This window comes from Hesperophylax consimilis, chromosome 23 (genome assembly GCF_061612785.1).
Source record: "Hesperophylax consimilis isolate HC1 chromosome 23, BYU_Hcon_1.0, whole genome shotgun sequence".
Taxonomy (NCBI): domain Eukaryota; kingdom Metazoa; phylum Arthropoda; class Insecta; order Trichoptera; family Limnephilidae; genus Hesperophylax; species Hesperophylax consimilis.
Window position 1 is genome coordinate 23,070,661 of NC_142858.1, and position 144,179 is coordinate 23,214,839.

Sequence of the window (144,179 nt, forward strand, 5' to 3'; positions counted from 1 at the left end):
CTGATATTATTTCATCATGGGCTGGATGTTTCACAGTACTTTGTATCTTTCACTTTGTACTGAGCTGCTTCCAGGGGGGTAAGTATCTACCCACATATTAAATTGTGGGTCGGGATCAAGGTTCGTAGAAAACGTATATAACAAGGTTAGCTCATCAAAGGGGTAGAGCGGTGATTAGAAAGTTGTGACGAAGTTAGAAGCCCATTTTCCATTGAGAAATTTGAATTTACTGCAATACAAGTTGCGTCAAGCGGCTGCATTAATGCATTTGAAATGGTTTATTTATAATGCATTGGTAATATTATATTAAAACTAATGTTCGGAATAAAAGGGAAAATCCCAGGAATATTTGCAGTGTTACTTATGCATCGATGATGTAGAATCGAGGTTATTTATTAGCACTTATTGCCTTTTAGCAAGTTATCATGTCAAGGATATGACAGGGAAAGTGTTGAGAATAACAGTATTTATACAAATGGTGGTAGATACTTTGAGCATCACCTTGGTGAAAGTCCTGATAAACACCCATGTGGGATTAAAGTGTTGCTTAAAATTGCTTTAACCTTATTTGGTGACCATATGTGAATAGTTAGGTACTTCCCCATCTTCCTCTTCCCCATTTCCTTCCCCTTCTAATACCAAAATAGCCCAAACTCTTTTCATCACAGATAAATGGAATAGTACAATTTATTTATAATAAACTCCAACTGGACTTAAATCTACGTCACGGGATGTGTTTTTGCCGAATAGTGCCTGTATGAGTCAAACTTGTTAATGACTGAAATAGTAGGTACTTACAGACTTGTATTGTGTATGTATAAACAATGTATAGTTGAAGAAAGCAGTGTCTGCCAAGACCGAGTTGTTTGGCGGCGGTCCATCCTTTCTGCCCATTCAAGCGGCCAGAGAAACGGCCTAATGATATTATAGTCCGTTGCCATGACTGAAATAGTAGATGTAGACCTGTATCTTGTAGGTATAATCGATGTATCAATGTGATTACTTATATGGCAGTCCATCATTTGTGCCTACCTCTGCGGTGAAATGGCCTTGGATTTATAGATATTATTTATATTTATTATATATAGACAGTGACCTTCCTCTTGTTTTGAAGGTCGAGTGTGCAAAATTTCATCAGTCTTGATATAAAATTGTAGATATGCATAAAAATAAAATCCACCCGCCCACTTTTATTAAAGACCTACACCAATTCGACTTTGTATCTCATTACGGTGCAGAAATATTGCATTAAGTATTCCTGGCACTAATAACAACATATTTTTATACTTTCACCGATGTCGGTCGACTACTTTTCGAGTTTTGCGAGCACAAATATAATCAGGATGAATTTTTATATATTAAGATGTTCCCGGATGTTCCAGACTATTCCTGAACATTCCAGAATGTTCCGGGATGTTCTGGAATGTTGTGAAATGCTCTCGAATACTCTCTAGAATGTTCTATAAATTTATTATATCTTCAAAAGCACGCCCTTCAGAAACTTCTTCATTGATGGGGGATAGAGGACTACCACACCATATAACTCCCTTCATCGTACCGGTACTCGTTTCTGGGTTTTAGCCGCTCGCACATTGTACATTTACTTTCATAATTTATATTCTATAGAAATATTAGGATTTTTACGAACTCGTCTTCCGACATCATGATAATATTATATTCGTCTTTTACTAAAAGTTTATCAGGAAACTTAAAAGAGATTCTTAACAAATCAATAATACTAATTTTTGTCCCTGCACCCCTGCTGAGAAACGATGCCTGATTGTATTATAGTCCGTCGCCACGACTGAATTAGTAGATACAGACTTGTATTTTGTATATATGAGACAATGAATGTGATTGAAGAAAGCAGAGTGTGCTGAGATTGGGTTGTTTGGCGGGTCATCATCGCTGAAAATTATATAGATATTCTAAATAACAAAATAAATGCACACACAACAGCTTTATCTCCATTACTATTGCCATCGCCGTGACACTGTGAAACGGAATGGCTTTATAGACGATCTTGCCCCTACACATAAAACCCTACACCATTGCAGTCGCATTGTTCGACTGAAACGGTTTAGGCTTTGTAAATACACGACTGGGTTTCGCTTAGCTCAACTTTCGTTGGGCATATATTTCAACTAACTATGGTTAAACTCATATATATAATATAACAGAGAGATACAACATACTACAAAGGGGATTAATTAACCAAATTACGGATATCGGTTAAATTTTTCGGTTATTTATATTAGACTTATTATCAATGGCTTTCTAGATTTCGGGGGCTTCCATATAATTGGTTAGTCCTGTGGTGTTTGTGTTAATGTGTGTAAGTGCAAGCGAGATAGCATGCTTGCGAGATGTCTCTTTTGTTACAAACAGCTCCCCAATAAATACCAGTACAAGATCACGTATTACTTTACTGAGTTACTACCTTCACTCTCCACAATAAAGGCGCGACTACTCCATACACTACAAGTCCTATATTTAATTTGTTCCGAATCCCCGCTGAAAGTTTCCCCTTCCTCCTTCCTTTCTTCTATTTGTATCTATCTCTGTCATTGTTTTACTGAGTTAAGCGAAACACGGTCGGAAGTCTACATATTATATTTTAATAAGTGATGTACCTATCACAAAGTATAAATATATAATATTACCCTTAAGTTTTTGCTTAATCGGGAAAAAAGTTATTATGTTTGGGGAAGAACTGAAAATGGTTGGTGCAGTAGAAAGTAGGGGAAAAAGTATTTTTTTACTACTTATCTTTATTTTGTGAAACAATAACAGCATTATTACATAGGTTATTTTACAGTTATAACTAAATACAATAGACTGTTTATAAATTGTTGCAAAATGGAATACATGTAGGTATATATTATTAAATAAAAAAAACTCTGTAATTGGTGAATATAAATAATTCATACTTAATAAAACGTAGAATTGTTTGCGGAAACATTATTTTCATCCTTCTTTAATATCACTGAAAGAAAGTAATTCATTATTGCATATTATTACATTAGAATTGTATACACTGTATACCATCCTACCTTTCTAATACTCTCATATATTTACATTCCAAACATTGCATGTGAGTTCTACAGTCATCATTAAATCACAATACAAAAAATGTCTGTATGTGTGTGCTATAGGATCATTTTGTAAAATACATATTATCATATATTATAATTGAAGTGTAAATTGACTAGTTACTTTAATTTTTATTGGCTGTGATAAATCTTTGTTCATAATAATAAATATTATGTATTCTAATTTGCTTTACGCTTTCTGGCATAAATATTATTGTTCTTTATAAGAAGTTTAGTAAATTTGAAATTCTTTTAGAATATTTCAACAATTCTGCAAGTGCCATTCTAGATTTTAGCCCAACTAATTAATACTACTTTATTTAAAACGGTTGATTTCCATTCTCGTTCTAATCATCCTCTAACAACGTTATAACCTCTCTCTCTGTCTCACGTGCGAAGCACGCAACAGAAAGAGAAGTTACATTAGAGCTCTCAGCGGTAGAACCTTATGTTTCCTTCTGCTACAATAACGAGTATTTGTCATTAGCGATGAGTCGTTCATAAACGAGCCGCACAATTGAGGTAGCTCTTTTTGATGAGCCGTATTCATACGACTCCTGGTAAACCGTAAGTACCGCGGCTCAATTGAACGGTAATTCTTTTTCAGGAGATATTATCATTACATATCCACAGACTAGAACGGCATTTGACAGTCCCACATCTGGACTTGGAAATATATACCTACATCTACTAACCACCTAGAATTTTTTCCTCGTAGTGCCAGGAGTCGTACATACATGCATACAAATTCATACGCAATTGCGCCCGCATGGGGCCGGCCCTGGAGCCATATACGCTTTGAGCTCACAGCTCCCGTTCAATTGAGTCGTACCATGACAATTGTACCGTGACTCCCACTCTTAATAAAATGAGTTACGACCCATCGCTATTTGCCATACTGTGTCGTGTATCTGCAATAAGAATATCGAGGCCTATAATAATATGCATTGTTGTGTATATTCTGAATAAAAATATTATTTTAATTGACTTTAACTCTTTAATAACAAAAACATATTATTATATAATAGAATTGCTTGAATACCTTGAAATGAAAACATTTAAATTTATTACAATATGAAAAGTTATAAGAAACAAATATTTACGAAGTGGTTTTGTATAATATAATATAATAATTTGAATTTTAAGGGCAATATCATGTACTTTATTATTGGAGTGGTTAATTTAATACTATTTTACTATCATTATTAATTGAAAATACGAAGCATTTGTTTTACACAAAATCAGAAATAAACACTATTTTATTTATTCATTTTCTGGTACCTTTACATACGTATTTATTTACATTGATATAACCTAAAAAGTGTATAAATTACACATAACTATTAGATGTTTTTGGATAGCCTCGACATAAATAAAAATCCTGCTTTGATTAAAGGCATACAACAAAAAATATTACGAATAATTTAGGAAAATATTTTGCAGTACATAAAAGATGACTAGTTTTAATTTCACAAAAAATAAATAAAATGATAAAAATAAATCAATTATTTTATCATTAACTAGATAAATAAATTAATATGATTATAACATAAAACCTACTGCATTGACTAGAGTTTGAATCACAAAACGTTTTACTCAAAGGAAACCATTTTTGCATTTTGCTATTTTTTTATAATTGCACCTATGTCAAAAGTGTTTCTGAAAATCTCATTAATGTAATAAGATTATAATTGAAAATAAATAATTTTTAAATGAAAATAATTTCCAAAAAACATACCTAAACATAAAAAAATTCGTTGTGTATTCGACGACGACAAAAGATTTATTTATAATTTCTAGTTAGTTGTGTATGTACAATAATTTTCTAGGTTTTTATAATAATGTCAACGAAGAGTTTGATTTATGAGTGATGTCTAATTATCAATTATGAATGTTAGTTCTGTAAAATTAATTTATATTATGCTCCAGTTTGTATTAACGTCAACCATGATCAAGACCAATGTAAAGGGCTAGACGTTTTAGAGAACCCTATTTCAGAAAATATACACTTTGATTGGATATTATGTACAATGTGGGGTAAATCTCTGGCAATCATTTTCTTCTTTAAAATATTCAATTGTCCTTATTTGTACCAGTGGAAAATAGGTTATATTTAGCGGAACAACACCGTATTACGTATAGCAATTCTCACGAATGATGATTATTTGAACATTCCTGTGGCAGTGAATATCTTGTTTATCATTATTCATTACCTCCCCCTTTAGGTTTGTTTCACTTTATATAATATAAGTATAATTAGGTTTATTCGAATGCTGGCAGTAATGTCCTACGTCTAAGTTTAAAACAGAATCCTCCCAAGACTGGGCGCGGCGCTGCCTGTGTTTGTTTGTTGAAATAGCTTATGAAAAGTAGATGCAGTTAACGAAACATTCATAGAAAGTCTACGATATTCGTGGTAAGGTAATTAACGTTCCAGTGCCAATGAGCTAAAGGAAACCATCATTTAAAGCGACATAGAGCGCACAGAGAAAAATAGGTTGTCTTCGGGAAAACGCATCACAAAGAATAGAAGACAACCATATAACATCGCACTTTACTGCGATGTATTTAATTGCAATGGATATCACAATATCACAAACATATCATGTATGTGTTTTCAGTCTCTGTATTGACTGTTATAAACGTTATACACTACTTGGGGTTAATGCACCTTTAACGATCTTTCGTCGCGAACTTTAATAATAATTAAACATTTCATTATTACAAATAATATTAAAATATATATGCAACACATCTAACATTCCAATCTCTTAATAATTACTTCCTAAAATTGACATCCTCGCTAAATTTGCACATTTGAGAGAGAAAAGGAAACCAGTTGGGAGTGGCGGCGGACTAACTTGTACAGGTGTATAGAAGAACATAGAGAAACTGCAATATTCGTTGCTTCATTTGGCCAATCTAATTTCTTGGTCGAGATTTATACATAATAATATTACTATCAACTTAAAACTATTAATTTTCGAAGTATGAAAAGCTCTGTTACAAATGTAATAAATAATTATTATCTTTTTGATATTTGATTAATTGACGAATGCAGAATGGGTCTGAGTATTATGGCAATAATTGAAGTTCGTCCAAAGGTTAATTGATAATTCGCATTATTCAGTATTACGGTCGTGCTCCGAATTCTATTCTTCGTATTTATCCAATAGTATCTCTTTCTGACCCTTCTTGTTACTTATCTCCGCACTTCATTTAAATCTTATTTTTCATACATATTCTCTTAAATAGTTTATCAAGTTATTCTTGATTTGTATTAAAATTGCCTTAGTTGCGTTTGTGATTTTCATCAAATCTAAGCTCAATCTAAGTGCATCTAACCTAATCGAGCGCGACTTTAATCGCGGCCCGAAACGCTACATCTTAGTATTGCTTTTTATTGCCGAAATTTGAACCGTGAGGCCGCACCTTGACTCATAGAGAGAGAATCTTATTTTCGCATTCAGACTTCTAATTTGGAATAAATTTATTCAGAAACGACCTTTGAACCCCTGCTGCTACTCGACTTCCACGTCCATCGTCTCTTCGTCTAGCTCCCCCTCTCGGAAGCAGGCGGACTCTAGGTGCTTGTTGAGGTAGCTCTTGAGAGCGAAGGACTTGTGGCAGCGCGCGCACTCGAAGTTCTTGTCGGCCGAGTGCGTCTGCATGTGCGCTCGCAGGTTGGAGCGGTCCGCGAAGGCCTTCCCGCAGTGCGCGCAGCCGTAGGGCTTCTCGCCCGTGTGAGAGCGCAGGTGGCCCTGCAGCAGCCAGGGCCTGGAGAACTGCTTGCCGCACACGCCGCACGCGTGCGACAGCTTGTGCGTCAGCACGTGCATGGCCAGCGCCGGCATGGACACGTACGCCTTGCCGCACGTCATGCACTTCTTGGCTGCCATCGAGTCCAGGCTGCGGTGCGTCTGTTTGTGCCGTGACAGGTTGCTGGAGGTGGCGTACCGCTTCCCGCAATCGACGCACGCGTACTTGCCTGCTTGGCGGCTCGCGCTGCCAACGGACCCCTCCTCTGGTTCGGACTGGCCGGACTGGTCATCGGCAGGTCTCTCGTCTCGTTCGGAGCCACTTTTAGATCCTGAATCCGTTTCCGGCGAAACTTCTATTTCGTAACCTGTAGAGGATTTAGATTCCTCAATCACAAATTGCTTGGGGATTTCAACATCCTTCTCAGGTGTTCTCGAAGAGTTGGGGTTGTTATTCTCGGCATCAGAAGAGTACTCAGAGATGGTGTGAGGGAGAGTCTGTTCGCAGCCGAGCGAAAGGGTAGAGAAGACAAAGAACCTGGCGGGCATGCTGTGCAGGGTGGCGTAGCAGGTGACGGTAGGGTCGGGCTGCGCTTCGGGGCAGGGCACGGGGTTGAGGATGGTGAGCACGCCGGGCGCCACGAGCGGTGGCAGACTCTGCGCCAGGGACAGAAGGTCGTGCGCTGCCTCTGTCTCCTCGGGCGTGCGCCCCTCCAGGGCTCCCCCCCGCCCCCGCCCCCGCCACTCCTCCCCACCAACCTCCTCGTTGTATTCTGAAAAACAGACAATGTTATCTTTATTAAACGAACAAGAAGGGTTTTGATGTAGGCACAGATAAAATTACTTTAGTTATTTATTCATTCGTAACAATGGAATGAGGGAACGTTGATAAATCAACTTTGAAGAATTTCCGCTTTGGAATAGTCAACTTGACAGCAAAGTTCATATGCCATGCAAATGAGTATAATATAATAAAAAAATCAATTTGATATTACGTACCGAAGAAAAAAAAATAACAATATACAAGTTTAGTAAAAACCATCCTTTCATGATTAGATTCTTAGAACAGGCACTGCCTAGTTAGGAACTATGTTGACTGAGCCATAACGTATTCGTACCGCTCTAACACGGACGATCGATGAAGCCCTTTGTCAATACGATCTTGACTAAATTCGTCATCTATAGTCAGTTAGCGATATTTGCGAGCACGTTCAACGATTGATAAGAAATGTTTCGACGGCCGATAGACTAATTTTAGCGCGGCCTCCATAGTATCAGATAGGCTTTGGTTAACTGTCAATATACACATCCTTTTGAATTTTTATGCTAATTTACCGACTTATTAACGAATCAAAGACCGCACTAAAGAATTAACTCCCTTTTTAATTTCGAATAGTAAATACGGACTGCCATTGCATATTAATTTATGTAAGTATTTCAATTCAAAATTGTCAATTTATTGATATTTTTACGTAACTGTATGACAAATGTCAAATCCTAGACAATACATCAAGTGTTGCCAGCGTATATCGATTTATTGTTTATTGCTTTGTCAATATCAGTCTCGCTATCAAAAGCGCGACCGTGCTCGGCAAATCTTTATAAAATCATCGGCAGCTACCCAGATTGATTGGATATCGTAAAATTATCGTTTTGGCTGTAGGAGGTAAAGATAAAATATATGTATTAATAAGGAAAGAGGTACTTAAAAAAGATTTAAATAAAATTAGTTCGAATTTTCATTATGTTTTTTGAAAAATTGTAAAAATGAGAGATTTCTTACAATCAAACTGAATACTAATCAGTTTTGTAAGGCACTGTAAAATACAAATTAAAAAAAAACAAACTGAATAAAGAAATTATTAAAAAAAAAAGGTCTAGCACGGACGATCGACAGAACCCTATGTCAATACGATATTAACCTAATTCGTGATCTATGGTCAGTTAACAATATTCCCTAGCACGGTGAACGATTGATAAGAAATTCAGACAAAAGCCCGCCAAATCTAACGTGGCTCTTTGTCTGTCAGCTGGTATATAGTGATAACTGTTGACATATGCAACTTTTTATAAATATTATCTTTCTTTATGCAAAATTAATGGATTATTAATGAACGGGGCAGATTAAAGAAGCTCGTAGGATTGAAAGACGTCATTTATGCGATCTATTAAATCCGTTCGAACTTGGAGAGAGGAAATTCAGACTTGTTTCGTATCTCGTATTATGGCCAAAGATTTCATTAACCAATAAACTAAGTTGTGAATAAAAACCTCTAATTAACTAATGAACTCCCTTTTTAATGCCAAACAGTAAATACGGACTGGCAATGCATATTTAGGTTAGTATTTTAATTCAAAAATCCCAATTAACTAATATGTTTGATGTTTCAGAATCAATTGATCTCGTTTCGATCGTTCATGGATCGTGTATACGATTTCTTTCAACTTACGAAGGGCTTAGTTAGTTCACCTCATTCATTAATTAGCCAGTTATTTTGCATGACGAACGACATTATCCAGAATTCTTGCATATTGAGAGCTTATCTGACACCTTGGAGGCCTCGCTAAAAGCAGCGGGTTTTGTCTACCGACTGTCGGAATCATATTTTTACCGTGCTTGCGAACATCGCAAACTGACCATAGATTTTGTCAATATCGTATTACAAAGCTTTAGGGATCGGTATAAAATCGTCGGTAGTACGCCTAACGATCCGATTTTGTAAAGTTATCGATTTCACTGTGCTAGACCCCCAGACCTCTATTGCAGCTAATCCTCGACGTTCCTATAGGTACTTAATATCTAACTACTGTTAAATGTAATACTTCCGTTACAAGAAGTGAAATGAGATTTTTTTTAGGATTAGTGATAATAATAATGAATTTTTAATTTAATAATTTTCAACTAACGTATTCATAAGATAATATATATTGTAGATAGATAATTTTCCGATTTATTTATTTATAAAGTCAGAGGTTCTTCTACGGTACTCTAACCTTCGAATACTGGCTTTATTATTTTTGATAAGTTAGCCGAGTTTTGAACCTATTGCGAGTATTCATTTTTTAATATATTATTCTATGGATAAGCTATAGATAGAGGATGGTGAAATCTATTCACGTGTTTGAATTGAATTAATTAATTGAAAGGTACCCAAATAACATTTAATAATATTTGCAAGCCGAAAAAATCAACGAGTTGTCAAATCAAGTCGTTTTTCAGGATGCCAAAAAAGTCAGTTTAGTTATAATTGTGGGAATTGAATTGTATTTAAAATAAATAAATAAATATTAGTTTCAAAAAACAGTCCTCATTAAAGCTTAATAGAAATAAGGATAAAAATAATAATTTTTATTTAAAAAAAATTAAATAATTAAACATTTTATATAATTGAATTTTTAATTTTTAGAAAAATCAGTCATTTTAAATACATGTAGGATTACGAAAGATTTTTTAAATATTTATATTGAGGGATCAGTAGGATTTATAGGTCCAATTAGAAGTTCTACCGAGCCGAACCCTCTGTTATGAAAATATCTGGAGTCGGTGAATTATTTTTCCATTTGATCTCTGGTGAGTTGACGTGTTGTTCTTGTATTTTTTTGTATTTATTATGCTTATATAATTTATTTTTATTTATTTATTTATTTATTGGCTCGCCAACAGAATACATCACATAATTTTAACAGTAATTTACATTTATACATGGTTATAATGATGTTTCTAATTATAGGTGAGCACAACATTCATCTCAATATTATTTGTGTAATAGTAATTGGTTAGTTACAGTAATAATAAATTTAATTACAAGAATGTATATAAAAACAAGGAGGATCGAAATCAATTATTAGGAAGAAACTTACATACTTATTAATATATTATATATATATGTAATATGTATACGCATACATGCATACATTTAAATACACATACATACATACTTATACACATACATAGATGCGTACATACAAATTTAAATACAAACACACTCAAAAGTGTGTACACTGTACGCATATTCTATGCAAACATATTTTTATTTTTTTATTTTTTTATTTTTTTTTTATTTATTGAATTTTTTTTTTATACATACATGGTTACATAAAATATTGAAAAATGTATAAAAATATTGAAATAAATGTACATAATTAAAAAAAAATCCCACGAAGGCGAAGCCTGAGTGTGGGTATTATAAGTATTTTTATCTTATTTCTATGGTTTAAGTGAAGATACAATATTAAATATAAAAAAAGTTATTTTAAAAGAGTTACTGTAGAGATACAATACAAGAAACTAAATCATGTAACATGTAAAAGTTTTAAAATAACACAAAAAATAAGGTAAATACTAGTTTTTGAAGACATCTTAAAAAGTGAATATATACACATATGCACGCACGAATCATATATAGTGGAGCTAATGCATAAGTAGGTGATTGGTAAAGAAAATGAAATAATAAAATGGCTCTAAGTGAGGAGATCATCAGGTATAAGTATGTGTAAGTTCTTTCTGAAGGTATTAATTGAGTTTGAAAATATATCTAAATCTAGAAGATTGCAGTATCTATTATACAATCGAGTCATTCTCGATGTTGGTTTGAAAAAACTTGTATTACTACGACAAGTATCTATCCAAAAGGTTACAGGGTTTCTTGTGGATTTCGGTCTTATATTAAGGTTAATTTGATTAATTAAAGATGAATCATATACATTGTTAATGATTTTAAACAGAGAGATTATATCTGATATGTTTCTTCTTTTGGCGAGTGAGACTTCTTTAAAGTGAGTAAGTCTTTCAGCATAGTTACTGAGATTCCGATGTACTCCAGATTTGTAAGCTAGTATTCTTAAGTATTTTTTTTGAACGGACTCCACTTTCCTGCTATGAATTGCATAATATGGTGACCAAATCACAGAGCCGTACTCTAAGATGCTTCTTACATATGAGTAGTACAAGATTCTGAAGCTACTGGTGTTCTTAAATGATTTAGTGACTCTGGTGATGAAACCGAGCATTTTAGCCTGATTGACAATGTTTTGGTAATGGTTTCTGAAGGTTAGCTTCGAGTCAAGTAAGATTCCCAGATCTCTAATGGAGTCTACTCGTTTTAGGATTTGATCACAGAGATGATATTACATTTTGCTAATATTTAATTCCATGTTATTATCTATACACCATTGAGACAATGTGAGGAGGTCTTTTTGCAAAGTTTTGCAGTCTTCTTGTGAATTCACGGGATGAAAAATGTTTAAGTCATCCACATATAGTAAACATTTACAAAAAAGTTTTGCCGTTAGATCATTTATGAATATAATAAAGAGTAGTGGTCCTAAATGGGATCCTTAAGGGACACCAGATGTGACAAGTTTGGGAGAGGACTCATAACTATTAACTTGTACATATTGACTCCTGTTAGAGATATAAGATGTAATCCATCTCAGGAGGTTGCCATGGAAACCTGTTCTTTTTTGTTTTTGGATCAGAAGAGGATGACTGACTTTATCGAAAGCCTTTCGGAAATCAGTATAGACTGCATCTACTTGTGTTCTTTTGTCAAAATTGGTACATAAAAAATCTACATATTCGATTAAATTTGTGGTAGTGGATCTTTTGCATACGAATCCATGATGAACAGAACTTAAAATATGTTTAAAATGTGTAAAAATGCTTTTATAGATTAAGGATTCGAAAATTTTTCCAAAACATGAGAGTATACTTATTGGGCGATAATTAGAGATGTCACTTTTATTCCCAGATTTGAAGATAGGAGTGATACGTGCTGTTTTCCAAAGATCAGGAAAAACACATTCTTTAAGAGATTTACGAAATATAACATGAAGAGGATAAACAAGAGATTTAGCACAGTTTGATATAAATAATGGTGGAATGGCATCTGGACCTGGACCTTTGTTTGAGTTTAGTGATTTCATAGCGTTGAATATTTCAGTCTTTGAAATTTCGACATGACTGAGCGAGTAGGTACTTTCTTGAGAATCACAATTTACATGTTGATTTGATACATCATTTGTATTAAACACAGAGCAGAAGTAATTTGAGAAAAGTTCACTAATTTCATGACCATTGTTTGCTACAGTTTCATTTAAGTGCATTATTTTAGGAATTAAGTGAGTCATACCTTTTGATTTAGCATAAGTCCATAGTGGTTTTGTACTATGATGTAAAGTGTCTTTGATAGAATTAATATAAGATTGGAAGCATTTGTGAATTCCAGTTTTGACCCTTGATCGTAGGATTGTGAAACTATCATAGTCTCTAGGATTCCCAAACTTTTTGAATTTTTTTCTAAGTTTGTCTTTTTCTTTGATTTGATGGATAACAACACTGGAATACCAGATAGGATATAGTTTTATACCAGATAGTTTTTATTCACTTTTTTTGGTGTGTGTTTCTCTATAATTGGCCAGATGCTATTATATAGGAATTGAAGAGACTCATTGCAATTTAGTGTTACCATTGGGGTCCAGTCGATTAGGGATAATTCTTTGGTACAATTAAGATAATCAGTTTTCTTGAAATTGAATAAAGGACCTTCAAGGTTATCACTAAGATTGTGCATTGTATTAATAGTTAGATCCATTTCAATTGGTGGATGGTGCACGTCAATTTTAGAAAGAGCGAGGGCAGGTTGAACATTAAGCGTAAAATCAGAGAGAGCTAGATCAAGTATTCTACCGTTAACATTTTTTGTATAGTTATACTGATGTAAGTTAGAGAAATGTAGAAATTCTAATAACAATGAAGATTTTTGATTACCAAATGATTCAACATAATTACTATCATTGTTGGCGTTAACTGACCATTCAATGGAAGGAATATTAAAGTCTCCCAATATTAATGTATGAGAATTGATGTGTGATTTAATACAGATATCTTGGCACTTGTTGATGAAATTAGTAAATGCGTCAGTTGCAATATCTGGTGGAAGATAAGCTATACAAATATTAGTAAATTTTTTATTTGATCCGTTTGATTTAATTCTTACCCAAATATGTTCAATATTTGAGGGTTCATCGTATATTTGATAGGCTACAATGTTTTTCTTGATAGCTATTAAAACTCCCCCTCCGTCTTTCTTTCTGGATGTTAGTTTTTCTCGGTCTTGTCTGAAAATAGTGTATCGTTTATCCAGTATCTCTGCATCTTGAATTGAGGAATTTAGCCATGTCTCTGTTAAACATATAACATCATAGTTTGAGGAGAGAGTGTTTATAGAGATTTGATCTAATTTGCTTCTCATGCCTCTTATATTCTGATAATATAAAGACATTTCCATTGTGATTGTCAGAGGGATGTAGAAATGTGTATATGTATGCAGAAATTAGATTTTCTCTAACACGTCTTTGCTACTTGCCCATATTGCCGGGGAATTCTCATTTTTTCGAATAAATATTTTCCCATTCCGTACCCAAATGAATTTAATGTTTTTTCCTTGGCTGCATGACGTACTGCGGCGTGAAGTTCTTTATTGTTGGGAGTAAGTTGTTCCGATACATAAACAGGGGTTTTTCCAGTAATCTCCAGATGTTCACTGTTGAGTTTGCAATTTGGGTATTTCTTATTGTAGTTTTTTACTGCAGACAGTAAAGCATCTCGGGTATAGCTGCTAGGTAGTTCCACTACAATATTTTTAGGTCGAATGGAACTTTTGTTTGATTGAGGGACACGATGACAAGCTAATATCTCTTCCGTCCGAATTGGGAATGAAACTGCTGAACAAAGTTTTTTAAACAGGTTCACTGGGTTTTCATTAGATTTCTCAGGAACCATTTGTATTTCTATATTATTTTTCCGATTAAATTGTTCAAGAGAATCAATTTTCTTCGTAAAAATATCATTGTTTGTTTGGGGACGTTGGTTATCGACACATAATTTATTTATTGTTGCGGAATTTTCTTTGGCTTCTTTGCATAAGCGATCATATTCTGTAGATAGGAAATCCAGTGAGGTCTTTATTTCGTCGAGCATGACAATTTTTTCTTTTATTGAGTTCAATTGCCAAAAATGCTTGACGTGCCAAAAATGCTTAACATGTTACCCATTAATATAAAAAATTGCGATTCCACAAATAGATTAAGATATATACTGAAACAATGGTTACTAAATAGAGATAGTTTATATTAATTTATGTGTGTTAATTGTATAGTTATAGTAATAATATTATGTGTGTATGTATGTAATTGATCATTAACATCCTGTTGACAAACTGCTTTATTGAAGTTTAACGGGATTGTAACTTGAAAACCAATAAAAAAAAAAAAAAAAATTCCATTATCACTTTACTTGTAATTATATCACTAAATTTTTGAATTAGGTTATGTTCCAGAGCTGCCGTCAGTTTTTCGAGTTTATCATCGATGCACTTGGTGTATTGTTGAAAATCATCTTTATTGAGTGGTTCGACATTGATATTGATATTCTGATCGGTTTTTGTAGAGCACGCATCTGAACTTTGCTTCGCCCTTGTGTTTTTCATGTTGATGTTTTTAAAAGTCGTCAAAAGTGACAACACTATTGACCAATCACGAGGCAGATGACAACACTATTAACCAATCACGAGGCAGATTACAACAGTATTGACCAATCACGAGGTAATGTCAAAAACTATCTGTATTGCTTACGGTGTTGGACTTTGTTATATTTTAAATCACGATATTTAACACCAAGCACTCCAATGTAGAAAACTAATTGATCGAATTATGAATTCATAAACTGATTTCAACTTTAACACACTTGAAGATGCGAGTATTAGCAAATTCTTCTTGTTTCGTTAGAAATATTGGGGAGCGAAATTCACTGTTAATTCACATATCTACTGGATTTGCATAATGTGGATTGACTAGATGATCATTTGTGGAAAAGTGTGTGGAAGGGTTTAGTTTTTCCTGTGGGGAAGGCTTAACCCGGACGGTCGGAAAGTATTAAAAAATCATGTATTATTTCCTTTCCCTCTCAAAAATAGAGTTAATAGCCATTTTTTATGTATGAACAAAAACAAATACCAGTACAAAACCGAGGCGCATAACTCAAGCCTCTAGGAGACGCTAAATGTAGTTTTAAAAGTAAAAAAAGTTTTTGGAATTCATTCTCATTGCATGGTTAACCATCAAGATTTGCAAATTGTTCGCTTCGCTCACAACATGAATTAAAATTATCGATTGGATTGTACATACAATGTTACTAGTCCATTCCATGGCGATGGAAACGATATGAAAACAATACAAAAGAGAATTAGTATAATCGACATGTCTTGAATGCCATTGTGCAGTAATAAAAATGAGGTTATTATCATTATTGATCCGATGAAGTTCACGGATTAGGTCTATCAGGTCTATCGACCTTCGTTCAAAGCTTTGCACATGTTTTGCGGTATTTTTTCTTCTTTAACGAAAATGTTTTTGTTAAATGAATGTATTATCATTATTGATCGGTAGAAGTTCATATTGTCATGAGTAGGTACTTACTTATTTAAAAACCTTAAAAAAATTCATAAAAAAATATTTTTAATAAATACACGAGAGTGGAAGATACTCTCAGTATCGCCCGGTGAGAGACCTCCATTCAGATTTGAAACATTGTTTCATGAAATGGCTTTGGCAGTGTTTGGTAATGAGATCTGGTAATAGCCAGGTAATCTATTACATTCAGCCTAACAACATACCCCGCCTGGGGATGGCATAGTCTCACTGGCTCCAGACAGTTGTCAGCAGTTGGGACTCTTATAAGGGTTTCACATAAAAAACACAACCTCAAAGTCAAGCAAATGTATATTTAAAGAAATATACACAACGAATATAAACGAAATATACGAATTTCAAGATTCGACAATTCATCAAATTTCAACGTTAATTTTCAAAGATCTTTGAAAGTCTTATTCAAGTTCAGTTACTATAATATATCATTATGGGCTAGTTACTTAACAAAATTGAAATAATAACAGAACTTGAATAAAACTTTCACAGAACTTGATAATTAACTTTAAAAATTGATGGATTGTTCAAATTCTTTGAAACAGCCCGTCCCTTTGAAACAGCCCGTCCCTATGATTATGAACGATGACACGAGTTTTCTTCGTACGGTGTATTTTTTCCATTGTAACTTACGCTTATAATAAATGTTTATTTCTGAACGACAATGTAAATATATGAAAGTTATGTAGTAACCACTAAACTCCATGTAAAAAGTGCATTTGAAAACAATTGAAACAAGGAAATAATTTCTCTCGGGCCTGTCATCTTTGGAGATACTGTGGGGAGAGTCGTTTTGAGGAGAGTAAGGAGTGCTAATAGATCTTGAAGAGATCGGGCTGTCGAAATCAATAACAAGTTGTGGGAACAACCCGTTCCAGTTATGCAATAAAATACATTACTTATTTAAAGTACCTACTGTTATTTTTCCATGTCACATTTATTGGGTAACCAACACCTCTGCCACAGGTCACCCCAAGTGGTTCGCTACGTTTGGTGACTTAGCAGGGGTACCCGGCTTCACCTATGCGGTGTGTTTCAGAATGTGCCTACCCACCAACGATTACGATTCGGGAGAGGTTGGTTTGGGGAGACTCTTTGACCTTCCAACTGATATCTCTTGACCCATCGCCTTGCGCTGCAGCCGGTAGGAAAGATCATACGTCCGTCACTCCTAAATACACTAATCCCTAGATACCTACTGTGACGAATCAAATTTCGTCACAAATAAATTTGAACGTTAAACTAAGTATGTCCCGCAGTGTGCGCCCAAAGACAAAGAAAGTGTTGACAGACGGGGGTTGTAAAGAAAGAAGTGATAAGTGCGGGGTAGGGCGACAGGTCCTACGAGTTCAAGAAAGAAAGAAAGACATTCAAGATCGAGAGGGGAGAAAGAGGAGACCGAGACAGGAGTGGTGGTGAAGTACGCGCTCCCCGCCCAGCGGTGTGATGCTGGGCGGCGGACGAAGAAGTTACAGTCGAGTCAGAGAAAGTGATTTTCAAGTGTTATCCTCCGCCCGGCGACGTAATGTTGGGCGGGAGACGAAGAAAGTGCGGTGATCAGACGCGGCCGGGAGGGCCTGAGCTGCATAACTGCAGAAGCTGCCACCTAGGACTTCGGCCTTACTAAGGCCATCGAACAGAATCAACTCAGTGACAACAGTGTAGCTACAGTGAACAATAACAATGCGAATAGTGAAGAAGTAATCCGAACCATATGACAACTAGTTAAGTTATAGATTGTTATGAAGCGGTGTTAAGTCTTATTTAAAAGTAATTATTTAAAACACCTCTTCAGAACAAGTACCATTCATAGCATTAATTTTGATTAAAATTATAGAGAGCACGGTCTGGCAACAAATAGACCGCCGGGCAGTCTATTGTTTGTTTCCGTTTCCCTTTTCGCGGGGTACTCTGGAATTGTTACACGAGCGGGACGGCCGTGTAATGATCGGACAGTCAATTAGATTATAATTCATTTTTACCCTGGATGGGCGATCGTATTAAAAAGTGTACATCAGTATTCCTGATGCGGGTTATTCGGTTCCTTTTTACAAAAACCAAGTCGGTGCAGGCTCTATTAATTAAACGTCCGTATAATGGATGACCGTGTGTGTGTTCGTGAAGATCACAAATAATGTTCTACTGAAGTTTATATACGCGATCCCTTGCAAATCGTTATTCCGCGGACTCCGGGAAATGAAGCATTCACCTCAAGTGGCGCGATACAAGCCGTATTTTTCTTAATAAGATACGGATAATAAAATCACAAGCCCGGACGGCACCCGCTCAAGTAATCTGCCGATCAGCTCAATGGATGGATTCGCTCCATTAATGTTACATAAACGATAGACCCGATACGCTCCAGAACCGCTTATCAGCCACCTTGTCGGAGACGCTGGACCCGTCTCCTGGACCAAAGCCCTGATGGTGCCAGCTCGATCTGTCTGGGACAGACCACCGCCGGCCGTATGGAAGCTCCCCGCTCACTTTCCGTAATTAAGTGGTTAATCAGTTTTAGATAGAATTAAGAACCAATTTTTGATCCCTGGGGGTAAGTGCCGAGTCATAATATGTAACATGTTTACTTAAATATATTCTCCATGTTTTATAATGTGCAAAAACAAAACTACTGCTTTCATTTCACTACAATCAGTAGAACCTGTAATCCTTTGTGTGCCCATGCCTTGGCGACAGTTTCATGCTCTGCCCATCCCGAACATTACTCGAGGACCGAGTATTGGCGCGCAGAAAATCTGCAAAGTTCGGGATGGCATTTAATATAAAATATGGCCGGTAACAATTGGCGCCTCAACGTGTTTTGGCTCGTGGTGATTGCATGTTGTGCTGATTTTGGTGAAATGTTTCATGATTAATTGACATAATATTGTATCACATATGTCAAGTGATTTGAATATTGTTTCATAACCTCAAATACACTCAGTATTCTTGTAACGATAATTCATAATTTGCGTTATTCTATGGTAAAATCTTGCGTAAACTTTCATCTTTCATGAAATCTATGATTTATCTATGCTTTTGTAGCTGTCAAATTTTATGTCAACACTAATTGGTAAACAAGATGATTATATGGGAGGTTATGTCAAACTGTCTAATTCATAATTATTTACGATTATTTTACGATGTCATTCACTTGTTTGATCAAGGCATATTTGCGTTTTATAATATTATTAGATTTTTACGCTAATATACATAATATTAAAAACATTTATGTCGGCGTTCTACAATACAAATTGTAAGTCCACATTACAATCGATATGCGTTTTAATTACTCGTAAGTCAACAAACACTCAATATTATTTATATACATACCTACGTCATTTTTTTTCGCCCAAATTAAATGATATCTTTGATTGACAATTACATTAGGCCGACGTTTAATAACGTTTCACAATATAATAGGGTGGTCCATTTTTCGCAATTCTCATTAGGGTGGAGCATATTTTTTTTAACAATTTTTTTTTGTTTTTTTTCACAATTGTACAATAGAAGTTGAGCTAATATTACGTCTAATGATACTACAGCCGTCAATGAAGAGTTTCTTTTGTTTTATAAACAAAAAAAATTAAATATTTATTTTTCTCTTCTTTTACTTCTTTCTTTCTATCTGAACATCAAAGAACGTAATCATGTCTTCACCAATACCAATACCAAATATCAATGGGGCTTCGAAGGAGGTTCTCATTAAAGAACTTAAAGACAGGAATATTGATCCATCGTCGACTTCTCATGAGTTACGTTTACAGGCGCGCGCTTATAATAAAGAGATTAAAATACCTGCTATAAGTGAAGTGAATTCTGAATCATCGGATTCTGAATTAGACGACACAACCATTAAGAAAGCCCACATAATTAAACAAACGAAGATTATTTATAGGGACTCACACTCAAATAACGTAGACGGTTGGAAACTGAAATATGACGGAAAAAGTAGTGTAAGGGAATTCTTACTATTAATTGAGGAGAAATGTAGGACAAAAAATTTTAACCAGGATCATCTTGTACGCGTTTTTCCTGATCTTTTAGAAGGTTTAGCACTCCTGTGGTTCAGGTCTATTTACACTCAGGATTTGAAATGGGACGATCTTTCAAAACTTTTGATAAGACAATTTGAAGCAAACGACCTTCAAACAGATCTTAAGGTAAAACTATTTAACATGACACAACCTAAAGGTATGTCAGTGCTAGAATTCACTCTCAGAATGAAGTCATTAAACAATATGCTTGAAGCTAAACTACCGGAATTAGAACTTTTGCGGTTGGCAAAAAAAGCTTTATTGCCTATGTATACAAATTTACTAGTCTCAAGAGATATATCGACATTCGAGCAATTGACTACTCATGCAGGCAACTTGGAATCTTATGCATCACTGTCGGATGATTTCGTATCTTTCAACGTTTCTCAACCAAAAGTAGACTTACCTGTCACTAATAAACAGGAGAAATTTGATAGTACTGCTAGACAAACACCTAATTTTAATAATAATAATATGCATAGACACCAAGGTTATAACCAAAATCAGTACAGAAAACCAAATAACAACAATTATTCCAACAACTATACTAAAGTTAGTCTTGGAAAGAGAGATAATAATTATAAATACAATAAACCGTCTTCTTCTACTTCTAACACATATACAAAAACTGCACACGAAAATTCTAGAACGTTTTACAATAAACCATTCTGTTCATATTGTAAACTATCGGGACACGTTATAGAAGATTGCAGGAAGAAAAATTCAAGGTCTAACAATCCTAAAGTGGGAGCTATCAATGACAAAGCTCATAAAAAGTCAAAAAACTAGGTCGGAGTCTCTCTTGCTACAAGCCGTCCTTGGCGCAGAGGAAAAGCGAGTGGGAGAGTTGGCTCCGAATAGTTGATAAATTTCTTTCATCCCCATCAACCGGAACAGTGGGCCCGCTGCCACGGGAGATGGCTATTGAAAATGATAACCGTCCTTATACTTATGTACATATTATAAATAATTTCTACAGTGGAATGCTAGACAGCGGCGCTTCATTGTCATGTCTAGGAGGCAATAGTTATAAAATTTTTAAGGAATTAGGTATTAAGTTAGTTAAAGTTAAGTTTAGTGTTTATACAGCGGACGGTTCAAACCAACCAGTCTTAGGGACAATGTCATTGCCGGTCACGTATAAATCATCCACAAAGGAAATTCTTTTCTACGTCATCCCGACATTGTCGCCTTCAATTATTCTAGGAGTTAACTTTTGGAAGGAGTTCCACATCGCACCGGAACTGTTTTCGAAAGCTACTCTTCCTGTTTCGGAAGGAAATATTAGTGGGTTGCGGGCTATTCGGCCAGCCTCATCCCTAACTATTGAAGAGAACAGGGAACTCTCTAAAATAGTTAAAAAATTCGAGTCAATTTCTTTTGAAAAAAAGGGGTTAGGTCTAACACACTTAGTTAAACACAAAATAATTACAACAGGACCACCCATCAAACAGCGATATTACCCTCTTTCACCCGCACGGCAGAAACAATTAGAAACAGAAGTTGATGAAATGCTAAAATTAGGGGTTATTCAACCTTCTCGTTCACCATGGTCCAGTCCAGTAATAATTGTAACAAAAAAAGACGGAACAGCTAGATTCTGCCTTGATTCTCGAAAAATTAATAACGTCACGGTACGTGATAGTTACCCTCTTCCCTATATTGCGCGTATCCTAGATAAACTGGGCGGTGCCAGATATGTTTCCTCGATTGACCTCTCCAAGGCATTTTGGCAAATAGCCTTGGACAAAAAATCATGTGAAAAGACAGCATTTGTTGTTCCTGGGCGGGGCCTCTTTGAGTTCACTCGCATGCCGTTTGGTTTGAAAAATGCTCCTAGCGAATTACAAAGACTAGCGGATGCATTGTTTGGACCTGATTTCGATGATAATGTTTTTTGCTATTTAGATGACCTTATATTAGTATCGGAAGACTTGAAATCACATTTAAACTTGTTAAATCGGGTGTACGAACGTCTACGAGACGCGGGTCTCACCATTAACTTAAAAAAGTCAGAATTTTGTAAAGCCGAGCTTAAATACTTGGGCTATATGGTAGATTCCCAGGGACTTCGCACTGATCCAAGTAAGATAGATAGTATTAAAGATTTTCCTATACCGAAAAATGCTAAACAAATTCGGGCATTTGTTGGCCTGTGCGGTTACTTTAGACGGTTTATCAAGGGATTTTCAAGCATTGCAGCTCCTTTAACAAGTATTACTGGTTCAAAAAAGGGAATTAGTAATTTTAAATGGTCACCGGAAGCTGAATCCGCATTTATTGCACTAAAGCAAGCACTTACTTCTGCCCCAGTCTTAAGTTGTCCAGATTTTTCGAAACCCTTCGCTATACACTGTGACGCAAGCTCCGTAGGCATTGGGGGCGTATTAATTCAAACTATAGATGGACAGGAGCACCCTATTGCTTATTTTTCGAGATGCTTAAACGTTCACGAACGTAATTATGGAATAACTGAGCGCGAACTTTTAGCCGTACTAGACTCCGTTACACACTTTAGACCATACATTGAAGGAACTCATTTTACAGTTGTAACCGACCACTCAAGCCTAAAATGGTTAGGTTCTCTGTCCAACCCCAGCGGTCGTCTCGCGCGTTGGAGTTCACGCCTATCCCAATTCTCGTTTGACGTAATCCATCGTAAAGGTACTCAACACATAGTCCCAGATGTCCTTTCGCGAATGGATCTTGCCGAAATCTCCATTATAGATTCAGGAAATATTCAAGATGAGTGGTATCAAAATATTTGGAAGGGTTGTCAAGAATTTCCCCAACGTTTTCAGAACTTCCAAATTCGGGAAAACGAACTATTTCGTCACACGAAAACTCGTTTAGCACTGTGTGAAGACACTGCGTGGAAAAAAGTAATTCCTCAAGAAAAAAGATTAGACATTTTAAGTAGTGTTCACGAGTCTATTCGATCTTGTCACCCCGGCGTTTTTAAAACTTATAAAAAAGCACAATTACGGTATTTTTGGCCAAATATGTACAGAGACATTAAACAATTTGTAAATCGCTGTACGGTCTGTAAGGCCCACAAAATCAGTACGGCCTCACCTAACGGTATTTCATCACATCCAAAAAAAGTTACACGTCCAATGCAAATGTTATCGTTGGATTTGGTAGGTCCATTACCGAGAAGTTACTCTGGTTTTACCGTTATTTTATCCTGTGTCGATGTTTTTTCAAAGTTTACCTGGCTGTTCCCGTTGCGCAAAGGTACCGCGCGAAGCATTGTGAAGAGTTTAGAAGAAAGTATCTTTCTTGTACATGGCGTACCGCGCACCATTGTTTGTGATAACGGCCGTCAGTTTGTATCCAAAGAATTTAAGGACTTATTAAATAATTATAATATACCACCTCCGTTTTATAACTCTTATTATACCCCTCAAAATAATGTGGTAGAGAGATATAACCAAACTTTGGGCACCGCATTATCGATATTAGTTGAATCAGACCACCGTAATTGGTCAAAATTTTTACCACAAATACAATCAGCTATGAACAATTCCGTAAATTGCGCTACGGGTTTTACACCTTATTTTCTAATGCATGGTCGGGAGCAAATATTAGACGGTGATTTGCATCGTAACCCTATAGCTGATACGGAATCTAATTCACAAAATTGTACTAGTCAGAGAATCTACGCACAAAAATTAGAAGAACTGTCATCAGTTTATGAGCAAGTCTCAGATGCTTTACTAAAAGCTTATCAAAAAGGAGCAAACCATTATAACCTGCGGAGAAAACATGTTAGTTTTCAAGTCGGAGACAGGGTTTGGCGTAGAAATTTCGTCCAATCAAACGCTTTAAATTACTTTGCACAGAAACTAGCTCCACGCTTTGTGCAAAATATAGTCGTGAAGAAAAAATCAGACTTAATCTATACATTAGCAGACCTCAAAGGTAAGGAAACTGGTAACTTTCACGTGAAAGACATCGTCAAGTCAGAAAATATACCGGATTAATATGTTTCTGATAGTGCTTTGGTGGGTCTGGCCACCCTACCAAGTACTCTCAATTAATTAATATTTCAAATATTTTTCAATGCACGGGAGCACAAAGCGGCTTGATCACCCGAGTTGGAGCGACCCAGCATTATGACAGTCCTTAGTCCTGTCCTAGTTAATTTTCTTTTAGAAAATATAGAAATTTCGTAAAATGGTTAGTATAATCGGTAAATAATAGAAAGAAACATAATAAATTTAGTATAACACTCTAGTATCCTACTCGAGTTTGTTACACGACAATGATGTTGTTCAGATAAGCTTATAAGACAATAATTAAAAAAAAAAAAAAAAACGACGTGAAATATGGCTTTGACTAAACAAGTGAAAGTTAGGTAGCATGGGATATATAAACTGCCCAAATCTTGGAATGCACGGTGATACTTTCCCACTATCCCCGTATATTCTAGGTTTCTTAATATATACTTATGTGCATATTGTATACGTTCGCCCGTTACTTAGAAAGTGAAGATGTACCGGTCCAGTACATCTTTGTTTTCTAAGCAGTTTTAAAAATTTTATTATTAAGAATTGAATTTTACCAAATATATTTTTGTTTACTTTATTATAATTATCTTGTCATGTTTGGAAATGGTATACTTATGTTAGTACTCTTGATATTTTGTTTAATAATTTCATAGTAATTAATGATACAATTATAAGAGCTGGTTCAGCATATGTCTTTTCCTTAAATTCCTTCTATAACTTTAGTTATATTTAGTAAAAGTAAGTTTTATCTATAAATTAGTACAATAATACAATTTTCTACCAATTGCACCATTTACAACAATGGATGTATACAATTTTCGACCAATGGCTCCATTTACAACAATGGATGTATACAATCTTCGACCAATGACTCCATTTACAACAATGGATGTATACTACTACTAATTGCACCACATCTATAAGATTGGTTGTTGACAGTTCCACTCGATTAAACCACCTTACACACCTGCGTGTGTGTAAAGGTTAAAAGTTTTTTCTACTATTACGAAATAATGCTTTCCAAGGATGATTATTTTGTCTTATTGTATAAATTCTCTTCGAAAGACTTACCCAATAACCAGGTCAGGTAGAGTAGATAGAATTTCTTCGAAGTGTGTTTTATCTCCAACGGAGAAGTAGACTCAGTGAAAAGTGAGGGTTGGTTTACCTCCCTAAAAAAAAAGTGCTGCCTGAGTGGCTTATCGCCCTATTAAAGGGCCAGTGAAGCTTTAACGCTTAAGTTGTTTAGATGTGTTGAGAAGAACAATAATATTTTTTTATATACCTACAGGTTTACCTACAATTTTGTTTAAGAATATTTTCCGTCACAGATGTAACGCTAACGGCAGTCTTCGACAATCGTCAATTTATCATCACCCGGTATTCCGATACTGTGGGTGCTTGCAGACTCCGTTCACGTAATATCTTCTAAAATTTGTAATTAAGTTACATTAATCTTAAGTTATCTTTAAGTTCTAGAATGGATGAATCGCAGGCTCAACCATCCGGCTGCACGCTCGATGGGTGCGATTGAAGCTGCGGCACACCCATTCATCATAAGTTTTGCTATCCAAATCGTAGATTTTGTCTTATTCCTTACTTATCTTACAAATTATGATGCTCATGTATAATTGTTGATTGTTTTTTTAGAAACCCAGAGGATCTTTTCAAGCTTAGTTATTGCAGTTGTAGTTTTTTTTAGAGTTGTATTAATGTTTGGGGACAAACATTTGTGTGGCGCGGGGGGTAATGTTATGAAGCGGTGTTAAGTCTTATTTAAAAGTAATTATTTAAAACACCTCTTCAGAACAAGTACCATTCATAGCATTAATTTTGATTAAAATTATAGAGAGCACGGTCTGGCAACAAATAGACCGCCGGGCAGTCTATTGTTTGTTTCCGTTTCCCTTTTCGCGGGGTACTCTGGAATTGTTACACGAGCGGGACGGCCGTGTAATGATCGGACAGTCAATTAGATTATAATTCATTTTTACCCTGGATGGGCGATCGTATTAAAAAGTGTACATCAGTATTCCTGATGCGGGTTATTCGGTTCCTTTTTACAAAAACCAAGTCGGTGCAGGCTCTATTAATTAAACGTCCGTATAATGGATGACCGTGTGTGTGTTCGTGAAGATCACAAATAATGTTCTACTGAAGTTTATATACGCGATCCCTTGCAAATCGTTATTCCGCGGACTCCGGGAAATGAAGCATTCACCTCAAGTGGCGCGATACAAGCCGTATTTTTCTTAATAAGATACGGATAATAAAATCACAAGCCCGGACGGCACCCGCTCAAGTAATCTGCCGATCAGCTCAATGGATGGATTCGCTCCATTAATGTTACATAAACGATAGACCCGATACGCTCCAGAACCGCTTATCAGCCACCTTGTCGGAGACGCTGGACCCGTCTCCTGGACCAAAGCCCTGATGGTGCCAGCTCGATCTGTCTGGGACAGACCACCGCCGGCCGTATGGAAGCTCCCCGCTCACTTTCCGTAATTAAGTGGTTAATCAGTTTTAGATAGAATTAAGAACCAATTTTTGATCCCTGGGGGTAAGTGCCGAGTCATAATATGTAACATGTTTACTTAAATATATTCTCCATGTTTTATAATGTGCAAAAACAAAACTACTGCTTTCATTTCACTACAATCAGTAGAACCTGTAATCCTTTGTGTGCCCATGCCTTGGCGACAGTTTCATGCTCTGCCCATCCCGAACATTACTCGAGGACCGAGTATTGGCGCGCAGAAAATCTGCAAAGTTCGGGATGGCATTTAATATAAAATATGGCCGGTAACAAGATGTAAGTAGATCTAAGTATGATTTAGATTAAGTATTAACACTTGAAAAACCCTATTAAAATCGAGACTTATAATTATTAGATGTTCTTAATTAAATTCACCTCCCTAGTCCCCACCCAAGCGACACGAATTGGCGAGAAGGCAGAACATACGAATTGGTAAGTATAAGAACAGCAATATATTTAAGTATGATTCTGAGCTAGATGCCGGAGGAGAAGATAACATGATTTATTGTCACACTACCCACCCTCATACCCCTTTCCTTCCCAGAACTTAGTGTCCTTTTTTTCCTTAAAAAACTCTTCCACACAGTATCCCGAAAGAAAACATAGGCCCCGTAAGGAAATTATTTTCCTCAGGGCCTCCTGTATGGGGTTAATGTAAAAAACAGTGTATTATGGCTCAATCGCGTGCGTAGTTAGCCATGTTAAATGGTCTATAGTTCTCTTAAGGCGAAGCTTAATGCTAAATCACTATTTTGATTAATATTTATAACGAATTGGTGTACATTGTGAATGCCAAAAAATATGCTTCAAATAAATTGAAGGTTTTCCTATCGTTTCGCTTGAGTAGAATACAAATAAAAAAATAAATTACTCAATTAAAAATATAAATGTAAACTCCTAAAAAAAATTTTTTTAATAGAAATTTATGAAAGCGTAAAGGAGATAACATTAAAAAAATAAAATAATAGTTAAGATTATATGTGACAGTTTCACTCGATTAATTTATTTGCTTTCTTACAAAATTATTTACAAAATAAATAAAAAACAGTTTTATGCTTAAAATCGAACGTTTCTAGACTCTGTTTATCAAGCGATTTTAATGCCTATTACCTACAATATAAGGTAGGTATACCAAGAATATACACATGTTTGGCTTGTAGCTTCCTCTTAAGTAGGTAGGTACCCATGCGAGAGAATCGATTAATATACATTGTGTGTAATATATATAGGAAACAGACCCTACACATCCGATTGTAAATTAAATAGTAAAACAATTTATGATCGTATATAAAGAATTGAGAATAATATTTTCCTTTTCTTTAAAATTAAAGTCACAGTGGAATGGAGTTATTTAAAATACTAAGAATGCTTAGATCAACACTTTATTTACACATAAATTTAACTGTAGTATAATGAAAATAATGGAAAAATATTAGATCTTTGTGAAAATCTATACCGTATCTGAAAATATGTTCATCCGTTTGTATCTACTAAACTGTACACATAAATTTAACTTGCAGTAATATGAAAACAACGGAAAAATTGTTAGAATTTTTACGAATATATAATATACCGTATCTGAAAGTATGCCCATCCGTTTGTTCTACTAAACTGTGCACGTAAATTTAACTTAAGTAATATGAAAACAAGGGAAAAATGTTAGAATTTTTACGAAAATATATACTGTATCTGAAAGTATGCGCATCCGTTTGTGTCTACTAAATTGTACACGTAAATTTAACTTAAGTAATATGAAAACAACGGAAAAATTGTTAGAATTTTTACGAAGATATATACCTACCGTATCTGAAAGTATCCGTGTGTGTCCACTAAACTGTACACGTAAATTTAACTTAAGTAATATGAAAACAAGGGAAAAATGTTAGAATTTTTGTGAAAATCTATACCGTATCTGAAAGTATGCTAATCCGTTTGTATTTTCGTCTTTCCAAAGAGTCTCAAATATTTATTATATACTTGTACCTACTATAATAGTAGATATTAAATTTTTATTTAATTATAGATTAAAGTAAAGTACGCAACAAGTTGAATTCGGAAATAAATTTTATTTCAGAACCTACTTGAGATTTAGAATATTTTTGTGAACAAATTATTATTTAACCCTAGAATGCTAAACATCGCCTGTGAGGCGAAGCAATTTTTTTTTGGAGTGATATCTCCTGATCGCTCACTCGTATCAAAGCATGCGCTCGCGCCAACTCAGTTGAGTGTTGTACGAGCTAGCGCACAGACGTTTTTTGGATTTGCTCGGCTGCGTTGTTGAGATACAGACACGTGTGGCGCCTGTGAGGCGAAGTTTAGCATTAAAGGTAATTTTTTTGTACATATATGTTTGTGGTTTTTTTTTTGATTTTTTGCTAAAAATTAAAGTTTGAGTATAATTTTTATAGTTTTATGAAATGGCAACGTCTGAAGCGCAGCTACTTAAATGGCTGGAGGAAATATCGGTAGATGGAAGTGAAGAGGACGACGATTTAGGAGCGGATTTTGATTCAGATGACAGTGTGGATGACCCCAATTACGTCACTGAGTTAGACGATGACTTGCAGAATATTCATGTATCAAATCAAATTCATGTCGATGTACAATCCACACCGACTCATGTTCAGGAAGCTTTAGCCACGGCGCAAAATAGGGAGCAGCCGGCTTGTGAGAATCGGATAATTACGCCATCGGCATCGATTATGAGGGGAAAGAACAAATATATTTGGTCCTCAGAACCTTCTTCGTCACAACAAAAATCGAACAGAACTCCTTCGAGAAACATAGTCCATATTGTGCCAGGCCCAAAAGAAGGCGCCAAGGGCATTGTTGATCCCATGAAATGTTTTGAACTGTTTTTTACTTCGGAGTTGATGGACGAAGTACTTTTGCGGACTAATGAATATATTATACAAACAGCTACCAAGTATAAAATTCAGAATACTACTACATCACAGGTCAGAATAGAAGAGCTTCGTGCGCTTCTTGGCATATTTATCTTGAGCGGAGCGTTGAAAAATAATCACTTGACAACAAATGAGCTGTTTGATCCTACGATTTGTGGATCCCAAAATTTAGCTGCAATGAGCTGTGAACGGTTTGAGTTCCTTGTAAAGTGTCTGCGTTTCGATGATCGTAACACTCGAGACGACAGAAAAAAAACTGATAAGTTTGCGCCTATCCGAAATATTTGGGAAATTTTTATCAAGCAATGTAGAGATCTGTATAAACCAAGCTCATACGTGACAATAGATGAACAACTTTTGGCATTCAGGGGACGATGTCCATTCCGTATGTATATTCCTAATAAGCCGGCCAAATACGGAATAAAGATTGTTTTAGTGTGCGATGTTAGATCAAAATATATGTTTGATGCCTCACCGTATTTGGGAAAAAACCTCGGTACAGCTATAAACGAACCATTAGGCTCTTACTATTGTAAGCTGCTTACAAAGACTATACATGGCACAAATCGTAATTTAACTGCCGATAACTGGTTTACTTCTATACCGCTAGCTGAGCAATTGCTTCGACCACCATACAACCTTACTCTTATTGGAACAATTCGAAATAATAAGCAAGAAATTCCACCAGAGTTCAAACATAATTCATCACGCCCTGTTGGGACATCTCTTTTTGGATTCCACGAAAAGCTCACTCTTGTTAGCTACAAGCCAAAACCTCAAAAGACCGTTCTTTTGCTCTCTACGATGCACGACAAGCCTTCTGTTGACTCCGTTTCCGGTAAGCCGACAATAATTCATTCTTATAACGAAACAAAAGGTGCTGTGGATACTTTTGACCAGATGTGTGGTCACTCAAGCTGTAGCCGTAAAACTAGGCGTTGGCCACTTTGCATGTTCTATGGAATGTTGAATATGGCTCTACTCAATAGCTTTGTAATTTATGTATCCAATTGCGAAGCTTTGAAAATAAAGCCAATGTCAAGAAGAGAATTTCTCAAGATATTAAGCAAGAACCTATGCAGCGACTGGTGCGCCATCCGTTTGGAAGAAAGGCCACGTATGCAGAAAAGAGTCCGTTCTGCAATTCATGACGTGGTTGGTCATAATACTGACACTGATTCAGATGAACCATGCATAAAAAAGGGAAAAAGATCAATGTGTGACTTCTGCCCCCCGAAATTGAGGCGTATGAGTATTTATTTCTGCGCAAAATGCAAGTTAACATACTGCTTAGAACACCGGTCTCCAAACTGTTGCAAATGCGACAAAAAAAAGTAGGTGGAAAAAACCGAAACTTTATTTTGGTCTCAATGAATATTTTTAAGTTGTAAGCTGTGAAATATATTTTTATAGACTTAGTACATCTCAGGTCTATAAGACCCAGAAGTTTTTTTTAAATTTCCAATTGTGAATTTTTTTGATTTTTTTTTTTTTGTAAAAGATCTCTGTATACCACGAAACAAAATATATGATCTTAAAATAAGCTTTTAATATATTTAATGTATTTAAAAAATGAATTGTGTTATTTTTTTTTTGTTACCCAATATGTAATAAAAGTGTTTTTGTTTTTGTTTTAATATGTTGTATTTTTTTAAAGTAAAATATGGTTTTTTTTTATAAAAGTCGCCTCACAGGCGAAGTTTAGCATTAATGGGCTAAAAAATATGTTTAGTATTCTAGGGTTAAAAAAAACTGTTTTACAGTCAAATAATTATATTGTTGTGTTTAATTAATTAATGTAGTTGTGTTCTAGGCTTTTGCCTAGAACACAACTACATTAAGAACTAAAATTATTAACAAATTAGCGCTATTAAAAATGTCATTACTTAGTTAATCATATTTCGCACTCACTTGTAACTGTTTTTTTTCTGGTTTCAAATCGAGTTCTAACTGAATTATTTATTAGAAGTTTAAGTAATTTTTCATTATACACCTGAAATGGGCCTTCACAAATTTACTACTTGAACGCGTTCTTAGCTCTAACAGTTTCAGTTATCAGCTATCAACACTACATAGCTGAGCAAGCTCTGTACGGAAAAGGGGTATGCATTTGCAAGAGAATCGGATTGCAAGGGAAATGTGAAAACAGATTAAATGCAGGGGAGTGCAGTCTGTTTGCGTGGCTGTGTATGCATCTGTAGGCGTTAGTTTGTGTGTGTCAATTTACACTTAGGAATACTCGTTTGTATGAATGCAGAGGCATAGCGTTCTTTTGCGTAAGGTGGGCAGCGCAAACAGGCGGCCAAACCAAGGAACGTCTTTTAAAATTGTACTCTCCGTACCTACACAGTTTCGCAGGCGGATCTACCCCTCGTGGCAGCCCTGAACCATCGTTGTGTGTACATGTATAGGGCGTGTCTGTGTAGTGGCAAAGAGCGAGTAGTGCTGATGGAAGTGAGGAGATGGGAACAAAATAGCGTCTATTCTCTTCCGGCGCAGCGGATATTACAATAATGGTACCTCACTGGCAATACCCATCCAACTACCGCCTAATGAGGCCGATGCATGTTCGCAGGGAGGAGCGTTCAATATATAGGTACACGCCGGGAATAACAAGGAAATACACTCGAAACATCTAGGTTCACTTGATTTCAGTTAGATTACCAATTATTTTACTCAGGAGGTGAAAAAGTGGGTGCTCAATTTAAATTTTTATTATTTTTTTTATTTTTCCTATATTATTGTGATCTTGGCTAAATATACCATACTAATTACAAAGATACCATACTAATTATTAAGATACCATACACGTAACACACAATACCAATATAAAACACACATCACTCACAAACACATAACATATATTATAAATATACCGATTTTAACTTTATTTCATTTTATTTAAATTTTATTTTACTTTAATTTTTAATTTAAATTTTGTATAATTATTTAACATTATATATATTTTCTTCAAATGTATTATGTATATTTTTATATTATAAAATTGAGGCCTCAGCTTGGATATGAAATGCAAAATATTGTAGCAAAAAAAAATGTTGATAATACCCATGATCTTTAACAGAGAGTTGAGAAGGTTAATAAAGTAACAAACGTAGGATAAATATATAAAAACTCTACTTTCCCAACAAAATTGCTTTTTAAATTGTTTCCAGTACCAAATATTGATGATATATTTAAGCAAACTTCCATTATAAAAATGTGTAAAGAAAAAAATAACACAGAATATCAAGAATTTTACAAACTGATGAGAAATGGAAATCAATTTATTACGCCAATCTATAAAACAACTCAAATGCAAAACCATTATATTTACCAAGCCATAAAAAACTACAATAATCTCCCTTCCGAATTGCGCTGTATTACGAACCAACAAGAACAAATAAATAAAATCAAACTAAAATATATAATATAAATAATATATATATATATATATATATTATATATTTTACACATAACATAATATTATAACATTGAATCTAAGTAAGAATCGCGGCTCCCTTATCAGGCACAAGAGCTCCTCTTTTCTGATAAGGTATACATGACCAATTATGAACCTTAATATTATATTTTGCAAAATATGTATGTATTAATGTAACCCATATGATCTATATTAAAAAAAATATATACATATATATATATATATCTCATAAATAAAGCTCCTACAGCCTAGAAAAATCCCGTTGAATTCAATAAATATCAATGAAGAATATGGTGTAAACCGAGGCTTTTCGGATCTTTTTACTTGAACATGATTTTGAATCTAATTTTTCTTTTGAGAATGTACAAAAGCTTCACTGCAATAAATGCAAAACCACCTTCTTGAAACATTTTTCCTGACCATGTTTGGAGTTATGCCGAATTTAGATATATAAACCAACATTATTAGATATATGAACCAAAATTGTTACATATATAAACCAACATTGTTAGATATTTAAACCAACATTGTTAGATATATGAACCAACATTGTTACATACATCAACCAATATAGTTAGATAAATAAACCAACATTGTTAGATATATAAAGCAACATTATTAGATATATAAACCAACATTGTTAGATATTTTTTAATTTTTTATATTATCTTTATTCAGTAAAGTTTATACATTACAGTAAACGTGTAAATTTTTGGCCACCACACTATTCACATGCCCGTGTTGTAGTGGTCAATTTTATGTTAAGTATAATAATACAAATTAAAAATAAGTTGAATAAAAACAAAATAATATAAAAATAAAATAAAATAATTTATACATCTAAAACAAGTATGAAGTATAAAGGAATTAAAAATAATGCAAAATATCTACATAAGTTTAAGATATATGAATATAAAAAATAGGTGTGGAAAACAGAAAAATTAAAAATAATATAAAAAGTATATCAAAGAAAATACGTATTATTGAATTAAAAATAATACATGGAGCATGTATCAAAAAAAAAAGAAAAAATACAAGTACATTTGTGTAATTAAAATCGAATTAAAAGTGTAGTAAAAATACAAGTACATTAAGTACAAGTGTATTTCTAAAAAAAGAATACAAATACAACCAACAATTTAAACCAACATTGTTAGATATATAAAGCAACATTGTTAGATATATAAACCAACATTGTTAGATATTTAAACCAACATTTACAGGCGTAAGTATGTTTAAAACAAAATAAAATATACAAGCCGCATATCGAGGGCAAATTACCTCACCATCACGAGACAGTCTCGGCGAGAAAGAGCGTGGTGAGCGGCCTGGCCACAACGAGCTCAAACGCCCGCGTCCCTTAGCCGGTTTCCCGAGACTACCCTCCAAGAAATATATCGGATTACGTGTTCACACAACTGCGCTTATCCTATTATGAAATACAAAAATATTTGCAATTTTATGAACACATGTTCCGACGTCGCCAAAACACATTCGTGTTTATTTTATTAGGAAATCTGTCAATTCATTCGTTAAAGTCCGGTTTACAACAGAAATTCGAATAATTTGAAGAGATTTTAAAGACATTATTTATTTATTACTATTTATTTATATTAGTTTCTACATAAGTACTATAAATTATAGATTTCCTCATTGTAACTTTAACTGAGACAGCATAATATGGAATAAGTTATTTAAATTTATGAGAAAGGAATATGAATTAAAAAATGTATACAAAACAAAAGAAAAATTTACAAAACGATACATTTATAGCCATGGACAGAGGTTGTAGATATAAATCAAATCATAATAGAGATATAAACAAGAGAGACATAAACATTATCACAAACCATCAAAGAAATATTATTTTATTAAATATACTTTTATGTATTTGGTAAGTTGGCAACTGAAAATATCAACGTTGGATAATACGCTATTGTAATTATTGCAAAGTCTGTTCAGGTAAAAATTCTGCTTAGAGTTCGTTTTGCTTTGATCAACCCTGAACAGGACACAAGAGCGTGTTGAACGCGCAGGTACATTGAATGGAATCTTGTTTAACAACTCTGGGCATTGAATATTATTGTTAACTACTTTATATAGGAATAGTGCATCCTTATGATGCCTACAAATACTCAGTAAATCAATTTTAAAGTATGAAGATTAGCAACATTTTATGTTAGTAAGTTTTCTCCGTTCATAATTAGAATTGACTTTATAGATAAAAAAATGAATTGAACCAAAATTTTTCGGTAAGATTATAAATTGTACAAAAAGGGTAATTTATGGATAGGTTTAAAAAATAAATTTGAATGAGACAAAAGGGTCGACTGGTTTGTGAATCGTTTTATATTGAACTAGATTGCGGTCCGCTGGCTTCATATTATGAAACGGGGGAAATCAATAATGCATTTAGATGATCCAACATTAGCAATGTGGACATGCTGAATACTGGAGTTCCATTCGAGACTGCCACATTTGGCAAACATTCCGGCTGCATTGGGTTCTGCGCGAACACTGCACATTCATGTTTTATGAATTCCATGGGCACGTAATAATGCAAAAGTACCACTCTTATTTCCCTGCTGCCTCTCAAAATTTATCACCACATAAAGTGGCTTTATTTTAAAATTCCCTCAAATAACTTTTACGAAGTTTTCTGTTAGACAACGCGTGCAGCAAGGCTATATGCTTGGGGGAAGAATTTATCATCGCACGATCATTATTATTGATTTGACTTATTTGACAGAGGGAAGATAGGTAGAAGACGCTACGTTTACAAAACCATTTTAACAAATTAATCAATATTTTAAGTGTAGCCATTTACTTAAATTTCCTTAGTCTCACAGTTAATTTTTGTGTAGAAAAAAGTATCTGCGACGGTTCGATTTAGCTCTTCATACTATAAATAATATTTGTCTAAACTGAAACATTGATATTTTTTCGGATTCACTGCTCAAATTCAAACGTGGCATCATGTCAATAATATAAACAGTCTAATGCGCATACGTATACACACACAAACTCACACATACATACAAATACACACACACATACATCTATATATAACGGACGTCACTTAGTAATAAAGGAATGAACAAACCACTTACTAGACATTACAAGGAAACATATCATAGGTACCCAACATGAAATATCTAATTCCTGTAAATTGTTTCATCACTATAACTCATATACTGTTTGTTTCTAAAATATACAGTTTTCCGAGATTGATGAAATTTTGCACACTTGACCTTCAAAACAAGAGGAAGGCCACCGTCTATATGAGATTTCGAACAACCACCCCTTCCATATTCCCACCTCTTAAAGCGGAATTTTAATATTTCTAGATGAACTTTTGCACACGTGACGTTCGAAATAAGAGGAAAATTATGAGAAAAATCTCCTCTTTTTTTTTGTTTTTCCAATTTTTTAGCGAATAATAACTGGAAGTAATTTTGCAAATCAACATGATGAATGTTAAGATCACTCGGTAAAATTATTGTTTTAAAAAAATATATATTATTTTAACTTTTAAAATACAAATATAAAAATGATTATTATAAAATAAATTAATTATGTTTGGTAAATAATTATATAAAAAAAAATATACGTGCTGATTTGCCAACGTTTCGGACAGCATTAGAGTGTCCATCATCAGAAACCAACATTGTTAGATATGCTCCTGGATTAAAGATGATCCCGGTGATTGAGAACACGTGTCTTTATAATGTCGTGTATGATTTCACTTTCTCAACGGCTTTATCCATTGCAGTTTTCAACCATGATCGATTTGTCGTTTTTTCACATAGTTGTGCATTATCTGTTTCAAATAAAAATGTTAACCATTTGACGCAATAAATTTTGTGAACTTAAAAAAATATGAATCAAATAGCCTCTCCCTAAACAGTCCGTTTTGCCAACGTTTCGGACAGCATTAGAGTGTCCATCATCAGAGCAGATGTTTGAAAAAGGAACAGGGAAACGTTGGCTCGTATGGCATAGTACCCCAAAAATATATTACTACAATACCTACTGTTGGTACCTTGGTTGACACAATGTATGTACCTTGGTACCTACATATAAAAAAACTGCATAATTAATACCAAGGCAGGGAATCAGAAATATATTTTGTTTAGATTATAACCGGGGGTCTACTTTGAAACATTAAGATAATAATGGCACTTTTACATGATATAACTACAAATTTATTTCACTTTTAGACAGTCGGATGCCGCACAAGAGTCCCAACTGCTTCCAACCATCTGGAGCCGGTGAAACTATGGCATCCATAATTGGGGTATGTTGTGAGGCTGAAGGTAGAAGGGTGGGGAAGAGATGGGGAAGATTAAGGTGGGGGAGTGCCAGAATATTCAGATTTGTTCACCAAATACAACTAAAGCCATTTCAAGCAACATTTATTTTATTCATTTATTTATATTTTAAATGTATATTTACAGAATAAAAAATTCCAATAACAAAGATTTATTATACAATCATAATTGCCTAGTTAGCGATTTAAATTTAAAAATGCTCAGGTGGAAAATGTCGATGTCAGAGGCTAGTGAGTTTAGAAGGCCTATCATTCTTCCGAGAGGCATTGCTGATGGTAAGTTAGTCCTACATCTCGGAAGAATGAATGGTTTGTGTCTACGCGCTCTTGCGAAGTTATCAGGGACGTAAAATAAAATTTTATTCAAAATTTCTGGATTGTTGATGTGACCGTTCAACAAGTTATAGGCCATCATCAGCAACGCAGCTTTCCGCCTGTTGACAAGACTATCGATACCCAGCATTCCGGAAAGGAAGGCTGATGGATATAAATAGGGATAGTACCCGAAGTCTCTAAGATAAAGATAACGTAGAAACTTCTTTTGTACTTTCTCTACCATAGAAGTGTACGTTGCATCCCCTGGTCCCCATATTATTGAGCCACTTTCCAAAATACTACGTACTAGGCTAAAATATAGCAAGCGAACCACGGTAGAGCTGCAGAAATGCCTGGAGTTACATAGCACAAATCCAAGCATTCTCAAAGCCCTGCTGCATATAGTTTCAATATGAAGTGAAATGTTAAGTGTGGGTCAAAGGTTATTCCCAAATCTTTCGTTTCAGAAATATGTTTAAGAGAACATTGGGACATCCTATAGTTGAAGTAAATCACAGTGTTTGCTCCAGTATAGCACATTATGGCGCATTTAAATTCTGAATCGTGGACTTATCCAACATAGTACTTGTAGTATATGTGATTCCGACAGAACATGCTGCATTTATGACATAGTATGGGCACATCACTTGCGCCGCAAGACTGAGTCACATGTTCCATAGCCCACGGCGGCTTATTTATTCAACGCAGAGTGATAAGAAGAATTACAGAAATCCAAAAAATATATTTTTTATTTGACAATTTGAGTAAAGTGCCGAGTTGCACTTGTTGAGTCTTTCCTTGAGAACAGCCTGTTGGGGTGCCCGTGGGCGACTCCTCGGGGGTGGCGGCTGTCGATATGGATCACGTGGCTTAGCCTTGCGGCGCAAGTAATGTGTCTATACAGCCTATGTCGTAAATGCAGTGTGTTCTGTGCGACAAATAACCGAAGAAAAATTGAGAGCGTTGCAATCATCTAAACTGCTTCAACCCCTAGAGCAATATTAGGAGATATTTCTCCCAGCCTGATACCGACTCATGAAAGCCTTGCTATTGCATTTTGTATTACGATTAGATGTATGAGTTCAACAATGTTAAAAATAGTAAATACCGCGATTTTTATTTGCTTTTAAAAAATTACGACAGATGCTTCCGAAAAATTCTACGAAACAATATTTAGCCCTTGAAAAATTAGTTAAATTTTGTTATTTTATTATAGTTCTAGATACCGATAGATACCTATATAACATTCTAAGGTATTTCAAAGTATATATGTACGGGAGATATTTGCGTGAAAAAGTATATATATTTAAATTCTTCCAAATTTTTATAACGAACAGAACATAATTTATAAAAAAATATCTTAGTTTACATCACTTTATTTTTTACATTATTTTCTTCGAAAAATTCGACATTTATTTTTTATTATTAATTGTAAAAAAAACTTTATGTATTAAAATGTTCCTGTCTTATATCGAACTGACAAAAATTCGATTGAAAAATTCGGTAGTCAAGTATAACTTCAGATTTAATAATACCAAAATAGCTGTTACTTGGTGTTTTCGTAATCAAAAAAATTTAGTTACTTTTAATTAAATTGAATTGTCAATCTGCATCTGTAGAAACACGCTTTCTATTATTACTCCACTCAATTACTATAACTTCAAATCAGCTAAGGAAACGTTGGTAGAAGTCAGTGGTAATTACTATGTAATTTATAATTAGGTAACAAAATAGAAATATGAAAAGTAGTTGTTTATTGACTTACCATCGCCGACGGTTGTTTCTCTCGAGGCGTAGTACGGGGGCGCCACGCATGCCTCGGTGGGGCTCAGCGGCCGGGTGGGGGTCTCAGCGGGAGCAGCGGGCTCGCGGGCGTAGCGCCCCGCGGGCGTGCGCTCGTAGCCATGCCGCGTCGGTCCCTCCCGCTCGTAGCCGTGTCTCGCTGGGCCTTCGCGCTCGTAGCCGTGCCTGGCCGGGGTCTCGCGCTCAAATCCGTGGCGCGCGGGGGCCTCGCGCTCGTAGGCGTGCCGCTCGCCGGGCACACGCTCGTAGTGACCGCCGCCCTTGCCGCCGCCCGCGTGTTGCTTCTTCACCATGTAGCAACGCGGCATTCTAGCCCTGCTACATTCATAACGTGCAATCAACAAATACAATCATTTCACAGGAATAAATGCGATGCAATAAAGAACAGTTACAAAAATAAATTAGTTACAATGGTCGCACCAGATATTGTGGTAGAAGTATTCTGTATTTGTGTGGCGTAGAACAGTTGAATCTCTAAGTTCCAATTGTTTCGCAGAAATTCACGTGTGACAAAGCCATCAAATGGACATTTAGCGCTATTTTGCCTTCCGTTTTCAGCTTTTGAGAAAATTGTGACCAGCAGAATAGGGCAAATATCATATTGTTAAGCCTGCCAGTTTATTACAGTTTGATGGAAAGCTAAAACGCGCGTTATTTTTAAAATGTTAATGTTATAGTTGAGGAGTAATTTTGTAATTTTTTACATACTTGGAGATTTTATGGTTCTTTGCCACAAAAATACAGCAAATTTAAAAAAATCGCAGGATACCAATTTCGATTTAAAAATTTCGCAGAAATATGGTCGCACGTAATTTATGTTTTGATTAGTTGTATAAAACTACAACATGAATTTGTTTTAAATATAACTGGGAAATGGTTGACTTATGACTATTAACAAGAATAAATCTTATATTTTATTTTTTCTCCTCAATATATAATTAGCTACTGATGAAATATATCGCTTGAGATATGTTGCACCCAGTGCCTAAAATAACGAATCAACATTTGAAAATATATAAAAAGTTTTCATGAAAAACAGCAAGTCGCCTGGGGTAATCGCAAAAAATTACGCCAACCAAAAAAGATGAATATTTGATGATTTAACGACACCGAAGTAAAAATGACTAGTGAGTATCTATAATTATTTTTTGACCAAATTTATTTTACGCCGTACGTATACAAACCAGATATAAATTGTTTTACATAAAAAAACTACAGAAGCATATATTAATATTAACAAGTAAAGTAGGTGCATGTCAAACTTCGTCATATTTGACTGACGAATAGCGTTAGTTTGTTTTTTTGATGTTTAATGTCGTTTGTCAACCTGTTAGAGCTTTTAATCAAGTTGTGATCAGCTGATAACCATAATGGTCATGTTATAATAACTAAATATAATAGTAGTTATACGTCTGATCACAATTTGACTAAAAGCATCTAATTTTGTCAATTTAATCGTCAGTAAAATGTGACGAATCGACATGACACCCCAACTAAACTAAGTATTCCTACGAATTGAAATAGGAAAGGATAGGAATCAAGACAGGGAGAACACTTTTATTTTTGTATTGTTCTTGAAAAAAACCTTAGCTTAGTGTATAGCTTAATTAATTTTATTGGGACAATTATACTATTGTTTCAGTTTTTTACGGTTACGGTTTTAAAGGGATTGTAAAAACGGTGGACGATTTTTACCACTGACTTTATTGAAATGTAGTTTTTATAATTCTATTCGTATTATATTATGCTAAGATTATGCTGAATTGTCGGTAATGTGACCATCCAATTTTGAATATTGAAATATTTAGTAAACTTGAAAAAAGTACATATTAATGTATCTCTTGTGTTCCTTAATTATGCTAATGTTATTTAATAAATTCTTTATTTATCATTGAAGAAGAAGACAATACCAACAAATCGAAACGAAACATCAACAGAACAAGACTTCATTTATTGTTTGCAAAATGTCATTAATTTAATTTTGTTTTGATACAATTTAACATATTTATAATTATTTCTCCAGACAAATATTTTCGACGAAACAATTAAATACCAATATATTTATTTATAATATAAATAAAGAAAATTCTTGGACTAACTCGCGTTTTAATATGCATAAATAAAAATAAAATCTTATGTATCTTTATCATCTATGTAGTTAAATGTACCGTTAATTATAGAAGAATGGTCACCGTCACTCATCTGTATTATAACAAGCAAGTTACGACGTACGGTCCATTGAAAAGCTCCATGGCGACGTGTATACGAGCTCTGTCTGGGAATACTTCACTTAATCCTACAAACCTAGAAAAATAATTGAAATATTCTAAAAATATGTCGAATTTTCCATTCACCGTAATCAGGAAACAGATCTCTCCGCCCACGGTTGAATTGCATAGATCTGTTTTAGGCTAGCTTGACAATACAGCATATTATGATGGTATCCTAAAATTTTATGCTTTATTCTGACCGAAATAAATATTTGCGCCTAAACATTGTCATCAATTTTTAATGACGAGAAAGAAATTAGAATTCACTTCGAAACGTCTCTAAAAAATGACACTACGAAAATACACAGTCATAATTTCAATTTGGGAGGAGGGGTGTGGATACCGCTGCACCGGCAACCATTTATTGGATAACCAACACCTCTGTCATAGGCCACCCCAAGTGGTTCGTACGTTTGGTGAATTAGGAAGGTTGCCGGGTTCACTAGGTGAGGTTTACGCAGATCTCGGCAGTGTAGTTGTCAGCCCAGAGACTGGTTGAGAGAGACCTTTTGAGCTCTTCAGCCTGACTCTCTTGACCCGTCGCCGGGATGGATTCACACATCCACCTTGACACACTGACCTCCAGATTCCTATCCACCCCTAATACCCTTTTTCTAGCAAGTATTTTACTAATGTACTTTTGTGATTTTTAAAATTGTTATAAATATCTGTCTATACTTATTCTTCCTTCGTATAAACATTTTTATTTACACTTTTTTTTTTTTGGTTTTAGGCATTTCACCCTGAAAAGAGCACTTTTCCTTTTATGGTTTGTTTGTTATTACTGTAAGTACAGTTTTTTAAATATTCAAAGTTTGTTATTACTGTAAATGCAGTTTTTTTAAAAATATTTAATAGTTTGTCATTACTGTGAGTACTGTTTTTTTTAATATTCAATAGTTTGTTATTACTGTAAGTACAGTTTTTTTAATATTCAACAGTTTGTTATTACTTTGAGTACAGCTTTTTTTAATATTCAATAGTGTTTTATTACTGTAAGTACAGTTTTTTTAATATTAAATATTTGTTATTACTGTAAGTACAGGTTTTTTAATGTTCAATAGTTTTTCGAAAACACAAGCAGCAGCTTACATTAGGAAATAATTTAATAATTCAAAAAATTGTAAAATCATGCAAAAAATAATACCGTCTCAATAATGATATAATGATCTACTTCCTTTCCTTAAAAACACCCTCCACAGAGCATCCAAAAAAATATCTTCCGTGGGAGCTTTTGTAAAAATATAAAAAAAATAAAAATAAAAAACAAAATGGGTCGATTATTTTATTATTATTTGTCCATAAATTTTCTAGTATTTGTTAAAATGCAATGAAATCATTTGTCGGTAGGAATGTTTTACTTAAGAATGAATGCTGCAGTACTTCAAAAAGTGTACGAATATCTGGTCAATCCCTATTTTTCTAACTTCCATAAAAACCACTGTAGTAATTGTAGGTTTAGATTTTAAAATAGAAGAGTTTCTAAATTGGGATTCCAGGGGAAATTGATGGATCATGACGCCCTTCATTGTTTCGAAATATACGTGACCAGAGGGAGAAGGTCAACCCGATGATAACCATCTTGCGATAGGAGATATAACCATAATAATTGATAGACGTACTATTGTAAGTATTTTTGATAACACTAAGTAATAAAATTTGATATCACTAAGTAATGAGTTGAAATAATGTGGTGAACTTACTAAAATATTAATGACTTTCTATCATCGATCTAATAGAGAAATCCGGACAAAAACGGTACGCTTTAAAACGAATAAATCTACTACAATAAAAAGCGTTCTGGACACGAGTGGAACAAATACTAGTATAGCTGTCAGTATACTGTCAAAAAATGTATTTGTTCTGGCCCTTTAAAAAAACATAATCCGCAGTCCATTCCATCGTGGCCGTGCATTCGATACCGCAACGTCAAAAGATAAATATGGCGAAACGGGATTTTTCAATAATATTAGCGCTTTTCCGAATACCACCGGCATTCACACAGTCAATGCTATAAGCCCTACAATAATCCCAGTATAAATAAATTCGTTCCACAGTTTACTATTTTATTACTCGTACAGGGTGCAGCAAAACAGACGGCACAGTTTTAAAGGGATATTAAAAAAATGGCGTTTATTTTATTTTATTCGGTACATCATGCAGTTTAAATCATCAAGTCCTGCATATGACATCAGCAAGGTGATGGCTCCCAGCGACGATACATTGTTGAAGGCGATTTCTGAAGTTTTCTGCGCATTTTGGCACATCTCGACGGGTATAGCGACGATTTCCTCGCGAGTTCGATTATTGAGTTCTTCCAAGGTGTGAGGCCGATGTTTAAAACATTTTCCTTCAGGTGGCCCCAAAGAGAGCAGTCGCAAATTGCAGACGGACGGCCCGCTGAGTCGAAGGCCATTTTTAAGGAACGTGCGGGCTGCGAAGTCTCGGTGTTGTCCGGACCAAACTATGGAAACGACTAAAAACAAAACGACCCTCCCAATACAATGAGACCCCTCCCAGGTTCCTACACCCATCATATAATATGTGCCGGCCATTCAAAAAGCCCTAAACTGTCTGTTTTGCTGCACCCTGTATTTTCGATATTCCAAGCTTTTTAAAAACCATACGGCTTTTCAACGCTAGTACCATGAAACGTTTGGCGTTGAATGTTCCTGAAAATCGTCAGAATTTAAAAAATAACATTTAATTATAACGTTTAATACGTTATCACCCATTGATAAATTTTATATATTTTTTTCTAAACCTTTTCGGTTTGGAAAAAAGTTCATATAAACGTGCCCACATCTTTCAGAAGTTTCAAGTAAACGAAATGAAAAATGTGAACAAAGCAAGGAACGTGTGCCAAGGAGAGTTGTTAGCGGTATATCCCCCATGTCTACTCCTCGAATGCGATGTTTAGTTAGTTAAAAGAATAATAAGAGTGAAAATGCTTGCGCTGTGGGAAAATTGAATTTTCACGGCTTTTTTCGAGAATTATTCCACAATTTGTAAGAATTTAAGTAATCGAAATAAATTTATTATGAATTCCTGCTACGGTCCCATAAAAGGCCACAGATCAAATTTAAAAATAAAATTGTCCTCCAAATAATTTATGTTCCTACAGATTAGATGATATTGCATGGTATTCTAATTTAAGTACCGCTGCCCCGGGAACCATTTATTGGATGACCAACATCTCTTCCATAGGTCATCCCAAGAGTTTCGCCACGTTTAGTGATTTAGCAGGGTGTCCGAGTTCACGGGGTGAGGTTTGTCCGGGTTTTCATGTGGATACGTCTGCAGATGAGCTGCGTGGTAGGCCAAATCGGAGAGACTGATTGAGGGAGACCTTTTTACTTTTCCTTCAGGAGTCTCTCGAAAGTTCGTATTGTACTGCAGTTGAAGGGATAAATTCAAACGTCCGTCACTCCTCGACACAGTGACCTCTACATACCCCTGGTATCAATTTCTTTCCCATAACTTTCATCCTTCCGTTCCTTAAAAAGAACCTCCAAAAATATGACATAAGCCCTAAAGGAAATTCTTTTCTTGTACAAAAAATGGTGCTTATCAGCAAATCAATATTTCTCAGAAATAATCACAGGTAACGATGAACAAGGTCATTAGATGTGGTGCATTCTGTAATTGGAAAAGTTAACATTAATAAGCTATCTTGCGAAGCACTCAGTATGAGTATATTACCAAATAACTAGATTTGGTTTATTTCAAAAATCTATCTACTACTAAGTCTAATAACAGAGATATGTATGTTTTTTTGACATGAAATTTTTTACCAAATGCTGTGGCTGCTCAATAAATTGCCACCAACAAAAGTTCCCTTAACTGAATTTTATACAAATTTAAGCAGAGGTTCTAAACTTCTTACACACACACACATTCACATTTTTGGGGGTAAACTTTAATTTTACGCTCGCATTTTATTAACAATAGCTACATAACTAATAGCAAACTTACATTTAATAACCACATTGACTTAATCGTCAATAGGCCTATGCTTATGCGTAAAATGCTTGGTTTGTCCTACATGTAAGTAAAGTGTTCAATAGTTCGCGTACAATCGTAATGTTATATTCCGCATTTGTCAGAGTACACTGGAGTATGCCTCGCCAATTTGGACTCCATAATATAAACTGTACATTCATGGCAAAAGCAAAACACATTATTTATAAAATATCTTACCTCCAAATTTAACAATAATTTTTTAATGTACGTTTCATTCTTTGCAGCAAGTAATAAATATTTAAACATAGCAGCAAATAATTTAATATTTAAACATAGATTTTTTTAATAATAATATCGACTCGATATTATCGACTCTACCGATAATGTCCCTAAATAATTTTAGCATACTTTTGAGACGTACACGACATACAGTGCTATTCCACACCCTTAATAATAAAACAAATGCGGCATGTTATTTTCCTATTATATTCAATAATATTCAATGATCTTCATATATTCAATAATAGTTGACTAAATTCTAACATCGACATTTTTTTAGTTTCACTGTCCGAATTTAAAAGTGGCATCATGTCAATAATATAAACTGTTCAATGCACATACATATACTCACATGCTCACACATACACAAAAATCCACACACACATACACACACACACCTATACACTACACACATCACCTGATAATTACTTAATATAAATGCAACATTCAAGACATTACAAGAAACATATCATAGGTACCCATATTTAAAATCTGTAAATTGTTTCATCACTGTAACCAACATCACTGTTTGTTTCTATAATATCAAATAAAAAAATAACTGATGTCAATAATTATTTTGCCAAAATAATGTACACCCTCCGCACCCCACTTACACAAACTACTGAATATTTATTAATCATGATCACACGCAAAATGTGTGATTTGGAATTTTGATTTTTTAAATTTATTTTGTCGCAAGCCTTGTTTGGGACCGCAGTGACTGTGGTGAGTCTGAACCATTGAACAATGTGACCGAGTAATGCGTTTGGTCAAATGACCGCCGTATCAACCGACAAAGCCAACTGCACAATTATTTAATTATTATACCATAATAATTGTTACAACTAGACAAATGGCATTACACTATCTACCTTCATTCATTTATCACGCGCCGGCTTTCCAAGGTGGATCCAATGATTTTAATGGTGACATTTGCTTTAAAGCCTCCAAACTACACGATTGGACAATTTGTTCACACGGCAAAAATTCCGACCAAATGATTTTCTTTTATACCAGTTTTACTTCCCGGTTTCCATCGTGATTTTGAATCAGGTATAAATATATATCTATTTTTTTATTCAACTGCAAGCTAGCTATATAGTAGCTTAACAAAAACAGACAAACATACGATATAGATGCTTCACTAACTAAAATATTCCAGTAAACAGGTAATAATATTTTATTTACACAATATACAACAGTTAATAAAATGAAATTAATGGATAATTGTGAAAGCGCTTCAAGTGATCAACATTCAATTATAAGTGATGATTTAATACTCAAACAAACAAGCACGAGTTACAGACTTATCAGTTGTACATAAAAATATTCCAATAGATATAAAAACTTGTGTAAGTGTTATATATAGTATAAAAGATACAACGTATGAGTCGTACATATACTACTCCAGTTTAGTACATCTACGTAACAACATTTCCTTATGTCCAACCGTTAATAAAACGAAGCATCTTGATTAGATGTACAACGATCAATAATAAGTGGCTCAACTGAAATAAACAAGCACCCGTTACTGTCGCTGATTCGTAGTACTCAGCGGATTGCTTCGAATTGTACCACTTTCCATTGCTGGCGTGTAAATTAAGACAAACAAAACTATGTCAATCCAATTAAGCGCTTCCGCTCGGTATACAAATTTACAGGTGGAACTTTGTCGATGAAGTCACGGCATGCGCTTTTATTGGATCCCATTACTGAACTTAAGATTTCAATATTTGCCATCGGCGCTCGGTCGCAAGCTGTGTATTGGAAATTGGAATTTTACTCGGCATTAAATTGAGCGCTGCACGCTTCTGCATTATGCTGTTAAAGCATTTCTGAATCGACATTAAATTCTAACAGAGCGGGGTTATTATCGAATTGTTAGATTCTATCTTTCGATTAGGCTAGGTTATTTAGTGTAAATAGCACTTGTTAACTGTTATTATTATTATATATCCAAATTTACAAAGATAATTTCATCAACAACTTTGAAACCCACCTGCCAAAAAGATATTTATACAACATCAAAATACCAAAATTTAATACCAAACTAATGCAAAACAATTATATATATCTAGGAATAAAGTATTTCAACAACATTCCGATTGAAATAAAGAAATTAAAAGATATCAACAATCTGAAACTCAAACTGAAGTTATACTTTTCAGGAATAATTGACTGAATAATTGCTTGTTTTTCCCTTTCTTAATATTTATTATCAGTATAAATTCATCTTTACTTTTTTTTCTTTCTATACATACACTACAGTGTCTAACAAATTATTCATATTTGTATATAATATATATATATTTAAAACTGTTGTTTATATGGTTTTTGTTTTATTCTGGGTGTAAGTAAGTGCCTTTGTCCGTGTGTGGTGTATGTTATCGGTATGTTCAGGGTATTGTTTGTTGTTGAACTTGTTTTTATTGCTGTTAGAGGTGACATTGGAATGCGGAGTTTCTGTTAGAGGATATTTAGTAGTCAAGATTTGGCATAAAGTTGTCTTATTGACATGACGTCTAATGTTTTGAAAATTTCGCTGGAAATTTGTGTAGAATGATACTTGCAGGATGATTTTAATTATCGCCTTTTGAATTTTTTGTATTGGGTCGATTGCAATGTTTGTAGCGCTTCCCCAAGCCAGTATGCCATATGTGACAATAGATTGACAGAGTGCAAAATATATGGATCTAAGTATTGTTCGTGGGAAAATGTTTTTAATGGACTTTATTAGGTAAATGACTATGTTCAGTTTATTAGTAATGAAAGTAATATGGTCAGTCCAGCTTAAGTGTACATCAATAATAACCCCTAGGTATTTTGTTTGTTTTACCCTTCCTATACGCTGGCATTGGCAATTGAATAAAATTTGTTCACATTCATGTAGAAACAGGTCTATGTTTTGTAAAAGTTGACCACTTTGTGTAATACTATGTGTGATGTATTTTGTTTTGATTGTATTAACGGTAAGAGTATTCCAGTTTAGAAATTTTTTGACAACTGATAAACTTATTTCGGAAATTATAAATACATCCTTCCATGTGGCTGCTCTTGACAGAGAAGTACTGTATCGTCAGCGAAGGTCACGATTTTGCCTTCAATTTCAATTTCACATAGTTCGTTTATGTAGATGAGGAACAATAGAGGGCCAAGTACACTCTTCTGTGGGATTCCGTACTTGATTAAAAGTGGATAACTTGTCTTGTAGTCAATTTTTACTTGTTGCGTTCTGTCAGGCATGAAGCTTTTAATTAGATCAAATTATATTCCATTAATGCCGATGTTTTTTAGCTTTTAGAATAGTTTTTCGTGTGAAATTATGTCGAAGGCTTTACACAGATCTAAGTAAATAGATATTACTTTTTCTTAGCGTCTAGATTTTTTGTAATGAAGTCCATTACAGTAGCTATTGCATGTTCTGTGCTCCTATTTTTCCTAAAGCCATAGTTGATGGAGATTATGTGTTTTGTTTCCAAATGGTGTTGAAGCTGCTTTTTAATAGTTTTTTCAAGACTTTATTTAGATGTTTCTAATTACTCTCTTAATTGCTCAATATTTAGTATGTAACAGAATTCAATATATGTACACCTACACATATAGAAGATCCAGAAGTTTCAATTATTCCTATCATATCTAAACACTTACCTATTGCATAATGTTATTCTATTTTTCTTATTAGTGTAAGTCGCTCACCAAGCATAAGAACTAGTATCTTCTTTGGTGAGATTACGATTATAAATAGATTTTGTACCGATATCAAATTTATATAACACCATTGTACCCACTTATATCTATATCGGATTACAGGGGCGTATCTAAAAAAAACATGGTTTTGAGATAAAGATTGAAATACTCATATACCCAACTGTTTCTCTCAAATGGCTGTATGTACGGAATATAGCTTCGTGGTACTAATAAATATGAATATGGTATTACTGAAACCAAGCTTAACTCAAAACACCAGTTTTTGGCCCCTGTGATCCCAAGCCCTCTAATATTATTTTAAGTGACATTACCCATGTTGATTACTTTAACGGTTAAGGACAGGTTGAACTTAATTTTCAAGTTATGTGAATATTCTTTTCGAATTCTGTTATTTGTTCGGTTCTGTCAAGTAACTGGCCTATAATGTTATAATAACAAAACCTGAATAAGACTTTTACAGAACCCGAAAATGAACTTTGAAATTTGATGAATTATTCAAATTCTATGAAACAACCCATCCTAAGGACGGGTTGTTTCGGAGAATTTGAACAATTTATCATATTTCAACGTTCATTTTCAAGTTCTCTGAAAGATTTTTTCAAGTTCTGTTTTTATTTCAGTTCTGTCAAGAAACTAGCCTATAATGATATAAAAACAGAACTTAAATAGGATTTTCACAGAACCCGAAAATGAACGTTAAAATTTGACGAATTGTTCAAACTCTCCGAAACAACCCATCCTAAGAGTGAGAAATTCGTCTGCCATTTTCCGTTATGACAGGTAATTGTTCATGTTGAATTTTAAGTTATTATTGTGACTACTTTTATTCAAGGTAAATTCATTAGTTGAATGCGGTACAGATATTTAAATTTGAGATCGAGAAACACGAATGTTCTAACAAAGTACCTTTGGTTTTCAATTTCCTTTATATTTGCTTTTTTTAAATATATTTTTTTTAGATACTGATTTATTTAGATCTGAAGCGCAACCAGTCAAACTTCTGTTATGTGAGGGGAAAACTCGGATATAAAGTAAATGTAAAGCGGAAAAGAGATGCAATAAAACATACACTTAGTGATAATTTATTTTAAAGACGAGACAATACCCTAAAACTAAGCCAGAATCTTAACAACATAACTGACGCAGCCGTGCACAAAAATATACGACGCACCCCTGGTGTATTAGATAGAACTCCGGTTAAATTTGCCCTATCAAATCTCTTAAATAAAAAGGGAATCCCAAAGACATAAGTGATGAAGTCGTATAAAAACAATATTCGGTGCGCGGCGCGGCGTATTGAACGGAAGGTCTATTTTGCCCTAGCAGGCCTAGAAAATCGATCTTTCCGTTGGGTTTATTTGAATTATTTCTAATGAACATATAACTATAATCTCAAATGTTTCTAGAGAGATCCTTTGGGAAGTCACTAATTCATGGTCTAGAAAAATAAAATCTGGTGCTTATAGCTAATTTTAGAGTTGAAAAACGTTTTATAAAACTTTCAAACTGTTTAACGTATTTAATGGTAAGGTAACTATTTAAGTATTTTAATGGTAAGGTCATGATTTTATTAATGTTAAAGGTAAATAACTTACACCCGCAGGGATCCGTCTAGTAACATTTGAGATTTTAGTAATACGTTCATCAAAAAATAATTAATGTGAGCGTCGAGCAAACCCCGGTATTAAAGTCTTATGGAAATTATCTAAGTTTTGTTTGAAAAAGGCCTTGCAGCCGTACCTATAAGCTTTGTGTTTTTGTAAATCTGTTTAAAATAAAAAAAAAATCAATTTCAACATTCCAAAATAACTAATTTAAAAAAAAAACAAGCATTTTAAAACTGCATCAGTACGTGGATGAGCTGATTGAACTTCGATTTATATGTTCATGGACTACAAATTTCCTTGAAACATCGTTCATGTCATGTCACCGTCTATCGTATATCACGTTCTTAGAAATCAAAACAATATTAAAGGCCTCCCAATAGTGCAGTACATATTGCGGACTCGTATTCATTCTCCATTATAACATAGTAGTCAGGACGGGCCGTTTTCAAAATTAAAATACACACTCTATCGAAACAAGACGCTAATGGGAATTTAAGAATCTCACAATCCTGATGATACATATTATTCATGCAAGTATTCTATATTTTGATTGATCTGTTATTATAATTCAATTAATTCGCATTTGTATAACGTTTTCGTGCATCTGGTATACCCATATTTGTCTTCAATATGAATTATCTTTTTACAAAATTATTAAGATCTATTCACTTATTTATTAGAGAAAAATGAACTCTAGTGAAAAAATATTACTTGTTTAGATAGAATAATAAACGCTGTTTCTTGTTGTTTTCTTTTTTGAGACCAGCCACCTTTCTTCAAGAAGATCCTTTAGATCTGAAGGCGCAATTCTGTTTCTATCACATTCCCCTCATAGTTTGTTGAGGATTCTGAATAGTGTGAATGTGGATAAATTTAAATAACAGAACACAACATAGAAGAATGTCCCCTTCAACGGTTCTTCTATGGCACGTCTGTACTGAACCAAGTTTTTTTAAATTTTTTTTTTATATTAACTCCACACAGGAGGCCCTGAAGAAAATAATTTCCCTCAGGGTCTATGTCATCTTTGGGGATGCTGTGTGGAGGGTCTTTTTGTGGAGAGGAAGGAGTGAACATGGGTCTTGAAGAGTCCCATGTTGTAGGAGGGAGGAAACACATAGGCCCTGCAGTTCGTTCCACAGCCGAGCTGTTGAACTTAAGAACGAATCGTAGAAGCGACCCGTTCTCATGTGACAAATGTCAACTGTGTACAAATGTTAGGTGCGCGTTTGGCGTGTATCCCGACTACGCACCGGTGCCGAAGGGATCAATGACGCTAGTTCCTCAGAGCATCTTCCATTGTAATACCGATAGAAAAAGGACAGCATACCTAACTGACGCCTGTGCTCTAAAGATTGCAGTCCGTTTGTTAAGATTGGGGAATCTATCAAACGGACCGCCCGTTTTTGCACAGAGTCAAGGGTTTTTTTCAGGTATTTAGGGGCTCCGGACCAGAGATGGCTGCCAAATAATGAACCAAGTGATTTCTGATACTGTCAACTGGCTGAATAATCTCACCATTTGACCTCCGCCAACTATCGAAGAAGAAAATTATGTAATGAATATTTTGTTCTAATTTCATCAAATAAATAAAATTAAATCAATTGCTTAACATAATCCGTCTTACTCATAATCGCGGTATAAATATTATACGGGGATATAAGGTCGGAGTAGTGGAAAACTTTACTCATAATCACTGCCGTCCGTATTAATAGCTGTCTGATTTATACCGGCTAGTACGTCAATATAGCGTTAGGTTAGCGCCAGCAATATGAAAAACGCACGTGTTTTTGAGGTTTGGAACAGAGTAATATTATTAAGTAAAGATTTGAACCAATGCAATACGTTCCTCTTCCTAGTGTAGCTACCAATGCTGCAGCGGCGTATTAGGGAATCTTTTTTATTAGGGGGTAGATTTTTATGTATTTTCCGAAAATGCAGGAGCCAAGGAAAAATGGAACAAAATATTTCCTTCATTCCATCGTATGGGTAATCAATTCAATTGTTGTTAGCAAATAAAAAAGCAGCGGAAACTTTCAAGTTAATTCAGAAACAAATTAACATTTTTTTGTGTGGAAGTTTGTTTCTGGAAACTTTCAAGTTAAATCAGAAACAAACTTCTATTTTTTGTGTGGTTATAAAATTTATGGTAGCATGTCGACTAAATATGCATTTTAAAAACAGATTTATTTACACAAAGGTCGCAGGGACGTAATAACATGCCTCATATGACCTTACTGCTGTAGGTATTACGTATTAACCTTATCTCAGGCTTTAAAGGCAGCTTAAAAACTGCCTGTTATTATGACCATGAATCAAAAAAAAATTCAACAGCTTTCTATTATTCTTCAATTAAAAATTATCGGGTAGTAAGCAACTTGGCTCTGAGTGATAAGGTCACTTTGGATTGTGCCCAATGGCTTAAACGCGTGTTTAGAATTTACTCAGAAACCTGAACTGAACAGTTGGCGTTCAATTTATTGGGTTTTCGCAAATTTAGTATGTTTTGTGAGTTCCTTTGTCACTTAGACAAAATATAAAATAAACTAAAGGCATACAATCTTTATGTTAAAAATATCATTAATTTCTTTATAACATAAATAAATAAAATCCATATTGAGTAAAATGAGCATTGTTATTTTATTAGGAATCTCTGCAAATTATTGGTAATTCGATTAAAAACAGATAACAGAAATTACGAATTACAGGTTTCCTGATAAACTTTCATTATAAATCCGGTCAATGCTATATACATATTTTATTATATATATTTAATACTACATAATTCACTAAAAGTTTATCAGGAAACCTGTTAAATCATTCAAAATTCCTGTAATCTCGTTTTTAACCGGATAACCAATAATTTGAAAAGATACTTAACAAATTAGCAATTCTCATTTTTCTCCGTGTATAAGTTCCGTCCGAACACGGCACTGAGCCGCCACAAGTTAGTAAATACCTGAACATTGATAGGAAGGCCTGAATGCACTTGATTTCATACGCTATATTTTGCCTTTTTGACTGTTTAACTATTTATTTGCTAAGTGGGAGCTACTCAGTAGGTCGTGCGAGCGTCGTGTGAACAGGACCATTGATTAGATAATTCCATGAAGTGTCATGTACAGGTGACTTGACTTGATAGAGAACTGATATTTGAGAAAACTTTTCTCAGATAATCTCTTTGGATTTTGGAACATCCCATTGTATTTCCGATGGCAAAATTGAGTTATTGACAGAGCGTAGCAAAGTACTGTTTTGACTTGATCACTTTGCATTTTGTCTGTGTGTACATTTGTTTGTGTGTTTCGTGTCCGGTCAATGCTGCCAAGATGGTAGCCGTGTTTGATAGTACCTTTTTAGACCGCCAGAGCGCATGAGTATTGAGACTGTTGCGAACTGTCATGTTGGAGTAATCAACATTTCACGAAGCCCGCTGTTCACAAAACTACCGGTAAATAGTGCCCCTAAACTGGCTATAATTAAATCCCAACATTCTGACGGTTACCAAAGGAATTCTTTTGTCTGGAGGTGAATAAGATATCAAGTCAATTAGAAGAGCAGCTTACTAAATGACATTCACCTGATAGTGTCGGAGAGATAGGGAAAGCAGAAAATAAAGAATGTAGATTAGCCTACAAATTTACATTTTCAAATAGCCGCTTTTCTAATGTAAGCAATTTGGCTTTCTCCCCTGTAAGCAACGTGAATGGTTACAGTTATAATGTATGAAATGTATAACTTTTATCGGAACAACTTTTCTTTATAGGTTAAACCCATCAATTTAATATATCATTTAAGAAGAAGATTATACCAAATCTAAACGAAACGTGAAACAGAACAAGACACAGAAAAAAAGATAACGATCTGTATAAATATGTATAATAATTATGTCCCAATGGTCGAGTGATTAAGCCCCCGCATAACCAATTTGTACCGACTTATAACTTTATTATATTTTATTATTTTCGAAGATAATATCTATACATTTGTTATGCCGAAACATTAATTATATGAATTTCTCTCGATAGAAAAAAATCGCAAAGTGAGCTACGATAATTATTTAAAACACCTTTCGTTCTGTTATTTAAGGAGAAGCTTAATGCTAAACCACTATTCTGATTAATCTTCAAAATAATTGGTGTACATTATGAATAAAAAAAAATATGCTTTAGAAGGTTTTATTGAAGGTTTTCCTATCGCTTCGCTTGAGTAGATTACAAATAAAAAAATAAATTGCTCATTAAAAAATATAAATATAAGCTACTAAAAAAACTATTTTTTCAATAGAAATGTATGAACGCGTATAGGAAACTACTTAAAAAAATATAGTATTATAGCTAAGATTATCTGTGACAGTTTCACTTGATTAACTTTTTTGCTTTCTTATAAAGTTATTTACAAAATAAATAAAAACTAGTTTTGTGCTTGAAATCGAATCCGTTTCTAGACTCCGTTTGTCAAGCGATTTTAATGCCTATACAACAAGAATACACACATTTTTGGCTTGTAGCTTCCTCTTAATATGTTATAGACATGAAAAAATTCACAGTGTATCTTTAAATGCAACTAAAGCATTTGTCGAGAGATATTTACTCTTTTTCAAACGAGTCGTGTTTTATTAAATATTTTCACCACTATCGCTTAATTATTATCGTTTTTTTTTAATATTAGCGCGCCCTCTCTAGCATTCATATTTACATATCTCCCTTTCAAACCATCTTTGAACGCTTACTACGGAGCCTTAAGACGCTGATCCTGTAAGACGAGAGATCCTGGGTTCGATCCTAGTTGTGACCGTTATCTTTTTTACTTTCCGTGTCTTGTTCTGTTCCATGTTTCGTTTAGATGTGTTAGGACGTTCATTTTCGGGTTCTGTGAAAGTCATATTCAAGTTCTGTCATTATATCATTATAGGCTAGTTGCTTGACACAGCTGAAATAATAACATAACTTGAAAAAATCTTTCACAGATCTTGAAAATCGACTTTGTCCAGATTCTCCGAAACACCCCGTCCAAAGTACGAATATTATCATCTCTTCAATATGAAATAAACGTACACTTTTCTTTAGGCAATTAATAGTACAATACAATAAATATATTTTCAAAGTGTAAAATATAACTCTTTAAGTGTTTATATTTAAAAAAAGAACAAAAATAATTTTATTTACAGATTGTGCAATTCCGAAACATTACGATATTGGTTCATACAATTTATCATAAACCAAGTAATGGAATGGTCACAGTGCTTTGACAATTAAATATTAACTGCGGCATTATTATTTGTATAAATGATACTCAATCAATAGCAATCGGCTTTGATGTTCAAATCAATTTCCAGGAAATCTCATCAACTAAACAAATCATTAGGATATATTCGTAAATTAATGTATGTGAAATCATGCATTCACTAGGCATACTATGTTTATACATCATTTGGAAATGTACATCATATTCGTTTGCATGATTATAACAATGGATTATGGTCGAGTAGTATATAGCGTCGGTCTCCCACCTAGACACCTACACGGATACATATGAGTATATTTAATATGTTAAGAATCTTTTCAAATTATTGGTAATCCGGTTAAAAAAGGATTTTGCCAGCCGCTTCCTGATAATATAATATATCGGAACACGTGTTTATGCACATGCGTTTGCCTTGATAATATATAATGATGAAAGGCAAAATGTTAGATTTTTTATGAACACGTGTTCCTACATCTTGATAAACTAAAAGTTTATCAGGAAACCTATCAATCCAACCGTATTACTAATAATTTGAAGAGTTCTTCAATTTATTCTTAATAAATTGGCTATTTTTTTCCGTGTAGGCGTCGTGTGTTCATTTTCTGCAAGCTAAGGTCTTCATCATTGCACAAGCAACGTTTTGCATGTATGATAGTGGTATTTATTAGGAAGAATTTTGTCAGATTATTCGTCATGTGAAGGATTATTCGTCATTCATCACAAATCAGAAGGAGAATCACAGCAGCCAACAAAACATACTTCTCTTTGCTGCCAGTGTTCAAGTCACGTAGTGTCCACAGAAAAACCAAAATAACCATATATAAGACCATTGTAAGAACTGTATTGGCATATGGATGTGAGGCGCTGACACTGACGGTAAAGATGGCTGAAATGCTGGATACTTTTGAAAGAAAGGTGCTGAGAAGAATATGTGGACCCGTGAAAGAGGGCGAACAGTGGCGTATCCGGCACAATATAGAATTGTACGATATAAATAAGGCCCCTAGCATCTCTGCCCACATGAGACTCCTCAGGCTGAGATGGGCTGGGCATGTACAGAGAATGCCGGATACACGCGTCCCAAAAAGAATTCTGACTGGTCACCCAGGTGGAAAGAGAAAAGTGGGAAGACCCAGACTGAGGTGGGAAGATGAGGTAAGAGGGGATGCATCACAGCTTCTCCAGGTGACAAACTGGAAGTCAGCCGCTGAGGACAGGAGGATTTGGAGGCGACTGTTGCAGGAGGCCAAAGCTCGATATGGGCTGTAGCGCCATCGAAGAAGAAGAAGAAGATTCGTCATGTGAGGGAGATTCTGGTAGCAGAATCCCTATCCTTATATAGTTAAGCGATTAAGTTAAGGGATTCTGCGATAACTGCTATACCAGGGGGCGGATTCCCGTTCTTTATCCTTAGCAAAGGAACATTTTTATGCAGAAATCGCAACGCGGCTATCTTACTCGCTCTGTTTATGTCAAAGCTAAAATGAGAGCGATAGGTATATTAATATACAGTTCTCCTGAATGACAGCATATTAATTGTCTTTAACGTTCAATTTAACGACCTAATTGTTAACTAAGATTTCAGTTCTCTCGGATGACAGCGAAAAAGTCGTTAATTTTAAGAATGAGTAAAAATAAATTCACCTCCCTTGGAATGTTTGTCTTTCTTCTAAAACGATAGAGTGCGTATGTTTTCAGAAAGTGTGTACTATACAAAACAAAATATAGTAAAAACATGGTTATTATTCAAGCAAATGTCATTAGAATAATTGAAGTAAGCATTTCGCTTATACCTATCTTTATATCTTATCATTAAAATGTATGAAAATAGCGGATAAAAAACTGGTAAATCTGGAATCAGTCCCTGGGGAGGAATGTACAATCCTCAAAAAACAAAAAAATGAAAAACATCAATTCTACTTATATATTTTTTAATTATTTGACGTTTTTCATTTTTTTCATTTGACTGAGGTTTGAACCATCCTCCCCAGGGACTAGAGCCAACAACTGAGCCAAATACCGATTGCGTAGGACCGACATTTATTTCGTATATATATGCCGTAATGTCATAGATTTTCAGAAAAACGCGTTTTCGCGTGTGAACGAGTATGTGTGATTGCCACCAAACGTTTGTAGAATGAACAACTCCAACATAAACGTAGTAACAAATAAACCGAATACTTAATGCTGCGTCCAGACCCGAGAAATAAGGCGCGAGCCGAGCTACGAATTACGGGAAAATAATTCATAAATACTACGTAGCTCGCACGGTTGATGCTCTGAGCTTCCCCGTGGCTAGTTACCTCATACTTCTCACCCCCGAAATACTATTCCAATTTTCGTCAAGCTACCCTTAACTGTACGCTTGTATTGGGGCATCGGTTTGTGTTTAATCAATGTGAGAATGGAAGGAATCTACCAGTAACTACCAACAACTCATAAACAGAGGGTTGAATCATGTGCTTAATCTCAGGATTAAATCGCGACCCTAAAATCAATCGGCACAACATGCTGATAAATCAACGTTTGTAAACCAGGTTTTTACAACAAAAGTATGATATATAAATATTTATAAATTGGGTTTTTGCAACGAAAGTGATGATATTTAAATATTTATAAATTGGGTTTTTGCAACAAAAGTGATGATATTTAAATACTTATAAATTGGGTTTTTGCAACGAAAGTGGTGATTTTTAAATATTTATAAATTGGGTTTTTGCAACGAAAGTGATGATATTTAAATATTTATAAATTGGGTTTTTGCAACGAAAGTGATGATATTTAAATATTTATAAATCGGGTTTTTGCAACGAAAGTGATGATATTTAAATATTTATAAATTGGGTTTTTGCAACGAAAGTGGTGATATTTAAATATTTATAAATTGGGTTTTTGCAACGAAAGTGGTGATATTTAAATATTTATAAATCGGGTTTTTGCAACGAAAGTGATGATATTTAAATATTTATTAATCGGGTTTTTGCAACGAAAGTGATGATATTTTGCAACGAAAATGATTATATTTGAATATTTATTTATATAATTTCGGCTTTCACATGCGATAACTTACAGTAAAAGATATAAACGATAATATAAAAATTAGAATTACGTAAGCAATAAAGAGCCCCAATGAGTGTAAAATGTAAAACACGATAGTAAATAGAAGTTAAGAACATGTGTAATTATATATTATATAATTATATTGCAACGAATTAGAAATATATTTATATAATATAATATATAGTTTACTAACATAAAGACGAGGTACGTAGTGAATGCATAAGGGTAGGTAGGTATATATGTATAATAGCTAAATTATATTTCAAGTTAAATACATAATTTCCAGTGAAACAATTATGAACATGTAAAATACCAAAGCTAAAAGAAAGAATGTCTGTAAATAGCAACGCAAAAATAGCATCGTAAAATGTTAAACTCATGAAAAGAAAGAAAAAAACGTTATTCGAATACAATTATAATATTACAGATTGTAATGGTTTATATATTTCTTTAATCATAAAGTTTATATCTAAAGGACATTGTTACAGTAGGTAAAGATAAGTACAATGATTTTTCTATGTAGTTTAATAAATTTATGAAAGAACTTCCTTAACTATCCCGCAGCCAAGTGAGAGAGTAGGTAGTACCCAAAATAATCAAACTATCCTCCTTATATTAGTTAAATACTTGACATATCATTTTAGTATTTTACGTATTCCTGCGCAAATACATAAGTTACCATAGATAATTAAATGAATAATTGGGATTTCTATAGTTTAAAAGCCCGTAAGACAGAAAAATGCATGGGGTCGTCTGAAGGCCGACTTGGTTACAGACTTTTTGTTTGGCATTTTGCCCTGTCAAGAGTCAAGGAGTACAAGTGTAAGCTGTAGATAAATGAGTTCGCGAGTGAAAATACAAATTGAAAATAACTCCCGAGTAAAATAAAATATTTAAAGCGAGTAATTAATGCTTATAATAATTTGTTATCCTTTGTGATATGCATAAAAACCTTTATATGAATGGATATTTAAGGTGAGTAATTAATGATTATAATAATTTGAAATCCTTTGTACTATGCATAAAACCCTTGTCTTCTAAACATTAGGTTATCATTAAGAAATAATAATATTTGAGGTCAAAATATTTCACCAACAAGTGTAGATATATCTCGAGGGTTGTTTACAGGTGAATTTTTTTAAATATATATTTATTATTGTGAATTGAAGCGCTTGTACACATTGAATTATTTGGCGGGTTGGGAATAGGCCGACGTAGCTCAGTGGTCCAGAGCACCTGACCGAACATCAGAGGGTGCCGGTTCAATTCCCGTCGGCGGCATTTATTTTACTCTGGAGATATTTTTAATTTGTATGTATATTTCAGGCGAGTAATTAATCCTTATAATAATTTATGACCGAAGAAGATAGGGTCCCATTAGCTCAGTTGGTAGAGCGGTGCCCCGGCAAGGCAAGGGTTTAAGTCCTGAATGTGACTGTATATTTTTCTGTATCAAAATTTCGTTTGGGAATCGCTAATATTGTCTTCAATAGTTAAATATTACAATTTGAGGTTTTACTCATTGAGTTTTCCCAAAAATACATTTATTTTATTTTATTTTTTGTTGCCACGAAGAAACCACTTCCTCTTCACTTAAAACTAGTAACACGGTTTCTGTCCATCGTATAAACCTTATAAGATGATAATCCTAGCTCAGACAAATTGACATGCTAATACGAAAACGTTCATTTTGTTTGTTGATTTATAATTCACGGCACTGAATGGGTGTCATTTAAATTTAGGTAAACCGTTAATATAAACTATTAAAAAGGTGTAGATTTCCACATTTTATAGTTTAACCAAATTATAAACAAACAAAAAATACTAAACACTTGATAATATGATTCATTTTGAATGGAGAAATCAAGGAACGATGCAAAAAAGATGGGAAAAGTGCCAGATCGATTTTAAGGAATGCAGGGAATGGTAGTTGTAGGAATAAGGAAAGAGACAAGCAAATCAGAGAAAACATAGCATACGCAAATAAGCCACGTTTCCATCTAAACGGCAGAGTTTCACGATATTACACAATACATAATGTCTAAATAAATTACATAAAGGTTTGTATAATATACCAGTTGACGTATTTCGAGCGCAACAATTTGCCGGTAGCGGCAAACCCTTATCTTCTATCAGTCTCAGGTCGAAATGCTCCTAAAATCAACATACACATCATCAAATATAGTTTCTAAATAACAAAAAACGGTAATCATACACAACTACAAACATTTAAGTGTCAATAAACTAAAAAAATACGACCCATTGGCTTAACTACCTACGTGTTAGCGTTCCAAGTACATTTTTTGTTGTATTTTACGAGTGGAAAATGATTCGACTTATGTCATGAGGTATGTAAGGTTAAAGAAAATATGTTACATTGACTTCTTATACCCAAGCTATAAAGCATTTCTGTAAATTGAAACACCGTCTTGAAGGAAAATACCTTAACTGGTCGTAAGTAGTTTACAAAACAAATGATTTTTCTTAGGTTATTGACACCTAATTGAAGTTTTTTGATATTATATTCAATAATAGTTATGATGTTAATGGTATGGTGATATTGATAATGATGATAACCTCAAAAAGAATGATGTGAACTTGGTTCACGAAACATGTTGAGATTTTGTATCGAAATAAAGTGATGTAAACTAAGTTATTTGTGTTTTAATAAAAAATCAAAAAGAATTGTTTTGGTTGTTGTTTTTTGAGCATGAGTCTAGAGTAGTGATACTGGTCAGCAGAGATATTTTGCTCGATGCTTGCAAATATACTTTTATTAATTCCCAACTGAAATAAATTGAGTGGGGAATGATAATATGGGCAACAAAAAGGTTAGGAAGAACTACACTATTCAGATCTGGACATCAATGAGGCCGGAATTAAAAATATACAGGGAGTCCGGGGGTAAAGTGCGTGTAAAGCGTGCGTAAACTTCGGGAGGTGATTATACATGATTGTAGAAGTAAGATTTTTTTTTTCGAAATACCAATATTATTTTTCTACTCAAAAATATTTTTAAATAAAGGAATATTTATTTTACAAAGAATTCAACTATTTAACCTAAAAACTACCTTCAAACTTTCGAATTTCGAAAAACCTTATTTGTCTTCTAAAATTCTTCTAAAATCATGTAAAATCACCCCCTGAAGTTAGCGCTCTTCACCTCCGGACACCCTGCATGTATATGTAGAGAATAATACTTTTTATTAAAGTAGAATACAGTTCTTTTCATAAAAATGATTCGTTTTAAAAAAAACAGTTTTCGCGTTTAAAAATACCAAACGAAAAAGTTTTATTAAGGAAATTCGCGAACATCGGAAAAGTGTCGGCGTGCTACAAGTTCCCTATTTTATTGCGAATACGTGCGCCGGTATTATTAAAATGTGACAATATTTTACTTCAGTATTTATCGCGAACGTAGCGAGTTTCAAATCAATTGTCTTGGTCCCCGCGACGTGTTTTCTTTACCCCAGAAACGAATAATCTTATTTCTCTCGAGCGTAGGAATAGTTCACAATAAGCACGAACACGCTACGGCTCGTAGCACTGTCATAAATACACGGCGACGCGAATTTCCCGCAACATTGACTTGAATTTTGTAGTTTCTACGTCTACTACTTTTGAACAACAATATTATCTATTTATATATATATAATTTGTATAAATTCTATCGCAAGCGACGTTGTTTTATACGAATCTACAGTTTTATTCCGAAATTGATAAAATTTTTACACACGACTTTCAAAACGGAAGGAAGTCTAATTTTAATTTTGACAAACTTCTTGTAAATCCCGGGCTGCGCCGGGGTATTCAGCTAATTAATTAAATAAAAGAAGATTGTCTGAGGCGGGTGGGAGGACACCGGGGAGGAGGCGTTTTTTAATTTTTTTTTACGAATTAATTAAGATTTATTAAGAGGTTTGCGAAACTTCGCACACTTGGCATTCAAAACAAGAGGAAGGTCACTGTCACTGTGTGTAAAGCCCGGGCAACGTCGGAGACATCTAGTTTATTATAGAAGACTATGATTGTTTAAAGTAAAAATTAGTCGGTAAAGTACTAATTTATTTATAGTAATATATACTTAAAAAACACACACAGAATGTAAGCTTTAATTGCATTAATAATATGTTTATTAACTCTATATATGAAGTAAATAAATTTCATCCAGAACTCATGTCTTCATTGGTGATGCTACTATGTGGGTCTTTTTGAGTAAAGAAAAGAGTGAAAAGGATCGATCGATGAAACTTAGAGACCTGTAAAGCATTCAACTGTCGAACCGTTGAACATAACAAAGAGCACATCGAGTAGATGAAACCACCCGTTCTCATATGAATATTTAGCATGTGATGCAGTTTAATATTATCGATTTAGATATTAGATTCAATATGAAGTAGCGGCTTAGCGATCGTCTTAAGATCGTGGACTGACTTGAGAACTAACCTGAGAGCATTTATTGATCAAGTATTATATATTGAGTGAAAGATATGCAATGTCTCCGTCTGTCTGTTTAAATGTAAAGCTCATTGAAGAATTGTTATTATTCCACAAATGAAAGAATATCTTTGTTTTAAACCACTTTATTACATATATATACGTCGACCGGTTTCGGTTGAACTCAACAAAAATGTCATCCACATAACGTTTCCACAAGAGAATATTTTTTAATAATGGGGATTTACATGCAAATATTTTATTTTCTATATTATCCATATGCACATCCTGTGCACATCTAAACTTCCATCAGAAATTAGGCCGGCCTTCTATACTTATAATAACTTAGCCAAATTTTTAAATAATTGTAAAGATAAAGAAGATACGTTTAGCCACTCTGGGATCTGCAAACTTAATTGCAACGATTGCCCGGCAATATATATTGGTAAAACCGCGCGTAATGTAAATATTCGAGTAAAAGAACATGTCAGGTGTTTAACAAATGCCGGTTTTTCAGAATTCGCCGAACACCTAATTAATACTAATCATACATTTAATAGAACGACAGGAGTTCAAATACTACATAAAAATAAAATAGGAATACGTCTCAATAATTTAGAATCATTGGAAATCTCAAAAGCAAATAAAAATAAAAATAATTACCCAATTTTAAACAAACAGATAGAACTAACTAAAAGCCCTATTTTAAAGATGTTTCCTTTCTCCCTGGGTAATCCCCACCCCTCCCCGAACCCACTACCTACTCCGCTGCCCTGATGTTCTCTCCCTCACATTTATATACTTTCTCTTTCTTTATTGTTTACTTAATAATCTTCCTCTGTATTATATTTTAGTTTATATTTGTACTGTCCTGATGAAGGTTGAGTTCAACCGAAACCGGTCGACGTATATATATGTAATAAAGTGGTTTAAAACAAAGATATTCTTTCATTTGTGTAATAATGTCAAGCCACAAAGTGTTTGCTTCCTTCGATAATTTGTTATTATTCCATTACAGGCCAATTAATTCACAGAACTTCAATAGAACTATAATATTACTTTTGGTGTCTGATGAATTGTTAAAGCAACAATTCTTGAAGTAACTATCACTAACAGAGATCCCTGGCTGTAAGGAATGGGTTTTTTTTTGTTGATGCGGGTTTTTTAAAGAGGTGCTGGTGAAATTAAGGAAACGACGAAAGGAAAATTTTGGTAGCTTGTTATAAATGCGTGATATTTATTAAAAGACCGAGTCTACCGATATCCAAGGAAAGTTCCGTACTAAGCTTCAAACGATAATATGAGATATATTTAACGAATACAGTGTTTTAAAGATAGATTACATCAAGCACAAGTAACAAAAAAACCCATGGACTAATTATATTGACGTCAATTTTGCCAAAAAAAAATTTAATACTCAAGGAAAGGTTAAAAGGTTTTGAAAATATGAAAGGAAGCGGAAGACCAGATTACATTCTTGCTCCGGCAAGTTTGTCATCATGCCACTGAAATGAACATAAAAGCTACAGTGACTTATAATGGTAACATTTAAAATCATCTACTCAAAGTAATAATCGTAGTCCTGCTTGGAAACATTTAATTCAATAACAAGACGGCACTATACACCTCCCGCTTTGTGATAATTGTACTTCATTATAACTTCAATCAATATAATCAATTAGGTTGGACGTTTGAATAGCCACAGCCACGCAAGGCAAAGAGATAGGAATACATCGAAATACGTTGCTCGACGCACTTAACCAATTTGTGGAAAATGATCAATTTTCGTGAATTTCCACTAACTTGACACATCGACTGCTGAGTAATTATCGGGACAATGGCCACACCGGCTACGCAGATATATTCTACTGCTGAGTAATTATCGGCGGTTTACCATGGAGTACAGAGGCTACACCGGTAACGCTGTAATATTCGACTGCTGTGTAATTATCGGCGGTGAACCATGGAGTACGTAGGCTACACCGGTGACGCTGTAATATTCGACTACTGTGTAATTATCGGCGGTGTACCATGAAGTACAGAGGCTACCCCGGTAACGCTGTAATATTCGACTGCTGTGTAATTATCGGCGGTGAACCATGAAGTACAGAGGCTTCGACTGCTGTGTAATTATGGACGGTGTACGTGGAGTGCAGAAGCTACACCGGCTACGGCATTATGTTATTCATACAACTACATTTTAATCATATGTAAATGAAATCCTCTGGACGGGAGATCCCAGTGAGGATATCATTATATCTATGTGTTACAAAAAATAAAGTAAAACACTTTAATAATTAATAATATTATTCTACTGCTGGGTAATAGGCTACACTGTGGAGTACATAGGCAAAAAGAGGCCACACCGGCTGCGATGTAATATTCGATTGCCGAGTAGTTATCGGCGGTTTACAGCGGACAGTGTCTACACCGGCTACGCGTTATATTTGACTGTTGAGTTATTCTAGGCGGTGTACAGCGGACAATGGCTACTACGGCTACGCTATAATATTTGAGTAATTAATGGCGGTGTACATTGAACAGTGGCTACACCGGTTACGCTGTAATTTCCAACTACCGAGTAATTATCAGCTGTGTAGAGCGGACAGTGGCTATACCGACTACACTATTAAATTTGCCGAAGTTCCACGGGTTAATGGATAATCTCACCGTCAAAGGGGCGTGATGATTTCAAATCGCGTCGTTCGCTCTCGGTTCTGGGAATATTGTCGTTAGCCAGCTTTATGGCGGCACCATTACACGCACATATTGTGTGAATAATAAAAACGCGCGCAAATTAATTGAACCCTTGAGACAGAATAAAGCTGGCCATTTAAAACGTGCTTTTCGTGTTAATGGTCCGTTGGCGTGAAATAGACACTTTTTGTAAGTAAATTGGAACAATTTGAAATGGATCTGACCACATCAAAAACGCATTATCAAAGAAGATGTTGTCATTTTGTCTGCCGAGTTTCAGCTCGATCCATCGGAAATGGGTTTGTTTCCACTTCCAACTTTTGTATTCTTCGTTCTCAAAACTAGGAACTCAAATAGGTGTATTTAAAAATGATTGTTTTCAGTATAATTGTGTTCTTCAATGGATTTATTTATATCTTCAGAAGTCATAGAATTCTATCGGAGCCTGCATATTGTTAAAATATAGAAAGGAGATATAATTTGAGATTTTCACCGCTAAAAGTGTTACGATGATTTTTAGGTATATTATGCCGCAATGCGCTACCTCCTTCTTTAGCCAACGTTTTCGACAGCGTTACAGTGTCCATCATCAGGGCATATTAAACATCTACTCTGATGCTAAAGAAGGAACCGCAATACTTTGTAACATAAATCACGACAAACACCAAACATAAATCACGACAGATATACATGAAGGAGTTTGCAATATCCTCATAAACTCATCAATATACAGAATAAATGACTGAATCTTTGACTTTCTTAATTTTTTGCTGAAGTACTGTAGTCGTTTTTTTTCCAAAATCCATTAATATAAATGTACAATTTTTTTTATTTAATTTCTAAAAAGTGTGATTTCATTGATCCACTAAGTTGTGGTATATTGTGGGGTCGAAGGAAGTTAGAATTAGATTTTTTTAATGGGATAAGTGTGCGGGGTTAAGCGTACCGGGTGTGAACACTTAATCCTCTAATTACTCTAACACTTAATCCTATGTAAGAAAACATCAGGATGGTAAGTCATTTGTAACAAACCAGTACAGTTGAAAAAACAATAATATACTTACAACACGGAATGCGTATGCTTACACTGCATGTATGATGTTTTCGTGTTTGTGTGAGACACCTGAATAATCAATCATAAACAAAGAAAATATTTTTGGAGTTTTATTACAAAAAAAATGATAAAAAATGCCGCGAAAATTGTGTACGGTTACTCCACGTGACTACATGCATTTGCAATTAGTAAAAAGGTTACTCTATTCAATATAATACTACCTATTATCAAAGCTAAATAAATCCTAGTGATTCAATTTTCTCCATTGAAAAACTTAACTGTTTCGTTAAAACATAGTTTTGTATCAAACTTCTATGATTTCGTGCAATACATACGTTACTTCGCAAACTTCCAAAGAAATACGACTTGTCGCCAGGATATGTTTTAGAACAATATGTTAAACGCGTTTGTTCGGGTTCCTTCACAATTTATTAGTACAATGTACAAGCTTGGTTCGAGTTGTTTGCACAATAATTGTAATAATAACACATTAAATATTCCCGCGAGACATTGTTCTTGAACGTATCCCTAAATGAATTTAACTGCTAATTTTGAAAATACATGAAAGACTCTTTCAGATTTTAATATTACAAACGGACATTACACTACACGGTTAAGCATATTACAATTTGGAAAGTAAATATAGCTAAAGTTTTTAGAAACGCTTACCGATGATTTTTTTTTCAAACTTAATTTTCTACTTTATGCGAAACTAAAAAGCAAATTTAATTAGACAAAAGCATTATGAAGGTTGGCGCTTAACTATTTTCTGTTTTGAAAAAAAAAAATTATTAAAAAAATTGACAAAAATTGACCATATGAACTGCTTGGCGGTTTTCTATTTTTAAATATTTAAAAAAATATATACGGCAGTGTTAGTGTCTTCTATGTCCAAATTTTCATTAAGATGTAAGATTCTTGACTAGCAAGCTGGATGTCGTGGGTTCAAATCCCGACGTACGCAAGTAAATTTTATTTGATTAATTTTATTTCGCAATTTACTGATTTAAAATAATATATGCGGCACGTTCCAGAGTGGAACATTTTCTCAGTATCGCTCAGAATTAAAGCGGTGCTTAAAATGACTTTGGCCGTATTTGGTGATCAGATCTGGATAGGCAGGTACACCTCCACCTCGTCTTTCCCATCTCCGTCCCCTCCCCAATAACTTCAGCCTCACAAAATACCTCTATTGAGAATGCCATAGTATCACTGGCTCCAGGAGCAGTTGGGATTCGTGTTCGGTTTCACATAAAAAAACGTCACTTTGCAGGGAACCTGCTTGTACCTTGTGTATCCCGGAGAAGTAATTCAATACTTCGATTGAATTAAAGCACTAGAAAACATTACAAAATGCAAACATTATTTATAAATGACGTAAAAACTTTTCAACTCATTAGAGTAAAGGAATATCGTTTTATTTGCAATAAAATAAATTAAACATTACATTCAGGAACGACTTTTTCATTAACTTATTTTTAAGTATACCAATGTAATATATATATTAATGATACGATATTGTCATTTCTGAATTTCAAATATGACGCTTAATAAATAGGTCCTAATATCCGAGTGATTTAAGACGCCTTTCCCGGTAGGCCCTGGGTTCAATTCATAATTGTGACTTAATTGTGTTTTTTTATATTTTGTGTTTTGTTCTATTTCATGTTTTCTTTAGATTTATTAGTATTATCTTCTTCTACAAATTATGTAAAAAATATATACAAGTTAATTAAATTAAAGTTTAACAAAAAGTTCAGTCAGTTTGTAATTGAAATAATCCCGGATTTCACCCTTTCTAAGAAAATGTCAAAAACACTCCACCTGTTGTTCGTTTATTTTCTCGGAGCTCGTAAAACCAAACGATAAATTTAATAATTATTAGACGGGAATTTTCTCTCTTCTCCTGCATCTTTAATAACTAGAAATTTAACGAGAAAAACTATTTGATTTTAAACGGATGTATAGGCTTAGTTTAAAAAAGTTGAAATTACTTTAATTGGTTTGATTTTAAAATATTGATACGCGGAAAACTCCCTACTATTTGGGAAATAATTTTTTTCTTATTACCCAACAAATTTGTTACAAAACATTTCTTTAGGTTACCATCATTATCATCAATGAAATCTGTACCCGAAAAGCATACTGATCCAACTCCAAAACACGAAATGTTCAGGAGAGCTGAAAAACTGTGATTTTAGCAAATCACACTTTATTTCCACAACTATTTTGATTGATCGATTATTAATCAATATATTTGTGCAAATAACAAGAGATTTGCTAAAAACACACAGGTTTTTGGCTCTCTTGATAATTTGTGTTTTGGAGTTATATCCTTATGCTTCTCTGTACAAAAACATAAAGCGTGTGGATAAAAAGCCATGATATTTATTGATTTAATTTCTGTTCCAAATGAAAATTGAAAAGGAAATGTGCCATTATTACGGGGTGATTTCGGGATGTTTATATTACCAGTATAATGAAGCACAATTCAAATTACCTTGGCTTGAGATCCAACCTGAATAATAAGTAAAAATAATAAACTTATCGAAATAATATTAATCATAATAACTACAATATGAAACATAAGACATTTAGTTGGTAAACATTATCGCAGTACATATAAATAAGCCAATAAAATTATTAATGCTTTATCAAACCGGTTCGAGTTTTTGTTAAGAATATCAGTGAATCGGCGAATAGAATCCTAAAAGTGGTTGTTGCCTCGTGTCGTAGCAAGTTGAGCTTGTAGCTCCCCCTCAGAGAACTAGTGGTTCACCCCTCTCTCTTCTCTTCTGGCAGCACCAACCAACCAACCCCTCTTGACAACTGTTGGTAAACATCTATTGTATTCACTATTCTACTTGCTAATGGTGTTTTTTTCTCTAATTACTAAATGTTGTTTTCAAGATTTTATTTTAACTTGTAATTTTAACTTAATCAACAAAAAATAATAAATTTGTTAATACATGATGATAAATCAATTCTGTAATCAGGGAATGTTTATCAAAATTTAAGTACGAGTATAATCAATATTTTCTGGTCGAATTTATCTATGAATCTTCGAGTGTTGAATTCAAATTTGATACAACGCATTGTTTTGGAATACGCTTTTGATACATAATTTAAAACCTTTTAAAGATATTTTACAATAAGACGCAAGATTTTTCTTAGTAGGAACATTTCATTGATAAAAAAGCAAATCAGCGTTATGCAATTCTAAGGATTGATAAATCGCTAAGAAATACTTTTATCAAGATTTTTTTTTTGTAAATACATGTCACATTGTGAGCAAATGATAAGTTTAATGTATTAAAAATAAAATAACTCACGTGGTAATTCCAAGCGGTAATTCGAGGAATCAATTTAATCAAAAAATACAACAAGAACACATGGCGCGATGGCCGCCTTGATCGGGCATTACAACATCCCGCTACGCGAAGAAACACTCATTGATATCGGGCACTTCCGCTAACGTGACTTTTCCTTTTTCACTTGGGGAGCTTTTCTTATTCTCTCCCTGAGAGGTCAAGTTTTAATTTCACAGTTGCCGGAAGCTACGAAGATCGCTATATATTTTTGAATAATATTTTATTTGTTCAGGGAATCGGCGAGCGAGCTAGTCAGCCGCCCACCCGCGATGGAAGAAAGTTTCGTACTGCCTGCGGAGGGGAGTAAGCGGAAATCTGCAACTAGTGGCTTGCGCACGCGCAACGCCGGGGCGCTATATTGAGCACAGCGCTACCGGAAAATCGATTCTCAATAAGCCGACACCTGTTACCAGACCTTATCCGACAGCCGGACTTTCTTCTTTTTGAATAATGAAACCAAGCAAGTAGTCAACCCTCCCGAAATAGTCGGCACCGGCCGGCGACTTTTGTTAAATCGTTAATATGTCGTGGGCGCTCGCGTGCCACTCCTTCCCGCGGCGTCCCGACCAGCGCCAGTCCTTCCTTCAGTCCAGCCTTCCCCGATTCCCTTCCACTGCCTCTCTCTCTTCTCTCACTTCCTCTCTTTCACCCCTCACCCCTCACTTCTCACTCTTCTATCGCCAGCGCACTCTTCTTTGACAAACTTTATCAAATAACGCGCCGATGCAATTAAATTACCTAATGTCATAAGAACACAGATCGATTGCTAACAATAATTAAACTCTAACAATATTGAACCAACATAGTTTATATTGACAATTATATTGACACAATATTGAATCAATATGAACTACATTGATAAAATATTAAATCAATATTAATTATATTGACACAATATTGAATCAATATGAACTACATTGATAAAATATTAAATCAATATTAATTATATTGACCCAATATTAATTATATTTACACAATATTGAATCAATATGAATTATATTGATAAAATATTAAATCTATATTAATTATATTGACACAATATTAAATCATTATGAATTATATTGATAAAATATTAAATCAATAAAAATTATATTGACACAATATTGAATCAATATCAATTACATTGACGTAATATTGATTCAATATTAATGACATTGACGTAATATTGATTCTATATTAATTATATTGTTACAATATTGCTCTAAATTATTAATAAACATAAACATTTTTTTAAAACAGAAAGACAAACATTCCCGGGTGACGAATAACCTGAAAATATTTTAAAATCTCCTACTACCACCCCAGTAAGCGGAAAATGTTGCTTGTGTTGTAATGGAGGACGAGGAATTGAACACACTACGCCTGGTTGAGACACAAACGCGCTGTCAACTCAGCCACCGACCAAACGATTCTATTGTAACAGTTTAGAATCAATATTAATTATATTGACACAATATTATTTATATTGAGACAATATTCATAATATTAAAACAATATTAAAAATATAATAAAACTATTACTACATTTGTTGACAAATGTTTTGTTGCTTTTTTTTAAAAAACATTCTTTGCTACACTTTTGACCAAACTAGTTTCACCTTACGACGGGCATCTTCAGACCGGTACAATATAAAATGAGTTATTAAAATAACGTATACATAGCATCAGCAATGAGCGATATTGCCTCCATACAATATTGCTCGTTTATGACCAATTTTGTTTTATTGTTTGGCGTAACGGCAAATTCATTATTCAATAAATAAAACAAGGTATGTCATAAATGTGAAATATTTTTATGAACTAGTCAATCGAACTTTTACCTACGCTGTATGACTTCATAAATCTTACTAATTGAACATAGTTAAAATACAACTTTTCAAAATATTAATTTAAAATTCTACCTACTCGTGTATTGGAAAAAATATTGAGTTTGTTTAAAAACACTTCTTTTTATTTACTTTGATTTTTGTTATATTATTTTCTTAATATAATCTAAAATTATCTCTTGTTATATATTTTTTTAAATATAACAAAAAAATCTCTTATAACACAAATACATTAACATAACTATAACCGACCTATACTATAAAGTTAAGTGTCTGAACTACATACTATGTCAGCTCAATTACAGTTACCAAAATCTTCAACCTTCCCCATAATTAAAAACTGAAATTCATACCATTAAAAAACCGCTTTGAATCTTTACGTCTTCAATACATATCAATATTAATACTCATACATTCTACACTCTAACTACTTAAAAATCGTTCGCACATGTCTAACATTTAATTTTTTTTATTTATTAATCAAACAGCGTTGTATTACAATAATTCTTATGTACTAGCGGAGAAACTTTTTCCACTATTCACTACTGTACACCAAAAGGTTACTTTAAAAAAAAAACATTATATCGACTTTAACTCGTCTCTGTATCTTATTCCTCGGGCTTTCCTGACTTCTTTTTATCTCATTAAAACCAATTTCTAAACACTTCTGGCATTAATAAAAACAAACTTTGAAATTTTCTGCGATCGGTTAAGAACTTTTGGAGATTTAAGATTTTGAACAAACGAACCATTACATTTTTATTTATATAGATTATTAATCATAATATGAAAATTGCAATCTGTAAACTTCACACACCATAACGCAGGGGCGTACCTAGAGGGTGAAATAAAACTATAAAAAATTGTACCAGCTCTACAAAAATTACAGTAAGAAAAAGAAAAAATATATATATTTATAACACATACTTTAAAATGCATGTTTTCCGAATAATTATTTAAACTAAAATATCACCCTTCCGCTTGCAGACAGAGAATACACTCCGAACAAATATTTTTTGTTATAGCAATTTATTCACTTCACTTGACGGCCGGCATAGTCCAGTGGTAACGCATTGGACTGCCATTCCGAAGGTCGCGGGTTCGAACCCGGCGTGCGCAGATAAATTTTATTTGATTAATTTGTGTTATTTCACAATTAATTAATTAAAATAATATATAGTATATTTGCGGCACGATCCAGAGTGGAAGATACTACCAGTATCGCCCTGGTGTAAGACCACCATTCAGAATTGAAACGTTGCTCCAAATGGCTTTAGCCGTGTTTAGTGACTAGATCTGAATAGCCAGGTACTTCCCCACCTTCCTCTTTCCCTTCCCCACTTACCTTCAGCCTCACAACATCCTCCAATTGGGGATGCCATAGTCTCACTGGCTCCAGACGGGAGCAGTTGGGACTCTTGTGAGGTATTCACTATAAAAAAAAAAAAAAAAACTCACCATACAGATGAATCAGTACTAAATAGAATGAGTCAAAGTATAATGGTCTAAATAAAAAAATGACATGTGTTTTAGGATCTTTAAAAGTATCATTTTAAAAACCTAGTCAAAGAACGTGCAAAACCGAATGGCGTACAATTACAATAGACATTTATACGATTTTATTAATATTTATCTTTAAATATATTATATTTACAATTTGGGGGGCGAGACCAACACCCCTGCCATAGGACACCCCAAGTGGTTCGCTATGCTTGTTACCGTAGCAGGTAATAATAATACGTAGTTTGTCTAGGTCTTGGCGGCGGATGCGTTTGTGCACCCACCAGAATCTAGAGAGACTTGTTGATCAAGTGCTAAGTTTGAAAAATTCAACATCATTGATGTTGTTTAGTCCAAAACGGCTTTTAATTTTATTTCTAAAATTATTATTTGTATAAAGATTTTCAGGAAATATAAAATTGCTTTTGACCACTCGACCCATCTCCTTGCACAGCAGCGGGAAGGATCCATTCACATGTACACACTGATTCCTAGATTCTTACCCATAACTCATAAATTTTTCGTTCCCAAAATCCCCTCTTTCCCTTTCTTATAAATACTCTCCACACAGCATCCCCAAATTGATACAGGCCCTGAAGGAAATTATTTTCGTCAGGGCCTCATGTAGGTGTAAATTAAAAAAAATTGTACATGTAAAACAGAACATAATAAAATAAGATGTTTGATTAGGTTGCTTGGATTATAAGTGTTGTGTCTTTTTTGTGCATTAGTTTTTTCTGTTCCTTCATTTATAATTTTTTATTCTTGTTTTCTTCATTCTGCCGTCAGAATTTTTCTGTTTTAAAGATTGGACGCTTTTATGAACGGTGTGTGTTTGGTGTCTTCGTTTTAATTGTTTGTTTCATCGTCATGTGGAGCCTTTTCGTCATCCATTACCATAATTTTTTTAAGACAACTTCTTCGACAACATATTCTTTTCATTTTCTCTGCGTTTTTTCTACAAGTCTTATTTATGTATAACTGAAAGGTACTTTGCAATAATCTTCTCTTCTTCGCTGATTGGTTGGCCCTTTCGTTCTCTTCAAGCCTAAAATGTGCTTTAATCCATCAAAACATCCCTGTTAATTTTCTCCCTTTTCAAGTATTAATAATTTTTTATTTAACGGCAATATAAAAATAAGTAAAAAATATACAATATTAAGTAAAATAAAAATATAAAGTGATGTAGTTTGTTCTCAGTCCTCCTCCCTAACTATTCCTGTTCCGAGGCGGACTGTAGGTTGTTGTATTTGTGTTGATCATGATTTCCTCATCTTCTAATTTGTTGGTTCCCACAAAATATAAAATAAATTAAGTAAAAAGTATTTATGTTTGTTGTCTGTAGGTTGCGTTGGGGTTACTTCACAAATTTAATTATTTCCTCATCTTCATGTTTAGTTAACCATAATTTTTCAAACTTTTCTATATCCATGGTGTTTTTAATTTCAATAGGAAGGGCATTATATAATTTTATAGCATGGAAATAGTGGTTTTTCTGGCTGAAAGATGTAATTAATTTTGGAATGTTTAGTAGATTTGAGGATTTCGTCCTTGTAGTGTAGGTATGTTGTTCAGCAAAGTACTCATATTTTCTTTAAAATTGAGTAGTACATTTTTTTAATACAGTTTTATAATTCTGAACACGTTAATTTTTTTCAAAATTTCTTTTGATGGAGTCCTTATGGGTACTTTCAGGTTTAATTTTATTATTACTTTTGTGTTTTAACGAGCTCCTTCATGTGAAAGTTTGAGGCAGATCCCCATCCAATAATCCCATATTCTATGCGTGATTGGCAAAGAGCATAGTAGACTTTATATAGATCATTTTCATTTAGTATATTGCGTACGTTTCTAAAGTAGTACACGAGCTTTGTAAGTTTCTTTGTAATGCTATTTATGTGAGTATCCCATCGAAGATTTTCATCGATTTCAACGCCGAGATATTTAATGTTTCTGGAGTGTGTTATGGTGGGGCAGTGACATGATTGCGTTAAGTTTTTTCCTTGACAATCGTGTATTTTGAGAGCATAATCCTCAGCTGGTTGTCCTCTGGCCGTTATAGAAAATGTGAACTATTTATTTTTGTTGACATTTAGTGTAAGCGAGTTTAGTTGAAGCCATTTTTGCAGAAGTACAAGCCCATGTTCAGCTTCTTTGTAATATTATTATTAAAGGGAAGGTTAGGCTTCGTTAGTTTAGGTAAGGTTAAGTTAGGTTTATATTAGTTTAATATCGGTTAGGTTAGGTTAGGTATGCTATATGTTTGTTATATTTAATTTTTTTTTCAATATTTTGTTTTTTCGTGTGACCGTTCATCGTGCCACCCTTCACAACTTCTCTCCCCCACGATGTTAATATGCATTATATTGAATGCATCCCATTCCAATTCTGTTCAGTTGCACTCGGACCAGAGGAAAACATCCCCCCTTGAAATTTCACCCTCCCCTTGGACCAAGTTTTGCATGCATCGGTAGGCAATCTGTTGGGCTAAAGTTAAACACAGGCGTTTTATCGATTGAAAATGTGAATATCAAACAGACGCTCTAAAGAATTTGAAATCATTGTAGATTACTAATGAAACCTTTTGTAATGTCGTACCTCATTAACATGTTTTATCACTTCATATATATAACTCTGAATTCTTAGTAAGGCAGGGTATGGTTAGCTGAATTTCTAATAATTATAATATTTTTTTTTTACATTTTTAATTTACTAAAATAAAAAATAAAAATTTAAGTTAAAATGTGTTGAATAGACGGATTTGGTGATTTTATTTCATTTCTATCAACTCTCTTCGACTATCAACAATCACAGATAAGTTGTGTAACAGTACCGCCGAAATCCACTGCTGTTAAACTTCTCAACGTAAAACCGTATCGCGTCGCATGGCATCGACTGCAGCGTTGCTCGCGAATTACTCCTCGAATCGCGAGAAAAATTAACGGAAAATTCAATAGCGAACCATTCGGGGAATAATTTAAGTCACGTCGTGATCGACGAACACCGCCTAGGATCATGACTAATCTACCTGGATATTTGAGCGATTTCGTGGAAGGGTAGTATAAAGCAACTTCTAGGTATGAAAATGTTACATTAGTAAAAAAAATGCATTGAACACATTGGGCAGAAGACGCAACAATAAAGGAAGCCTGTTATACTAGTATAGCCTACTCCAGCATCATGTTAGTAAAAATGTTAACTTTACAGGGTAAATTTTTGCTTTCGAATGTTAATCCCAATTCATTTCCATAAAAAAATGTTACATCCAAAACAGTGTGCAATATAGTTGTGAATGATGAATACTTGGAGAAGTGATAAGTTTGTGTATTTGGGAGGTATGTTAACGAGAGATGGAAAGTCCGGTCCAAGTGAATCAGATACTTGAGTCGGGTCATGTAAAGAGTCAGAATAATAGAAGAGTATCTATGGGACGATGTATGAATGTGAATGAGGCAAAGGAATGTGTTCCAAATGGAGTTGTTTGGCAGTCCGTCTTCTATACTTACCCCTGCGAGTAAACGGAGTGATGATTAGTTAGTTAGTTTAATTTTTGTATACTTCAGTAGTCAAATAGAACATAAGGTTCACTCCGATTCCATTGAAAAATACAGCACATTTTTTTAAGTCATATTAATTAAAAATTCATTACTCCCAATGAAAATATAAACTATAACTGTCTTTACCTTAAAATATCTTTCACTGCAATAATAATATAAACTATAACTGTCTCTGCCTTAAAATACGAGTATCTTTCACTTCAATAATAATATAAACTATAACTGTGTTTACCTTAACATATATCTTTCACTGGAATAATAATGTCAATGCCGATTCGTTTATAAACTCCCTGATTCTACGCATACTCAGCCTGGCAACAAATGTACAGAAGCAGCAGATATTTTTAATTTTTGTTATTTGTTTTTGGGGTGTTATGCCGTGTTGCGCTAACTCCTTCTTTAGCCAACGTTTCGGACAGCATTGCAGTGTCCATCATCATTGGATGCTACATGCTTTTCTCAAGAGGTGTAAAGAAGAATCGATTGTACCAGTACACATCCAAATAAAAAGACACATCACATCCCGGAAAGCAGATAGAGTATTCCAAAGAGCGGAGGCTGCGCTATTAAGGGAGAGGACCCACAATGTGCGGGGCGAGCTGGATGGAGTATCTCGGGACCTTTTCAAGCTCACATTTTAACACAACCTCAAATAACACATCTGCCCTGATGATGGACACTGCAATGCTGTCAGAAGCGTTGGCTAAAGAAGGAGTTAGCGCAACGCGGCATAGCACCCCAAAAACAAATAACAAAAATATATTTACATTGTATAATTTTTTTGTAAAAATGTTTTGAAAAAAAAAGTTTTGTACTGTAACATATTGTTTTTTTAAGAAGATATAACAAAAATGAGAATCAAACATAATTATTGGATTAAAGTTAGGCAATACAATAAAATAATTGTAAAAAATATACAAATTATAATTAATTTTAGTGAGACGTCTGATTTTGTTGGTCAGAACTAAGTGCATAGATGTTGTTGCTACACGAAAACACTTTTCCAAATGCTCATCAGTGATTTGTGTTCTCATTTGATATTTAATATGCTTCATTCGACTAAAAATCTGTTCCACGTGTAAGTATTTCCAAATAGTGAAATCATCGATAGAGCATATTTGTAAAATGCAGGAAATTTCTCCTTGTCCAAATATGGTCTGAAAAACTCTTCCAAAAAAACTAAACTAAAACTTCCTACAAAAAAAACACAAAATTTTTCTGGATACCTTCTTCCACAATTTTTTTATATCCATACGAAAATTACCTCTCTAAATTATCTTTCTAACTTAAACTCTGAGTTTATGCATCCTGTAATTCTATTTCTGTATAAGAAAATCTTAATATTAAAAACATAACGAGGTCGTTCCGTGTAGTGAAATTTCATGTTTTTTTTACAAAAGTATCACATTAGAGCATCTTGAAGAAAAACTTTTTAAATTTTTGGTAAATACCGAATTCAATAACGAAGATCTCAGTTGTCGAAAAATTGATTTTTGTGGCCGGCCGAAAAGTAAGGCCGACTGGAGTATTATAATTCTCAGCACGGGTCTCTCTTTAAAAATCTGTGGTATTCTCTATATTTCTTTGAAATGCGCTGCTGTCTGGATGTACTGTCATTGTTTTTTTAAATTTTTTAATTTTAATTCACAAAAAATAATGTTATATAATTTACAGAATTTATAGTAATTAGTTCATCTAATTTTAAACATAATAAAGCTAGTCTTGTGGAATGGGGGATGTGTCATTTTGTTCGTTATTTTTTAAGTAATATGCAAAAGTATTCAGTGTGTTTTACAACGTGAAGTTTAAAATCTTTGTTGTTATTTATATGTCAGATACTTTATGGTACCGAATTAAAAGAAAAAAAATTACTTCAAGATATGTATAAGAACGTGGTTGAATTGGCCCATTGTTTTTTTTTACATTTCGGAGTTGGTAGTATTGACGTTTTTCTGAGTAAACTATTATTTTTTAAAGATGAAATTTTATTTCGAATATTATCTTTGTAAATTTGTAATATTAAAATATAGAAGTTGTGATGATTGGTAATAAGTTGGGTTTTCAAGCGATAGATGGCACAAGTCATAAAGCTTACTCCAGAGTCCGATAGATGTCGCTAGAGTGTAGCATTTGCCTGTGGGATATTATTGCTAAACAACAAGCTTCTAGAAACCGAGAATCACCAACCCTCGGGTAATGAACAGTGTAGTTAAATCCAGACTTATTTATTGTTACGTAAATAAACGCAATTATAGTAAAAGAACCTTTTACTTTTCACAAAAGTTCCCAACACTAAATCTGCAAGTTAATCAGAGATATAACAGAAGTATAATGTGTTTAATTATCTGACTTTTTATGAATTCTTTAAGCAGAAGTTCTGACGAATAAGTAAATGGTTTAAATAGAATAGTTTTTAATTTTTATTTTTGTGCTATATAAAGCGGTTGTGTGTGTTTTATGCGTTATAGATCAATTTTACGCAGGTTAACAAGATTGTGTGTTACTTTGTTTGTTTGATTGAATTAAAAAGCCAACGTATGTACAATATATCGATCATTTTAGTAATATTAGGGTCGTCTCTGAAAATCTTGATAAACTATAGGTGTGTCATTTTTGTTAATTGACTCATTGGGTCCGAAAACTGACGATAAAAAATGATTGGTTAGCGTTTATTATAGATTATTGAAGTATTTATATATTGTGAACCTATTATACTGTTAAATAAAGCGATAAAATAATAACTAATATAGCATAAAGCCATCAAAACAATTCGAATTAATTTTCTGAGGCATTTCTTCGAAAGCTTTGTATACAGTACAATCTTAGTAAACTATCAATTATGACTTTCTAGTGAAAACAGAGCGCTTGACTAGTGAGTAGAACAATGGAGTCATTATTATAAAATTAAGTAACATAAGTAGAAACAATAGATTATTGTTTTCACGTAACAAAAAAATGCTCGTGTTGCCATGTTTAACTTCACACAAACAGTAATTTTATTATAAAGTCTAGTTGTTACGCAAAAATTCAAATGTAACATTGTCATCAAATGGCCATTCAGCGCCATTTTGATTTTTTCACCTTTGAAAGGTTCCCGTTAAACGCTGGTACTAGGTGCGTTTCAGCATTCAATCAAATTGATGGATGACTTTGTCATACTTGAATTTTTGCGAAATAACTGGGCCTAAGTGTTTTTGAAGTTAAGTAGTGCAGGAAAGCATGATTGTTGCCTTTTAGAACCAAGAAAATTCATATATTTCCAAATCAATATATTGATGACAGCCTCTGTGGTTGAGTGAACACGATCCTTGACTGCGAATCCGGAGGTCGTGGTTTCTAATCCCGGCGCAAGTAAATTTTATTTATCATTTAAAATAAAACAGGGTATCATAAAATAATATGTATTATATTTTCAGCACGTTCCGGAAAGGTACATACTTTCAGTATCGCCCTATTGAAAGACCAGCATTCAGAATTGAAACGTTGCTTGAAATGCAACTTTATGCCAAATCTGCATTACTACACCTCCTCCAACACAAACTCCATATTCCAATTCAACCAAAAACTTCGTTAAAAACCAGATCCTAAAAAAAAAAAACACTAAACATACCGATAACACACACCACACACGGACAAAGACACTTTCAATACTACGCTACTAAACTGTTTAATTGTATGCCCATTACTCTGAAGCAACTACTAACTGCAAAAACATCCGAAAAAAATCACAAAAAACATATCACAGCCTGGATCAAAAACCAAGATATTTTATTTTTTCAAAACATAATAACTCCAAACCAAACATAACTAAACCATAAAAAAAGAAAATAATAAAAAAACACGTTTTTCGAGATTTTACCAACTATACTCACACTTACGATACAAATATATGCACTTAACATATATTATTATTATTTTTTTTTAATATTTATTATGAATATTAAATTTACAAAAACTATTAAAATTTTATGAATATTCAATTTACAAAAACCAAAAAAATAAATAATAATAATTAAAATTAAAACTTGTAAAAAATAAAAACTTTCTTCTACAACACATAAATACTTGTCACACATATACATAACCACGTAAACACCTCAGCAAAGGTTCTCCTAGTGAGGTGTTCACGAAACATACAATATTAATCGCATACAGTTTCACCTTCTCAAACCAACCTTACACAAAACATATTATGGTTATAAGTTTGAAATGTATCATGTACAAATATAAATAATGATGTGAACACTGTAAATATTATATAGAAATAAATAAATAAAAAAAATAAAAAATGTCCCTCCAAATTTCCCATCTTCCTCTTACTATCTTACTCCTCTCCCCAAACAAAACAAAACTTGATATATTTGTGGTTAAAGAAAATTTATTTTATTTTATTTTTAACTTACTGAATTACAAACAAACGAGGTAACCTATTGTTCACCGATCTCAAGGGAAATTGGTAGGTTACTAATATAATATTCTTTTGATAGCCTCTTACATACTTTATATATATATATCTCCTCTTGCAGGCTGAAATGGAACTGAACTCGCACCAGTCACGCAAAATCGAAATATAATTAAAAAAGGGAAATATCTTAAGTAGATTAACTGTTGATATTCCTCCCCCCGATCGCTAAATCCTTTCCGTTGTTTAATTTAAATGAGTTCCGTTAGTATCCATGTAGATTTTGTACAGAAAAAAATCCATCAAAAATTGATTATTCCACCCTCGTTGAAGTATTATGGACACGGCGCAAGCCCTCGAGCGAGTGCGCGTATCGGAAATTAACCGGCGTGTCAATAATTTATTCAATACTCCACGAACAAAAATCTAAAAGTATTGATGGAAATAAGTGTTTAGTGTGGTGTTGGAAACAGTCGCATTAGCGGATATTACTTAATGCTGGATCGTGACGCGTGGAGTTACCCTCTGGTACTTTATTATTCGCATGCAACACGATGTACATCCCGCTGTGGAATTGAAGAAGGGAATAACACTCACGTTTATTGCTTTATTAAGTTATTTATTTGTGCAAAAACGATTTCTTTAACTTTAACAACAAACACAATTTAAAATTACATTCATATTTCTTTTCAATTTTAAATCAGGTAAAGAACGCAGACTTGAAGGATGAAAGCCTAATAAAATATTGCAACAGGCAATTGCGAAGCACATCACTTTGGTTATGTTACCTAAATAATAGGAAGACACAAAACGCATCGAGCACGCCCAATCATAAGGTCAATTTAAATTAAAAAAAATCTTCTAATATCATTAAGGATGACAGGTCTAAGCTTGGTAGTTCATGGTAATGATGCTTAAATCAAAACTAAACGTTGAAAACCACATGAATTATTTAATAATTATCATACTAAACTACAGGCCCTAAAAGGATTGACACCTGTAACAATGTAGCATTTCTACATACATAAACAAACAATTCACCACACTCTACACATCTGCCCTGATGATGGACAATGTAATGCTATTCGAAACGTTAACCAAAAAAGGATTAAACATAATAACAACAACAAAAAAATACGATAAATAAAATAAAATAAAACTCTACAATGTTTAACGACCACCAAATCGATCATCAGTGCCATTTTGAATTATTGACATTTGAATGAATAGAGTTAAATATCAAATCTCGACCCATTTCAGCCTTTGAACTAATTTAAATTAATCGATCCGCTATAGATGCAAAGATATATTATATATTTAAATGGGAGACCGGATAATTCATCACAATGATAATTCATCACATCTTTAAAAAGTCATGGAAAGTGATGAAACAAAAACTTTATTAACTGGGTTAAGTAGGTTAGGTTAGGTTAAAAAAAATTTTTTTCATCGTTTCTAATAACTTTATATCACTTTTCGAAAGTGTGTTAAATTGTCACTGTGTTGAGTTATCATGGAACCATTGAAATGTTGCCCAAACCGTCATCTAAACAATTTTTTAGGTCCAGTTTTTTCTAAGAACTTGAATAGAACTTACAAAATTCGAAATTGAAATTTAAATTTTATTTATTTTTAAGGATTTATATATCTTTGGTCTCCTCAATCTTTGTCAAAAAAGCAACAGGAAAATATAAAAAAAAACATCTTTGATGATTTTGCCAAACTTATTTATTCCACAAATATAAGGTGACCTAACCAAATCCTGGAAGGGCGTCAATAAACACTATGTAATAGGGCTCTATATTACAATACGCTTCAACACTTAATTACTTGTCTTACTTTGTAAAATAACCAAGAGCCGCCATGTACGAAAAACCAATATGGCAGCAGATTTTGTAAAACTATGATTACAGTGAGTGAAACAGGGACTTAATTATTTAATCATTCCAATCATAAACAATACATTTTCTTTAAAACAAATAAAGCGTTAATTTTATTATTTGTTCTATTTTGTTATTTAAATATCTATAAGTAATGTACTGTTTTTAGTCACTGAACAAAGTTATTGTTCATTTATTCAACATGTAAAGTTTAACAATCAATGGAGTTTACATTTTTTGATACCAAACTAATTAATATGGTCTCACACATCGAAATCGTCGTTGTCTCTCTTAGATTAATAGTTAGAAACATAAACAAAACAGTGTTAAAAAGAAAAAAATCCTAGCTTTATATTCAAATATAGAAATTAACCACAGAATAATTAATATGTACACCTTTATCAAACCAAAGGCACCGATAGCAATTTGAGAAAAATATATGAAATTTTGTGAAACTTTTTATTAATTATTTTTCATATGAAATGATGAAAAAGTGATGTTTCTATAATAGTGAGAATAGTTTGCATATTAAAATACGTGTTTTTTATCAGTGATTTTAGTTGTGAGTTTAGACAAAATAACGTAAAGCGAGTGATTTAATTACATTTTTAAGTTTATTTCATCACTTTTCAAAAACAGTTTTTAATTTTCTGATACGTTCAGAAATATTCCATTAATTGGATATTATTGAGAAGTGGAAATACACATAAATTCTCCGAATTTCCGATAACGCCTTTAATAAATATAACGGTTAACATATCAATATTGTTAATGTTCAATAGTTCTGAAGGGTTTAGGTGACAGGTATTGGATATTTTACCCACAGATAATATACAGATTTTGTAGTATTAATTTAATCAACAGCAATTCAGTTAAGAGTACTTCATGACTGCGGTAAAACAATGTCAAACATTTAAAATCACTAGTATATTGTTCAAGTTTCTGGTTGTGCCCTTCTGAATCAGTAGAGTGAATATGTTTTTATGCAATATACAGGCATTACGTTACTAGTCCATTGCATGCAATTAGTATTTACCTTGTACCTCGTAGCACGTAGTATTTAATAACGCGCTATTACTATTTTTTTATCTGGGTTATTGAGATGTTGTCGTTAATTACTAGGGAATACGAACATTAAACATGAATGCCAGTTCTGTGACATTATGGTTTGATGAAAGGGGTACAATAATTATGCAAATGTTTGTGTTCATTAAGATAATTACTGAACATATTCAGAATATATGCTAAATCCCAGGGTGGGATTTAACCTCCTCCATAAAAGTTCCTTGCCTCCTGTCGTCCGACCTTCTCTTCCTGTTCCAATCTTTTTCCACGAAGTTTAGCTCCCACTTCCTTGGCCTGCCTCTGGTTTCCCTCCACTAGGACACGCACACACTTTTAACTTCATGTCATCTGGAATTCTTTCCACATGACCAGTCCATCGCAGTTTTTGGGACCTACAGAACCTTAAAAATGTCTCATGACATATAAGGTTTTCATGTACATGATTTGGCTTGGTCTCATCAATTTGCTTTAGGTATCGAATATCACAACCGCCGGTAATAGTTAAATTTGGCTAATTATTGTTTTATAAATGAGCATTTCGTTTCTTTTTCTTGGTATTTTAGATGACAGTAATTCCTTAAAATGGTATGGCAGCATCAGCCTCGAGCAAGTAAACGGATTTTCAGCTCCTCTTTAGTCTTATTAAAAATCTTTTGTTTATGAAGCCGCTGTTTGCTCATTAAAAATGTAACGTGAGATTATTATTTGAAATTTTCTAAAAATTTTGTAAAGTCTTTAAGCAACTTGTGTAACCTCTTTAGTGTGATTTATAGTATTTTTAAATACATTTGTTTGAATGAATGAATGCAATTTTGTGAAAATTGAAAATGAAGAAGTGTAAATTAACACACTTACCGATATTCGATCGAGCTGAAACTCGGCAGATAGACTAGTTGTTGAAAACAATGCATTCTGTAAATGTATTATGGTACCAATCACGCACATTCGCACGGACGTATACGAATTTCTGTGAAATTGAATGACATCACAGCAGTTAGGTAATACACGAAATAAATTTCGGATTGATTTCAGTCCCTGAAGAAGAAGATTTAATCCTCAATCTTCTTTTTTTCATATTCTTTAGTACATTTATTATTGTAGTATAAACTTTGCTTTTTTCAGACTTTTTTAAGATTTAAAATAAATTACATAAAAGAGAAGTTTTTTGATTTTTTACTCAAGTAGTTACTAAATTATTAGGACGTAATATGAAAAAAAAATTCTGAAAAGAAACGGTCCTAATTGAATTGTTATCTCCTACCATAGAATATAGATAGTCACTGTATAGCGAAGTCAGACAAATAAAGGGTTTTCCAATAAGAGGTATTATTTTGATATTCAATCGTAGAAGATCAATGATTTCGTTGCTTGTGTGGCACGTAGCGCCGTTTTGTTGACATTAAACACTGTCCAAATCAATACCATCTAATTCCGTCCATAAAATTCCATCATAGATAGTCTATGGATCGTTCCTCAACGAGTTACTCTTCATACCGCTCAAGCAAAATATATGTTTTATAGTTTAAATATAACATGTTTTAAATAAAATGTAATATCATAAAGTGCGCGATCTCAAACTATAAATAACACAATAATAATAAATTAAAAACACTTTCATAAATCGTATTATCCAGTGATATTTAAATTCCAGATAGTGACAGTTACTAAATTCAAACATACCCACAATACTAAATCAACATGTCGCTCGAAGAACTTAACCAAAAATTCGTGGTAACGATGAATGAATTTGAAAATCGGCTCGATAAAGTCAACAAAAAACCCGGCAACCCGAATTGTGACCTCACAAATCTCCGTGGAGACTTCAATGCATTTAAATTGAAAATGACATCGGAGATGACGGCTCTTTAAGAGAGTATTGCGCAACTTGAGCTTCGTGTGGATGCCATCGACGCTGCTTCTAGAAAAAATCTGTTACTTCTACATGGCGTGAAAGAAGATGGACCAGAAGACACGAGATCCCTTGTGACTGCGGCGTTGACCGGCCTAGGGTGCCACGAAGACGCCATCAGGGGTATCGTCTCCACCAGAAGACTTGGTCGCATGAAACCAAATAAGAATCGACCCATTCTTATTGAATTCCAGCGCCAAATCGACCGTCGATCTGTATGGGAGAGGAAGAAAGGGCTGAAAAACTCCTCTCGTCTACTAACTGAATCCCTAACAAAAACACGACAAAAACTCTTTTCCTCTGCACGTTCAATCTTTTCAAACAACAAGTGTTGGACCAGCGACGGCACAATTGTGGTTCTGCTCCCTGATGGCAGCAAGCACGCCATCAGTACCCAAAAGCAGCTGGATGTCGCTGCCGCCCTTGTGACCAAACTATCAGCCAGCACCAGCACCAGCACCAGCACCAACACCGGCTCCAGCGCCAGCACCAACACCAGCACCATCACCAGCACCAGCACCAGCTCATCCAACACCTCATCCATCACACCCGGTCCCCATCCTCAACACGATGGCTCCAAGTCTATTGGCCTGCGCCCCAGAACAAATACTAAAAAATAAGTGTATAAAAAAAAAATGTTTATATTCGCAAAGCATTTATTTCTACCAATGAGTTGCTTTCATGCATTATTATCTATTTGGCTAATTGGAAATAATTTTCTCCCAAGGAAATAATAATAAATTGTGTTGGGTAGGCAGATAATTAATTTTATTGCAAAATAACTTATCCAAATGCTACTTCCATAACCACATTAAGTCATTGAGGTATGTATGTATAACCCATTGTAATTAATAACAACTAATTATATTGCATTTGGGTGGGTATTTCGATACTAGGAATTTGGCCTGCTTATTATTCTTATTTCGATAAAATTTTCTTAAACTCATTATATTTTATTATTTATTATCCTGTTTCTTCTATAACACGGGTATTTATCCCTTATGTTCTACACAAACCTATAGTATCAATTGTATATTATTATGCACTTGTGGCCATAATCTATTTACTTACCTCTTTATTATTTACTGTGCGCAATAATTAGAGACACATACCTATATTAATATATCAACAAAATAGTAGTGACTGCACCCACAGACGTGAACTATAGTTCGCGGCGTCTCGGTACCTACATTTCATTTGTAATTTACAATATGATATGAAGATTTTCATTCATATTATGATGTTATAAATTGAATGTAAATCTATCTTTGTACTCTTTTTAACGCACGTGTACAGTTTTTATTGATACATTTAGCATTAAAATTAAGATTGCCTCTATCTGCTGTGACTTCTTTTTATGATTTGAAGTTTTATATATACCTATACCATTATATATTTTTAAACATATTGTCGCCTCCAATTAACTTCATATATACCTTTGTAATTTGTTATTGCTTTGAAAAATTTATATAGGTATGTGACGTATTGAACACTGCACATACCTACTAGAAATATTATTATATTTCACTATCCATAGAAATAAAAAATAATTTAAAAAAATGTTCATATATAAATGTATATGTACGTATCTCTTACCTGTTTATTATTTACTCAGCGCAACAGACACACAAAACATATATTAATTTACGTACTTTTATAAATAAGTGAACTCCACCGCGAACTATACACACAAACTTTTAACTTAGCGTCTCGGTACCTACATTTCGTTTACAATATGATATTATGAAGATTTACATTCGTATTGTGATATTATTATGTGAATGTAAGTCTTTCTACTCTATTTTTCATATTATGATGTTATTATATAAATGTAAGTCTATCTTTCAACTCTATTTTACGCACGTAAACAGTTTTTATTGATAAATTTAGTTTGCCTTTATCTGCTCTAACTTTTTTTTTTTTGATTTGAAGTTTTATATATACCTGTACCATTATAAATTTTTTAATCATATTGTCACCTTCTATTAACTTCATAGATGTCGTTGTAATTTGTAATTGATTTGAAAAAAAAGTATATAGGTATATGACGTATTGAACTTTGCGTATATTAAAAATATTATAATATTTCACCAATGATTAAAAAATATATAAACATATGTGTGTATGTGTATGTATATGTATAATATTTACGTATATTTCACAAGTAACTCACGACTCACATATACCAACAATTCACTTAGGTATCTATGATGTAATTTTAGACATGTTTATATATCCTATATATCTTATAAATTAATATTTTGTTTATGCTAAAAATATTTCTTTTAACATACAACCGTACTATTAAGATCATCGCGCACTCCTTGCAGTTTTATTTTTATTTAACCTTCCGTTGAATATAGTAATTTATATGTTTTTTTTTTTAATTAGTTTTTTCTATTTCCTTATATTTTGTTATCTTCTTTTATTGTTTATAATCATATGTTTTGTAATTCTATAATTCGTCGTGTAATCGACGTATTATTTATCCACAACCTTACACCATTCCCCCATTCCACTCTCACTCCCCCCCTCTTTCCTAACATGCTCTCCGTACTTGCTGCTCACATTTATATTTCACTATTTCACCAGTTTAGTATAACATCATGCGTGTCCTTCATAAAACTCTGCATTTATTATTTGTTTTTTATCTCTTATCTTTACCAAAATTATTTACACTTATAGAAAAACTTACATAATTCACGATGATTACTATTATGTATCAAAACTGTAGAGGACTACGCACTAAAACAGACATATTTCACAATAATATTTTATTGAATGACGATTGTTACATATTCGGTATTTCTGAAACTTGGCTAATTAATTCTATTTTAGATCCGGAACTGGCACCAACAGAATTTTACAGCGTTTTCAGACGGGATAGATCAAATAACATTACAATTAATAGCATAAACAACCAAGAAGATTCTCGTCGAGGTGGTGGAGTGATGATCATAACACATAACAATCTTAACGCTTACCCTCGCGAAGAATTGGTCTGCAATGCTGAATGTATCTGGGTAACTATTCCCCCTTCTAACTATACCTCCAAACGCACTATCCATGTAGCCTGTGTTTATCTCCCACAGGGACAAGGGTATGAAACTGCACTCAATTCATTCCTTTGCTTACTTGCTAACGTAAAAGATCAACATCCCGATGACATTTTACTTGTAATTGGAGATTTTAATATGCCCACCGTAACATGGAATATACATAACAATGATTTACACTTGACACCTGAAAACTTGAACACAACTAGTTCCTCACTTGCTGACACAATCCATTATTCTGAATTAAAACAATATAATTACATAAAAAATGCAAATAACAGAATCCTGGATTTAGTTATCTGTAATGAGGAATGCCAAGTATATCGTGCATGCGATCCTCTTGTCAACGAAGACTCGCACCACCCATCACTCAAAATTATGCTAAAAATCGATATACTTCCTATTATTCACGCCCCACCTAAAGAAATTTATCAGTTTACAAAAGCCAATTACGAGCTAATCAACCAACATCTGTCAATGGCAGACTGGTCATTTACTCAGGAAAATTCAGATATTGACGTAGTAGTCGATTCTTTCTACAACATTTTAAACAGTACCATCAACCAGTTTGTCCCTAAACGTATCATCAAAAAGAGAAAATTTCCAAACTGGTATTCAGCTTCTCTAATTAAAATCATTAAAGATAAACAAAAACTCCATCAAAAATGGAAATCCAATAATAATCCAGTAGACTACATAGAGTTTTCAATCAAACGTACCCAACAAAAAAACTTACAGAAGCATTGCTTTATTCAGTACATAAATTCAGTTGAATCTAATATTCTTATAAATAATAAACAACTTTGGAACTATGCTAAAAGCAAAAGTAAAACAAATGGCATCCCACAAATCATGCACCTTAAAGATGAGTCAGGCACCGGTGCTCAACAAGTGTGTCAACTTTTCTCTAAACACTTTCAGTCCACCTACGTTAATGATAAGGACACGAATGATCCCAGTATAGTCGATAGTTTTACCTATATGAATAATCATAACTCGATTGGGAACGTACAAATAAACAATTTTTTGATCAATAAATACCTGAAGAATTTAGACATTAGTAAGGGTGCTGGCAGTGATGGTATATCGCCATACTTTATCTCAAAATGTGCAAAAAATCTTTCATACCCCCTAACTAATATATTTAGAATGTCACTAAAAGCAGGAAAATTTCCTACAAAGTTTAAAGAAGCAACTATAATCCCTATTCATAAAACAGGTTCTAAAAGCAACATTGTAAACTACCGCCCAATCTCAATTCTAACTGTATTTAGTAAACTCTTTGAAAAAATTGTCTACGATCAAATTTATACAACAATTGTTCGCAACATACAAAACCAACAACACGGATTTCTACAAAAAAGATCGGTACTAACAAATTTGGTAAATTTCACGGAATATTTAACGAGCAATATGGACAATAGAAACCAAGTAGATGTAATCTACACTGATTACTCTAAGGCCTTCGATAAAGTTAACCATTTCATTTTAATTAAAAAATTAAGTCAAATAGGCATCCATGGTGATTTACTTCGGTGGCTCACTTCATACCTTCGGTGCAGACTTCAATGTGTATCAGTTGCGGGAACTAAGTCCAGTTTCTTTTCCGTGCCCTCCGGTGTACCTCAAGGTTCTCATTTAGGGCCATTATTATTTAATGTGTATATTTATGATATTCAAAAATGTTTTTTACATGCCAATTACCTAGCATATGCAGACGATAAAAAAATCTACTTAGTTATCAAATCAATCGAAGATTGCATTAAACTTCAAGAGGATCTCAATCGTCTTTTTAACTACTGTGAATCAAATAAACTTGTAGTAAATACCTCAAAGTGCAATAAATTATCATTTACACGTAACAAAAATAAAATTTCCTTTGATTATACATTAAACGGGACACAAATCAAAGAAGTAGATTCTATCAGAGACCTTGGGGTAATACTGGATGTGAAATTAAACTTCATTCAACACACTGATGCAATCATCAACAAAGCCAACAAAATGCTAGGATTTATAATACGTTTAACGAAACCTTTCCGCAACCTTAAGACTCTATATTCCCTTTACACAGCGTTCATCCGTCCCCACCTAGAACACTGCACACCGATCTGGACTCCTTTTTACCAAGCCCACATTGAAAGAATCGAAAGAATTCAAAAAAAAATTTTTAAACACATTAATTATAAACAAAACTTACATTTCTCAAATTACGCCGATTCTATTAATTACCACAAATTCAACTCACTTCATACACGACGTTTGGTTTTTGACCAAATTTTATTATTTAAAATTCTTAACAATGGCCTCGACTCACCAGAGCTAATGAATTTAATAAATATTCATATTCCAACAAGATCAACACGGCAATCCCATTTGTTTCATTTACCTACATGTAGAACTAACTTTAGAAAAAATTCACCAATTCCACGTATATGTGCCCAATATAATACTAAATTTCAAAACATAGATATTTTTAGCAATACACTTCACAAATATCGAATAGAAGTAACTCGTACGATCGAAAATTAATACTATAGTATGGAATGTATCCAGAGCATCTCCTATCCTCATCCTAAATTCCTATTCCTCCCCTCCTCACCTAAAATATATATATATATATATATATTTTTTTTATGCAATAAAACTCCATCTCCAATCAATATTAATATAGGAGACTTTTTTGGCTTGACTGTTTTTAACATGTATATATTTATATTTGTATTTTATGTATAAGCTGTTTGTCTCTTACCTTTACCAATAAATAAATAAATAAATAAAAAAATATTAATTATCTCTCGATAGCGCAATCCATTCACGGTAACTGTTGCTCTAGCCTCATTTTCGAAAAAGTAAGGTCCAATGACTCCGCCGGACCATAAACCGCACCAAACAGTCACACGTTGAGAATAGAGAGGCTTTTAAACAATAACTCTTGGGTTTTCCGATCCCCAGATGCGACAATTTTGCTTGTTGACGAAGCCACCGAGGTGGAAATGGTCCTCATCACTCAAGATGATTTGCATTTGATTCACTCAAGTGAATTTTAATAATTTTAATGCGTTGTTGAAGCGTGTTTCGTTCCATTTTTATTAATAGCGTAGTTTCTACTTGTCAAATGTCAAAAAATAACATCTTCGAAATTAACATCTACCGAAATAGCGGTCTATTCAAAATAACACCTCTTATTGGAAAACCATGTATATATTATAACTATTGTAGTAATTTAATTTACCTACCGATAAAGCTAAAATAAAATTTCACTAACAAAATCACTTACGAAAGGGTTATATTAGTACCAAGCTTAGTATAAGCCTCTAAAATAATTCTATGTCTAACTGCGTAGTTAGGTCCTACCTTTAGATGTGTTTATATACGTCATACTCGTATTTGGTTTCGATCGGAGTCCAAACTGTACACATAAATACATATAATACACACATAATATTATTAATACAATATGTATTTGTTAATATACTAACCAACCCCAGTAAATAATATAATATCGCACAATATTAGATCATAACCTTTAGTGTACAGTTGACGGCTTCTAAATCCGGACTAGTTGTCAAATTTGGAGATGGGAGTCGCAGCTCGCACCTGAATACATTATTTATCTTCCGTCACACACCCGGAAAGTTCAATATCAAATGTCAGCCGTGACGTGGGGCTGACTCGGCACGGACGAGTAAACTTAAATTAATATTGGATGGAAATTTTAAATTCAAAATTCAATAAATCAGTCACGTTCATTTTAAAACTTTTTTAAAACTCTTGTCTCTTACGTTCCGCAAAAGTGCAGTTAGTTTTTTTGTATGATTTTAGTATGCAACAATCACGTATAATACTTGAAAAAATATCTATCAATACATTTCTTACCAGTGCAGTGTAGTAAAACAACTCATTTGAAATTTGTTACTAAATAAGGTGTTTCATTGAAAATCCAAGAATTAAAATTGACAGCATTATATTATTAATATCGTTAGTTTTGTATGATTGTAGTACGTAATGATTACGTGTAGGTAGGTACTTTAAATTATAATATGAGTTGAAATAAATATAAATCATTTCTTACTGGAATAGTAAACAACTCATTTGAAATTTGTTAAAAAATAAGGTGTTTCATTTAAAATCCAAGAATTAAAATTGACAGCATTATATTATTAATATCGTTAGTTTTTGTATGATTGTAGTACGTAATGATTACGTGTAGGTAGGTACTTTAAATAATAATATGAGTTGAAATAAATATAAATCATTTCTTACTGGAATAGTAGACAACTCAATTGATATTTGTTTAAAAATAAGGTGTTTCATTTAAAATCCAAGAATTAAAATTGACAGCATAATATTATTAGTACGGTTATTTTTTATATGATTGTAGTACGTAATGATTACGTGTAGGTAGATACTTTAAATTTTAATGCAAGTTGAAATAAATATGAAATCATTTCTTAATGGAATAAGTAAACAACTCAATAATGTATTAAAAAATAAGTATGTATCGACAAAAACTAAAGTATTAATCAAGGTATTTTTATTTATGTACGCAGTTTTATTTTATAGGCTCTCATAAAACAGTCAACATATTCGAAGTAAAATTTTTTAAATTTTTTGCACATTTATGGTTTTCCTCAGTTATCTTTAATAATGTTTTAGGAGAGGTATAACTGTGAACTTTAATAATACTAATAATGATTTTATATAGCGCCATTTTCATGGGAAAATCATCTCAAGTGCGCTTTATAATTTTATTTATTTAACTTATAACTTAATACTTCAACCTATAACTAATAATTTACGGCTAAGATTTATTACTAGTGACTTACAACTAAGACTAATATCTAGTATCTAAATACCGATATTTACAACTTAGCGTCTTACAACTACGATTTATAACTAGTGACTTTCATCTAAAACTTATAACTAGTGATTATTGAAGAGACCCATTTTGTAGAAGGTAGGAAACACAAAAGTCGAAGAGCCGTTCTTCTTACGCGGAACATGTCAAAGAGTAGGTAGGTGAAGGGTTTAAAATCGATCAAACATAAAAACTTCGTAATGTCACTAAAATAAGCATGAAATCTTTTGCACGTTGTTAATAAAAAATGGACAAATTATTAATGGTACTCCACTCCCCTGTAATCTATGTCATATCACGCACTAATATAATGATGTATTCAGGACTTTGATTCATTCAAATGTTGACAGCGATTTATCGGAAATTTAATTGAAGTGGAAAATTACTCTTTAAACCATAATATACGAATGTCCATTTTCGTTTGATGCAGTAATTTCATAATTAACCAAAATATTATTTCAACTATTCACCATAGACAAAATACTTTCTAGAAGCTTTGTTTACGAGCTGTATAGAATTATTTAATTGACATTACGCACTAAGTGGAATAATCACGCGATATGATAACAAGTAATAAAATATAAATAATAATTAAATTGTATGATTAAATTTTTACAACAAAATAATGTTTTTTCAAAATTTGTAGGTAGTTAAATACATGTTTGTTAAACATCTTTCGGCGCGCCTAGAAGGGTAAAACCAACTCTTGAGTAGCAAGGTGGCAAGTCGGGACGACGCTATTGTCATTTGGCTAGTTTAGTGACTCGACGGATCTTTTCGCCCGGTCACCAAAACTCTGTGCAATACATTTGCTTCTATTCTCACCAAAATTGGCAGTGAAGTTTCACATCTGCCAGGTGTCGCATGACAGCTATTTAAAAAAGTGCTGTATTTTTCTTGTGTTAGGAGGTTTACTAAATATCATAAAATTACTAAACCCTGACTATTATTAAAAGGATGCTGATGATGAGTTGTTGATTGCTAACAGGATGAAAGATCTACAGTTTCTCGTGTCTAGAATGAAAGAAGTATGTATGAAGAATGAGTTAATTTTGAATGTAAGTAATTCTAACGTTATGGTGTTTGAAAGAAAGAGTACGAAAACAGTGTGCAATATAGTTGTGATAGAGGGGTACTTGGAGCAGGTGGATGAGTTTGTGTATTTAGGAAGTATGTTCTAGAGAGATGGGAAGGCTGACAGAGATATTAAAATAAGGGTAAATGCAGGTAACTTTATTAATGGAGGATTGAACGCAGTTGGCGCTTATAAAAAAATGGCGAAAGAAGTGAAGCTAGCAGTCCACAATAGAGTTCTGGCACCTACCCTGATGTATAAATCATTTCAGCTGAAATGACTTTATCAAACGTTAATAATTTGATTTAAATTGACAGGTATGACAATAATATTCTCCTTAATCCTACTTCCAGTTATTTCCGTCTCACAGCATTCCGCAATTGGGTCCACTGTCCCTTGGCTACTGGTAGAAGATCTCTTGTAAGGCATTGAAAGAATGTTCGTACAAGAAGTGACATACACCCTAAGGCCCTAATGTATACAATACTAGACTGATTAATGCTATCATTTTATTTATATACTTACGAATGCCCAAATTGAGCTTTATACATTTTTAAGATTTTTATCAGTAGAGTATGCAAATATGTACCTAATACAGTATATAAAATATATTTTTTTTAATATGTACCTATTACAGTACATAATGTGTTAATATAAATATGTACCTACTACGGTTCCATGATAACTCAACTCAGTGACAATTCAACACACTTTTAAAAAGTGATATAAAGTAATTAGAAACGATGAAAAAAAAATTAAACATAACCTAACCTACTTAACCCAGTTAATAAAGTTTTTGTTTCATCACTTTCCATGACTTTATATAACTTTTTAAAGATGAGATGAATTATCATTGTGATGATTTATCCGGTCACAACCTAATACAGTACATATTGTTAAAAAATATTAATTTGTACCTAATACAGTATAATGTAAATATGTAACTTATACAGTACATAATGTAAAAATATGTACCTACCTAATACAGTATATATTGTAAAAATATAAATTTGTGCCTATTAAAGTATAAAATGCAAAATTAATAATTTAAGTAAAAATATATAAAAAAGAAAAATAACTAAACAATTTTATGGAAATAGTTAAAAATTATCAGAAGAATTATCAGAATTATAAGAATTCTATACTTAAAAAGTATTTACTGAATGGAAATATTTATATAATTTGTTAAATTATATTATGTTAAACAATTCTAGATATGATAATTGGTTGTCCAATGGCGTGCGTTGGTCTATATATCATAAATTTGATATAAAAATACATTTTAAATTTTTGTTTGAACCAGTGAAGTTTTCGTATAAGATTCATATTATTATTGTTTCTAGCGAGGCAATCGGTGAACATTTAATTAAAACAATAAAACGCATATTACACTGTATTGAAAAATTATAATTATATTATATAACTACTACTTCTTTATATAGCCTCACATTCATCTGGGCATGACTACACTGTAAGTATAAAAACTAAGTTATTGCATAAATTGTTGCAATATAGTAACAATCGTAACCTTGCTCTGGAATCATAATATTACTGATAAATGTTTTTGTGCAAATCTGTCATTCAGGTGTGTATAATTTGTTGCCAGGTATCTACCATTATATTTGTTCATTGCTAATGATTTTCAGTTTGTATCATATAATTTGTACTATGTTATATTGTATAGTCTGTAAACAAATAATAATAATTAATAGAAAAAAGGTCAGTTTAAAGATTTTTATTTAATTATTTTGACAAGATACATTTCATTATATGGAAGGAAGCTTTTGACTATCCAATTAAAGGTTGCCCGTTTTAGAACAGTCAAATTAACAGGTTTGAAATTATCATACATGTATACAATAACAATTACATAACAGTACATAATAGTAACACAATGACATAATAGTAACACAATGACATAATAGTAACACAATGACATAATAGTAACACAATGACATAATAGTAACACAATGACATAAAATTAACACAGTGACATAATAGTAACACTATCTTGTTGAATAATATGACAAGCAAATTGAATAGGTAATACATTAATGGCAAATATAAGAAAAATAAAAAAAATTAGGGAAAAAATTTAAAAATTGACAGTAAATAAGGATGTAAAAGCGAAGATACATAAAAGGCGTTCGTGATAAATAATTATCGGATTACATTTTTTAGTAATATTTCGGAATCAGTCCTGCCTAGATCTAACAAACATTTCGTTATATTTGGACCGAATTATGACAATTCACACAGTTTCAGCTGTGAGGAGATTCTGTCATATATTTAAGGACCGAGATATGAGATAAATTTTTGATGTATAGATAAATACGAGTGTAACTTAAAATCAAATAAAAACGTTGTCAACAAAATGAACAAAGATAAATAAAATGAATTTGGTTGATCATAATTTTTTTGCATTTTTATATTCATATTTATCTACTGAATTTATTTATTGTTTACATATCAGCTCCCCTGCTACCAAACAGTAATACATCAACAAGTCGACTGGATATTAATACGTACATTATTCATAAAATTTAAATGATCAATATTGTGAGCCCGGAAAAAGCTTAATTGATCCCCTCATTACGGCGAGTTGGTGTGTTGCGACACTGCACAATGCCCCGAGCCCAGAAGAGAAAATACCTAGATTAATAAAATATATAATTAAATATCTACACCTATTGAAAAAAAATTAAGTCAATAAATATTTCGACTAATAAAATTTTTTTTTCGAAAGATATGTTTTGAGATTTTCACGGCCGAAAGTGCAAATGCCATGATGCGCTAACTTTTTATTTAACCTATGTTTCGTCCAGCATTACAGTGTCCAACATCAGGGCAGATGTGTGATGGAGACTAATGCTGTCCAAAACGTTGGCTAAAGAAGGAGTTAGCCCAACACGGCATAATACCCCAAAAATATTTTATTTTTATTTTTTTTAATTTTTTTATTTTTTTTTTATTTTTATTTAATATTTGTATGTTTTACAATAAATATACAATTTATACATATTATACAGTGTTATAAAGGTGAATAATAATAGCTTTTCCTCACCATAAAGAGACGAGGCTCTTGTGTTTGGTGAGTGAATCCTAGCTCAATTATATGGAATCATGTAAGTAAGTAAATAATATTTTTTCAAAACCAAATCATGTAAGTAAGTAAATAATATTTTTTCAAAACCAAAGGGATAAGTAAGAAATAGGCAAGATTTATCAATAATACAGTTTCAAGATTTGAAGGAAATAATAATAAGAGTAAGATATGGACTTTTATAGTAGTTTTAGGTAATTTTTTAATTTTATTTTAAATTCCTGAATATCTTCAATATTTTTTAGATATAATGGAAGGATGTTAAAATATGTTATACCTAGATAGAGATAGGTATTTTGTGTGTGCTTTGTATTGAGTTTTGGGATTTTGATAGTTTTTTGATATCTTGCTGATGAATTGAATTGTAAGTTATTTAACTGTATTTCTTTATAAATTTGTAGAATTGAATATTTTTTATATATATTGTCTATTGTGGGTACGTTGAATATTGAAAAGAGAATCTCGGTAGAAAATTTGGATGGTTTTTTCAATATTACTTTAATTATCAATCTTTGAACTATTTTAAGTGGATTTAATATATTGTTATAAGTTCCTCCCCAGCCAATAATACCATATTGTAATATAGATTGTACAATTGCATAGTACACTGTTTTTAGGTTTTCTAGTCTAAGAATATTTCTTATAAATATATAAATACATTTTCTAATTCTTTTGACAAGTTCACAAATTTGTTTTTTCCATTTAAAATGTTGATCTATATATATACCAAGATATTTAATTTCAGAAGTTAGACTAAGTATAGAACATTCTTGATTGCAATTAGTTCTGTTACATTTAAGTTGATGTATTATAATTTTTAATTCTGGTATTAATTTAAATTTGTTGATAGAGAATGGGATACATTTTGTTTTTTCAGTATTTAATGAGAGGAGGTTTTTATCGAACCAATTTTTCAGTATATTAATATCAGTATTTGCTAAGTTATTAACATTATTCCAATCGGTACCTTCAATTATTATGACAGTGTCATCAGCATAAGATATTATTTTTCCATTTAATCTTTGATTGAATATGTCATTTACATAAATGATAAACAGTAACGGTCCCAGGACTGTACCTTGAGGTATGCCGAAGTGACTTGTTTTTTGTTGACTAAGTACATCGTTGATTTTTACGACTTGAGGGCGTTTGAAAAGGTAGCTTTTTATCCATTCTATAGCTGTACCACTTAATCCAATATTTCTTAATTTACTTATAAGTTTGTCGTGTGATATGCTATCAAAAGCTTTTTTTGGATCTATGAAAATTCCAATGCATTTTAATGATTTATCTAATGAATTATGAACAAGACTAGTTAATTTTGCAATTGCATCCTGAGTGCTTCTACCTTCCATAAAACCGAAGTGATTTTCATTAATTAATTTATTACATTTTACAAATTGGTTTATCCTTTTTTTAACTATCTTTTCAAAAATTTTTGCTATGTTCGATATTACTGATATGGGTCGGTAATTGCTAACTTCTTCTGGGTTACCAGATTTAAATATTGGAGTAATGGTAGTTTGTTTGTAGATTGATGGAAATACTCCGCTTTGGAAACTTACATTTATTATGTGTTTTAACGGTTTAGAAATTTGATTTTTAATATTTTTTAAAATATTAACTGTTATTCCATCAAAACCCGGGGCAGAACCTCCTTGCATATCGTTTATAATTGATATTATTTCGTTCTCTGTGGTGACTTGGAATGTTGCTATATTATTGTCAGTATCAATACTACAGTCTGGAAATGTTATATTTGGGTCAGTATGAATGAGATTGGCAAGATTTTCCCCTACGTTCGCAAAGAAAGTGTTAAATATGTTTGCAGCTTTTGAGGGATTTTCTTTACAACATGTTTTCATGTTGTCATGAAATATAGTGGCGATGTCGTTATTCTTGTTTTTTTTCTTGTCAATTATTTCATTTATAACTGTCCACACTCTTTTACTATCATTTTCAGCCTGATTCAACTTTTGTTTATAATACTTTTGTTTTGTATTTTTTATAATATATGAAAGTTTGTTTTTATATGCTTTAAAATGATTTAGTAAATTTTTATTATTTGGTTGTTGAGTAGTTAATTTGTAAAGAGCTTGCTTATGTCGTACAGATACTACTAAACCATGAGTAATCCATGGTTTTATAGGTTTCAAGTTCGACACTTTGGATTTGGTTATTATATTATTATTTGTCGAGTCATTTATGCATTTAGATATTTTTTCTTCAAACATTTTACAACATATATTGACATCATTACATTGTAATAATTTATTCCAATTTTCTGATTCTAATTGGTGTTTTAATGTATCCATATTAAGTACTTTTTTTGAGTAATTATTTTGTTTAAATAATGGCAAAGTTGGATTGGTTAATTTATAGTTAAAAATACATGAATAATGATCAGTGATAGTTGTATGAATGACAGCTGATTTTATATTTTGGATATCAGGAATATTTGTAAAAATGTGATCTAAGCATGAGGGGCGTTGACCTTTAACATTTCTAGTATAAGAATTTATGCACGATAAATAATTGAGTTCTGCTAACATATTTAGATATGTGTCTTTATCTTTACTAGAATAGTCGTTTGCAATATTTAAATTCATATCTCCAACAATAATAGTATTTTTATTTCTAAAATTTAACAGAATATTTTTTAATTCATCTATAAATTGAGGTATTATCGATGTATGCGTACGATAAATAGCAATAATGTTATTATATTTATTTACGTCTTTAAATTCTATATTTAATATGTTAACATTACTAACATTAATTATTTCTTTAATATTGAGAACATTATACTGGTTAGAAATAAATAATCCGATACCTGAGTTTTTGTTTATTTTGTTTATTGTCGCATGGTATGTGTAGCCTGGAATAGCGTAATTGATTTCGCCTGCAGAGTGTGTCTCTGTTAACACAATCAGGCCCGGGAAAAAATTTAATTCTTTTAATGTTATAACTAATTCATCCATGTTTCGTTCTAAACTTCTAATATTTACATGAAATAGGGTAAATCCTTTCTCAGAGCAAATTAAGTTAAAATCTTTCATAGATTGACATAAATTTTCTTCAACATACATTTTTTTTATCTAATGCGTTACATAAAAAATCATTCATTTTTAAGTTTTAGATTAGAGTTTAAAGAAATGAAATTTACCGTATTATTCATAGTCGATGCGCTCCCTAGCTAGTTGAAGCATTTTTTGCCGATAGAGACATTTCATGCTATCAACTCTGTGTTCTGTAGAATAATTCATAGTAAATCTTTTGTTTTGAACACAGCAATTGTTGCATGTTGGAGGTTGTTCTTTATTTTCACATTTAGACAGAATGTGCTCCTTTGTGCAATGAAGGCAAATGGGAGGCTGCGTCCTGGCGAGACATCTTTGCGCTGTGTGGCCGAACTTAAGGCAGTGGTAGCATTGAGTAAGCGGGTTACAGTCTTCTATGTATACTCTTTGGAATTTGATGTTTATTTTGTTTTTTTCTAGTAGCGTTTTTCTTAATTTACCGGTTGTTTCAATAATGTAGTTAGTGGTGTCGTTTTCTTTTCCTTCATTGTATTTGTTTTTTAGTTCCTTGATAAGCTTGATGTTGTTTTTGTCTTCCAGGGTTAATCCTTCATTTTGTTGTACAATCCCATCTATAATTTCCTCTTCAGTCAATTGGCATTGCAGTCTTTTCAACATTAAACACGGTTTCTTTTTTTTAATTTCTTCGGCCAATATTTCTTTTCCAATTACCTTATTAATTTCTTCGGTTAACTTTTCTGCATCTTCTTTTTTTTGACATGAGATCAGTAATTTTTGCTCTCCGATTTTTTTTACTCCATTCACTCCAACTTTTATTTTAGTTAAATTAATGTTTTTTTGAATTTTTATTTTTATATCTTCGGCCTTCAAGGTGTTTTTAGATGTAATTATGATGGCGTGCTTCTGTTCTGGAATGTGTGCACCTGTATTCACGAAGTTTTTATTGTCACCTAATACATTTGCATATGTCCTTTTGTTATTATTATGAATTTCTTCTAGTTTCTGTGCGTAGTGATGATTGTTTTTAATATTTGTTTCTTGTAATTCTATAATCTTTTTTTGTAGGTTTATTAGTTCATATTGAATTTTTTCTTCCAGTGATATAATGTTCTGTTTCAAGTGTTAATTTTATTTTTGAGTCCTTCACTGAAGTGATCTTGTTTATTAAATCTTTAATGTTTTTAATAATTTCTTGAGTTTCCATTTTGGATGGAATGTATCGCCCAGGCGGGCGAGTTATTAATGTAAACTATATTACTTGATTTACTTGTCACAAAATTACGCGACTGTACTCCTTCGATGTGGAGCGAGTAATGAAAATGAAAAAAATATCAGTATAAAAGATTTCGATGTCTAATCGATTTTAAGCTGAATTAATGAAAATGTTGGCACAGCGACACGCCCATGGCAAACTTCTATCATTTTGTCTCTTCAGGGGTTCTGGCATTTCAACCTGGATTTTCCTCACCCTTTGTCATTTTTAATTTACACTTTTGATAAAAATTTCATAAATGCCGAATCGCCGGCAAATATTCTCTCTCCCCAAAAATGTACGGAATGGTTCGACACTCGGATTTATGATACTGCCGCTGAGAGCTCCATTATTACGTTCGGGAAAGGTTGCAATATAAGTATTATGCCCGTTATCCTGCCGCCGAGAGGTACTTTGTAATACCTTATTCAGTTACATGTGTCGTTTATTTTACAGAAGGGTTACGATGTATCTATCAGCGGTATGCATGGCTTCAGATGCCTTTATTAACTGGCTGTAAATTGGGTTCGCGGGTAAACTCAAAAAACGTTTCAAGCATAAAATCGCACCTCGGAAAGAATACGGCCAAAGTGCTGATTTATAAATTTCGCATAAAATTCATTTCTAATAATATACAATGTATTTGTTTGTTTATAATTTTACAGACAATTTGACCATTCATTATATGATATGACAAAACAAAATTATAAATCAATAGAGCAAGTACAAAAATATACATAAGGGAGATAATGCCAAGTCTAGTCTGGTTAAGGTTTCTATAAGTTCCTAGAATTTTAGATTCTTATAAATTGAGTAGAAGTCCTGTTTCGACTATTCCACTCCTATTTTTAATTTCTCCTGTCTGTTAATTATTTTGCGTGCTCTATGGTCCGATGAATCCTGTAAAAATGGTAGCCGTGTTTGATAGTACTTTTTTATTCCGACAGAGCGTTGCGACTGTTGCGAGCTGTCGACATTATGCGTAGTCTTCTTTAACAAAAATACTAGTTAATAGAATTGTTGTTTTTATTTGCGAAAATCATTCAGACTTAACTAACCATCACGCCGTTTGGTAGAGACAGGGGTAAGGATAGTAAACTTAAGATGATTGAAAATTATTTTTAATAATATTATTATTAAATTTGATTTAGTGTAATTTAAAAAAATAATAAATGTTGTTCTTAGAATTAAACACAAAAAATATATAAAAAAACGAACTTAGTAAGTTTAAACAATAGGTAGGTACCTACTTTAGCGCATGTATTATTATTCACAGGTTTCGCAGTTTCAATTTTGAAACTCAAATTTGAGTTCATTGAACTTGATATAATATTTAACGCAGGAATTATTATCGCATATCAGAGACAACCAAAATTAGTGCGTTTTGACGGTAATGTGGGCTTAACGTTGCGCCATAAATTTACATTTTTTAACGTGCATATTTTCTTTTGTATCCTAATAAATATGTAAAATATTTTTTTCCTTCTGAAAAAAAAAATATTATTAGAAAAAATTACATTCGAGCACTACTAATGAAATTCTGATGTTTTGGTCCGATTTCAGAAATTACAACTTTACCAATTTGGGAGGCGAATATGGGTACCGCCTCCCAGGTAACATTTATTGGATACCAAACACCTCTGCCATATGTCACCCCAAGTGGTTGGTTACGTTTGGCGAAATAGTTTATGTTTGCTTAAGAAACAAAGTTTTTATGCATACCAAAAAAGATAACATATTATTTATTTATTTTATTTATTTATTAATCTTAAGTTAGCTCACATCTTCGTGTGTGCTAATAGTTTTATAAACATATAAACATGTACATTGTTTGGCAAACATAATCTTTCTTTAAATATTTCAATAAAGTCACAAAAAAAGAAACATTAATAATTGAGATAGACATATTTTCTTAATTCATTTTCGAACTTATTAATATTTTCTATCACAGCAATTTCCTTCGGGATTTTGTTATAGAGTTGAACGGCCTACATCAGAGATTTTTGGGTGCTTGTTTTTTTTCTTATTGGCAATCTAATTTGCTTAGAATTTCTCGTCCCGTGTCCGTGTATCTCGTTATTGTAATTTATTTTTTGTCTTTATCTTTGAGCAATAATTATTAGCCTGAAACAACTATACAAATTGAAAAAATCGCTAACGGGAATTGAACTACCAGCCATTTGATTGTCAAGTTAATAAACAGACTCTTCAGAGAATTGCATTTCGTAATTATCCATCGGATGGTGTATATAAATCAGTGCCAGAAAACACATTTGTGACCCTTTTATTTTCAATGTGCGATGTGTTGCGTATATAATACTACAATACCTAGATTGGAATTTGATTAATATGTTGTATGCCATAAACCAATATGTTGAGGAATTTATAGGAAATTTCCCTTCATCCAATTTTTAAATTTTTCCAATATTTTAACAGCGCGGTTTGAAATATCGAAATCCACATAAAGTAACCAGGCACTGTTTGTCTCGCCTTTGTGGCAAACGTTATAGCTATCGACTCCAACGTTTATTCCGAGCATATTTGATGATTTTATCGATGAAATGGATTTTTACTTACCCGATGTTCATCAAATAACAGAATACCACGTTACTATCACAAACAAATCATTTTTCAGTGAATATTGAAAAATGATTATTGCTTATTTATTAAAAATCTCTTCGAATTATTGGTAATCCGTTTACAAATTCGTGCTTGAATTCTTGTTCCTCTTGCTTTGGTTTGCCGATTTGTTTTAAGCTGATCTGTTTTCCGGCGTTTGAGATGTGTTGCAGGCTCGGTAAGCCGCGTTTTTTCGCCGAAATGCTTCGGAGCATTGTCGGCTGAACCATGCCTTTGAGAATACACCAGTTTCTTTAACAGATGGTTGTATGAAGTTATCCATCGCGGATGTGACGACTTCACTAATTAATTTCCTGGAAATGGACCCTATGGTATAAGGGAAAATGTCTAAAATGGGACTGTAAGGTAATATTTTTTATTTATTGATAATGGACTCATTATTATTAAGTATTCTTAATAAATCAGCAACACTTATTTTTCTTTTTGTAGATATTATTGTAAAACTGAAGAACATGTGAAAGATAGTTATGGGGGAGAGGTGAGGTTTGGAAGGAAGTCCCATGCTGTTTAGGTCTAGTTCACTGAATTTCCCTGACTTTAGACAGCGTTTTTAGTTAGAAATCAGACTTAGATAATGACCATTCTGTTGTTTTGAAAGTCAAGTGTGAAAAATTTTGTCATTCTCGGAATAAAACAGTAGTGTTCGCCACGGACAATCTTCCGCACATAAATAAGTTTAAAAAAATATTATTATAAATGAAAAAGTTTTTAAATATTGAAGACAATATTAGTGATTTTTAAACGCAAATCTGAAACAGAAAAATCAGAAAAGGAAACGGTCACATCTGGGACTCGAACCCAGGACCCTTGTCTTTCCGGGACAATGCTCTACCAACTGCGCTAATGGGACCCTATCCTCATCGGTCACTTTTAACTGTATCATACTTCGAATAAGAACTACCAACGTTGTCTTCATTTTTCACCGCACATTTTTATTGGCAACTATCTTTATGGAAAAAGTTTTTTTTTGTAATATGATCACAAATCTATTATTATTCCCATTTTTTTTGCTACATGTTTGGTTACTGCCGGTTAATGTTATTTAATAAGAAATAGATAGACGACCATCTAAATAAGAATATATAAATATTTATGAACGTGTCTAAATAATGTCCATAAGATAAGTATGATGCACGAAAGTGAATGAAGCAAGTGTCCCAATACAGAGTTAAGTGGTCCATCTTCTTTGTCTGTGGCTGCGGAGAAACGCCCTGATGGATAGATCATTTTTAAATACCTTACAGATTTAATAAATAAATACATGAATTAATCATTGAAAAATAAGATAATACCAATAAATCTAAAAGAAAAAGAAAAAATAACAAAATAAAAAAAGGTAACAATCGCAACTGGGAATCGAACCCAGGATTTTCTGTCTCACCGGGACAACGCCTCTAACCACTTGACCATTGTGACCTAATTTTTTACTTCATTTTTTACATAATATTTCAATTCAATAAGTCCATTTTACTTTCCATATACCTACAACAAGTAGTCGATCCAAAATTCTTTTTAAATGCAACAAAAATATCAGGACTGAGTCATTTAGACACTCCCTTATACCTAGATTGCATGCAGTTGGCAATGTTTTCTCAGAAATAGTAGATGTATTAAACTAAACAGAATTAAGTTATAAGAAGGCTATAATAACATACCGCAATCACAATAATCAATGTTAGGCATGATAATATTCACCTTCGTTGGTCCTTTATCATATTTTACTACATCTAAACTATTAACTCCAGATATCTTATAGTGTAAGCTATCATATGTATTATTTTATAAAAAAATATTTTTCTTATACAAAAGTATCATTAAACCGCTGACAGCCCTGAATTATTAAAGCCAAATTGCGATACCTGCCCAGTTATTCCAAGTACAATTAATTTTGAAAGTAACAATAAACTCACTACTAATTACTCTATTATAATATTTTGCTAGATTACACATTTTAACAAGTCACTTTTGACTACATATTAATATTCTGTTCAAAACAAAATATTCTCTGTTATTATAACATTCTATATCTTAATAGAATTTATTTAATATTAATTACTATGTATTATCATAAGCCCCTCATACCTCGATTTATGTCGTGTCATATATTATTCTAATATTCATTATTAAGTACACAAACTATTATTACAGTAGTAGATATTTATTTTTATTATGTATTGTCTCACTGTACTCTTATTAACAACTCTATCACTTCCAATAATATTTTTGTGTAAACATTACTTGTTCTGTAATTTATTACTAATATTCTCCTGTATACCACTGTATGCTTATAATCCGATGTATCATACTATTGTAAAAGAAATTTTATGGCGTTTAAATAAATAAATTTCAAAATTTATAATATTATCCTGATCTCATTTTTATTTCGAATATACCTATCCAACCTGTACAAGTCATAACCTGTACACATAAACAAACATACGATATTTTTTAATTTATTGCTTTGCTTTGGTTCACAGTGATAATTTATTTTTACAAATCCATCAAAAGCAGTTATTCAATGACAGTAACACATTAGGTATTCAAGAAGTATCAATTTACTCTTTACCGTTTGTAAAACTTTTAAATTGTGTATCTTCTTTGGAAGTTAAAGGATGATGCATTTCCTTCGCAACGTTTCTCCTTTAATCTTGTTTAGCGTCAGATTGCCTCGGTTTCTTCGGCGGATAGTTGCATTCAAATCTTCCTAGCCGTCTTTTGACAAAGGCGCAGCGAGCTATTATCCGTTCCATCAATGCCATAATACCCTGTTTGTATGCGGAAGTTGCTATTGTAAAATAATGCAATTTTAAAAATCTCTACAAATTTGATATTGTCATAGAGATTTACTAAAAAAAATCACTTCACGACATGAATACAAATCGCATTTTTTGTCGTTGTTAGATTCTCTGTGAATGATTTTTTAATTGTATAAACGAGATAAAAAGTGAAGTGACTTTTTTTTGCAAATTCCCTAGTAAAAATAATTCATTTTGTTAGAAATTAAAATATTCCATTTTTTTAACGATAAACTAATGTTTATAAGACGCGGTTTTGTATGCATAGCACAAAGAATAACAAATTATTTTAAGCAATAATAAATCGCTTGAAATATCCAAACAAATTGAAAATATCTCGCGAGTAAAAATAAATACCGCCGGCGCGGGTTCAATTTGCGTCGGCGGCATTTATTTTTACTCGCTAAATATTTTCAATTTGTATGGATATTTCAAGCGACTAATTATTGTTTATAATAATTTAAAATATTGCAATTTACAAATATCAAAGTGTATTTCAAATATAACATCTAAAAGGTAATTTTATCTTGTTTGTTAAAATGGTATTTTTGTTTACCAGATCTTCAAAAGAAGAAATGTAAAATACCTTGGAAATATTCCAATATTACATGAGAAATTTAAAGTTTATAAAAGAGATAAACAACCTTCGTTGACTGTGTAAACAGCATACATTATAATCTTGAACTATTTTATGTCAGTTTATATTTTACGTCTCAATCAGTAAGGTTTTCACATACACGGTAATTTATTTTGAATAAAAATTTTACCACTTTTTTGGTAGTGTTTGGTAGTTTGGCAGTCAACAGGAATTCAGAATTCCAAAATGTGTACATTCTACATAAGCGTGACTTATATTCAACTATTATAGGTAATATTCATAAAAATCCCTCGGCAAACGGAGTCTAGAAACGGTGGAAAAGTGATTTTTATTTTTATTGTGAATAATTTTATAAGATAGAAGGTAACTGTCGTAGATTATTTAATGCAAATTTACCTTAGTCATAAAATTGTATCTTTTAAAAGCGCATTTCTTGCATGCATTTATGAATTTATAATGAAAGAATACAATATTTAGTAGTTAATATTTTAGCTTATAGTTTTTGTAAAATAATTTTACCATTTTATTTATTCCGCTAAAATGATACGATAGGAAAGGTTTCAATTCATCCAAAGCATATTTTTTTTGTATCTTTGATTTAAACCGATTCGTAGTAAAGATTAATTGAAAAAAATATTTGAAAAAAAGTTTCGCCTATCTGTTTTCTTTACTTGGTATGAAAGTATTCTTGAAAATATTACATATAGACTGAAATTTCCTTTGATTATCTTTTAGTTATTATTCCTACCAAAATTTTATGTGTTCACTCTTTCGTTTATTTGCATTAAATACATTTCAAAAAGGCATGTCGTTAATCGACCTTAGACATTTTTTGTTACTATCGGAACAAACGTAATAAATTATTTAAAAGTATATTTCGCTTTCATGTCATAAAATATGGGCGAAAATTATGGGTAGCAGTGAGTCATAGCGGCCCACGAGTCCGGAATTTCATCAACTCTCCCGGTGCAGTTTCCCCGTCCCGAGAGTGCCCCGGGCGACGCCGGGTCCAAACTGCCATAAAACAAAACGCGGAAAGTATCTCTATTAAACCTCGAAGTTAAACTATTCCCCCCCCCTTGAAAGTTTGGACACGATTTGATCGTCTCTTGAAAATGGCACAAACTGGACTTGCATCGTTGCCGTTAATGGTTGCTGCTGAAAAGTACTTTTAATAACTAAGTGCACTGAGCGCACAATTCGTAGAAATGTGATCTATACCTATCAAGAGTACCAACTGGTAACCAGAGACAATGAGATTATTGCATCCCCAATTTGTTGTATATTGTGAGGCTGAAGGTTATGGGGAAGGGAGGAAGTTGAGGTGAAGGAAGTATCTGGCTTTTCTGATATGGTCACCAACATGGCAAAAGATATTTCTCTACCACTAGGGAACAATCCATTATAGGTACTAACCATATAATTACTATACATATAATAATAGTATTTTTATAAAAAAAAATAAAACATTTGAAGTGTCATTATTTTTTCACTATAGCCATCACGCTATTTTAACTTTGCCATTTAAGAGTAGGTACCTTCTTAATTGTACAGGTAAGATATGAGAAAGACTTGTCTATTTACAAGCCCAAAAATACCATAGTGTATACATATATAACAGTAGCTAATATATCTAAAGGTTGATACCAGAATAACCTATGCCAGTTTTTACTACACTTTCACTATAAGTGATGTTTACAAAGTTATTGTTTAATTTTAAATTATAATGTCACATCACAAAGTAACCGCTTCATATGAAGAAATAATTATATCTATTTAGAAATAAAGCATTTCACCAGCCTTCCGATTGAAATAAAGAAATTAAAAGATATCAACAAACTGAAACTCACACTGAAGATAACTTCAAGTATAAACTTGTCAGGAATAATTAACTAAATAATTACCTGTTTTTCCCATTCTTTATATTTATTAACAGTCTGTATTCATATCTATGTATTGTCACATAAATATTTTGTGACAAGAGAAGTTCTTGCTTAATTGGGTTTATTTTGTCTATGGGTATTTTTTTCGAACTTTGGCAATATTTTGAAGGAAGGAAGGACAGTTTTGTTTATGGTCACTTCCTCCCCGGCTCATTAGGCCGGTCACTCTCCTTTAAAGGGGCTTCGATCTGAGTTAATCATGTGAATAGGAGTTATTATTTCTTTTAAAAAAAGGCGCGGGGTGTTTATCCATTCACGAACAGTTCGTGTTTGTTATTATTTTAGTGGGGAATATGGAATCCCGCTTTTATTGAGTGTTGGCCGGTGGTCATGTAGGAGTGCTCGTGTTTCGGACTTGAAACCGAGATTGGTTTGGTCCTAGCTGTGGCTGGTTGTTCTTGGCGGAGTGTCCCCGTGTCGCAAGAGAACGGATTGCTGTCCTGGCTCCGTTGAAGAGTCTGGTCGACTACCACGTGCTGCAGGCCTGATGCCCCTGCAGGCGTCCATTGAAGGAGTTGCGTCCTCCCGCTTCCACCAAGAGAAGGATGTCCTGGCTTTCGACTCGGGTCCGTTCCCCGCTGTCGAGAGCAAGTTTTCGTTCGCCATCCGTTGTCGTTCTTTCGTTTCACGTTAAGTTAGCTTAGTTTGATTCAGGAGTCCATCGGGTATGTGCCTATATTTATTTCTATGGTTACATGTTTATCATCTGTACTCCTTTGTTGTAACTTTTGATGTTTCAATATATTTTCCATTAAGAATTCATTCTTATTATTTATGATCACCCAACTTACTTGACAGGAAATTAATCCCACAATCATGAGATGGACATCTCTGCTCTACCGTTTTTGTAAACATTGGAATGTTACTACAATATACATTACATTTCACCATTTCATACATTACATTTGGCGACCCAACATTTTCCATATATTACAGTATATAACAGAATCATACTTATGTACATCTACACATGTAGATGATCCAGAAGATTCAATTGTTCCTATCATATATAAATACTTACCAATTGCATAATGTTATTCTTTTTTTCCTTATAATTAGTGTAACTCTCTCACTAAGCACAGAACTTGTTTCTTCTTTGATGAGATTGCAATAAAAAGATTTTGTACCGATATGTAATTTATATAATACCACTGTACCCACTTATAACTATATTAAATAAAAAAAGCAATTTAAAAGTAAAAAATGTTCAGTGTAATTGTAGCGTTCTTTTAAGGCGATGCACTACGTCGTGTAATATTTTAAATTGAGCCGCTATCAATAACAACCCTTACATAGATGGCGATAAGGTTTAAATTCCCGCTTAACACCATCCGCCTGTTTTGATTTATGCAAGAAAAAAACATGACCAAAAAGTGCCTTTTATATTATTTTGTGGATGTTCAGGCATAAATATTTAATTTTTTTTCTATCATTTTAAAAATCACTTAATTTGCCACTTTATACAACAAAATCATAACCGAAAATGGGTTTGTAAGTAGGAGATTTTGAACTTTAAAGCAGTTTTCATAGGGCTTATACATTATTTTTTCTGGGTTTATAAAAAGACTTATCTAAAAAATACTCAATTATTTCAAAGGCCAAGATGTATTCTACTCGCAGTATTTAATTAAAGCATCTGAAACATTTCATACGTATGGAGGGGTAATACATATTATTACCGATCCAAGATTGTGATAGTATTTATTTTATCTAAGGAGAAGTAATATGTATTTCCTGGTGACCGGATAAATCATCACAATGATAATTCATCACATCTTTAAAAAGTTATATAAAGTCATGGAAAGTGATGAAACAAAAACTTTATTAACTGGGTTTAGTATGTTAGGTTAGGTTAATTTTTTTTTCATCGTTTCAAATGACTTTATATCACTTTTTAAAAGTGTGTTGAATTGTCACTGTGTTGAGTTAACACGGAACCGTATTTCCTACAAGTTGGCCACCCCCACATAGTAGAGTAGAAAACGTAGAATTTCTGTTAAAAACTTTTATTATTTTATTTTAATTATTTTATTTAATTTCTCGGAATGAGGCAAACAGCCCAGCACAGCTGCCCGAGTGAGAGAAATGATAATTATAAAGGTGTGTTAAATACAGAAAAATAGAAATTTATCTTAACTTTCTTCTTCTACTACTAGTTAAAAAGTCTACAGTTTTTGTTGAATAATCACCCCAAAGTTTCGCGATATAAGCGTGGATCACGATGTATAAAAAATAGTGTAGAACAATAGAAATAGGTACCGTGATCATTAATGTGTTTCACATTGATGAATACATTCTATCAATTGACGTAATTGCAATTTGAGAGTCGACTTTATGTGTAGAATCATTTTCAAATGCAACGCGTCATTCATGCCACGAAAGATTTTACATCTATGCATTGTTATAGGTAAGTTGCTCAGGAGTGCAATAATAAGTGAGTACATAACATATTGAAGTTAGCATGTACGACATAAGCAGGTATAATACATGTTACCATAGAAGGTTAGTTCTGTTGTACAAAATATTTTAATAATTATAGTGATTTTTTGGGGGTTGTTAACCATCGTTTCTGATAGCATTTCATTGTCCATTATTAGGGCAAAAGTGTGGTAAATGTGTGAGAAGGGGTAGCACAATACGGCATAATACCCTAAATATATATCTATAATACTTTTAATCGTGAAAATCTAACATGTCAGTTCAATATTTGTGTAAGTACCATGAAAGAATAACAAATTATTAAAGGCATTAATTACGCGCCTGAAATATACGTACAAATTGAAAATATCTCCCGAGTAAAAATAAATGCCGCCGACAGGAATTTATTTTTATAAATATTTATTTTTATTCAGGAGATATTTTTAATTTGTATGGATATTTCAGGCGAGTAATTAATGCTTACAATAATTTGTTATTCTTTGTGCTATGCATAAAAACTTTGTCTTATAAATATTATTTTATCATTAAAAAACAACTATGAAAGCAGGGCAATGTGTAGCAATTGATATTTGTGACCATTGGTATCAAAACTGGTCAACTCCACTTTAGGTGAATTTTCAGGAAACACCAAAACAAGTGCTGGATTTGACTATTTTTCATACCACAGCCGCTTTTTAAACCGGTTTCTCTTACAAAATATGCGGATATGACTGCTTTTGAAAAATAAGAACTGTTATTTTGTTAATAATGAACACAGTTCAATACTTAGTTTTTTTTTTAATTTTGGATCTGACCAGTTTTGATACCAAACAACTCATTTATAAAAATAAACATGAACAGTTTCTTGTAAAGCATGTTTGTATTTAGCGAACCTTAATTATGCCAAATTCGGTGTTTTACAGAACATAGATAATTCAATATTAGGATAAAATGTGCACAAGAAAATAATTTGTTTATATGTACCCTATATTTTAATAAACAAAATTTTAGTTTGATTAGTGAGTGGTGGCGGTAAACATTGATTGAACTATAATTATTACTTAGTCTGTGTAGCCTTTGGATTGACGAATCTAGTATATAATATGATATATAGTTAAAGATTCTCCTAGTAACTGGCAGGTTAAAGACCACCATTTAGAATAATGTTGATTGGAATAACTTTTTCCATGTTTGGTGATCAGATCTGAAAAGCCAGATATTTTCATAAATCACCCTTTCCTATCTTTTCTTGCTTCCTTTTGTCTCACAACACACCTTAAGCGGAAACTGCACATAGCAAGTGAAACTATAGCCTATAGGATACTTATGGCAGAATATTGAAAAACTGAAAAATGCGGGGAAAGGGGAGAAGAAAGTAAAAAGAATGGTTAAGAAGAAATGGCTATTCAAATACGATAACTAAATAGAACTGAAGCCATTTCAAGTGACATTTTGATGCTGGATGGTTGTCTTCCATCATTGAGAATGGATTTAAAAATTGACTTTAATGTTAAAGTGTTCTCGAATCAGAGCTCATAAAATATATCTCCACTCGTTGACAAACATCTTAATTTATCAACATATTTGTAAATATATCAACAATGCTTCTTAAACACTGCATACGACAGGAGTTAAAAATATTTGTTCAAAACTTGAAGTGTCACAATAACATGGTAGCAAACGCCCTGTTGCTGACGAGAAATAAGAAACGAAATTAAAATTTTGCGGTTTCGTAAATCGAGGGTACAATTGCGCGAATTAATTTAATTTTTGTGCACATTCTGGGAGTTCAACTCATAATTCAATGGCATTTCAAAAAGCGTTTTCTCAGATTACTAATAAAAATAACAGTTTTTTTGTTCAATGCCGGTCGTACTTTTCTCTTTTTCAAATACTCGCACGTAATATGGATGGTAATATAGATTGCAACGCTCTTTGACATGTGACATTGTAATAATTATTAGGTAGATAAGCTACTATAATTATGAAATAGTTAATTATAATTATATTGCGAAAATGGGAAGATACTCTCCTAGAAGATTTTCATTAACAAATGTCACATTTTTAAAGCGTGCAAATTTAACATACAGATATATTTGCGCTGTCTGAGGCGAGACCATAGAAGATATTGTGAATTAAATACAATGAAATATTATTCTATGCTCAAAAGTGCTTCTTTTAACCGCGTGTACAAATCAATTGGTGAAAATAGTATGTTTTTTAGAAAAAATTTTGGAAAAGGTAAGAGAATTTATTGTTATTTTGAGAAACGTGTATCTCATGAGTTGTAGAATGTTAACTTAGAATTTTTTGAGGTATAATATTGAGAAGTTAACAAAATACAATTGTTTCTGAAAATCATATGTTTCAAAAGGTTGATACTTTTATTCTCGTGATTCTTAGTGGAAAAAAACAGGGATTTTTCAAAACAAGAATAACACATTTTAATTAAAACAAGGACGTGGTGAATAAAAATTAGGGCATAAATCACTTTTGTCTCAGTGGGGTAATTCAAAAAGCTGAAAGCAAGCCCTAATCACCAGCCGGGAAAATCCTCCGCGTCTCTGCGCTTCCGTGCTGTACATCCTGATTAATCCAGCAGATATTGCAAAATCTGATTATCTCAAAAGATATTTGAAAACCTGAAAAATTTCACCGGATATTGAACAATCTGATTGATCAACCTAGATATTGCTCAACCTAATTAGTCAAATCAGAATTTAGAAGTCCTGTTTAATGAAGTCCTGAAACCAACTTAATTGATTCATACATTTGGTCAATTATTCTAAATTTATTTCGAAATGTGATTAACCAAATAAGATATGAACCAAAGAAGATATTAGACAACCTGGTCAATCATGGATATTATGCAACATATTCATAAAAACATTAATTCAACCTACTTTATAAAACCCGATATCGGACAACCTGATTAACTCTAAGTAAATTATTATTACCTGAAAACAGGTGTCTTACTCTCAGATATTGTACAGCCTCATTCATCAAACAAGATATTCATTGTACACATTAATTAAACAACAGTTACTGGACATTCTGATTAAAATAACAAGATATTTAATAACCTGATTAATAAAATAAGATAAAAAACAAACTGTTTAATAAAATCAGATATTGGATTAACTGATTAACAAAAAAAGACATTGAAAAAACAAGATTAACAAGATATTTGACAAACGGTTTAATTAAATAAGATATTTGACAAACGGTTTAATTAAATAAGATATTTGAAAACTGATTAATTAAACCGGATATTGGGATAACCTTATTATTTAAACCAGATATTCGACATCCCAATAGTGAAAATCAACGCCTACAGCTAGGGATAGATTCCTAAAAAAATCAACTCCTTCATTGAACCCAATGTGGCCCTGTTAGTTAAATCAATTTAACGCATGAGCTCTCTCACGAACGGTGGAATAAGCTAAATTCCGAAAACCCCCATTGAATTATCCATCCACAATTCGGCGACCCCGCACCGAAAGGCCCTTTCATCTGCTAGTCGAGAGTCATAAGGCGGACAAAGGACCCAACGTTTGTTACATTATTCCGCTCGGCCGAAACACGCTAAATCGAAAATTACGGTTGACCCCCCGTTAAGGGACTCCGTCCCTACCCGAAAGTACTTCGTTTACAAAATTTTTGTTTTTCCGACGCAACATAATTAGAAGTACCAACGTAGTCTATGTTATAAGATATTTCTCTTTTAATGTTGGATCCATATTCTTGTAGAACTGTTTCATATTAAATTAAGTTTTCTGATAAAAAAATGTTTGTCGGATATTTTTTAATTTGCATATTCCTATAATGATTATTAAAATAACAGAAAATAAAATGAAATAAAGTTACTGTAAAATTGGCCCGCGTTTTGTATTTTTATACAATGTATTTTTAAATTATGTATTATTTGAACTTAACCGTACAGAAAAAACAACCTAGGCAATGATGTTCATACCTGTTGATGAAACCACAACAATGCTATAAAGTATTTTGATTAAAAATGACAAAAATAAAATACTCGCTTAATTATTATGAAGGACGTCAATGGGCAATTTAAAACAATACATTTCATTTTTCTTTCCATTTCTAATTAATATGGAAAAATCCAAAAATAACAATAAGAAAATTACTGTACGCTGATGCCGAGAAAAGCTACTGTAATTAATTGAAAAGATATTATTTTTGTCATCAATGAAAGTTGTTATTTTGGGATATACTTTTAAAAATACTTTTTGATAAATATGGAACAAAATCACATTGAGTTTATATAACAATACGTTATCGCCTAACTTCTAGTGGCTACAGAAATATTATGAATCACTGTAAAAATTTAAGAAACCTTTTAATTAATTATAAAAGATGAATGTCATAAAAATAAACCCTTTTGTCAAGTTAACAGTCAACATAAAATCTGTCTACGATTGTTTTATAAAAAAACAATGTGCTTCTTTTCGCTGTAGGTCACAGCCGCTGCCTTCGGAAAATACCAACAGGAGGCGCTAGTATATCCTTTTCTCAAGAAACTCTCAGAAATAAAAGCGATTTGATTCTCGGGTGGAGTTCGCAGCAAAGTAAATCTAGCTTTAAACTGACACTCAACATTATTTTGTTCTGGAGAATGGACAGAGAAATGAGCGAATTTAATACAACGCTTTTATAGAATTTTCTGTCAAATCTTCAAATCTTGGTTAAAAAAGACTTTTAAAATAAAAGATATAAATTTGTTTTAGATTTGTTTTTATCTTTTATTGTAAATTATGACGAGCCACAAAGTAAATGCTTATTACAAATATGACTTTTAAAATATTGCCCCATAATATAAATGTTTAAATAATCTTTATATAAATACATTTGAAACAAGATACCATATTATATGTGTCAATAGTGTAGGAATTCATGCGAATTTTGATATTAAAAACTAGGATAATTATTTTATTTGTGTCTGTTCAATGTTAATATAAATAACTTCATTCAACGTAGCGCACCGTTTCCAACCACAAAATACACAACGAAATGTTTGAAATCAATTATTGTCACTATAATAATGTCTGTTTCACGGAATTTTAACAATTCACCAAATTTCTTGGAGAATTTTGAAGATCCGTAAAAGTTTTATTCAAGTTCAGCGTTTTTTTATTATTATAATTATTAAACTATAAACTAAATATACAGAAAGAAAAATAAAACTTCACATGTGTCTCACAACAAATGAATTTATTAAATTTGAGTGACAGAAGAATTGTTTCCGATATTTTTTTATTTATTTTTTATTTTTTATTGTACAACAGAACATTCGTTCCAGTTACAGTACAATTTTACAAACAGTATAATTTTACATCATATCAGCATTTGGGTAAGTGACTCTTCAATAATTGTTTTAGGTCGTTTAAAGAACAGTCATTTACATCCAAATTCTTTGCTAGTTCGTTCAACAGCAACTCCCCTCGTCATGCTATGCTTTGCCAGGACGTCGGTTTTGCCTTTTGGTACTCTAAATAAGTCATGGTATCGACTTCGGCTGTAGTGGTCTGGTACATATAAATCATAGCATCCCAAGAGGAATGAGCTATCAATAAAATTGTTCCAAATTTTGAAAGATATAGTGGCTAGGCTTGCTTTCCGCCTAGTTGTTTTTATTTAAAATTTTGCATAATACAGTTGACAGCCCTGATTTACTGCAGCTCATAAACTTTCAGTCATAAACGCTCAGTAACTGTCGTAATTCGAGTCGGACGTGTCGGACTGTGCTCTGCATCGGAACTATCTGATATGGCGACCAGATCATCCCAAGCTTGGGAAACAATTACCACGGCCCTAAAGGACCTCACGGAACAAATAGGAGGACTTAAAAGTCATATAAAGGAGCTCAACATCAAAATTGGTGAGCAATCCAATATTATTGTCACTCAAAATTCTACCTTCGCCAATCTAACGGCGAAGATAGTAGCACTAGAGGCGGCATACCGTACGGAGGGGCGCGCAACCAGCGATCCGGGTGCCCCACCCGCCCCGCCCGCCCTACCTACGGACAATATCCCGACACCATCGAAAATTCCGGAGGTTGTCGAAATATTTCACAACGGTGAAGATAAACCTGAAGAAACGGAAAAACCGAAGAAAAACAGAAAACCGAGAAAGAGGAAAGTGGTGCCTGCTGCGCAACATCAAGAAGAACCAAACCGTCCTTCTCTCGACCCGGAAGACCAAGGAGACTGGAAAACACAAGCCCGCAAACCTCGGAAACGCACGCGACCAATAACGGGTACTAGGAAAGACACCTCTTTACGCGCCGTCGAACGTAAATTCTACATTCACGCTTGGCGTTTTAGCCCGAACACTGAAATCGCGCATATAAATACCTTTCTTAGGTCTATAGAAGCAAACATAGATTTTGACATTGTCAAATTGAATGCGAAAGGGAACTACAGTTCCTTTAAAATTGGCGTTCCTCAAGACAAAGAAGACACATTCTTAAACGCAGCAAATTGGCCGGCAGGAATTTCAATTTCAAAATATAAATTCCTAGGAAAAAGCGTGCCGACTTAATGGCGATACTAGAATTAAAATATCAAAATGTTCGTGGCCTAAACACGAAAATAGATGAATTTTCAAGAAACGTTATCTCACAAAATTCAGAAGTAATTGCTTTGACAGAAACATGGTTGCAAACCTCTGTTTTTGACAAGGAACTGTTTACCGATCAGTATACAGTACATCGGCGGGATCGAGACGGGCAGCGAGGGGGAGGGGTACTTCTTGCTGTCCGCAAACCACTTGCATCGATGCGCCTAAAGGAACTAGAAACAGACGGCGAGCATCTATGGGTAAAGGTAGTTAAATCTAACTTTACCGTAGTCATATGTGTTACGTATTTTTATTGCTCAGACGATACTGAAATTAGACGCAACTTCTATGAGCATCTAGATACTAAATCCAATTTATTATTGAATAAAAATATTATTATACTGGGTGATTTTAACCTACATAATAAACCTGAGGACGTGTTAAACGACTATAAATATTTTTGTGGTTCAAATGGATTAACTCAGCACAGTGAAGTATTAAACAGTTATGGCAATATCCTGGACCTCGTCCTAAGTAACTTGTCCCTGTGTGAAGTGACTAGAAGCGAAGAGCCGCTAGTCAAGGAAGACCATCATCATCCAACACTGGCCGTCGCGGCGCGTCTAACGCGAGCCGCACCATCACATAGCAACGGCCACAAACATCACCGCGCCCGCGCCCGCCCCGCCTCGTCTACACACAATATCAACTGCTACTCGCAATATAACTTTAAACGTGCTAATATAGAACTGTGTCAAAACATTCTGTCACATTTTGACTGGAAATTTCTTAAAAGTATACATTCTGTTGATGTTGCGGTAGAGTATTTTTATAATGTTTTAACAAGTGTTTTTGATTTATGTGTTCCAATTAAGAAGTCAATAAATGTGAGTGCAACCTACCCGGTATGGTTCACAAAATCAATTATTGACAAAATAAAAATCAAGGAAGCGCATCGCAGAAAATATAGAGTACACAAAAAGCAATCAGACTACTTATTGTTTTCTGCGATGCGATCCGAGCTCAAAAAAGATATTGTCATAACTAAACGACAATATTTAAACAGAATTCAGGACGGGATTAAAGACAATGTCAAATGCTTCTGGGATTTTATAAAATCACAGAAAGCTAACTCCAGGTCACATAACGGCCTGAATAGTGGAGACAAATTTATAACGGACTCAGAATCTATCTGTCAGAAATTTGCAGACTACTTTCAATCTGTGTATGATAGTGAAACCCCTAATCTTAGTACAGATTTTACGCGAACAGAGGTCCCATGGAACGTAGGTAACATTTCCCTAAGATTAACGAGCCCGACAGAGGTAGAAGCTTATATCCGTAAACTGAAGACTGACAAGGCTACAGGGCCGGATGGAATCCCTTCCAGTACTATCATTAGCATAGCGCCAATGATAAGTGAAGCTCTTTGTCATATATTTAATACCAGTATTTTGACTTCTACTTTCCCCCAGATATGGAAACTGACCCGAGTCAGTCCCATTTTCAAGGCTGGTGACAAGACAGACGTCAAAAACTACAGACCGGTAGCCGTATTATCAGTGCTACCAAAACTATTTGAAAAAATGATTTGTGACAAATTAAGTCTCCAGATTATGCCATTCATTGGAGAAAATCAACACGGTTTCCTTCCAAAGAAATCAACAGTCACAAATCTGCTTACTTTCTCGAGATTGGTAGCCACCGGTTTAGACTCAAGGCACCAAACAGATGTAGTTTACACCGACTTTGCCAAAGCATTTGACCGTGTTAACCATGATATCTTACTGAGGAAAATGTTTAAACTAGGCTTCGACCTACCAACACTAAACTTTTTCTCATCATATTTAAAATCCAGAAAACAATTTGTTTCGGTAAATGGACATAATTCAAAAAAATTCTCAGCGAAATCTGGAATTCCTCAAGGGTCTAACCTCGGACCGCTGTTGTTTCTAATACTAATAAATGACATCCAAAACTATGTTAAGAATAGTAAATGTCTACTGTTTGCAGATGACCTTAAAATTCTAATGGAAATAAGCTCCCAACAAGACTGTCTTAAAATGCAAGCTGATCTGGATGCACTATCTGAATGGTCGTTGATAAACAAATTAGATTTCAATACAAAAAAATGTGTCACTATGTCTTACACTCGCTCTTTAAACACTATACTTTACGATTATAAGATAAAGGGCGAAACACTATCACGTGTAAATTCCGTAAAGGATCTCGGTGTCGTCTTTGATCCCGAACTGAAATTCTCTGGCCATATATCGCAGCTCACTCAGTCTTGCTACAAACTTCTTGGGTTCGTCATTAGGACATGCAAGCAGTTCAATAACCAAGATGCTATGTTAGCATTGTTCGATGGCATACTGAGAAGCAAGCTGGAGTATGCGAGCGATGTTTGGGCACCGTACCACCAGAAGTACATTGAAATGATAGAGCAAATCCAGAAGAAATTCCTCAGGTATGTCTATATGCGGACGCATGGAACCTATCCCAGGTTCATGCACCATATCGACTTACTTGAGGAAACCAATTCTGTGAGTCTGGAAACTAGGCGGAAAGCAAGCCTAGCCACTATATCTTTCAAAATTTGGAACAATTTTATTGATAGCCCATTCCTCTTGGGATGCTATGATTTATATGTACCAGACCACTACAGCCGAAGTCGATACCATGACTTATTTAGAGTACCAAAAGGCAAAACCGACGTCCTGGCAAAGCATAGCATGACGAGGGGAATGGTGCTGTTGAACGAACTAGCAAAGAATTTGGATGTAAATGACTGTTCTTTAAACGACCTAAAACAATTATTGAAGAGTCACTTACCCAAATGCTGATATGTTGTAAAATTATACTGTTTGTAAAATTGTACTGTAACTGGAACGAATGTTCTGTTGTACAATAAAAAAAAAAAAAAAAAAAAAAAAAAAAAAAAAAAAAAAAATATATACCAGTCAGAGATACAAGATTATCACTACCGTACTACTGTAACAGTAATGATATAATTTAACGCTCCACTGCATAGGATATAGAGCTAGGGTGACATGTATGCACACTAATAGATGCATTCAATATATCGCTGATACAATACAGATATACACTCACGAACCTATTTATCGATGTATGATGCAGGTAAAAGTTCTCTCGTAAATTTATTAAAGTACATTGACAAAAATATTCTGTTTATATATTTGTTTAAAGAAGCAATCAGTTTTTGGCTAAGCAATATATTTTAAAATTAAAAAAACACTTTGGTTCAGTTGTTTCAAAGATTTCAACAATCAATAAAGTTTTAGTCAATTAATTATTAATTAAAGGTTCTGTTATTAAATCATCAGTGATCAGTTGATTCACCTAACTGAATTAATAACAGAACTTGTATAGAACTTCTACCGAACTTGAAAATGATCTTTGAAAATTTTATCAATTGTTCAAACTCTGTGAAATAACTGAACCTTAGAATTTAACCACGAACTTTATTATCTAATAAATAAACCGGTTTCGCTTGAATCAAGCCTCGTTAAAAATTTAGTGTATTTGAGTTATTAAATTGATGATAAAGAAACATTATAAACCCTTACTACGAGTAGTGTTATTAAATTATTTTAATAACGTTTTTTTCCCTTTTTTCATCAGTTCAAAAATTAACACAAGTACCTACCCATAAAAGGGTTATTCTGATCATGCTGTTTACAAATATTATTAATCTAATATTATATAGTTTTCTACCCGTTCATATTGTTTCATTGAAAATTAGGTTTTTTTCTTGTAATTTGTGGACATCTTCTCAACTTGAAATATACACATGTATTTGACTTGACATACTATGTACCTTATCTTCATTTTAAGTTAGTTACATGTATTGAATAAATATTTTTTTATCATTGTAATATTGTATTAATCACAAGACATCATAGTATGCTTTGTTATTTATAAAAAATAACTAAATTCTATTCATTGCTGCTTTAAAGAATTGTAAGAACTGTCTATTGCTCATAAAAATCTCACTTAGAAATCTTTTCAACTTTAAATCTACTTGACTAATTATATACCTACCATGTACCTCATCTTTATACGAGTAAATAATATATTATGTTGGCATTCCAACATTGTAATAATTTTTACAGGATCTCATTTTGCTTTATTATTTAAGTCTTGACTTCTAATTTTTTTAATATTGACTTTTATTTACTATCCTTTGTTGTTTTGCATGCTCATAATGGCTGTTTATTACTTACGAAATTCTAATTTCTCATGATATTGTTTATATCTTATGCTTTATATATATATATTTTTATTTATTTTTTTATTATCAATATAAAGTTTTTTTACAGGTTTTTTTTTTCGATATCTGTCTCACTAGGATAAACCTGTGTCGAGACAGACGTATTTGATACATGAATTAATGTTTACATATTTTTTGATACATAAAATATTTCATTACATTAAATGACATTGTGAAAAAGATACAAAATAATAAATAATAATAATAAATGTTAAATTTGTTAATCAGCATCTAGTTGGAGTACATACTTATGTAGGGATTTTTATAAAATTTTTATCATGGATCTGTCTTGGCTGATGATCCAAGACTTGATGTCTGTTTTATATTTCAAAAAAAATTCGTTCGGTCTAATGGCTAGTGGGAGAGCATTATATAGCCTTGTTGCAAAATACCTAAAATTTCTCTGGCTAAAAGTTGTTTTAGCGAAAGGGATTTGTAAGAAATTATGTCCTTTGGTTCTAGTATCACGAGCAGTTTGGATATTGTCAAAAGTAGTTTTGTGTTTGAATAGGTATGTTAGTATGTTTTTGGCATAAAGTTGCCTAATGTCCATAACACAGATTTTCCTAAAGATTTCATCCGAACTGCTTGTGATTGGTAGTTTGAGGATAATCTTTATTATAAGTTTCTGAGCTTTAGATATTGGATCAATGGCGGTAGCGTTTGCTCCTCCCCATGCTATGATACCATATTCTATTAAAGATTGACAAAGTGCATAGTAGATTGTTTTGAGCTGGCTTAGGTTGAGAAAGTTGCGAGTTTGTCTAAAAAAGTAAATGAATTTTCTAAGTTTGTTTGCTGTAGTGGTTATATGTTGTATATATTATATATCATGTAAAAGCCGAAACGCATTAATGATACAAATAAAAAATAATTTATATTCTGTGATATAACTGACTCATAATGAAACAATAACTTTGATGGATTGATAAATTCTGTGAAACAACTAGCCCTAATACTTTGCTCTTTTCGAGTTGCAAGTATTTTTTTTCTTTAAAGTAAAGATGGAAAAGCTCAAATACACCGTTATAGTCAGAGTTGATTTCATACACTTTATGTTCGTCCTTTGACCGGTTAATTTAATTATTTATTTGGAAGTCGAGAGCGGCTGGGCGCGTTGCGCGTCTTCGTCAATGACTTGAAGCAGGATAAGTACATTCAAATATCGAATCGTTCCGGTTTGTTCACCTTCGTAAGCTTGTCTATTTATCAGAATATTAAGTCTCCGAGTGCACTTAATGAGTAAAATCAATAAGAGGGAATTAGCAATTTGGCGCGGAGTTTGCACGAAGAGCTCGGTTAACGAATGGGTATTCCTTCCTAATTTGTGTAGGTCCTTTTCCATTGAGACCACACGACAAGCTGGCAGCGGACCTTTCCCGGGTATGTCTCTGTATGTCTCCGTACGTCCCAGTACTTGTAAGTACTGGGTGTTGACGACAATGGGTAAAAACGCCAACGCCGTTAGAAATAACCGTACGAAATAACGCTAGCTTTGACGTCAACACGAATAACGATCCTAATAGTATTAAGGAATCAAAAAGTTAGGTACTACACGCTGCGTCTTTTGGAGCGAACACATTTGCGACCCGAAACGCAATCGGAGCCTTGAATTATGGGAAAGAAACGAAGCAAATGGAAATGGTCGATGCAAAATAGTCCTGCTATTTTAATTTTTTTTATTATTGTAAATTTGATATAGAAAAAATAATAACACATTGGGTCAAATGTATACCTGGATGTGATTGGATATGTGCAAAAGGTTTGTAATAATATGACAAGTACAATGTACGTCGACGATAAACTACAATAAAGGCGTGAGTACATCGTGGAATTTTTTCTAATTAGGCAGTGTCTGTTCCAAGAAACTAATTAAAACATCAATTTTGTTGTTTGTAAAACATAAAAAATTAAATGAAAAACATATGTTTTATTTTACTCTGTGTGTAAGTAACATTAACTAAAGCCGAATAGAAGGAAAAACATAGAAAAAATAAAATTAGAGAGAAAGTTAACCTTTTTAACTTTTTTACCTTTCAAAGGTGACATCTACATAATAAAGACACAGACGTATTCGAAAGAAACGTTAAGTCAAGATTTCAAAGCAATCGGTGAAGAACTTTCGGAGATATAAGATTTTGAACTACATTTATATTTCGAGGCGTATCCAGAAAGTAAGTGTACTGAATTTTTGTAGCTTACAATTTATTTTATTGAAACATAAAAATTACATGGTTACCGTAGTACATATGTAAGCTAGTTTTCGACATAGTCGCCATTCCTCTCAATGCATGTGGTGAAGCGGGGTAACAACTTTTTGATGCCTTCCTCGAAGAAGTTTCCCGCCAACCCCTTTGTCCACTTCTCCACCTCCCCCTTTACATCCTCGTCGGTTGAAAACCTTTTTCCACCCATGTACAGTTTCAGGGAGGTAAAGAGATAAAAATCTAAAGGTGCTAGGTCAGGGGAATGCGCAGGGTGGTTTAGGACATCCCATTTAAACGAAGCAAGCAGTTCCTTCGTTGCGTTGGCCGTGTGTGGTCTGGCATTGTCGTGCAGCAGGCTTACTCCCTTTGTCAGAATGCCTCTCCTCTTGTTTTGAATCGCCTTCCACAATTTTTTTAGGGTCTCACAGTATCTTGCAGAGTTGATGGTCTCCCCTTGAAGCTGATATTTAATCAAAATTATGCCTTGACAGTCCCAAAACACGGATGTTATAATTTTCTTGGCTGAAATTGTGGTTTTGAACTTTTTGGCGGAGGGTGAAGAGGTGAGAACCATTTTTAAACTCGCGATACCACTTGTACATACTCGTAAAATTCATAATTTTATCACCATATGCAGTTTTCACCAAATTATAAACCTCAAACGGAGGTTTTCCCTTCCAAACGAGATAACGGATGACGCCGCGTATTTCGCACTTGGCGGGAGATTGGATTGACATTTTTCACGAAACGTGTTGTCGCGTCGACACTTCTCAACATACTGACCTTGAACTGGTCTCGTTGCGGAGGGGAAGAGTCAGGCTACACGGAAGTGTAGCCAACATGTCGAAAATAAAATTCATTCGGTCGTGAGAGCCTCAGTAAACTTACTTTCTGGATACGCCTTGTAGATAGATAGATTTTTGGTCCGAAGTACGGAATAATTTTTGTGTATCACTGTTATAAAACTAGGTTAACATTTGTATTCATGTGTTGTTGAAAATTTTTATAAATAGCGATGAGCGTTGACGGTATTTAGCTGTTATTTCCAACTGTATGTTCCAGGTCCGTCCCAGGACGCCCGACGGATCGGCCGCTGCGTCAGTCTCAAATACCTAATTAGTGTTTAGACAGCGAGATCGGTGCCCTATAAATTCACATAAACGGATCCACGGCCGGAAAATGGAAATTGAGATATCGACGCTCGGCGTAAATTGGAAACCACTAAAACGGTTCGTGAATTTTTATGTGTCGCTCAAATGGGCGGACTGATTTGGTTATTTAATAAAATATATGGATGTAGGTCGGTGTGACACGACTAGGAACGCGTTCGTACTTTTTTCTTTTTTGAGATATCCTAAAGTTTTATGCATTGAGGGATAATAAGAAAAATCGGTTGATATGGTGATGTTTTTATCTCAGTTAAGTGGCATGACGGTAGGAACGCTGTTGAGAGTGAAAAATGACAAAATATTTGTAACCTGAAAGTACTGCTACGTTGTAATTATTGTTACTTGCAAACGAGTTACCGTTAACATTAAATGTTTGTTTTTTTACACGAGGGTACATTATTTAATCCCCGTAACGTCTTTTGCATGAAATTTAATAAAATCAAGATAGTAGAAGGAAATGTAGTTCATTTTAAATCACCGTCTGGCTAGACTTAAGTAAGTAAAAATATAAAATGAGTTAAAATCTCCCTCGATTCGTTCTTCAAACACGTTATTAAAAATATGTGAGCTGAGCGATGAATCACCGCGTAAACGAAAGGAAAAACGAGAAGATGGATGGTTTGGGAAATATACAAGGTGGGGCAAAAGTATTGTCAGAATGTGAATGTGTAATTTTTTTTGCAAATGGCTTCAAATGTCAATATGATTTGACATTTATGCTGTAGACAGATATAGAATTAGTAGACAACAAGAAATGGAGCAATACACGCCTGAAGAACGCGGAATTATTGTTACTACTTGTTTGACCAATTTCTTTGGGGCTTTTTGAAATCTCGCGTCTATCACAACGAACCACAAACCTTGCAAGTCTTGTAAGCCAACCTTGACAAAGAAATCACCATTTTGGAGCTAGATGTTTTGCCAGCAACATGCACATCATGTGCATCAACTCAAAAGGTGGTCATTTGACCGATATCATTTTTCAACTTAATGTCATCAATTTTAAACCTTCAATTAAACAAGAAAACAGAGAACAATTTTTTTTAATTTCTGACAAAGTAGCAGCCAATTCACATTGTGACATTAATTTTGTCACACCTTGTATTATAAGTGTATAAATACTCGTTATGAAGTTCTAGTAACATGCTATGTATCAAACTGGGAACCAAGCAAACGATAATTTTAAATGAGTACTTCTGTGAACAGAAGATCTCACGTCCAAAGGAGTATGTTTGTAACTGTCGTAAATTTTATTAATTTAGAACAAAAATTTCCTCAAAAATCATAATATACTAATTGAAGATTTTTTTAGAAATCTACACTTCCAGGTAGCAGTTAAGTAGATACAATCCTTGCCTACGGATCCGGAGGTTTAAATTATTTTTTTTTTGACTCATGTGTGTTACCTATTTCACAATTTATTCATTTAAAATAATATTTACCTACCTATATATTTACGGCAAGTTCCAGAGTGGTAAATACTTGCAATGTCCCTCCGGTGAAAGAACACTATTCAGAATCGAAACGTAGCTTGAAATGGCTTAAGACGTGTTCGTTAAACAGATCTGAATAGACAGGTACTTCCACTTTGTCTTAATCTTACCCATCTCCTTTTCCTTCTCCTCTTCTTTACTTCAGCCTAGCAACATATCTCAATTGGGGATGCCAAAGTCTCATTGGCTCCAAACGGTTAGGAGAATAAAATAGGTAAATTTTTATCTAGGACAGTATTTCTGTTTGCAGTACAGTTCGGTTGAAAAATGACCATGTAAATAAGTTTCAGTAGCACAATTTAGATAAGTGCAACCCACCTCATAGAGGAAAAGTTCCCCACCATTTTTTTCATGCATCCTTTTCCACTTCATGTTTAAAAAAAGATTATTAAATAGACATAGTTCAATTTTATTACCATTTGAAATTCTTTCGATTTACCAAAATTAATGTGTTTTTATAGTATTCTTAATATATATATATGATTTTTTTTGATATCATTCTTTAATATAAAATTATAAATTATCATTTGGATAGCCCTGATATATAAATGTTGATTCACTTTCACGTTCCCACCACTAGATCAAGGTTTCCTAATATGTATTATTGTAACAATCATGCTACGGTTTCATGCTACAATTTTGTTATGAATAGATATCACACCACTGGTAACTCGTATGCAATGTTAGCTGATGTTTTCAATGTGTCTTTATCGAAATATAAATCTACACTGATTAAACATTTTAGCAACGCATACATTAATGAGACCACTGCATATTGCTTAACAGGTTTTATTGTTTTAGTTTTTTCTTTGATTCTTTTATTACTTTGTACGAAACTGTATACTTTTTTCTTGTTAACTTATATAATATTTATTTTTATTTTTTTATTTAATATTTGTATGTTTTTTACAATAAATATACAATTATACATATTATACAGTGTTATCAAGGTAAATAATAATAGCTTTTCCTCACCATAAAGAGACGAGGCTCTTGTGTTATATTATATATAATATTAATATTTTCTCTTCTTTCTATACTGCAATATGACTGTCAATAACTTTCATGTATGCAAATGGCACTCGGGCCGTTAATTCCAAATAAATATATATAATGAAGAACGTCTTAGTGTGGGTTTGTTTTTTTAACATATCTTAAGTTTTATTCGGAGATTAATGAAATTTGAAATTGAAAATAAGAGAAAGATCACTGTCTACAAGATATTAAAATCACTTCACCCCCTTTTCCCACCCCTTAAAGCAGATTTTTTATTTCATATTAATGAAATTTTGCACACTCGACGTTAAAAATAAAAGCAAAATGATTGTCTACATTTGATTTCGACAAACTCTGCGTAAAGCCCGGAAAACACTTTCTACTAATAATATGTATAGAAGAGTGTCCCGGTGTGGGTTTTTATTTTAAACAAATCTACAGATTTATTCCGGGATCGATGAAATTTTACACACAGAACAGAAGAAATGTTTCTGTGTAAACCAAATTTTGAAAAAACAACGCCCGATCCATTTTCCACCCCTCAAAGCAGAATTTCGTTTGATACTTCTTGATGAAATTTTGCACACTTAACATTTAGAAAAGGGGGCGGCAATGGCGGCAGCCTACATGTTACATTGCAATGGCCAATGGAGAGGAGAGTTACCCAGAAACAGTCACACGGAGATAGGAATAAGACTGAGGGCAATTAGTCCCACGGCTGCGATGAAGCAGGACGGCAAACAAGCCGAATACTTCTTCGGACAGCTGTTTAAAGTGACGTACCCCACAAGGGAGGAATGGGACACGGTCCCAGGTCCAAACTCCAACTAATCTACAGGAACTAATCTGGTTCACAGTCGGGTCCAAGATGGAGGAAGGAACAGGGGCCGGGGTCTGTCTACAGGGATCTAAGAGGGAACTCAGTATACCTCTAGGAATGCACTGCACTGTGTTTCAAGCTGAGATGAAAGCCATCTTAGCCTGTGCACGGGAGAATATGAGTATCGGGTACAGAAATAAGAACATAAATATATGTTCGGATTGCCAGGCGGCCTTAATGGCACTGGAAAGTAACCGATGCGACTCCAGACTGGTGATGGAATGCAGGACTATCGTAATAGAACTGGCGACCATCAATAAAGTAACCCTGCTCTGGGTACCAGGACATAAAGGTATTGACGGCAACGAGCGGGCTGACGAACTAGCAAGGAAAGGGGCGAAAGCACCACTTGTGGGATCTGAGCCGGCCGTAGGAGTAGCAGCTTGCCACACCAAACTACATATCAAGAGGTGGGTCAAATCCCAACACTGGAAGGAATGGACGAAGGCACCCGGAATGAGGCAATCTAAAGTACTCATAAACGGACCGGACCCTAACCGAACCAGGCAACTACTCGATATGGACAGAAACTCACTGAGGGAACTGCTAGGACTATTAACGGGACACTGCCATCTCAGGAGACACATGCAACTGTTGGGAGTGGAAAACACCAACATCTGTAGGAAATGTGAAGAGGAGGAAGAGACTCCAATTCACCAATGGTGCCAATGTCCCGCTCTGCTGGGAATAAGGCTCAGATACCTGGGAAAACACAGTGTGGAACCCATTATAAACCCATTACGTTATCATAACACGTAATTATTCGCATTGTAATGTATTTTTTTTCAAACAATATGGTAATATTAAATGATTTGCTTATTAATCACTGTACTGTATACATTGCATACTGAGTTTGGCGGCGAAACATTTGTTCGCCGTTCGTTGGTGTTACATTAATGCAATGTGTCGTACGTACATCATATTTCATGTATGTTATGTGTGAGGAGCAGAGGCGGATTTGCCCTTAGGCCTATGTAGGCCCGGGCCTAGGGCGGCCAGATATTAGGGGCGGCCAATCGTGACAAAAAAGTCACAGATGATAACAAGAAATTACTTCCTAAGTACCTAAATATTCTACGTACGAAATAGCGATATGCAAGAGCGTGTTCACACACAGCACACAGCGCGCCCCCACGCCCCGCAGCCGCCCTCGCCACACCTATCATACTCCGTCGCTCGCCCGCTCGCGTATTTCCAATCCCTACCGTGATTCAGTTGCGCTAGTGACTGAACCGCGTTAGGTATTGTTATGCATAATAGCGTGTTCACACACAGAGCTATAATATGCGTGGGATGGCGTATTTCAGCATATCGCTCGCCATACTTTCCAATTTTGAATGTACGGCGAGCGATATGCCGAAATACGCCATCCCACGCATATTTTAGCTCTGTGTGAACACGCTCTTAATCACCTTACAAAAGCTATAATAAATAAATAAATCAGAGATTATAAAATAATACAATAATAAGATGTTATTTATGCCAATTATGAACTTTCCACTGATGATAGTGAACAATAATGTGTGACATTATAAAGGTATTTTCTTTAAAAAATTAAAATATTCATATTTTTAGTTAAAATCTATGAAAAGGGGGGGGGGGGGGTGTAGGATCGTAGGAATAGGATTAAGAGGCAAAGGATTTTTATTTCTTTTTAGCATTGTTCTAAAGTAGCCTACGGAGTTCGGATTTGTGAAATCTATGGTCAAAATAGATATAGCATTGCAATTTGCAATAGCTCCGTGTTAAAATAAACGGCTGGCCAAGAAAATGTTTTAAATAATTACAATAAATGTTTTACGAATGGTAGGAAATGTGGTCCATTTTTGGACCGAAATCAATCGCAGAAAAATAAAAGTGGTCCGTTGTCCATTTTTCGACCGAAATCGCTCCAGAGGAACAAACCCGCGTAGGGATTGGAAATACGCACCCGCTCGCGACAGGCGACAGCAGTCAGTGCCGGCAGTGGTCAGTATGCCAGTGTGCGTACAGCAATTGCAGCAAGTTGACGAGCGTTTTTCTAATATCTTAAAGGTATTCGCGACGCGACGTGTATGTACTGCAATATTAACAAAAATCAAAATATTTTACAAGACGTGGACGATACCTCACGTAAAAAGTGTTATTTCGCATAATTAGATATGGATGGAAAGAAAAGGTTAAGTGGGGCTGAGTATCGCAAGCGAGCTAAAGAAAAAGATAATAAACAACAGGATGTAATTTAAAAAAACGCGGAAATTAGATATAAGATTATTATTATAGATTTCGATAAAAGTTGTCAATAAAGTAAATTCATTATGTAGTCTATAGTCTATATCAGGGGTCTCCAAACAACGGCCCGCCAATGTCACCTGCGACAATCGACAATTATACAGTAATTGAACTAGCGAATTTAGCAAGCGTATTTTTTTTACATTAATTCCACACAGGAGGTTTTGAGGAAAATATTTTCCCTCACGAACTATGTCATCTTAGGTGATGCTGTGTGGAGGGTCTTTTTAAGGAAGGGAAGGATAGGAAGTTCTGAAAAGGAAAATGTATGAGGGGTGGGTAGGAATCTGGGGATCAGTGTGTCCAGGAGTGACATACGTATGAATACATCCCTCCAACTGCGGTGCAAGGCGATGGGTCAAGATAGTCCGGCTGGAAAGGTCAAAAGGCCTCCCTCACCCAGTCTCTCTCGATCCGGCCCGCCACGCAGCAGGTGGGCAGACGTATCCGCCGCCAAGACCTGGACAAATCTCACCCCATGAACCATGAATGATAATGGCAGGAAAATTAAAACGGTTTTGACCCTGGAACTTACTGAAAAGTTTGGATACTCCTGGTCAATATGATGGGTACTGAGAAAGGGGCGGCTACATGGTCTGGGGCCTACGGCAGCCAAGACTGCAAATCCGCCTCTGTGTCTGAGATATTATACTAACGGACAATATGTCGCAGAGCGGAAGCGTAGAACCGGGTGGGGGAAGGTTGACGTTTTTACAAAGCCTATCTCATATCAGTCATGGTGGCGACTATAACAGAGTAGATTTAGTTTGAACAAACTAATTTACAAACCTGCACCATTTCAGTTCATAGACTTTGTTTTATTAATGCGATTAGAAGAAACACTAGTAGTTCTGCAAACAGTAGACCTCGCTGTCAAAAAGTATGAAATATATTATGTATACCAAAATTTTCTCTCAAATCAAAAGATTTATAAGTAGTTACGTAAATACCTACCTAATTATTCATAAACCATTAATATTAATAACATTTTTTTTTAATATTTCTTACAAGGAATTGTACAATTTGTCCAAAGAAATGTCACCAAATGAATGACAATTCGTTTTTCAAACTTTCCATTGGCCGGTAGATACCATCGCATTGATTATTACGATTTAATAGTTGGTAGAGAGAATTACGTTTATGCGAACTCTGGCGGTATAAAAAGTAGTATCCAACACGGCTACCATCTTGAACCGAAGTCGGAACGTAATAAACAGAGTTACGTAGAGATAAAATAATGACAAATGGGCGAGTTCAACAGTACTTCGCTACTCTCATTCAATTATTATAGCAAAGTCTTGACTAATGCAGACTGTAATGATATAGGCTTTGTAAATATGCAAGCTGATGAGGGGTTGTGGGAGGGGTAAAAGCCCGCAACAGCAGAGTGTTGCATTAGGTACGAGTATATGTACCACGTGGAAGGTATGGACATTCGTCACCGCGCACAAATGCATTCTTAATTATTTTCTATATCTAAGATAGAGTGTGCTGAAATAGATATTTTCGTCGATTATTTGTACGGATTCAGAAAAAAAGTTCTGGCGCTATTAAAAAAATATTAGCTAATTCATTGTGCCAATTTTCTCTCTATGCATACCTCTCGTATTTCTTATGCCTCTTACCACTTGTAATAATGTATAATGTAATGTGTTTCTTGAGCGAGCTTGTATATGATTGTGTATTTTATTTTTATTTTTTGATGTTTTTGTTTTCTAATTGTATGTATCTGTATTTAATTGTATGTATCTGTATTTAATTTATTGTATCTTTATTTAATTGTAGATTTTTGTAATTGTACAATAACTGAGTTTTTATAAGTGGATTGTTCTCACGTAAGTGTGATCATCTGTAAAACCCAGTATAAATAAATAAATAAAGAAATAAATAAATATCTACTGCAATCCACTTTGCATATACACATATATGAATGTGTTCATTTCAATATACCTACTACGCAGTGGTTCAAGGGCATTGAACTGTTTACAAAATGCGATGGAGAAATGTAATTAGAAACGAGAAGAAGAAAAAATATCACTTTTGAACGTGTTTCTTTTTTGTTCTACTTTGGAGCAGATATTAACAAGTCATGTTACTTTCATACGAAGTACAAACAAAATAAAACTGTTTTCGGATGGGGAGGTGAACTAACTCCCAGACGAATGAAAAAATAACTACGTGAAAAAACAAAACAATTTCTTGGGGAAAATAGTATTACACACATTTTTTTATATTTCTTCGGTACAATGCATTTATTTAACTATTTCCAGATATTTTGTTATAAACAATAAGTAATACATAAAATATATTTTTTTATAAACAAAGGATTTGTAAAAAAGAATGCAAGAAGATTATTGCCGTCTAGGCCATGGGCCTAAAAATCCTTGGGACAGAGCATTAGTGAGATTTTGTATTAATGGCATTGAAGCTAAATATAGGGTGAGGGAGAATTGCCTGGCAGCCATCTTGTATGACACAATTTTTATGCAAAGTGGTGCATAATTAACTATTGTAATTTTTATTTTTGTCTTGTTAAATCTTTTTTGTATTTGATGAGACAAGGAATGGGCCAAGTCATTCCTTCGTGATCCTTTTCACAACTACTACTCTTATCTATTTTTTTTCTATTTCAAAACAAAACGTAGTGTTACCTGTGAAAATTGTGTTGGCTTTGTCATTATGATTTAAGGTACAAAAATTACAGAAAAATGATTTTTTTTCACTAAACATTGCAAATTCGTAATATTTCCATTTCAGATTTTCCATTTCACCGAATAGGAAATTTCAATATCTGAAGACAGAGGCGGTCACAAGCAGACACCGTTTCTTTATCTTCATCATACAGAATGTCATGTGATTTGCATTTCCCATGCATGATTTATATATTTTCCTGAAATTGAGAAGAAAATATATCATAAATTTATGAAGATTTGCTTTCCATGCAACCCTGTCTCTCCTGCATATAACCAATCTCGCATTTCACGTGCTTGATGATATTTATATCACACATATACAGTGGGTTGCCATATTAATAGGGACAATTCCAATATTTCCTGATTTTTATGTTTACGCTGTCTCTACTTCTAAATAACTTGGATATGATGGCCATTCCTTCGTTATTTTTGTTGCTGGTATCACCACTGATACTTTTAAGTAGTGGCAACACTCGCAAAGTGCCACATCCCTCGAAAATTGAAGGTTTTTTCCATGTGGCCAGCGTTTTTGTGAAAATTCGTGATTGAAGTTCTGGTAAATAAATATACATAATAATTATATTTACGAGTTTTAACAGTTGAGCTGTAAAAAATGTAAGTAATTATTAATTATCTATTAATTTTGTAATTTTTTTTTTCATATCTTATTTTAGTGAATAGTTTTTCCATATTGAGTCCAATTTTATGTTTTTTCAGTATGGCTAGGTCTTCAGACACGTCCCCAAGAAAATGTCTGGAAGTGAAGACAATATTGTTAAACACTCAACATCTCTAAAGGGAAATAGCAACCATTACAGGTATTTTAAAGTCTGTGGTTAACAGGATAAATTAGAAAATCAATCAAAACCTGCCCCTTGAATTGGATCACAATGGGAAATGTGGCAGAAAACGAATCACTACACCTCCTACTGACCGCAAAATCAAAGACGTCTGTCTCCAAAACCGCAAAAAGAGTGTGGCTCGTCTGACCTTGATGATCAACGAAGATGATATTGAAGTTTCCCAAAGGAGAGTCCAGAGGAGATTGGCTGAGGAGAACCTCATTGGTCATCGGCCAGCTAAAAAACCTCGCCTCACAGTAGATATAAGGAAAAAACTACTGGAATGGGCCAACACACACCAAAACATGACTACAGAGAACTGGAATATGGTAATTAACATTTTTGTGGTTATCAAACTTAAAAAAATTCCATTAGTTTGATTATGGCCTTTTTTTAGGTGTGCTTCTCTTTCGAGTCCATATTCCAAATTTTGTTGGATAAATAATCGTTCGTCCGACGACGCCCAGGAGAGAAATTTCATCCGGACTTCCTTTTAGAGACGATCTAACACCCTACCAGTATCATGGTGTGGTCAGTCATCTCTTCCAAAGGGAGGGGGCGCCTCCACATCGTCCAAGGGACTATGAGGCAGGATCAGTACAGACAAATACTGGAAAATCGATTACTGCCTCAAGTCGGAGAATGGTTCCCTGGTGGCCAGGAATACGTTTATATGCACAACTTCGCACTCTGTCATAAAGCCAGGACTGTCACTGCACTCCTGGCTGAAAAAAATGTGCCGGTTTTACCTTTGCCGGGGAATTCCCCTAACATGAACCCTATTGAAAACCTGTAGGAGCTCACCAAGAGGGAGATTGCCAAGGAGGTGATCATAACGAAGCAGCAGCTCATCGAAACCCTCATCCGGGTGTGGCATCATTCTCCTGACCTAAAGATTACTGCAAAATTGTGCATTGAGAGTATACCACGGCGTGTACAAGCTGTTATTGCGGCTAAAATCTAAATTACGAAATATTAACTTTTTGTTCGATAATGTTTAAAAATAATCGCAGATTAAGGACAAATACGGTGTTTATAATTTTCAAAATTCAATGCCCTTGTTAATAAATAATAATATCCGCACCTAAAATCATAAACATCTTTGTTTTATGAACACAAAGTGTGAAAAACACATTTTCCATAGGTGTCCCTATTAATATGGCAACCCACTGTAAAATATATAATCTGATAGTATTATTACGCTAGCGTCTGGTCTGTATTACTATGCTATCGTCTGTATGTGTTCGGCCCTCTGATTGGTCGAATTCAAATCGTAGGTATCGCGTAAATTCCGCATAGTATTCGCGCAAAAAAATTAAATCGGGGGTCTGCGGGCAAAAATGACCACTTTGCACCTCAACTTTAACCAACCGTAAGGTTCATTTCGGTTTACAGGCAACCGGAACCAAAAAATTAAGACCCGATTTCATACTGAAATCCCGTTACAAAATTTATATTGTCAGTTAGCTATCTATATTCACATATTTTTTAATCGTTTGTTTTGCAAAATTACTTGAATTATTGAAGCTCATAGAATTGAAAGAAAACGAATGCGCGATATATAGACTTAAATAATTCGTCTAAGATGCGACCAATTTATTACGTATTTCAAATATGACAAAAATGCTCGAAAACAAATTAACTCCTGTTTAGTATCAAAAGTACAAACGAAGTGCCAGAGTATATTAAAGTTAGTATTTCCATTCACAATCGGGAATTTAAAAAAAAATTAGTAATATATTAAAAAAATGTAATTACTTTGGCAATCTTTTGGGTATAGTATTATTTCAGCAAAGTTTTAATATTGTAATATGTTGATATTTTTTTATTTAAGAATTACATATATATATTTTACAACTTAAATTCAATTTAAAAATGAAATCATTTCTGTGGTATGGGAGAGGAAACATTTTTCTCATTGACGAGATTTATGTTGGGGTGAAGGGTGTTCCTCTCATTGACTGCGCTCTGACTACTACATATGTTTTACTATTATATACATATACCCATGGACCTAATATCTACCTATTAAATGTAACTGTTGTTAGTATCACTTAAACTAGACAAAGCCCAACCAAGTGCCGCCCGCAGCGCCTAGCAGCAAAAAACCCAAGGAGTTGGTTTTTAACTGCTAGTTTATATAGTTAATTGGTTATAGTAAAATATATTTGAAAAACGACGCCCTGGAACCATTTATTGAATAACCAACACCCTTAAAAACCCCAAATAGTTCGCTACGATTGGTGACTTAACAAGGGTGCCCGCGTTCACAGGGTGTGGTTTGTCTAGATCTTTTGCCCACCTATTACGTAGCGAGTCGGATTGGGAGGGACTGGTTGAGGGAGATCTTTTGATTTCTCCAGCCGAACCATCACCTTGCACCGCAGTGGAAGGAATGGGTTCATGCGTCGCTCACTCCTGGACACATTGACCCTCAGATTTGTAATGTTTCATCTTTTTGGTGTGAATATTTATAAAATTCTTTTTCTTCTTTTGGGGTTTTAGAAGGCTTCGAACGTGAGCTTAGCTGGGGAGTGGAAAACCCACCTACCCGGTCCACATGTGCCCTCGTATGAAACCATTCCTCCCTCGTCACGCTCCACCATTATTCAGGGTGTAAATTAAACACCCTTATTTGAGGCACTACCTCGTTTAAACAGAGACCCCTAATTAAGATCACATAGTTACGACTTTTAACGTAATCTCTCATGTGGTCATTATTTTTGCATAATTAAATTTCTCCACTACGTTGTGTATATTTTTTTGTTTCAGTGCATTATAACTTAATTATCATGTTTTTGTGGTAACCTTGGTTCTATTCAGGTTAGTGATTGGGCAAGGAGATTGGATTACGTCGAGATATTGCGAACGCTAGTATCATTTAACCTAACTAAAATTTTTCTGAGAATCCCTATCTCCTAATTCTAATTCCTTTAGAAACCGAAAAACCTGTGGAAAATACATAACGTTTAATTTAGTGTCATAGCATACATATATAGTTAAATCAATCGAATATAGGTTAGTAAAATATTAGTTATGAATCATATGTTCTCTAAAATTCTCTCCAGTTCTGTGACGACCTGTGGGGTACATAAATGTAGATTTAATTTTTGTTAGTATGGTTAGTGTTAATGATTTTGTACGAAGACGAACTCGGAAAGCAATATTGCTGCTAAAAATTTGGCGCCTCCTCCTGCAATGTAACCGGGTGAACCAAGGTCGAATAAGACTTTCACACCGTAGTCAAGTGCCTCTAGTGATAGGTACTTGCAAGGCTTTCCCACACCTCCAGATCCGCAACCCTCTAGCGCTACGATCGAACCTCCTCTGGGTCCAGTGCACTCCAAATTCCATCACCTCCGGATTTACGACTACTGAAGAGAACCGGTTTCGTCTTCTGAACAATCATATACTCACGGTTGTTGTAATGACAAGTTTCCCAGGCTTGCCACCACTCCAAGAAGCGATGTGACATGACCATTCTTAGGCCTAAAACGCCAGCTGTAGGCGGGTTCACATCACCCAGTGGATTATACATTCAAATATATATATGTATACATACGTTTTTATAATTCACAATGTAACATTTTCTCATATGAAACATTGGGAACCGAGAATCTCAAATCCCAGGGTTGTGAGTCCTGAGTCCGATATCTCGATACATAAATACTAATAGGAAATACGAATAAATACGATATACTAAGTAATATATTTGTTTCTTTGTTTGATAGTTTTGGTATCGCGATCTGACAACCACATTTTTTTGTTTTCGTTGATGGACTTTATAAGGAGTGACCACCCCCTCCTCTTCTGGTTGAATTTGACTGAGTTGTTTGACATTGTGTGGAAATAGGTTGTACTCATACGTACAAAATTATTATGACACTTAGATTTGGCCACTTTGGATATGATCACATAACTAGTATGTGCGACTTAATTGAACCATAATTAACCGAATAGGTATCTTGAGTGAGCTATTCATCTCTGACGTACGTATTTAGGTATTTAGGATGTTTTCTTGTTGATATTATTTTGACTTCTAGCCAGTGTATAAGACACACATGAATATGCTTGCTGTGATTTGGTATAAAGAACGAGCTTTGAGAAACCTGCCCTTATCGGACACGATGTTTTATTTATTTTAGAGTTCAGCTGGAACGCAGTTCGCTTATTTAAGAGGACTTTGACCTATTTTAAGGTCTTATGAATTCTTTGTGGGTTATATTTGTATCTGTTATCAGTGACGTAATATCTACTATCAGCTGATAGTTTAGAAGACCAATCGTACATTATCGTTTTTTGATTGTAATAGTACATGTTGGTAAATAAGGTCTACCTAATTTCGAAAGGATATTTAGAAGAAGGTATTTGTTTTTGACACGAATGTGGTAATAGGTATTTGGAGTAGGTATTTGTGCATGACACAAGTGTGATAATAGGTATTCGTGATATATGCATCATTATATGTGAAATGATACAAAGTTATACCATTTATAGGTATCATATGTACCTAATTCTTGGGATGGATCTAGTTGCTGAAATATCGCAACCAGAGGCTGGACCGGATTATAACCTGTATATATAATATAAAATATTATATGATTTCATTTTTTTTTTTATTTCTCCCTCATCGGTTTTCAGGAACGTTGTCCCTTATGGCTTCTCTCCCCTCTCGGCTCTCAGGGACGTTGTCTTTTGATTTCTGAATTTAAATTTTTATATTTTGATTTCTTTTGACTCACCTACCCTGATCGTTCTTGCAAATAAATCCATTCGGGTTTACACGAAATTTGCGATCAAGGTTCCAAAATCCTACCTACTTGCTGTTTAGAATGTAGTCTTAATTAAATTTATTCGTGACTACCCTCTTTTTCATTTGACCGCGGCTTTAAGGTATTGATTTAGCTTTCGTAAGTGTTGATTGACGTAAGGACTGAGGTTAATATTTTCCAAAAGATATCGCAAACAATGATAAGATATTTAATATTATTATTTATACAAGATCTAAACTAGTCATACTATTATTACTACTTTTATCTTGAAACAAAGGAGAGTGATTATTGTTATTTTTCCCGAACCACTATTTTAAGACAAAGAGGTAACGTTTATTTTAATTTTAAACTTAACTTTATAGTATCCGATGAATCCTTTAATTTCAAATTTATTTCATTATTACTTTTAAACAAAGAGACAATATTTATTTTTATCATTTATATCATTTTCACTTTTTTTTAATCCTTCCGAATTCTCTTCGTACTTATTTTAACTGAACAATAAAATCACAAAGGGATTAAATTTAATCAAATCTAATCATTGATATTACTTTTCGAACTGTCTAAATTGTGTTTCTTTTTAGACTAAGATGTAAGTATTTACTATTAGTAGTTTTTGGGAAAATTGATGCTAAATTATAATCTATTTTTAAATATCAATCCGCGATCACGTTCACTTTAGCTTTCCGATAAAACACTTAAATTGAATTTAAATGTTTTTCACTTTGAATGAAATAATTAATTTAGAATTTAAATAATTCACTAATCACCTTTTTGCACTTTTCACTTTACACTCTTAAACACTGAATTAAAACCCTATTCTATTTTCACTGTTTAATTAAATTAAAGCTGACTTGTTAAAATTACACTGATGGGATTTATTTTTTTCAAAGAGACTTAAAACTGATTCTAACACTTTTCACAAAATCTTCTAAGTCCAGGAACTAATTAATTACCTGATTCGACGTTCACACACGCGTAATCACACCTCCCGTACTTTCAAGCTCCCTAATTCCCGAAAACTGTCCCGAAACCTGTCGTGCGCTCGCTTTTATACTGTCTTCAATACCAAAATGACTTAAGTAGATTTCACCCTTCAGGCAATTAAATCATCAATCAACTCGTAAATTTGAACATATCTGCCACTAATTTTGATTATCTCAATCTGGTCACTTATTCGGACGACACAGTCATATCTCGGTGACGCCTTCAAATTTACTGTCTTTGTCCTCTGCAGTTGCAGGACTGGATCAGCATCCTTTAATTGTTTTCATAGAGTTCGTCGTAAGGTTAAATGTGTTTTTCTAGCTGTGCTTAATTTCGTTTATTTTTCTGGGGATATAATCAGTCCATTGCTGTACTCCCTTCGCACACTTCACATTCAACGTTCCTTATCTAATTCTTTATTTTATAAAGAATTTTCCCTCTAATTTTTGTTCTTTTCGGGATTGCGCTTCATAATTCAGTCACTATTGTTCCTGTCTTAGCAGGCAAGTTCATGTTCGCACTGGATTCCCTCAATCCAATCATGTTGTTTAGTGTTTACCTTTATTTCATCCTTCCTCTGGTTATTATGGCACTTTAAATTCGTCTCCACGCTCCTATGATGTGCGAAAACCCCCCCCCCCATCACTGTATTTTTATCGCATCTA

General features: G+C 33.5%; 1 protein-coding gene across 1 annotated transcript; it reads right to left on the minus strand.

Annotated features, from left to right (window-relative positions):
- Window positions 1-4,753: 4,753 nt before the first annotated feature.
- LOC149412475 (uncharacterized) lies at window positions 4,754-71,877 on the minus strand. The gene is made up of 4 exons (XM_089645786.1): window positions 71,370-71,877; window positions 61,925-62,003; window positions 39,678-40,033; window positions 4,754-7,623 (listed from the first exon to the last, which is right to left on the minus strand). Exons 3-4 carry the CDS (start codon window positions 40,021-40,023, stop codon window positions 6,614-6,616), a joined length of 1,356 nt encoding a protein of 451 aa, XP_089501912.1. The 5' UTR covers window positions 40,024-40,033; window positions 61,925-62,003; window positions 71,370-71,877; the 3' UTR covers window positions 4,754-6,613.
- Window positions 71,878-144,179: the final 72,302 nt, after the last annotated feature.

What these genes read in the sequence shown, in the direction of transcription:
- LOC149412475 (XM_089645786.1), bottom strand. Translation starts at nt 40,023, where the DNA reads ATGCCGCGTTGCTACATGGTGAAGAAGCAACACGCGGGCGGCGGCAAG. An exon ending in AGAAACAACCGTCGGCGATG is followed by an intron (nt 7,624 to 39,677) that starts GTAAGTCAATAA and finishes TCTGTTTTTCAG; the next exon opens with AATACAACGAGGAGGTTGGT.